The sequence below is a fragment of the Xiphophorus hellerii genome, chromosome 13 (assembly GCF_003331165.1).
Source record: "Xiphophorus hellerii strain 12219 chromosome 13, Xiphophorus_hellerii-4.1, whole genome shotgun sequence".
In the NCBI taxonomy this organism is placed as follows: Eukaryota; Metazoa; Chordata; class Actinopteri; order Cyprinodontiformes; family Poeciliidae; genus Xiphophorus; species Xiphophorus hellerii.
The window spans coordinates 7713861-7835931 of NC_045684.1; the positions used below are offsets into that span (position 1 = coordinate 7713861).

At 36.0% G+C, this 122071-nt stretch overlaps 9 protein-coding genes and 3 long non-coding RNA genes across 16 annotated transcripts in view; 5 read left to right on the plus strand and 7 right to left on the minus strand.

The window, feature by feature from the left end:
- LOC116730908 (gastrula zinc finger protein XlCGF57.1-like) overlaps window positions 1-5566 on the minus strand; it is a 31475-nt gene extending 25909 nt beyond the window's left edge. Inside the window, exon 1 of the mRNA XM_032580474.1 lies at window positions 5117-5566. Within this exon, the coding sequence (XP_032436365.1) occupies window positions 5117-5420 (304 nt within the window). The 5' untranslated portion in view covers window positions 5421-5566. The remainder of the gene's footprint in view (window positions 1-5116) is intronic.
- A 5021-nt stretch (window positions 5567-10587) lies between these two features.
- Window positions 10588-11902, plus strand: LOC116730938 (uncharacterized). Its single transcript, XM_032580509.1, has 2 exons — window positions 10588-10800; window positions 10986-11902. The coding sequence occupies exons 1-2, from the start codon at window positions 10690-10692 to the stop codon at window positions 11799-11801; spliced, it is 927 nt and encodes a 308-aa protein (XP_032436400.1). The 5' UTR covers window positions 10588-10689; the 3' UTR covers window positions 11802-11902.
- A 1825-nt stretch (window positions 11903-13727) lies between these two features.
- LOC116730946 (gastrula zinc finger protein XlCGF57.1-like) lies at window positions 13728-15257 on the minus strand (the record flags this gene model as incomplete). The annotated part of the gene is made up of 3 exons (XM_032580518.1): window positions 14667-15257; window positions 13878-14585; window positions 13728-13805 (listed from the first exon to the last, which is right to left on the minus strand). Coding segments are annotated over exons 1-3 (1377 nt in total), but the record flags the coding sequence as incomplete, so codon positions are not given.
- Window positions 15258-23679: 8422 nt separating this feature from the next.
- LOC116730890 (uncharacterized) lies at window positions 23680-37679 on the plus strand. 5 transcript variants are annotated; one of them, XM_032580443.1, is made up of 11 exons: window positions 23680-23963; window positions 24425-24561; window positions 24933-25239; window positions 25541-25623; window positions 25755-25807; window positions 26379-26391; window positions 33653-33682; window positions 33818-33891; window positions 34105-34206; window positions 34321-34631; window positions 34787-35156. In XM_032580443.1, the coding sequence occupies exons 1-11, from the start codon at window positions 23822-23824 to the stop codon at window positions 35125-35127; spliced, it is 1593 nt and encodes a 530-aa protein (XP_032436334.1). In that variant the 5' UTR covers window positions 23680-23821; the 3' UTR covers window positions 35128-35156. The 5 variants fall into 5 exon arrangements, 4 of the variants coding, with proteins under 4 accessions (XP_032436334.1, XP_032436337.1, XP_032436336.1 ...); XM_032580446.1 differs by lacking the exon at window positions 34787-35156 and adding an exon at window positions 35234-35287 and having other exon boundaries at window positions 23682-23963; XM_032580445.1 differs by having other exon boundaries at window positions 23682-23963; window positions 34321-35110.
- A 99-nt stretch (window positions 37680-37778) lies between these two features.
- LOC116730923 (uncharacterized) lies at window positions 37779-41152 on the minus strand. The gene is made up of 3 exons (XM_032580497.1): window positions 40302-41152; window positions 39386-39604; window positions 37779-38073 (listed from the first exon to the last, which is right to left on the minus strand). The coding sequence occupies exons 1-3, from the start codon at window positions 41042-41044 to the stop codon at window positions 37866-37868; spliced, it is 1170 nt and encodes a 389-aa protein (XP_032436388.1). The 5' UTR covers window positions 41045-41152; the 3' UTR covers window positions 37779-37865.
- A 13294-nt stretch (window positions 41153-54446) lies between these two features.
- Window positions 54447-55696, plus strand: LOC116731066 (uncharacterized). Its single transcript, XR_004341523.1, has 2 exons — window positions 54447-54577; window positions 54763-55696. It is a non-coding gene; the product is annotated as an uncharacterized LOC116731066 (long non-coding RNA).
- A 10313-nt stretch (window positions 55697-66009) lies between these two features.
- LOC116730953 (gastrula zinc finger protein XlCGF57.1-like) lies at window positions 66010-88533 on the minus strand (the record flags this gene model as incomplete). Its single annotated transcript, XM_032580526.1, has 3 exons — window positions 66010-66172; window positions 66929-67136; window positions 87546-88533. Coding segments are annotated over 3 exons (1218 nt in total), but the record flags the coding sequence as incomplete, so codon positions are not given.
- On the plus strand, window positions 69330-74631 carry LOC116730909 (uncharacterized). The gene is made up of 11 exons (XM_032580475.1): window positions 69330-69471; window positions 69933-70069; window positions 70441-70747; window positions 71049-71131; window positions 71263-71315; window positions 71895-71937; window positions 72073-72146; window positions 72359-72460; window positions 72575-72885; window positions 73502-73671; window positions 74417-74631. The coding sequence occupies exons 1-10, from the start codon at window positions 69330-69332 to the stop codon at window positions 73513-73515; spliced, it is 1266 nt and encodes a 421-aa protein (XP_032436366.1). The 3' UTR covers window positions 73516-73671; window positions 74417-74631.
- Window positions 76049-79462, minus strand: LOC116730922 (uncharacterized). The gene is made up of 3 exons (XM_032580495.1): window positions 78576-79462; window positions 77660-77878; window positions 76049-76343 (listed from the first exon to the last, which is right to left on the minus strand). Exons 1-3 carry the CDS (start codon window positions 79316-79318, stop codon window positions 76136-76138), a joined length of 1170 nt encoding a protein of 389 aa, XP_032436386.1. The 5' UTR covers window positions 79319-79462; the 3' UTR covers window positions 76049-76135.
- A 1762-nt stretch (window positions 88534-90295) lies between the features above and the next one.
- On the minus strand, window positions 90296-93289 carry LOC116731045 (uncharacterized). Its single transcript, XR_004341501.1, has 2 exons — window positions 93194-93289; window positions 90296-90406 (listed from the first exon to the last, which is right to left on the minus strand). It is a non-coding gene; the product is annotated as an uncharacterized LOC116731045 (long non-coding RNA).
- Window positions 93290-95720: 2431 nt separating this feature from the next.
- On the plus strand, window positions 95721-97479 carry LOC116731052 (uncharacterized). Its single transcript, XR_004341510.1, has 2 exons — window positions 95721-96365; window positions 96551-97479. It is a non-coding gene; the product is annotated as an uncharacterized LOC116731052 (long non-coding RNA).
- A 1950-nt stretch (window positions 97480-99429) lies between these two features.
- LOC116730933 (gastrula zinc finger protein XlCGF57.1-like) lies at window positions 99430-101386 on the minus strand (the record flags this gene model as incomplete). The annotated part of the gene is made up of 2 exons (XM_032580505.1): window positions 99430-100419; window positions 100672-101386. Coding segments are annotated over 2 exons (1605 nt in total), but the record flags the coding sequence as incomplete, so codon positions are not given.
- Window positions 101387-122071: the final 20685 nt, after the last annotated feature.

Sequence of the window (122071 nt, forward strand, 5' to 3'; positions counted from 1 at the left end):
CAGATAAATTAGCAAAAAGGGCTTTAGAGGGGGAAATAACAATTTCAATTCCTTTTGGGAAAGGGGAAGGGAAATCACTTATTAAAAGTAAAGAAATGGAGAAATGGCAAAAAATGTGGAATGAAGATAAGAAAGGAAGAAGATTATATGAAGTACAAAAGTCAGTTCGAATTCGAAGCATTAATGAAAGAAACAGAAGAGAAGAAATAATAATTAGTAGATTAAGAGTAGGTCATACCTACTTAAATGACATGCTTTATACAATAGGGAGGAAAAATAATGATAAATGTGAGAGAGGTGGAGAGAAAGAAAATGTAGAACACATATTGATGAACTGTAAGTCATATGAACTAGAAAGGGAAGAATTAAAGAGAATAGTTAGAAATATAGGGCATGAATGGAATCTTAAAGGTATATTAGGAAATGAAGGAAACATAACAGATATTCACAAATTAAGGAAAGCATTGTTTATTTATCTTAAGAATACAAAATAAAAAAATAGAATTTAATAGATGTGAAGTAATGCTGCTACACACTCATGTACAGTAGGTGGCGGTATGCACCTTAAAGTTGCTTGTGATCCGCCATAATAGAAAAGAAGAAGAAGAAGAAGAAGAAGAAGAAGAAGAACTCCGAACAAAGCAGCAGCGATCATTGTGGATATACGGAAACTATAGGAAAGGTTCTGATCTGGTGGAGTGAAGAAACTGTGAAACATGTTGCGGGATGTAGGAGATACGAATCAGAAGACAATATTAACTTTGGATTTGTGGAAAACTGGAATACTAATATTGTATTTGTTTTATTTAGATAAAGTGGAAGAAAAGATTTTACGTCTTTCAAAGAGAACTGGCACTCATTGGGTTTTAAATTAGAATAATAAAGTCTATTTTTAATATTATAAAAGTATGTATAAATAAAATATATTTTGTATACTACTTCTGTTTCATAATTTTAAGCCAGACTTGCCTGGGTACTTTTAATAGGGAGAGCCTAGGCCACTTGATATTATTTGAAACTCCACGTCGTCTGTCACGATCCGGGTTTTCTCATGTGTTACACCTACGTATGAAACATCACCTCAATGCAGCAGTGGCTTGTTGATTGGACTTTTATATGAGGTTTAGTTTGACAGATAATAACACCTCTATTATTGTTTCATGCTGTTTGCATTGCAAGGCTTTACTAGCTTATATATGCACGTTCCAATTAGTAATTACCTGAGATCATTGGACGAAGCTGAAGTTGGTTTCCGATTCCAGCTTCTGATTCAGGAAATGGCTAAAGGGCGAGTCCACTTAATTTTTCACTACCTTCCACATCTTTAATAGAGTCTAGTTTAAAAACTACAACAGCTAGACTCTTCTAACCTGGACTGGGTTAATCTGCTCTCACAGCAGAATATTTATAACCATGTTTCTGATTTGTGAAACTTCAATAAAGGTTGATTTCACCACTTTTTAATCTCTGTTATAGTATAACTGCTCAAATTCCCAAACTACCATAACACCTAAACTCTTGAAACCTGGACAAGATTATTTTCAACTAACAGCAGAATATTTAAAACCATCTTTGTGATTTGTGAAACTTTTATCCGATTTGTGGAACTTCAATAAAATGCCATTTTTACCCATTTTTGCATCCAGCTCATATTAAAACTGCTCTAATGCCAAAACTACAACAACTACGTATTTAAAACTTGGACTAGATTATTCTTCTCTAATAGCAGAATATTTTAATTCATGTTTGGGATTTGTGAAACTTCACTAAAGTTTAGATTACTATTCACACTTGTTCCATGCAGTTTTTTAAAATTCCAATTCAATTCTAATTCAAAACCACTTAATTAATCCTAATGGGAAATTAAATGTTGGTGTTACTCATGAATTCTTCCAAGAGTTATTGTAGATGGAGATGGTTGTTGGAAGGAAAGATCTTCTGCAGCCGTCTGTTACATAAAGTTTCACAAATCAGAAAAAAGTTTCACAAATCCCAAACATGGATTTAAATATTCTGCTATTAGAGCAGAATAATCCAGTCCAGGTTTTGAAGAGTGTAGTTCTTGCAGTTTTTAAACCAGAGTCTATTAAAGATGCGAAAGGAAGTGAAAAATTAGGTGGAATCGGAAACCAACTTCAGCTTCGTGTAGTTAAAGGAGGAAAAGCCATAAAAAGGTCATTTTATTTCTACATCAATAAGCCATTTTCACAGCGTAATTGTGATTCCTGCGTTCATTTACCGGTTAACAAAACATTTATACGGGAAAAGAACATTTACTAAAATGATCCTCATACAGAAAGGTGCAGACATTTAGACCTTAACCTGCATCCAAACGCTGGTGGTTCCTACCTATTCGGTGTAAGATTATCTGGGGCCTCCGGGAGAAATCCAGCAGTCTGCGATGATCATCCATCTCTTCCTCCGACTTGACGATGATTTCTTTAAACTCTGTGAATGTTTCTTCAGCAGCAGTTAACGGCTCGTTGATAAACTCGTTTAGAGAAACAGTCGAACATTCAACCAAACAGACCATGCGCCATTTTCTTTGTCTTCTTCTTCTTCTTTGGGATTTTATGACTGTCGTTCATTCATGTCATTGCATTACCGCCACCTTGTGGATCTTACGATCATCACATCTAAAGATTTCTCATACAGTGCCAGTTCTCTTTGAAAGACGTAAAATCTTTTCTTCCACTTTATCTAAATAAAACAAATACAATATTAGTATTCCAGTTTTCCACAAATCCAAAGTTAATATTGTCTTCTGATTCGTATCTCCTACATCCCGCAACATGTTTCACAGTTTCTTCACTCCACCAGATCAGAACCTTTCCTATAGTTTCCGTATATCCACAATGATCGCTGCTGCTTTGTTCGGAGTTACCGCTGGTTCCGCCCATCCTGTGGCTTATTGAGAGCCGATCAGCACCGGCTTGTTCACTGAATTGTGCGGTGCTGGTGGTCGAGTGTAAATGACTTTTAACGGTTTTATCTATTTGATTTTTCTACCGGTATTTTAATAATAGTTTGTATTTATTTCTTTTTTAGCTCTGAGGGTTGAAGGTGGTGAGTTTGGCCCAGATGGTGGCGCCCCCTGTTGCTGTGGCTGTCCCGTGATCAACATAAATCGATTGAGGGAAATCCAACGAGTGTGTGACGTCACGGTGTTTGGTGATTCTTTGCTCGGGAGCCTCCGATCCAGAACCTGTCAGCACCTACCGCCAAGCCTCGGCAACTCAGCTTACATTTTCCTAACTTCTTCTCATCTACATAGAGGTATTATTTAATTTTACTGTTTTTATTTTAATAAATTATTATAACTTTGAAACAGTGTCTATTGCAATTCACTCTAAATTTCCCCTCTCGCTGCTCCTCTTTTTATTCAGACTTGGGAAACCCTAGTTACAGAAGTTAACAGCTGCTAGAAAAAGCAAATTAAAGTAAGATAAATGAGTACATATGAAAATAAGAAATTTAAAATCTAACAAATAGCTAAAAATTGTAATTTATACCAGGTGAGTCTTTCTCCCCTACAATGTGGACCGGTACCAGTACTGGACTGATTCTGATCCTTCAAATGATTTTAACATAACTTAGAAGTTGATGTAAAAATAATGTTTGTTTTAGCCACAAAATGATTATGCTCAGCAGCAAACAACAAATCACCAACTACAGCATAGAGCAGCTCATCCATGTAGCAGCTATGTAGCCTGACTTAAAAACATTTTACTAGACAATGTCAAACATTGAGAAGTTTAAGTTATTGTTATCAAACCTTATCAAACACGGAGTTTTGAAGCCAAAAATACCTGAGAAATATACAGAGCCAACCATGAGAATCAACTCATTTAAAGTTTAAACTCAGGTTCACACAAACACAAAGACCCTATAAATGTTGGGCTGTTGAACTGGACCATTCAAGCTAATTTTCTGTTAGCAGCTTTACAAATCTTTTACATGACATTACCAAGACACATTAAAACAAACCTTTATCTTGGCTTTTTTCTATTCTTCCATATTGTTTCTTTCTATCAATAAAAAAATAATTTCTACATACATTATCAAATATATATATTATTGTAAAAACAAACCACTTAATAGTGACATTGTGTGGTTTTGATATTATGACAGAAATTATTACTAAGAAAAATAAATAAAATCAGCTCCACTGAGGGGGCCCCCTAGTGGCCCTGGGGCCCTAAGCGGCTGCTTAGTTTGCTATGCCTTGTGCCGGCTCTGGCAATCAAAGCAGGAAAATTAATTTGTGGTGAATCTTGCATTTTCCTTCAAGTGCAAATCCATTTTATTTCATTTGAAAAGATTTTAATCAGAGTAAAACTGGTTAATATAATTTGAAAGAAAACTCAATCTCATTTTACTTTAAAGACAAAATTATCGCAAATATTTTTTTTCCAGATTTAAAAAAAACCCCACTCAATTCTGTACATTCTAGTTTTGATTTTAAAAACTTTTAAAATAAACCCCACTAACTCTCTCTATTGTACAGAATAATACAAATCAATCCCTCAAGTCCAATCATGTGAGAATGTTCTGGAAGGGAGTCCATGTCCGGTCAAACTCTGTTAATGCATGAAATAGTCAGTGGGCCCCCAAGCCTCTTCATCTATCAGCATCAGTACTGGCACTCCTCAGGGCTGTGTGCTGAGCCCTCTGCTCTTCACGTTGTACACACACAACATACAGTTTGACATAAACAGTAAGTTAATACAATAACATACAGTTTATCATTATTGTTTCTTGATACAGAATATGCCAAAAAAAAAAACAAGAAAGCATCTCTGAAGGAAAATGTGTCATGGTTGCACATCTCCAAGTATCCAAATGATCACATTTAACAAATACAAAAATTGTCAGCTTTATAGACATGAAACCCCTCCAGTCTTTCATTCTAGTTTTAAACCAAATCAGTTCTATAGTGAACCTCAACATAGAACATGTATGGAAAATACTTCTACTGCTTTTCACCTGTGTGACGCCTCGTGGCAAGTCAAACTACCTTTGCGACTAAAGATTTTTTCACAGTTCACACATGAAAACGGCTTTTCACCAGTGTGAATCATCATGTGCCAAGTTAAATGCTGTTTTTGACTAAAACCTTTTCCACAGGTCACACATGAAAACGGCTTTTCACCAGTGTAAATCATCATGTGTTCAGTTAAACTAAGTTTTCGACTAAAACCTTTTCCACAGTTCACACATGAAAACGGCTTTTCACCAGTGTGAATCATCATGTGCTTAGTTAAATGCTGTTTGTGACTAAAACTTTTTCCACATTTCACACATGAAAACGGCTTTTCACCAGTGTGAATCATCATATGCCGAGTTAAATGCTGTTTGTGACTAAAACCTTTTCCACAGTTCACACATGAAAACGGCTTTTCACCCGTATGAGTTCTCATATGAGCATCAAAAACAGATTTGAAAGCAATACACTTTTTACAGATGCCACATGAGAAAGGTTTTCTTCTTTCCTGATTTTGGTTCTCAGCTTCAGCAGCTTCCTGGAAGATGACTTGGTTCCTGTTTGGTTCTGATTCAGTGTGGTCTGTTTGCTCATCAACAGGAACCACCATGCAGGTATCAGTCTCCTGTTTCAATTCAATCTGTTCTTCACCCTGACTGCAGTAAACTTCTTTCTCTTCCACTTTTATCTGATGATCTTCTGGCTCTTCCTGTTCTTGTTTCACCTGCACAGGTTCTAACTCCTCCTGGTCCAGAGTGGATCTCCTCTCCTGCTTATAAACGTTACACTTCAGGGAATCTGGAGAAGAAAACAGAGAAAAAGAGTAATTGTTAACTTTACTGAAGTAAATCGTTTAAGGCAGAAATGAACAAAAAACCATTTGAAAATTCAAGAGCGTAGACAGAGATATAGATGAATCGACATATCCAGCTGACATTTGGAGAATTCTCAAATGAACGGATTTTAAACAAATACTATAAATTATATTCAAATTTCATTTTAGTCCACATTTTTAAAAGCCCTGAGGAACTCCATCCAATCATTCGACTCACGAGCCGATGCACCGCGGTGCTTCATTTGCTCTACTGTGACATCAACTGGACAATATATGTAAAATAAGCAACGTGAAAACAACACGAAGCTTTACAATGAATAAACAAGTTTAAAATGTTTGTGATTCTGATACATAAATTCTGATTAATCTGGTTGTATGAAACAATGGCTGGATCCAAAAGAAACTTGAAACAAATAGAAAAGAGGGTTGTGATTGGCTTGTTACTCGCTATGTCACCAGGGACAACGATTTATTATTTAGAAATAAAAATTTAACTGTGTCTTTCTCCATGAAAGACACACAAATCAGAAAAAAGTTTCACAAATCCCAAACATGGATTTAAATATTCTGCTATTAGAGCAGAATAATCCAGTCCAGGTTTTGAAGAGTGTAGTTCTTGCAGTTTTTAAACCAGAGTCTATTAAAGATGCGAAAGGAAGTGAAAAATTAGGTGGAATCGGAAACCAACTTCAGCTTCGTGTAGTTAAAGGAGGAAAAGCCATAAAAAGGTCATTTTATTTCTACATCAATAAGCCATTTTCACAGCGTAATTGTGATTCCTGCGTTCATTTACCGGTTAACAAAACATTTATACGGGAAAAGAACATTTACTAAAATGATCCTCATACAGAAAGGTGCAGACATTTAGACCTTAACCTGCATCCAAACGCTGGTGGTTCCTACCTATTCGGTGTAAGATTATCTGGGGCCTCCGGGAGAAATCCAGCAGTCTGCGATGATCATCCATCTCTTCCTCCGACTTGACGATGATTTCTTTAAACTCTGTGAATGTTTCTTCAGCAGCAGTTAACGGCTCGTTGATAAACTCGTTTAGAGAAACAGTCGAACATTCAACCAAACAGACCATGCGCCATTTTCTGTTTTTCTTTCCGTTTCCTCGTCCTTCTTCTTCTTCTTCTTTTCTATTATGGCGGATCACAAGCAACTTTAAGGTGCATACCGCCACCTACTGTACATGAGTGTGTAGCAGCATTACTTCACATCTATTAAATTCTATTTTTTAATTTTGTATTCTTAAGATAAATAAACAATGCTTTCCTTAATTTGTGAATATCTGTTATGTTTCCTTCATTTCCTAATATACCTTTAAGATTCCATTCATGCCCTATATTTCTAACTATTCTCTTTAATTCTTCCCTTTCGAGTTCATTTGACTTACAGTTCATCAATATGTGTTCTACATTTTCTTTCTCTCCACATCTCTCACATTTATCATAATTTTTCCTCCCTATTGTATAAAGCATGTCATTTAAGTAGGTATGACCTACTCTTAATCTACTAATTATTATTTCTTCTCTTCTGTTTCGTTCATTAATGCTTCGAATTCGAACTGACTTTTGTACTTCATATAATCTTCTTCCTTTCTTATCTTCATTCCACATTTTTTGCCATTTCTCCATTTCTTTACTTTTAATAAGTGATTTCCCTTCCCCTTTCCCAAAAGGAATTGAAATTGTTATTTCCCCCTCTAAAGCCCTTTTAGCTAATTTATCTGCCTTTTCATTGCCTTTTACTCCTACATGTGCTGGCACCCAACAAAACCAAACATCAATGCCACCCCTATATAATCTAAATAAAATATGATGAATTTCTAATACTAAATCTTTTCTATCGTTTCCTTCTCCCTTAATACTTTCTACTACTGCTTTGGAATCTGTGCACACCACCACCCTGTCTGGTCGGACCTCCTCAACCCATTGCAAGCTTAATATAACTGCCACCATTTCTGCTGTAAAAACCGTCGATCTGATATTCTTTTAGAAATAAATTTATTAAACTCTGATATATATATTCCTATTCCCACATATCCTTTTAAATTCTTAGAACCATCTGTATAAATTTTAAGATAATTGTTATATGTATTTCTTAAATAAATATCAGTCTTGATCCCTATTTCATTTAAATTCCAATCATTTTTCATTGTATTAATTTTTAAATCTACATTAACCTCTGGTATTAGCCATGGAGGAATAACGCTAATTGGATTAAAATGAGCTATTTCCTTGTCCTCTAATCTATACATTTTAATCCATTTCCTAACCATCCATCCAAATCCATTACTTTGGAACTTCAAATATTCCCAACAATTCTGTAAAATAATTGAATTCACATTATCATCTTTATTACTTTTGATTTTCATCCAATATGCTAAAGCTAATTTAATTCTCCTCATTTCCAGTGGAGTTTCCCCAGTTTCAATTAAAAGAGCATTAATAGGTGTTGTTTTTACTGCTCCTGTACATATACGTAAAGCCCTACACTGTAATCTTTCTATTTTTTGTAATGATGTTTTAGCTACTGCTCCATATATTATACTGCCATAATCTATTATTGATCTCATGAGAGCCCTGTATATGTTTAATAATGACTGTCTATCTGCACCCCAATTATTTCCAGCCACAGCCTTTAATAGATTAATAACTTTTTTTACACTTGGTTTCTAAGTTATCTAAATGTGTTTTCCATGAATACAAACTATCCAACCATAAACCTAGATATTTATATTCTGTTACTCTTTCTAACGTTTGTCCATATAATGTTATTGTTTCTATATTAATATTTCTCTTCTTTGTGACAACCATATAACAAGACTTGCTTGCTGATAATTTAAAACCCCATTCATAAGACCATTTTTCTACTTTACTAATTGCTTTTTTAATATTTCCTACCACATATTTAATATTTTTCCCCTTCATCCATATGACCCCATCATCTGCATATGGTGCAGATTTTATACATTTATCAGTATCATAGAAAATATCATTGATCATAATATTAAATAAAATTGGACTAATTACACTACCTTGAGGTATTCCATTTTCAACATTAAATTCTTTTGAATAATCATTCCCAATTTTTACTCTTATTTTTCTATCTAGCAGAAAATTTGCTATCCAATTATACATTCTCCCACCTATTCCCATCTGTTTCATTTTTATAAGTAATCCTTCTTTCCATAGTGAGTCATACGCTTTTTCTATATCAAAAAATACTATAATCATTAGTTCCTTCATTTTTAAAGCTTTCTCTATTTCATTACTGACTCTAGTTAGAGCATCCATTGTTGATCTTCCTGTTCTGAATCCACATTGATATCCATTAATTAGATTATTCTTCTCAAGAAAGTATCCAAGTCTATTTACTATTATTTTCTCCATCCATTTACTGAAATGAGAAGTTAGAGCAATTGGTCTGTAATTATTTGGACAGGTAGGATCTTTACCTGGCTTATTAAATGGTAATATTATTGCCCTTTTCCAACTATTTGGTATCGATCCTTCTTTCCATATTTTATTAAATAATTTTAATATTAATTTCAGTGTTACTTCTGGCATCTGTCGGAACATAGCATAACATAATTGATCCTCCCCTGGAGCTGAATATCCTGTCCCTTTCAATACTGTTTTTATTTCTTTCATGGTTATATTCATATCTAATGTTGACAAATATTTTTGATATTTTTCTAGTGAATTTTTATGATTTCCAATTTTTTTAATCATCTGCCTTCTATGAGTATCTGTCAACTGATCACCACTATGAACTGCCGCAAATGTCTCACCTAACAACTCTGCTTTATCTTTATTTAAAACCAATACCTCCTGTCCTCTAACTAATGATGGAATATTAACATTATTCTTTTTCCCCATCATTTTTCTAAACATTAACCAAACATTCTGTAATTTTATTTCTGAACCTATTGATGAACAATAATCTCTCCATGTTTTCTTTTTTGCATCCTTTATAGTTTTCCGAGCCTTTGCTATTTTCCTTTTATAATCAATAAGGCTTTCAATTGTTAAATTTTTCTGTAATATTTTAAAAGCTTTATTACGATCTTTAATTGTTTTACTACATTCATTATTCCACCAAGGAACTACTTTCTTCTGACCTTCCACTTTTATTTTTGGTATACTATAATTTGCAGCATTTAAGATATGTTCTGTTATTTGATTTGTACATTCTTCAATATTACCTTTTAATGTTACTACATGACTTGTTTCTTCACATTTTGTTTTAAATTTAAACCAATTAGCTTTATTAAAGCACCATCTTATTAATGTTAACTCTTCTTGTCTATTTATATTGTCATCAATTATTGTACTTACTGGAAAATGATCACTCCCTATTGTAGACTCCCAATTAACATCCCATTCACATGCATTAACAAGACAGTCTGATATTAATGTAATATCAAGACATGAAACTGCATTTTTATGTATATTTACTCTTGTACCTTTTCCATTATTAAGACAAACTAATGACCTTTCATCCATTAATTCTTCCACTATTTCACCATTATGATCTGTCTTCTTGCTACCCCATAGACTATTGTGAGCATTAAAATCTCCACACCAAACTTCTCTTCTATGTATTTTCCCTATTTCCTTAAATATTTCATTATCAAGATTTTGACATGGATTATAATAATTTATAATTTTAATATTTCCATAAAACTGAGAATCCTAATAACTCAATGTCTGCTAAGAATGTAACAATATTTTTTGTCTGCTAACACATCTAGCAAGTACCTAGATATATCTGAAGATAGTTGACTGTTCAGAGTACTCATAAAGTTCTGATATTATATCTGAAAACTTTTATAAATTTGTCCTCAGGCTATGACCAAGAAATGGCCTCGCTGTTACTTCTCTTACATCTCCTTCCACCGCAACCAGGAGGACAGAAGTCTCCAAAAATCAGTGCAAGTGATGCAGTTGAGAGACTTGTTGTCTTTCATAAGGTAATTGAAATTTAAAATATGCAAAATTATCTGTCTATTTCCTTTTATAGACATGCATAAATACAGATGTTTGAATGACAGCTTTGAAGATGTCTGGGCATACTTACATTTATTTTCGATGTAACGTGTATCGTAAAGCTGTATGTTTTGTTTCTTATGTTTGGTGTATATCTTTTTAATTTTAGTCATGCTGCAGTTTAGAGGAGCATCTCCGGGGTCAACAGGGTCTGCAGCCATACCTCCTTGCTGTTGGGCGTCAGAGAAGCAAGATTGACAGCTTCTACATCGTCATGGATAAGTGCCTCATCCCATGCCAGACAAACGGTTCTCTTGGAGCATTTGATGAGCTATTCAAAGCACATTTTGTGAACATTGTCTTTTCTCCTATTCTCACTATGGGTATGACGATATATTTGAAGCATTTGATTGTTGAACACCATAAACTCTTTAAGTTCTTATATTCACATCGAAATTTGATACCTAAGCATCATTTTATGATCCACTATCCATCTTCCATTAGGAAAATAGGTCCATTGTTACATATGTGGTCTATGAGGTTTGAGGCTAAACACAAAATGTTTATAGAATATTTTAAAAACTTTAAAAATATAACCAAATCACTTGCGAAAAAGCATCAGATGGCCACAGCTTATCATTGGGAAACAATAAGTATTAAAGAAAATGAGCATGGGCCTCTCAAACCATTTTCACTTAAAGATGAAGATGTGGTCAACAAAGAAATGCTTCAAATGATTTCATCAGGAGATGTTTTCTCAACCAGCTGGGTTAGAGTTGAGGGTGTTGAATACAGACCAGGACTTGCTGTTTGCAGCACAATTCAAGATGAGATGCCAGTGTTTTGTCAGATAAGTGATGTACTTTTAGTTGACAATACCTTTCTTTTGTTACCTAAACAGCTATTCACAGAAACATTTGATGATCATCATCATGCTTTCAGGATTGTTCAAAGTGAAGAAAGGCATTTAGTAAAGAAAACTTAAATTTCATAAGCCTTTTGATATTCAAAACTCTTATGGCGTTTCTAATGAATGCTTGTTCATCGTACCACAATTTAAAATGTTGGAAACACAGCTGCAAAAATAAAGTGCTCAAAATTGATGTACTTGTGTCAAATGTTTTTTCTTAAAAATTATTATAATTAATCATAATCATAAAGTAACTTTTTTTGAAGTAAATAACACTTGAAAGTGTTAAATCAACACTAAAAGTGGTACATTTTGTTCTTGGATCAGTGTTATCCATTATATGGATGAACCCTGTTTTGTGAGTTAAATAAGTAACTCTGATAAAGTGTTAAAATTTTAACTATATTGAAAGTGTTAATTTAACTCTGAAGAGTGTGGACTATATGAACACTGAAAAAGTGTTAAAATCCACTCTGTGGGAGTTAAATTAACACTGGGCTTTTTGCTGTGATCCTAGGTAAGTCCTGTTTGGTGGAAAATATAGTTAATTGTTTCCTAACAACAGACACAGAGGAGTTCACTGTCTCCCTTATTTTCACCGTTTTATTAATGAAAAAGGTGGTCAATTTGTCACAGGCCTCAGAGGAGAAAAATTTACAGTTAACAGAAGAAGATGGCTTTGTCAATCTGTCAATAATCAAGAACAACTTAGATGGATGTGGGGAGTTTGAACCGGCAACCCATCAGTTACAGGAACCACAGTGGCTACAACCAGTTTAGCTGTAGTACCACCATCTACTGGGTTCAAGTATGAGGCATAACATACACTAAAGGAAAACTCAAAACTTTTAATCTTCAATGAAATGTTACACTTTAACTTCTTTCTAAAATACATATATAAATACACATAAAAATTGTTTCAACATAAATGCATGCAGCAAAAAAGAGCAAAATATTACAGCTAAAACTAGAGAAAAAAAGCAAAATATTAAAAATAATCACATGTACTTTGTGCAATCAATGCATGAAAATTAGTTTGTGGTGAATCTTGCATTTTCTTTAAAGTACAAATGAGTTTTCTTTCATTTGAAAAGATTTTAATTAGGTAGAGTAAAACTGCTCACAATAATTTGAAAGAAATCTCATTTTACTTTAAAGACAAAACTATCACAAATACTTTTTTTTGCAGATGTTTTGAAAACACTCAATTCTGTACATTCTATTGTTGATCTAAAAAACTACAAAAATAAACCCCACAAACTCTCTATGGTACAGAATAATACAAATCAATCCCTCAAGTCCAATCATGTGAGAATGTTCTGGAAGGGAGTCCATGTCCGGTCAAACTCTGTTAATGCATGAAATAGTCAGTGGGCCCCCAAGCCTCTTCATCTATCAGCATCAGTACTGGCACTCCTCAGGGCTGTGTGCTGAGCCCTCTGCTCTTCACGTTGTACACACACAACATACAGTTTGACATAAACTGTATGTTAATACAATAATATACAGTTTATCATTATTGTTCTTTTATACAGAATATACCAAAAAAAACAAGAAAGCATCTCTGAAGGAAAATGTGTCATGGTTGCACATCTCCAAGTATCCAAATGATCACATTTAACAAATACAACAATTTTCAGCTTTATAGACATGAAACCCCTCCAGTCTTTCATTCTAGTTTTAAACCAAATCAGTTCTATAGTGAACCTCAACATAGAACATGTATGGAAAATACTTCTACTGCTTTTCACCTGTGTGACGCCTCAAGTGGTGAATTAAACTCACCTTGTGACGAAAACTTTCTCCACAGGTCACACATGAAAATGGTTTTTCACCAGTGTGAATCATCATGTGTTCAGTTAAAATCCGTTTGTGACAAAAACTTTTTCCACATTTCACACATGAAAACGGCTTTTCACCAGTGTGAATCATCATGTGCTGAGTTAAATCCTGTTTTTGACTAAAACTTTTTCCACATTTCACACATGAAAACGGCTTTTCACCAGTGTGAATCTTCATGTGCTGAGTTAAAATCCGTTTTTGACCAAAACTTTTTCCACAGTTCACACATGAAAACGGCTTTTCACCAGTGTGAATCTTCATGTGCTGAGTTAAAATCCGTTTGTGACTAAAACATTTTCCACATTTCACACATGAAAACGGCTTTTCACCAGTGTGAATCATCATGTGCTGAGTTAAAACCTGTTTGTGACTAAAACTTTTTCCACATTTCACACATGAAAACGGCTTTTCACCAGTGTGAATCATCATGTGCTGAGTTAAATTACCTTTTTGACTAAAACTTTTTCCACAGTTCACACATGAAAACGGCTTTTCACCAGTGTGAATCATCATGTGCAGAGTTAATTTCTGTTTTTGACTACAACCTTTTCCACAGTTCACACATGAAAACGGCTTTTCACCAGTGTGAATCATCATGTGTTCAGTTAAACTAAGTTTTCGACTAAAACCTTTTCCACATTTCACACATGAAAACGGCTTTTCACCAGTGTGAATCATCATGTGCTGAGTTAAATGCTGTTTTTGACTAAAATTTTTTCCACATTTCACACATGAAAACGGCTTTTCACCAGTGTGAATCATCATGTGCCGAGTTAAAACCTGTTTGTGACTAAAACCTTTTCCACAGTTCACACATGAAAACGGCTTTTCACCAGTGTGAATCATCATGTGTTCAGTTAAACTAAGTTTTCGACTAAAACCTTTTCCACATTTCACACATGAAAACGGCTTTTCACCAGTGTGAATCTTCATGTGCCGAGTTAAAATCCGTTTGTGACTAAAACATTTTCCACATTTCACACATGAAAACGGCTTTTCACCAGTGTGAATCATCATGTGCAGAGTTAAATTCTGTTTTTGACTAAAACATTTTCCACATTTCACACATGAAAACGGCTTTTCACCAGTGTGAATCATCATGTGTTCAGTTAAACTAAGTTTTCGACTAAAACTTTTTCCACAGTTCACACATGAAAACGGCTTTTCACCAGTGTGAATCATCATGTGTTGAGTTAAATGCTGTTTTTGACTAAAACTTTTTCCACATTTCACACATGAAAACGGCTTTTCACCAGTGTGAATCATCATGTGCCGAGTTAAAACCTGTTTGTGACTAAAACCTTTTCCACAGTTCACACATGAAAACGGCTTTTCACCAGTGTGAATCATCATATGCTTAGTTAAATGCTGTTTGTGACTAAAACTTTTTCCACAGGTCACACATGAAAACGGCTTTTCACCAGTGTGAATCATCATGTGCTGAGTTAAATGCTGTTTGTGACTAAAACTTTTTCCACAGGTCATACATGAAAACGGCTTTTCACCAGTGTGAATCATCATGTGCCGAGTTAAAACCTGTTTGTGACTAAAACCTTTTCCACAGGTCACACATGAAAACGGCTTTTCACCAGTGTGAATCATCATGTGCTGAGTTAAATGCTGTTTTTGACTAAAACCTTTTCCACAGTTCACACATGAAAACGGCTTTTCACCCGTATGAGTTCTCATGTGAGCATCAAAAGCAGATTTGAAAGCAAAACGCTTTTTACAGATGTCACATGAGAAAGGTTTTCTTCTTTCCTGATTTTGGTTCTCAGCTTCAGCTGCTTCCTGGAAGATGACTTGGTTCCTGTTTGGTTCTGATTCAGTGTGGTCTGTTTGCCCATCAACAGGAACCATCATGCAGGTATCAGTCTCCTGTTTTAATCCAATCTGTTCTTCATCCTGACTGCAGTAAACTTCTTTCTCTTCCACTTTTATCTGATGATCTTCAGGCTCTTCCTGTTCTTGTTTCACCTGCACAGGTTCTAACTCCTCCTGGTCCAGAGTGGATCTCCTCTCCAGGTTATAAACGTTACACTTCAGGGAATCTGGAGAAGAAAACAGAGAAAAAGAGTAATTGTTAACTTTACTGAAGTAAATCGTTTAAGGCAGAAATGAACAAAAAACCATTTGAAAATTCAAGAGCGTAGACAGAGATATAGATGAATCGACATATCCAGCTGACATTTGGAGAATTCTCAAATGAATGGATTTTAAACAAATACTATAAATTATATTCAAATTTCATTTTAGTCCACTTTTTTAAAAGCCCTGAGGAACTCCATCCAATCATTCGACTCATGAGCCGATGCACCGCGGTGCTTCATTTGCTCTACTGTGACATCAACTGGACAATATATGTAAAATAGGCAACGTGAAAACAACATGAAGCTTTACAATGAATAAACAAGTTTAAAATGTTTGTGATTCTGATACATAAATTCTGATTAATCTGGTTGTATGAAACAATGGCTGGATCCAAAAGAAAACTAGAAACAAATAGAAAAGAGAGATGTGATTGGTTTGTTACTCGCTATGTCACCAGGGACAACGATTTATTATTTAAAAATAAAAACTTTAACTGCTCAGGTTTAGGTGAGTTCTCTGTCTTACCCGCTTCATTACTCAACACATCACTAATGAAAAGTTTGATCTTTGTTATTTGCTTGTCAAACGGGAAAAAATAAACTATAAAAGCAATTTTCAAGATTTTTGGACATTGAACTTCTTTTATTTATGTAACTGTTTGGTGTATTAGTTGAAAAATGTGTTTACATGAAGTAGCTGTAAATTCCCACCCATATTGGGCCCATGAATGCACCTTTGCCCATACGTCATTGTGCCCCTTTTCCCCATAGACATATATAAAGAATAAACGCCTCATAGCGGGGCTGAACCCCGGTATTACACTAAGCTGATAGCTAATATTAGCTGTTATTTTGTCAGTGGACATAAATACAGTATAGTAATATTCTAATCACAAAATATAAACTGTAATATGTCCATCTTACTTGTGAAACGTTATCCCCCGAGATCTCGCGTCATTAGTCTGTCGATCTGAACACAAATATCTGGCAGGATATGGAATAATCTAAATCAATGTTAGGGAATATTTAAAACTCATCTGTCGGATGAGCGCTGGCGCCGCAGGATCATCAATATATGTGCTGCTGGTAGGATAAATGGATTTTTGATGTGTCACTTGTGGCTGGTTCAGTGTAACGTCAGTGTCGCTTTTTATATTGTTGCTACTAGGCCTGTCACGATAACAAATTTTGCTGAACGATTAATCGTCTCAAAAATTATTGCGATAAACGATAATATTGTTTGAAGACCATTTTACACTGATTTAATGGAAATGACGTAATAATGCATGCGATTTCCTGCCAAAGATAGATACACTTTATTTTCAAAAGAACATTTAACACTGGAACTGATGAACAAAACAAAACAACCAAAACCATAAATAACATGGATTCTCAGTCTCCATTAATAAAAAATCTACTTGAACAAAAATTAAACAACATAAAGCCAAAGTGGAAATAAATACTGCATTCAACCAAAAGAGTGCAGATTATAAAGTCTGTATATCATGTTGCCCTATAGTAATAATTAGATTTAAATAGAGAAGATGGGCACATCGACTACCCGATGCAATAGTTCACACTACACAATCCCCCCCCTCTCCATACGACAATTTTAGAACGTTGATCGTTCTCTAAGATTGTCGCTTGCGATTTCGTAACCGATCATCCTGTAGTGTGTGGTGTGTGCTACTAATTTGGTTTGCAGTTGTTTTAAGTCTCAGACTGCTCCTAGTGTTTGTTCTGGGTTGCTGTGCTTCATTGGGTTTTAAATTAGAATAATAAAGTCTATTTTTAATATTATAAAAGTATGTATAAATAAAATATATTTTGTATACTACTTCTGTTTCATAATTTTAAGCCAGACTTGCCTGGGTACTTTTAATAGGGAGAGCCTAGGCCACTTGATATTATTTGAAACTCCACGTCGTCTGTCACGATCCGGGTTTTCTCATGTGTTACACCTACGTATGAAACATCACCTCAATGCAGCAGTGGCTTGTTGATTGGACTTTTATATGAGGTTTAGTTTGACAGATAATAACACCTCTATTATTGTTTCATGCTGTTTGCATTGCAAGGCTTTACTAGCTTATATATGCACGTTCCAATTAGTAATTACCTGAGATCATTGGACGAAGCTGAAGTTGGTTTCCGATTCCAGCTTCTGATTCAGGAAATGGCTAAAGGGCGAGTCCACTTAATTTTTCACTACCTTCCACATCTTTAATAGAGTCTAGTTTAAAAACTACAACAGCTAGACTCTTCTAACCTGGACTGGGTTAATCTGCTCTCACAGCAGAATATTTATAACCATGTTTCTGATTTGTGAAACTTCAATAAAGGTTGATTTCACCACTTTTTAATCTCTGTTATAGTATAACTGCTCAAATTCCCAAACTACCATAACACCTAAACTCTTGAAACCTGGACAAGATTATTTTCAACTAACAGCAGAATATTTAAAACCATCTTTGTGATTTGTGAAACTTTTATCCGATTTGTGGAACTTCAATAAAATGCCATTTTTACCCATTTTTGCATCCAGCTCATATTAAAACTGCTCTAATGCCAAAACTACAACAACTACGTATTTAAAACTTGGACTAGATTATTCTTCTCTAATAGCAGAATATTTTAATTCATGTTTGGGATTTGTGAAACTTCACTAAAGTTTAGATTACTATTCACACTTGTTCCATGCAGTTTTTTAAAATTCCAATTCAATTCTAATTCAAAGCCACTTAATTAATCCTAATGGGAAATTAAATGTTGGTGTTACTCATGAATTCTTCCAAGAGTTATTGTAGATGGAGATGGTTGTTGGAAGGAAAGATCTTCTGCAGCCGTCTGTTACATAAAGTTTCACAAATCAGAAAAAAGTTTCACAAATCCCAAACATGGATTTAAATATTCTGCTATTAGAGCAGAATAATCCAGTCCAGGTTTTGAAGAGTGTAGTTCTTGCAGTTTTTAAACCAGAGTCTATTAAAGATGCGAAAGGAAGTGAAAAATTAGGTGGAATCGGAAACCAACTTCAGCTTCGTGTAGTTAAAGGAGGAAAAGCCATAAAAAGGTCATTTTATTTCTACATCAATAAGCCATTTTCACAGCGTAATTGTGATTCCTGCGTTCATTTACCGGTTAACAAAACATTTATACGGGAAAAGAACATTTACTAAAATGATCCTCATACAGAAAGGTGCAGACATTTAGACCTTAACCTGCATCCAAACGCTGGTGGTTCCTACCTATTCGGTGTAAGATTATCTGGGGCCTCCGGGAGAAATCCAGCAGTCTGCGATGATCATCCATCTCTTCCTCCGACTTGACGATGATTTCTTTAAACTCTGTGAATGTTTCTTCAGCAGCAGTTAACGGCTCGTTGATAAACTCGTTTAGAGAAACAGTCGAACATTCAACCAAACAGACCATGCGCCATTTTCTTTGTCTTCTTCTTCTTCTTTGGGATTTTATGACTGTCGTTCATTCATGTCATTGCATTACCGCCACCTTGTGGATCTTACGATCATCACATCTAAAGATTTCTCATACAGTGCCAGTTCTCTTTGAAAGACGTAAAATCTTTTCTTCCACTTTATCTAAATAAAACAAATACAATATTAGTATTCCAGTTTTCCACAAATCCAAAGTTAATATTGTCTTCTGATTCGTATCTCCTACATACCGCAACATGTTTCACAGTTTCTTCACTCCACCAGATCAGAACCTTTCCTATAGTTTCCGTATATCCACAATGATCGCTGCTGCTTTGTTCGGAGTTACCGCTGGTTCCGCCCATCCTGTGGCTTATTGAGAGCCGATCAGCACCGGCTTGTTCACTGAATTGTGCGGTGCTGGTGGTCGAGTGTAAACGACTCTTAACGGTTTTATCTACTTGATTTTTCTGCCGGTATTTTAATAATAGTTTGTATTTATTTCTTTTTTAGCTCTGAGGATTGAAGGTGGTGCGTTTGGCCCAGATGGTGGCGCCCCCTGTTGCTGTGGCTGTCCCGTGATCAACATAAATCGATTGAGGGAAATCCAAAGAGTGTGTGACGTCACGGTGTTTGGTGATTCTTTGCTCGGGAGCCTCCGATCCAGAACCTGTCAGCACCTACCGCCAAGCGTCGGCAACTCAGCTTAGTTTTTCCTAACTTCTTCTCATCTACATAGAGGTATTGTTTAATTTTACTGTTTTTATTTTAATAAATTATTATAACATTGAAACAGTGTCTATTGCAATTCACTCTAAATTTCCCCTCTCGCTGCTCCTCTTTTTATTCAGACTTGGGAAACCCTAGTTACAGAAGTTAACAGCTGCTAGAAAAAGCAAATTAAAGTAAGATAAATGAGTACATATGAAAATAAGAAATTTAAAATCTAACAAATAGCTAAAAATTGTAATTTATACCAGGTGAGTCTTTCTCCCCTACAATGTGGACCGGTACCAGTACTGGACTGATTCTGATCCTTCAAATGATTTTAACATAACTTAGAAGTTGATGTAAAAATAATGTTTGTTTTAGCCACAAAATGATTATGCTCAGCAGCAAACAACAAATCACCAACTACAGCATAGAGCAGCTCATTCATGTAGCAGCTATGTAGCCTGACGTAAAAACATTTTGCTAGACAATGTCAAACATTGAGAAGTTTAAGTTATTTTTATCAAACCTTATCAAACACGGAGTTTTGAAGCCAAAAATACCTGAGAAATATACAGAGCCAACCATGAGAATCAACTCGTTTAAAGTTTAAACTCAGTTTCACACAAACACAAAGACCCTATAAATGTTGGGCTGTTGAACTGGACCATTCAAGCTAATTTTCTGTTAGCAGCTTTACAAATCTTTTACATGACATTACCAAGACACATTAAAACAAACCTTTACCTTGGCTTTTTTCTATTCTTCCTTTCTTTTCTCCCTCCCTGAAGGATAAGTCCTTTTTGGAGACATTGTTTTGCTGACTTGTCTTCTGACCGGAGCTTTTCACGTTTGGATGAGGCTCATGTTACCAGCGAAGCGTGCGGTACCTACCGCAGCCACCAGGGGCCGCCAAGAGCATATTGTTTCTTTCTATCAATAAAAAATAATTTCTACATACATTATCAAATATATATTATTGTAAAAACAAACCACTTAATAGTGACATTGTGTGGTTTTGATATTATGACAGAAATTATTACTAAGAAAAATAAATAAAATCAGCTCCACTGAGGGGGCCCCTTAGTGGCCCTGGGGCCCTTAGTGGCTGCTTAGTTTGCTAATGCCTTGTGCCGGCTCTGGCAATCAAAGCAGGAAAATTAATTTGTGGTGAATCTTGCATTTTCCTTCAAGTACAAATCCATCTTATTTCATTTGAAAAGATTTTAATCAGAGTAAAACTGGTTAATATAATTTGAAAGAAAACTCAATCTCATTTTACTTTAAAGACAAAACTATCACAAATACTTTTTTGCAGATTTTTAAAAAAAAACACTCAATTCTGTACATTCTAGTTTTGATTTTAAAAACTTTTAAAATAAACCCCACTAACTCTCTCTATTGTACAGAATAATACAAATCAATCCCTCAAGTCCAATCATGTGAGAATGTTCTGGAAGGGAGTCCATGTCCGGTCAAACTCTGTTAATGCATGAAATAGTCAGTGGGCCCCCAAGCCTCTTCATCTATCAGCATCAGTACTGGCACTCCTCAGGGCTGTGTGCTGAGCCCTCTGCTCTTCATGTTGTACACACACAACATACAGTTTGACATAAACAGTAAGTTAATACAATAACATACAGTTTATCATTATTGTTTATTGATACAGAATACACCAAAAAGAACAAGAAAGCATCTCTGAAGGAAAATGTGTCATGGTTGCACATCTCCAAGTATCCAAATGATCACATTTAACAAATACAACAATTTTCAGCTTTATAGACATGAAACCCCTCCAGTCTATCATTCTAGTTTTAAACCAAATCAGTTCTATAGTGAACCTCAACATAGAACATGTATGGAAAATACTTCTACTGCTTTTCACCTGTGTGACGCCTCAAGTGGTGAATTAAACTCACCTTGTGACGAAAACTTTCTCCACATTTCACACATGAAAATGGCTTTTCACCAGTGTGAATCCTCATGTGCTGAGTTAAATTCTGTTTTTGACTAAAACCTTTTCCACATTTCACACATGAAAACGGCTTTTCACCAGTGTGAATCCTCATGGGCTTGGTTAAATTCTGTTTTTGACTAAAACCTTTTCCACAGGTCACACATGAAAACGGCTTTTCACCAGTGTGAATCCTCATGTGCTTGGTTAAATTCCGTTTTTGACTAAAACCTTTTCCACAGGTCACACATGAAAACGGCTTTTCACCAGTGTGAATCCTCATGTGCTTGGTTAAATTCCGTTTTTGACTAAAACGTTTTCCACAGTTCACACATGAAAACGGCTTTTCACCAGTGTGAATCATCATGTGCTGAGTTAAATTCTGTTTTTGACTAAAACCTTTTCCACAATTCACACATGAAAACGGCTTTTCACCAGTGTGAATCATCATGTGCTGAGTTAAATTAACTTTTTGACTAAAACCTTTTCCACAATTCACACATGAAAACGGCTTTTCACCAGTGTGAATCATCATGTGCTGAGTTAAATTAACTTTTTGACTAAAACTTTTTCCACAGTTCACACATGAAAACGGCTTTTCACCCGTATGAGTTCTCATGTGAGCATCAAAAGCAGATTTGAAAGCAAAACACTTTTTACAGATGTCACATGAGAAAGGTTTTCTTCTTTCCTGATTTTGGTTCTCAGCTTCAGCAGCTTCCTGGAAGATGTCTTGGTTCCTGTTTGGTTCTGATTCAGTGTGGTCTGTATGCTCATCAACAGGAACCAACATGCAGGTATCAGTCTCCTGTTTTAATCCAATCTGTTCTTCAGCCTGACTGCAGTAAACTTCTTTCTCTTCCACTTTTATCTGATGATCTTCTGGCTCTTCCTGTTCTTGTTTCACCTGCACAGGTTCTAACTCCTCCTGGTCCAGAGTGGATCTCCTCTCCTGGTTATAAACGTTACACTTCAGGGAATCTGGAGAAGAAAACAGAGAAAAAGAGTAATTGTTAACTTTACTGAAGTAAAACGTTTAAGGCAGAAATGAACAAAAATCCATTTGAAAATTCAAGAGCGTAGACAGAGATATAGATGAATCGACATATCCAGCTGACATTTGGAGAATTCTCAAATGAACGGATTTTAAACAAATACTATAAATTATATTCAAATTTCATTTTAGTCCACTTTTTTAAAAGCCCTGAGGAACTCCATCCAATCATTCGACTCATGAGCCGATGCACCGCGGTGCTTCATTTGCTCTACTGTGACATCAACTGGACAATATATGTAAACTAGAAAATTTCTGAAGAAATTTAACCGGGGCCTGCCAAAGCGTGTCCGTCGGTATGGGCCCGGCGTTATCATGCTAGAAATTAGCATCGATGCTAAAGAACTCTGCAATGTAATTAATAGCATGTGGAGAATCACAAGAACGTTAAGTAAGGTGGACGTGCACCATTCAGTATGATTTAAAATTTGTCAAGGCTTTTATTTTGCAATTTTTGTTAAACTTCATTTCAAAGGGCCAAACTAATCCCATGTATAACAGTCATTGGGTTAAATCAGTTATATAATGCTCAACAGAGCAATTACCTGATTTAAAAATATTCAAGGCTTTTATTTTGAAATTATTATTATGCTTCATTTTAAAGTTTTGAACTAATCCCATGTGTAACAGTTACTGAGTAAAATCAGTTATATACAGCCCATAGCAGCAAGTAGTTCTAAAGGCCAGTTCAGTCCTGATCTGTTTCAACTGAGTGTTCCACTATAGTTAGAACTACAGTGATGCGTATTTGTAGTCCTAATCATACGGTGGCCCTGAGGTGCAAAGCACAACAACATTAACGAAGCACAATTACAAATTCAAAAACACAACAACATTAACGAAAGCACAACAACATTAACGAAAACACAACGACATTAACGAAAACACAACAACATTAACAAAAACACAACGGAAAAGGTATGTCCCAGTGGGAGACCTAAGAAATCGCTGATTGGACTACAACTCGTTTTACTTTTGAACCGGAAGTTATTCTGGTGTGCTTCCTTTTAATGAGAAGCGGGCATACGGTCACAATGTTTTGCCCAAACTGCGGGAAAGAGCTGGTTGAGCCGTCACCAAACTTCTGCAGCAATTGTGGCAAGAGGCTTCAACGTCAGGAAATATTTATGGAAGATACTCCACAATGTTCAAGTAAGTTAATAAGCATAAAGAAATATTTATGTTTCTTATGGATGTAGCAACTTGCTAACGTTAGTGGTCTCCAGACCGTGTCCACTGTTATTTAGTTCTTCATTGTAAATGCAGTTAAAAGTACACAAACTCGATATAATACAGCAGCATGGTATTAGCCATATATAGAAAAAGCCCATCTAGGAACAAGTGCTGCGAATTAGCTGTTGCTATTGCACTATGATGTAAACATGAGACTGCTGTTTTGTTCAGTTTGTCTATGTCGCTGTATGTCTGTCCCTACCAAATAAACCAATTAAATTAAATTAAAAATAGTAAGGTCCGTTACAGCCTTAGGCACTGCTTAAGGCTGTGGTCCGTTAAGGTCCGTTACAGCCTTAAGTAATTTGTGTCGTTCGTAATACATATCGTCTGTTTGCATGAATGTGATGTGCAACATTTTTTCTTTACTTTACTTCTAGCACAACAGCCTGTTCCATCCTGCCCTGCACCAGCCCTCAGCACCTTCCTTGAATACAGAAAAAAGAAAAATGAGGAGCGACAAAAGTATTCTCTTGGGAAAAAGGGGTTAAAGCAAAAGGAAAAAATGAAAGTTCGGGTAGGTCCGGTTTTGTTCCGACCAAAAACAAGCAGCTTTTAAGTACCATAATAGACTTGCTTAAAGAAAGTTCCAGGTAGCAAAACTATACAGAATAATTGTTTAACAGCAACAGCAAACTGTCAATTAATGATAAGTCAAAACAGTAAATCATCTACTGATTAATTATTGCATAATAATTTTCCAATCATTGTTCTGTTTGCATCAGTTCAATAGTAAAAGCTTGAAAATGACTGATAATAGTTAATGGATCTATTTGGATGTTATTGTAACATAATACAGGAGGAATTAAAAACAAAAAGAAAACAACAGAGTATTCTCTAAAACAAAACATTGCTCAGTCTTCCGCATAATTTTTTTTTTGTTTTCAGATAAATATTGGCTTGATGACCATTCACAAGGATGGTCTAAAGCCACAGCGTGGAAAAACCATTTTCCTTGCAACAGATCCAGATGTCTCTGCCACACCTCTGCTCAGTCTTGCTGCTAAAAAAATGAAGGACTTCAACAAAGATATAAAAGATGGACCTTTCCTCCTTCTGTACCCAGATGGGACAGAGGTTATTAATATCCCTGGGACACAAACACCGTTTACTCTTGCAGCTTATAAGGCTGAAATTGGCAAGTCATACCAAAGGATCTCTCTTTTCCTCTGCTTGAAAAGGGACTTTGAAGAAGGTAAGCTCAGCTGTTTGTGTGTATTGTTTGGCACATTGCACTAACTTCAATAAATGTACATATTAAAACTGTGCAATTAAGCATTGGTGGCATGAACCAATCAAGTAAAAAGTATACATAGATTGGCTCCTAAATGTAAACTTACTTCCTGGAAACTTGATAGCTAGACACTCAGTTATTAGTTTTTACCAGTGCTGTGTTTATGCTTCCAGATACAATGTAATATAGTTGACCGAACACGGTACTATCACTTAGTAGAAGTTAAATTGGCTTGTTTTGTCTTTTTTTCCTTGTTTATCAGTTGGAAAATTGTCAGACTCGTCCGATTCTGACCCAGAGGTTGTTATTAGAAAAAACTCAGAGTTTGATCTTGCTGATACACTGGTAAGTACAACTTAAAATGTATTTGGTCTTTTGTTTTTATTTGGTTGAGTGACCACAACAAGAGCATTTTACCTAAGCTTCATAGGACTATGCCGATGTTTTTATGTGAAATTGTGTTTCATTTTCTTCAGCCATGGGAACCTATGGATGAAAGCAGTCCTTTGCAAAAGGTGGCAGAAACAGAGTAAGTTATATTTTAGGTACATGCCATAGCATGGTGTGTATCAAAAGTATTACAGCCTTCAGTGAATTTTCATACAGTATGTACTGGTGACATGTTGAATGTGGATATTTTTAAATTATGTGGTTATGGGAACATGTCCTGGGAAGTATTTGTATTTTTTTTCAAGATGTTTGTTTTTAAATGTTGAATATACTGGCGTGGAAATAATTATTACACTACCCTTGCTTTCTTCAATCTCTTATACATTTTACAAGTATACAGTTGTTTAGATAAATATAACAAAAAGGTTCACAAGAGTTTCAGTAAATAACTTTTGTCAAATAGTTTTGCATGTTTTTTGCGATAATGAGTAAAATCACTTTGCTTCTATAAAGATGGCATTGTACTGCCAAAACTGCTTTTAGGCATTCCATGTTTTAAGTTATGTCTGTTTTAGTCAGATGACGGACAGAGGAGTTACAGTGCAATAAAATGATTGAGACATTGAAGAAAACTGGGTGATCCCATCATTTATACTTTGACAGCATATGCTAAAAATACCCAGTAATATGTTTTTTCATTGTCCTCTAAGGAATGGTGTTGGGGATTGTAAAAAAAGAGGTAATTTAACGCTAGTTTTGGACAAAAAGTTTTGGCTCTTTCCTCTTTTCTCTCCCGAGTCCTTGGCGAGTGGCGGCGCGCTGCTAAAACGAAACAACAACAAAGCGTGTTGACGTCACAGATCACAGAGTTTAATCTCATACAAAGCAATCAACAACAAAGCTGCAGAGGAACAGAGATATGCATTTTTCTCATAAAAATAAAGACACACAAGGGGGAAGACAGACAGACACAAAACAAAGACAAACAAAAAGCAAAGACGTCTTTGGAGAGAGAGCCAATGCAAAAAAGCAAAAAAGTGGCAACTGTCTCTGGATTTTCTCTCCTAACACGAAATCATATAGTAAAGAGGTGTTTCTCTATTTAATTTATGCATTCTAGGCGTTCCCCTTGTTGGCCAACTGGAAACTCCCTTAGCACTCAGAGAGACTTGGAAACTCCCCCTGATCTACGCAAAGATCAAAGGGCCATCTGCCTTCTACCGAAACAAAAGAGCGGATAGCTGGCCCTGACCCCCCGTGGCTCCCACGGTCATTCTGAGTACAGAACGACCTGAGATAAGACCTCACAGATACCTGAGAAATCTAAAGTCTCTGTCTCCCAAGGAAAATGCAAATTTTATGGCTTCGCCTGTGGCCTGGCCTCACAGTGGGGGTCCCATTGAGTGATCTCCCTTAATCTGCATTTGGTTCCTGTGTCTCTGAATGCTTACCCCTCTGGTTTAGTTTTAAATGCTTAACACAAACCTGTTCAAAATAAGAGTGTTCCATATACCTTTTAAGATTAACTGTATTAAGCATTAAAAATAATCATATTTCCTTAACAGTCCCCCTTTTGAGGTCTGAAAAACAGACCTCACTAAAAATTGATTAAGCCTTCTAATACAGAGCCAAAAACTGTGTATTAAACTAATAAAAAACCAAAAAATAAAAAGACAAAAGAGTGACGTACCCTAATTATATACAGTCCCCCTTTTTAAACAAAACCCAAGGGTAAGAAAGACTTATCCTCACAAAAATAAAATCATAAAACTAAATTATCACAATACAACCAAAAACACAGGACAAACAAAACCCAAAGTATAAAATGAAAAAATAAAACAGGGACATACATAGAAAAAACTAGTAAGAAATGCTCTGCAACTGAAAAGACAACATTCAGCACAAAATTACAATCTGCCAAAAATGAGAAACACACAGTTACAATCTGCTGCTCGTCTTTTCTGTTTTTCTTTTTTTTTTTTCATTCAATGTCCATCGACAGTCTCTCAAAAAACAAAATACGAAGTCTCCGTCAGAAATGTTCAAAAAATGCGCGCAAAAAAGAAACGAAAGTCCTTTTCAGAGTTCGTAACGAACTAAAACACGCAATAAAAAGTTAATGATGATCTTCTTGCAGCCTGATCTTCTTCGGTTTGAAACCTCAGGTTTCCACCTGAGCGTCCGTTGCTCACTGAAAATTGGATTATTATGCCAATTTAAACAGCGAGTATTAAGGAGAAGGTGAAATCTCCTTGTGAGGAAACTGCATTCCTGTGCCATCATCTATCACAGGCTAAAAAATAAATTTGCTTTGTTATTTTCCATCCGGGGAATTATTTTAATCCTTCTTATCAAAGAACACAGATTTTGAATGAGACCACATCCGCAGGGCACCAGGAAACCAGCTGCAAAACTATAATGACAAAACAGAGATCAGATTTATCCAAAGGCATCATTCAGTTGTGTAATCATCACAAACATCTTCAATTCACTGTGTGTCCGAGTGAATCCTCCAACGCTCGTGGCTCTGTGGCTGCTATCATCGAAATAAAGGTGAAACTGCTTCTCCAAGCAGTGGCCCTCCCCCTCGAACAACAGCTTGTGTTGCAGAGTTCAGAGTCAGGCTTGGAGCTCAGAACTCCAAGCCAGTCTGTATGTAGCTAGCCATGAGCAACTCATCACGTAAAGCCTTATCTCCTACCTTGTCCAGTTCTGCTCATTAAATGGTGGATGTGATCCATTCAATCTATGCCTCAATTATATATATATATCACAACTCCAACTGATGGAAAACACCAAAACCCTGTAATCACCAGCTTCAAAAGACATGTTTCCGAAGTAATGTTTTGCCAAAATGTTAAACATATGCAGATCTTTTCTTAAACCAATCTTGTAAAAATAGGATTAAACAAAAACAAAATAATAACAAAAGCTTAAAAATGCAGTTGTAAAGCTTACATTTACCATCAAAACAATGAATATTAGTGTGAATTAAACAGTCCAGTTTAAATTACTTTTATAGAACAAACTAGATCTTACTGGTTGTTTGTCTAAAACATTCTACATGCGTTCCTTAAACAAAAATTCAAAAAAGTTAAACCTGGAGAAATTATAATGTAACAAATCCAGACATTTTCAAAATATACCAATTTTACCTAGGGCTTTTACTTGTCGTTGAATTTAAAGTTTTATTCAAAATCGTTTTAAATGGATGTAAATCAAACCAAAAATCAAGTTTAGAAAATTCATTATACTCCCACATCTCAGACCCACCTGAGGACTTTTCCTGATTAGTGATAACTTAATCAATGACAGATTCTTCAAAACATTTCTTAAAACATTCTTGCTCCATTAAATTAATGCTCTGAAAATGGCTGACACAATAATATTTTTAATTTCTATAATTATTTTCCCAAGTTAATTAACCAAAATATGCTTCATTATCACTATAAATTTTTCTATTGATTTCAAAATACTTTGGCCCATTGTCAGAACATCTTTTAATGGAGAACAACTCAAATCCATTTAAAATAGGCACATATATTACCAGACCATATTTTCCTTTCACTTTTATGTGTAACACAGATCAGATATGTCCTTCAAAAATTTGTTTAAGTATTATAAAAGATAAACCCATACCATATTCTCCCCCTTGTTGATACATTACTGGCTAATGTATCATTATTTCTATGACGTTAAATAACGATGTTGCTGAAACAGGGTTATTATTTTAGCTGAGAAATCCCACCGATATGCAATGCTGCCTTTTTCTAAAAGGTAAATTTTTCAAAACAAACAGAAACAAAGTCATTTCAGCATGTGTTAAACCTTCAAGAATACGATTTTCCCAAAATACTTCACATTATAGTTTTAAAGCTCATTATTTCATCGTACCCTTATGATTTACAAATAATTCAGTTTAAAACGTCTCAAGCACGTTAACTAATGTATGACAAAACACGTGTACCAATTAAGACTCAGTGAAGGTTTTGCATAAACCAGCCAGAGAGACGTTGAAGAAGATTCAAAACACAGTTAACAAAGAAAATCCAAAAATAATAAATTGGGCCCATACTGAAATCAACATAACAAACAATACAGGTAGTAACAGAACGACTCAAGCACAAACTGACTTAACAAGACATGAGGGGAACTTAGATAATGGCTGATCAGACCATTAACACACTAAGGGGTAATTAAACACACAAAACCCTAACGAATACTGGTCAGTATATCACTAAATCTACAAATGAAAGAAATTAAACTAAAAACTAAATTTCCCCCTCCCTGGGTGAACAAATGGAATGGCCCGCTAAGGAAGCTAGACACCCATATAAGGACACCGATCAGCTGGAGCTCATCAGTGTGATTTTCAGGAACAGGTCTAGAGGAAACTGGTAACTCAAAAGAAAGAAATTAATTTGGTAGATTTAACAAAGTATAAAGAACTGACATTTAAAAGTAACTAAATGGGAGACAAACTAATGAAAACAAATTTTAGAGAAAACGTTCCACTAAATCTAGGAAACCAAACTGCATCAAAATCCTGCCTGATGCAATGAGAAGCACTCTCTACAACTACCTATAATCTACAGTTGTATACAAAGAGGCTTCACATGTTAATTAGTTGAATCTAGTGGGGTAGAAGTTACAGCCCAGCTCTGTGGCCCCCCTGCGGAGCTGCAAGTCCCCTTACAGTTAGAGCCTGTTTCACTAAAGATCTTTGTTTTGTCTGTATCCTCTACCCATTTTAAAAGTCCCATTGTAGCTAATTGTATTTCATTCTATCAACATTTTTATCTACTATTTTAGTGCATAATTCTATACACAGTTTTTATTTTATTTATGTCTCTACTTAATCAGTCATGTATTTAGCTATTTATTCATTCACTTTATTTATGTATTTATCTATTAACCTTAGAACCCATAATATATTTTCAATTTGTTCAGATGATTTATTTTATCAAGATTCTATCTTTCAAAAACCTTCCAATCTTTACACGGCAGGTCACACTAACTGCTGTTATTGCCTAATTTGAGTAATTTAGTCCAGTTCAACACATAGGGTGTTCTAAAAACTGGAAAGTATTACACCACGAGACAGCACTAAAAAAAAAATACTCTGTAGAGTAATTTCTACTTCAACTTGGTGTCCCAAGTGAGAAATTCTTGCCTATGGCATCTGCTGACAGAGGTGCTGTTTACCTTCTCGTTGTATTTAAATGACACAAAATACCAAATGGTATTTTATCTCCAATCACACACTCTTTCACACCAACAGAAATTACACACAAAACATAAAACATCTGGCCAGGTTTATAGTCAGTCAAAGTTTCAGTCACCAATGTTCAGTCTGTCCTCATTATTTCATCAAAGTTTTACTGTAATTTTATCAAATTTTACTGAAATTTATATCAAATTTACTGAAGCTTCAGAAATTGTCCAATGTTTTATTAACATATTTTCATGTGTCAATTTAATTAATGTTAAACTCTCATCTACAGGAACCTTTTAAATCCCGTGCACGTTTAAAAGAGACATGTCAAACCTACGTTAAAATTTAACAGCAACCAATAATTTCCCGTTTTCTGGTCCCAGTTTAATTTACTTAACTCTTATCCAGGATGTTGCGGAAGTAAGGCAGCGTTCGGAGTTTGTCGTGGCGTCAGGTCCGGCAACGCACCATCTTGTGCAGCAACCGGTGTATAATGAGGACACTGCCGAACCCAGTGGCCATCCTCGCCACAATAAAAACACCTATCTCTGCTTCTCCAGCCTCGTGCACCCCTTCCCCGCACACCCGACCACGCAGGGGCTCTCCCTCTTCCGCCACGCCACCCCTGAACACCAGACTGCCAGCGTGGAGCTACATACATGTGCGGACCAGGTTGTGCCACTGCAACAGGGACCCCAGCCAGAACCGGAATTAATTGAGCAGCATCTGTTAGCATAGTTTGAGCCTCCCTCTGTTTCTGTCTTGCAAGACGAAGCTTCTGTCTAGCTTCACCTAATTGAAGCTGTAGTAATTGTGTCTTAAAATTTACTTGCTCCGTCTCCGCCTGAGGGGAAGAAGCTAAAGCAGGTGTGGGGCAGCTTAACCGGTGTGTAATATGAGCAATACCTGGGGAAACCGCAGAAGGAGGCAGAGAAACACAAGGTTTTCCACGCTGGTCCTGATCTGCCATAGGAAAACAACCAGCACTGATAAGGTCCCCCTGTTTGCGGACCGCATTTTCCAATTCATCGGCCTTCACATTAAGCGAATCCAGACCAAGCTGTTGATCATATATATTAATTAAGTCAGCAATCTGGTCCCGCAGACATATCCGCGGAGCCAGATTACCTGGACGGTCTATAGCACCGTTTGTCAACTCAGTGTCCATAATAACGTCACAATGAAACGCAGCAAAATCAATGCAAATTCACACAAACAGCGCTTTTCAAACACAGCGTTCCGCACAAAGCAATTAACGCATACACACGCACAGACACACCCGGCTCCGCAGCTTCACAGCTCTGCAAATTCACACTTCACGTTTCCACAGCAGCCGGCTCACACATCACCACACACAACGAAATACAGAGAACACGGTTTCAGACAAACGTAAGAGACAAAGGGGAAAAATAAAATGCCGGCTTCAAAAATGCATTAATTTCCAAACTTATAAACTGTGTCCTATTCTTCTCCACGGGCGCTGCAACCCGGCTCAGGCACTTCGCCTCACTTAGACAGGCGATGCAGCCTTATTAAGCCAATTTTAAGTATACTGGAGATGAGTCAGTCTCCGGGCCAATACAAGCCCAAACTACCAAATTGATACGCAATTCCCAAATTGCTATTTTTTGAGGCACAGTCATGAATCCTCAGGGGAAAGAAAATAAATAAGAACCCCAGCCTTTTTACGACAGAGTGAGCGCTACGTACTCCGTCTGAACCCGCCACGATTCCCTGTAGTGCGTATTGACGACCAATTACTAAACAACAAACTCTTTTAGGAACAAATCTATCCTCCCCTGCAGCTTCGAAACTCCGCGTGGCTGCACACAACAAAAGAGTAATTAAAAAACGTCTTACCGCACGAGCCGGACGGATCGATCGGGAAGAGACCGCCACCCGCCAAGATTCTGCACCGACGAGCCCCCAATTGTAAAAAAAGAGGTAATTTAACGCTAGTTTTGGACAAAAAGTTTTGGCTCTTTCCTCTTTTCTCTCCCGAGTCCTTGGCGAGTGGCGGCGCGCTGCTAAAACGAAACAACAACAAAGCGTGTTGACGTCACAGATCACAGAGTTTAATCTCATACAAAGCAATCAACAACAAAGCTGCAGAGGAACAGAGATATGCATTTTTCTCATAAAAATAAAGACACACAAGGGGGAAGACAGACAGACACAAAACAAAGACAAACAAAAAGCAAAGACGTCTTTGGAGAGAGAGCCAATGCAAAAAGCAAAAAAGTGGCAACTGTCTCTGGATTTTCTCTCCTAACACGAAATCATATAGTAAAGAGGTGTTTCTCTATTTAATTTATGCATTCTAGGCGTTCCCCTTGTTGGCCAACTGGAAACTCCCTTAGCACTCAGAGAGACTTGGAAACTCCCCCTGATCTACGCAAAGATCAAAGGGCCATCTGCCTTCTACCGAAACAAAAGAGCGGATAGCTGGCCCTGACCCCCCGTGGCTCCCACGGTCATTCTGAGTACAGAACGACCTGAGATAAGACCTCACAGATACCTGAGAAATCTAAAGTCTCTGTCTCCCAAGGAAAATGCAAATTTTATGGCTTCGCCTGTGGCCTGGCCTCACAGTGGGGGTCCCATTGAGTGATCTCCCTTAATCTGCATTTGGTTCCTGTGTCTCTGAATGCTTACCCCTCTGGTTTAGTTTTAAATGCTTAACACAAACCTGTTCAAAATAAGAGTGTTCCATATACCTTTTAAGATTAACTGTATTAAGCATTAAAAATAATCATATTTCCTTAACAGGATCTTGTACTTGCAAATGAAGTACAACAGGTACAAACTTTTTATTATCTCACACAACAATCCACAGATTTTTATCTCAAACCTTTAAGTAAAATATTTAAATATTAAAATAACTGCAGGTTAGTCAATCATTAAGTTTTACTCTTGTCTTTTCTCTGATTTCAGGTTATGGACTTGGATAACAATGGCAACAATCCAGGCACCAGTCAATGTCTCACTGTCCAGAGCTCCTGTTACAGGTGTGTAGGGGCTTCTGTCATAAAAAAGAAGTGTGTTTGTAGTGTCATCATGACAAAGTAATACCGATACATCTATTGTAAATTTATGTACTTTGGATGTTGTATATGTAATTTCTGACATAAATTGAATGTTTTGTGAAGAAAAGTTGGAAGTACACCTTTATGCTTTTTTTTTTTTACCTCATCTATATTGTGGATGTTTTTTCTCCACAGAGACTACACCACTCTCTTTGAGCCCATTGTTATTGATGATGATGATGAGATTGAATATTTTACAGAAGACAAAAAGCAGGACCTGCCCCCAGAAGAACATTTGTTAGTAATTTTAATATTTTGTATTAAATTAATCTGCATCCTGGTCCTGAACGTAATTACATAATGCTAAGTGTGATCAATCAACTGTTTTAAAATAAGTTTATTTTTTTCTAGACAAACAAACGTGCAGCCACATGATATTATTGCAGAACTGGCCAAGAATATTGACCACAAGAAAGTCAGCCGGTTCAACATATGTCGTACTGATGTGTGGGATGGAGCTGTTCGGGGCTTTCAGAGGAGCACATACTCCGACAAGAATGACATGTTCATCAAATTTAACGATGATGCTGGCTGTTTGGAGGAAGGGTTGGACACAGGTGGCCCGAGGCGTGAGTTTCTCACGCTTCTTATGGCCATTCTGAGAAATCGTCCTATCTTTGATGGACCCCCAGAAGCTCGTTACGTTGGGTGCAATTCGAGAGGTGAGTCATTTTTGGGTTAGTGAACCTAACTAACCTTAGTTAGTGAAGTGGTAGTACTTCTAAAATAAAAATTTGCAGAAACATGTGCTTATGTGTCTGTCATAAGCAGATCTAAGATTTAATTACCCACCGTAATAATTTGCTCTGTACAACAGCTGCCAGGGAAGATGAGTATTTTTTAGCAGGAAAGATGATTGCTGTATCGATTGTACATGGGGGACCGGCACCACATTTTCTCTCAAAGAACCTGGTCAACTACATGATAGGGAATCCAAGTTTCAGCGCCACTGTTGAAGATGTTCAAGATGAGGAGATAGGGAAAGTTCTAAAGCAGGTAGGAAATGACCTAGGTTTAGGAAATAGATTTATTGTATGTCAACTGGAGATTATTTTCACGTTCAGATTAAGATTAGGAAATTATTATAACAAAATAGTAATTTCGTTTTCTCAAAGCTTGACAAATCTTTTTGTTTTCAGCCTATCTCAAAAAATGTGAAATCACAATTGCACAAAATGTTTATGCTATTTTTGTATTCATAACGAAGAAGTTGTCTAATTGATAGTTCTGTACTTCTTCTTATAATAAACTGCTTGTTTTATAGGTCCTGGAAGCTGAATCAGATGAATCTCTGCTAAATATAATTTTTCAAAACAGCAGGATGTTCCAAACTGCTGGTTGCTTCAGAAGTGTGAAGACTTCTGAGAAGAAAGCTTTTGTAGAGGAGTATCTCAGATGGTACATCCTTGACAGAAACCACAGTGCCATTCAACGGTAATTACTAAACAGTGAGCTATTAATATTATATTATGTTATAAAGATTTTAAAACTATTCTAAAGTTCGATGCTCAATACTCAAGATCAATGACATATTTCCAGTTGTTCACACCTGCCACTGATATCATGACGTTGTAATTTACTATGAAAAACTAATTGGGTATAAAAAATTGTGATCAAATTATAGATATGAAATTACTTGATCAGATATCAAATTTAACAAGCTTTTTCCTTAATTGATTTTGTTTTTTATCGTTGGTTGTTAACCTCTTTGTGTGTCCTTCTGAAAAATTATGTGAAATGTTGTAATATATTGAGCAATACTTTCCAAATTCCGAGTTTCACCACTTTTATCATCCATTCAGAATTTTATGTACAATAGGTATAATCTTCTTTTGTCATCATAAATATATATATATTTTTAATCATTGTCAGATTAATCATAGGTATGGCACATAAATAATTTTTCAATGTGATTTCTAAAAATATACTGTTGCATGACACAATTTTGTTTTTTTTGCACAGTGAAAATATATTTTTTTAAAGTTTGAAATGATAAATTTTTACTTTTAATGATGATTTTTGAGCACTGTGAAAGGTTAGCTTTACTTTGTATATTTAATTTTCTTTTCTTTTTAGACATATTGTACTACAATGTGGTTCACATTTACACAGGACTTAGAATACTTCATATCTATGCTATGAATAAAGTGCAGTGCGTATGTTTTTATCCTTAACAGATTCAAAGATGGACTGGCAAGTCTGGGGTTTTTCACTGCACTGCAACAGCATTCCAGTGTCCTGTCCCCAGTCCTATGTTTCTCTGCCAAGGCCCTGACTGCTTCAGACTTGGAGACCATGTTCAAACCAGATCTCAGCCCAGTAGGAACCAATAGGCGGCAAAAGGAGGGCAAAACAATCGTCTTCTGGGCAGATTATTTGCTTGATTGCGAAGGTTAGTAAGGACAGATTGTGTTTTATTCTAAAATTGTTTTTTTTCCTGTGTTTTATTAGGAGGAAAGCATACATAAAAATAAATCATTTGTGCAATGCATTATCTATTAACTACATTGTTTTTAATTTTTCAGAGAAAAACACTGCTGTATGTCTAGAGGAAGTCCTGATGTTTGCTACAGGTCTGACAGCGATTCCACCAGCAGGCATGATGCCATCCCCACATCTTGAGTTTTTGAGTGATTCACCCTTTCCTGTTGCAAACACCTGTGCAAATATACTGAAACTGCCACTTTTGGAATCTTATGCTGCTTTTAGGGCTAACATGGACTTTGGAATACAAAATGCTCCGGGATTCGGATGCTACTGAAACTGAAAGAAGAGATTTCTTGGCAGTCTTGTTCTAATGCTGTTGGCATTCAGCTAATTTTGTGAATGTGAATACAGGGTCCATGTTGTTCTCCATTTCTGGGTGGCAAAGCCTTGCCATAATTTCTGAAAAGATTAGATAATATGATGTCCTTTTCAAAGTGATAGCTTTGAAAGGGACATCAGCTCATGAAGTCAACAATCCGTTAGGGCAAATTCTGTATTTTTTTTTAGAGTGGTGTATGTCTGGTTTAGGTTCACGGTCCGGGCATTTCTAATATGTCCATAATATAGTTTTTTTGTATCATCTTTAAAGGGGATACACTCGGCTTTCATTTAAGCCAAGTTTTGAATCTGACCAACTCAGGTCACCAGAGCTTGTTAAAACAAAATAATATGAATCCTTTTTGCTTAACCAAAAACATTGTTTGTAATCCAATGGTATCTAGGGACACAAGAGTTGACAACTGAAATACTCAGACTAAGAAATCCTGAAATGTACCAAATCTATACTACCATGCAGTCATGTTTTTATGTGGTTATTATGGATTACATAATGGTAGGCTAATCTAAAAAACAGTATATGGTATACATTTCCAGATTTCTTAGTCTGAGTATTTCAGTTGTCAACTCTTGTGTCCCTGATGTCCCTGGATACCACTGGACTAAAAACAATGTTTCTTGGTAAGGCAAAAAGAGTTTGTGTTATTTCTGTTTAACAAGCTGTGGTGACCTCTGAGTTGGTCAGATTCGAAGCTTGGCTTAAATGAAAGCCGAGTGTATTCCCTTTTAAAATGATACAAAATTTTATATTGTAGAGCTTTGACAAATGCCCGTATCGTCAGCCTAAACCAGACATACACCAGTCTCAAATAACAGAATTTGCCCAAAGGGATTGTTGACTTCATGAGCTGATAACTATGAATAAACTGCCACTTTAGAAGGGCTATCCTTCTAAAGTGGCAGTTTATTCATAGTTATCAGCATGATTTCATATGATTTTGCTATCATATGAAAATATCTAAAAATAGATAATATTTTATGTTATATGTTCTTACCATAACAATGAGTTTTCATTTGAGTAAAATGAACAGGACACAAAATATATAAAAAAAATTTATTCAGGTTGTTTGTGTCTACAGCCTTGCTATGTGTTTGAGGAATAAATACAGTTCCATAGCTGACTCCCAGTTTTGTGACTGCTGTTGTCCATGTTGTTGCATGACTTGCTGTAGGTATTCCTCGATGTCTTTATCACCACACAACTCTGTCACCTGACTTGCTTCTGGGAAAACATCCAGATCACTGTCCTCAACAGGAAATCCACAATCTCTTGAACCATATCTGCAAAGTCAGAATATAATTAGTAATAGAATTGTGACAGATATTTTATATATTTAGTACAAGTACTTGTAATTGTCTGTTTTTTGGGGGGGGGGGGTTGCTGGCTGTGTGACACAGTATAAGTGAGCACTATCAGTGACAGCTTATACAGTGTATCACAAAGTGAGTACACCCCTCACATTTCTGCAGATATTTAAGTATATATTTTTATGGGATAACACTGACAAAATGACGCTTTGACACAATGAAAAGTAGCCTGAGTGCAGCTTATATAAGAATGTAAATTTATTCTTCCCGCAAACTAACTATATACAGCCATTAATGTCTAAACTAATGGCAACTAATGTGAGTACACCCTTAGTGAAGATTTCTATAGTGTCAATATTTTGTGTGGCCACCATTATTTACCAAAACTGCCTTAACTCTCCTGGGCTTGGAGGACATGTCAAAGATGTTTTAATGGGTTTAGGTGTGGAGACATGCTTGGCAAGTCCATCACCTTCACCCTCAGCCTCTTCAGTAAAGCAGTGGTCGTCTAGAGGTGTGTTTGGGGGCTTTATCATGCTGGAACGCTACTCTGTGACCCAGTTTCCAGAGGGAAGGGATCATGCTCTGCTTCAGTATTTCACAGTACATATTCGGGTTCATGAAATGTAACTCCCCAACACCTGCTACACTCCTGCAGCCCGAGACCATGGCATTCCCACCACCATGCTTGACTGTAGGCATCACACACTTCTCTTTGTACTCCTCACCTGACAGCTGCCACACATGCTGGAGACCATCTGAACCAAACAAATTAATTTTGGTCTCATCAGACCATAAGACCTGGTTCCAATAATCCATGTCCTTTGTTGATATGTCTTCAGCAAACTGTTTGCGGGCTGTCTTGTGTACAGACTTAAGAGCTTCCTTCTGGGGTGACAGCCATGCAGACTAATTTGATGTAGTGTGCGGCGTTTGGTGAGTACTCTTAGGGACCTCTTAGGGGTGTACTCACTTTTGTTGCTGGTGGTTTAGACATCAATGCCTTTACATAGAGTTATTTTGTGGGAAGAATAAATTTACACTGTTATATAAGCTGTAATCAGACTACTTTTCATTGTGTCAAAGTGTCATTTTGTTGGTGTCATCCCATATACTTCAATACCTGCAGAAATGTGAGGGGTGTACTTACTTTTGTGATACACTATACATTAACAGTTATAGGTTACTTGTACATAGATAATAGATGTCCTAACTTGTGCTAACAGCACTTCTGCATTATTATGTAATGTCAAGCATTATTTCTATTTGTGAAGATGTCAATTACCTGTGAGGCAAGAGATAGAGTTCGTTTGGAATCCCCCCAGGACATGATGCAAGTCTGCTTGGCCGGATCCTGTGGTTATTCCAGAGATTTTTGCATTCATCCAGGTCTTTCTGCAGAACTCTGGTGAAGCAGAATCTGAGCAAGCACTGGTGCTCAACACTTCCGTTGAAGTTTCCGGAGTCTCTTAAATCTCCAAACAAGTCCATCCAAAACTGAGACCTGAGGATACATTGAATTAGAAACGGTTCTGTTCTTTTTCATATTAAAATGATTAAAAGATTGTCTGTCTTTCTCCATGTCCATAACATTGAAAGCATGCTCTAAATCTATGTCAAACTGAATATCGCATCCTAATTTTCCACGTACAAACTAAAAATTTGTATAGCATCTGTAACCAAACAATGAAAAATTCTAATTTGGAAACAAAATATTTGCTAAAGCCTTATGAAAATAAATGTTTGAAACTAATTCAATATGGCATGTTAACTGGCAAAACGACAGCTATGTGACTGCCAACTCCATAGGCACTTCCTATGGAGTTGCCATGACAACAATAAACAAACCACAAGCTTAGAAGTAGCTTTCACCTCATCCCTTATTTATAAACAGTAAAAGTATGTAACGTCTATTACTCCATAACGATTTTTGAGTACTCTACCCACCTGTGTGTAATACTAAAATTAATATCACAAATATGTATTGTAGTACTTACTGCAGAACCTGCAAAATTTGCTTAACTAACATAGAGCTTACGTGTACTGTATGTTACTAAAGTCACCAGAACCTTGTTTTTCACACGAAGAGTTTGGACCTACTTTACAAATCGTTTTTAAACTCAGACTGTATGCTTCCACGGATTTCAGACCGTGATCAGCTTTCGCTGTACTTGACATCTGAAAAACACATATGTACCCACCTTCCTCTTCTGAAAAAAGACCACCATGACTCGATGCGTTGATTCCCTGTGGATGATCCGTAACTGTGGCTTGATGACCCAGCATAATAATCCGTATGCGCATGGCGGAGGGTACACTGTATTGCTGCCACAGTCCCGTTCTCTGTGCCGAGGTCTGTTCGTAGTCTCATTGGTATCACTCCAAGACTCTTGACACAGTTTATATAATGCTGGGCAATGACAGAAGGATTGTTGTTTGTTGCCCCACAAACAAGCCACATCATTCTTCTCGAAAATCCATCAATGCATCCTGAGATGGCCAAGCCGAATGGCTTCAGTTTGTCGTAGCCGTCTACATGCCATATGTAATTGGGCCCCATAGAGTGATAGGTGCGCCTTGTAAATCTCCTGCGAGTCCTCAGAGCGATGCCTTGAGGGTTCAGCTGCCTCAGCAGTCTCATTACAACATCACGTTTGACACACAGGTTGTGTTTTTGTTTGAGAACTTGCCACATGGTCCGATAGCCAAATAATTGCCCTGGTCCTCTCAGCTCGGCCGTAATGGCACGCCTCACTTCCCGAAGTGGAGAGTAGTTGCCTCTTCTATGTAGCCCCGCTTCTTTTAAATAAGTCTTTAGTGAACGCATACTAACTGACACTTTGTGGTTGGTCCGAAGCATGTCCAGTATCACCTCATATGTATGTCCTGAGTCAAAAGACTCTCGAATAGCAGTAGTAAGGTTTGGATCACCGAGAACATTCATGTTATTAAAAAACACGTTGTAGCCAGAATAACTTCCGGTTCAAAAGTAAAACGAGCTGTAGTCCAATCAGCGATTTCTTAGGTCTCCCACTGGGACATACCTTTTCCGTTGTGTTGTGTTTTCTTTAATGTCGTTGTGTTTTCGTTAATGTCGTTGTGTTTTCGTTAATGTCGTTGTGTTTTCGTTAATGTCGTTGTGTTTTCGTTAATGTCGTTGTGTTGTCGTTAATGTCGTTGTGTTTTCGTTAATGTCGTTGTGTTTTCGTTAATGTCGTTGTGTTTTCGTTAATGTCGTTGTGTTTTCGTTAATGTGGTTGTGTTTTCGTTAATGTCGTTCTGTTTTCGTTAATGTCGTTGTGTTTTCGTTAATGTCGTTGTGTTTTCGTTAATGTCGTTGTGTTTTCGTTAATGTCGTTGTGTTTTCGTTAATGTCGTTGTGTTTTCGTTAATGTTGTTGTGTTTTCGTTAATGTCGTTCTGTTTTCGTTAATGTCGTTGTGTTTTCGTTAATGTCGTTGTGTTTTCGTTAATGTTGTTGTGTTTTCGTTAATGTCGTGCTTCGTTAATGTTGTTGTGCTTTGCACCTCAGGGCCACCGTATAATCAGCAGCCAATAGCCTCTTGAGTTCCGTTGCTATGGTAAATAATTTTCTCAGCAAAGTGTGAACTGTTAGTGAGAGAGGCTGGGGCAGAGAATACTCTCTTTGAGCCAGCCAGTTTTACTGAAAAAAAGCATTGAAAACAACTCCTTTCCATTCGGGAACCGTAATACATATTCAAAAACCGTTTGAAGCGTATGAGAGGGCAATGTGTCTTCTGCGATAGTCCCGAGATTCATATCTCTACCTCACTCAGAGCATTTACAGCGATGAGAGAAAGAAATGGTTTGCCCAGATCTGAAATGTTTGAGAAATATATGGGAGAGAGCCTGAGACAGCCTGAGAAAATCCTGTCGAAATGACTTTGCTCTGAAGCACCGTGACAGAAAACCGTACGGTCTAGATAAATTTCGAAAACATTTTACCGGAGCAGACATGCGAATCAATGTCAGGACCGATTTTGATACCAATCGTGCGATATTTGTGGGCGTGATGGCGATTTCAAAATTATTTTGGGGTGAAAAATTCTCTTCATTTCTCACTCTAGCGGAGATCTAAAGGCCCTGACTCTCACTCTAATTTTAGGAAAAATGAAAAACTTTGGGTCGCTTAGAGACAAATTGTGGACAAACCGTAATTGGTATCGACGAGCCGTCTTCACTTTCGAAGAGATCACAGACGTATTTACAAAATGAAATTTGAATGGCATTTCTACGTGAATTCGTGACGACACAGAAAATCCTCAAAAATAGGGTATTTGAAGGATTTTTCCCATTGACTTATAATGGGGGTTTTTTCGTAGTTTTTTGCGAATTATGCCGCCATGTTAACCCCGAATCCCACCAAAAGTAATAGCTCCAATGGCGTGAATTTTCTGCACGTTTTGATACCTCATTTGTAGGTGTGCACGCAGCGGTATGAGCCGCATTAACGGTTACGGAAGAAAAATAAAGAATTGGGAGAATAGTAATAGGTTCCTGCCATTGCTTTGCATGGCAGGCCCCAAATAGGCAACGTGAAAACAACACGAAGCTTTACAATCAATAAACAAGTTTAAAATGTTTGTGATTCTGATACATAAATTCTGATTAATCTGGTTGTATGAAACAATGGCTGGATCCAAAAGAAAACTAGAAACTAGAAAGTTGTGATTGGCTTGTTACTCGCTATGTCACCAGGGACAACGATTTATTACTAAAAAATAAAAACTTTAACTGTGCTCAGGTTTAGGTGAGTTCTCTGTCTTACCCGCTTCATTACTCAACACATCACTAATGAAAAGTTTGATCTTTGTTATTTGCTTGTCATTATTTTCAAATTTTCAAATTTTTTGGACATTGAACTTCTTTTATTTATGTAACTGTTTGGTGTATTAGTTGAAAAATGTGTTTACATGAAGTAGCTGTAAATTCCCACCCATATTGGGCCCATGAATGCACCTTTGCCCATAGTCATTGTGCCCCTTTTCCCCATAGACTATAAATAAACGCCTCATGGACCGCTCTTGCCTATTGTTACTGAAGAGATTTAAGGCGGCCATCTTGGAGCGGTCGACCGTTCCACTCAGCTTTATGTTTAACAGACTCAATGACGTATCAGCGCATTTATCAATCATAACTCGCTAAATACTAAACAGATATTTACCAATTTTTCTGTAAACCTTATTAAAAGGTTAGCAACATTTACAAGGAAATGATTTTAAAGTATTTTTGAATGACTGATATAAGGTTGAGCATATTTAACTATTCTTAGTGGGGAAAACAGAATAGAGTCAGAATAGAATGTGTTGATATTTCTGTATTATGATTATTTTACAAAGCACACAACCAGTCATAATTTTTTAAATATATTATTTAGTAATATCAATACATATTTATATAAATATACAAACACAAAATAATACAATCAGAGAAATAAAGATGCTTAAATAATTATTAATGCTGAATAATATGCATTAAACTACACATATTTATATGGACATGCGTATATACATAATATCTATATAGGTTTTATTCATGTTTTCCAGCTGAGGAGGAGCTTAAGAGAGATTCAGCAGCTGAGATTCATCAGTGCAGTGAATCCGTCTCTCCTTAAAGACATTCCCCACTTCTTCCTCACATGGTCTTTATGAAACCTTCAAAACAAAAACAGGAGCTATTTTACTTTAGACAGAGTGAAAGAATTTCATATAAATAAGAGTCTTTGCCACCTTGTGTGGAATAATCTAAATCAATGTTAGGGAATATTTAAAACTTTTTAAGATTTACAAAATCTCGGTTAGCCTTCATAGCGGGGCTGAACCCCGGTATTACACTAAGCTGATAGCTAAGATTAGCTGTTGTTTTGTCAGTGGACATAAATACAGTATAGTAATATTCTAATCACAAAATATAAACTGTAATATGTCCATCTTACTTGTGAAACGTTATCCCCCGAGATCTCGCGTCTTTAGTCTGTCGATCTGAACACAAATATCTGGCAGTGCTGAGGCATCTTCTGCTGTTTTGGTTTAGCCAAGTAGGAGGGACGACCGCTCCAAGATGGCCGCCGTATTTCCTACGCCAGAGCAGCCATGCGGGGTCTACTCATCATATTATGTCTATGCTTTTCCCCACCTTCACTTCCGGTTCACAGCATTGTCGGGCTTATTAGTGCAGATAGGCACCGGGTGTGGCAGCCAAGCTATGAGTGTTGTTGTGTGCAGTTGGATGTCTGTCGGATGAGCGCTGGCGCCGCAGGATCATCAATATATGTGCTGCTGGTAGGATAAATGGATTTTTGATGCGTCACTTGTGGCTGGTTCTGTGTAACGTCAGTGTCGCTTTTTATATTGTTGCTACTAGGCCTGTCACGATAACAAATTTTGCTGAACGATTAATCGTCTCAAAAATTATTGCGATAAACGATAATATTGTTTGATGACCATTTTACACTGATTTAATGGAAATGACGTAATAATGCATGCGATTTTCTGCCAAAGATAGATACACTTTATTTTCAAAAGAATATTTAACACTGGAGCTGATGAACAAAACAAAACAACCAAAACCATAAATAACATGGATTCTCAGTCTCCATTAATAAAAAATCTACTTGAACAAAAATTAAACAACATAAAGCCAAAGTGGAAATAAATACTGCATTCAACCAAAAGAGTGCAGATTATAAAGTCTGTATATCATGTTGCCCTATAGTAATAATTAGATTTAAATAGAGAAGATGGGCACATCGACTACCTGATGCAATAGTTCACACTACACAATCCCCCCCCTCTCCATACGACAATTTTAGAACGTTGATCGTTCTCTAAGATTGTCGCTTGCGATTTCGTAACGGATCATCCTGTAGTGTGTGGTGTGTGCTACTAATTTGGTTTGCAGTTGTTTTAAGTCTCAGACTGCTCCTAGTGTTTGTTCTGGGTTGCTGTGCTTCATTGGGTTTTAAATTAGAATAATAAAGTCTATTTTTAATATTATAAAAGTATGTATAAATAAAATATATTTTGTATACTACTTCTGTTTCATAATTTTAAGCCAGACTTGCCTGGGTACTTTTAATAGGGAGAGCCTAGGCCACTTGATATTATTTGAAACTCCACGTCGTCTGTCACGATCCGGGTTTTCTCATGTGTTACACCTACGTATGAAACATCACCTCAATGCAGCAGTGGCTTGTTGATTGGACTTTTATATGAGGTTTAGTTTGACAGATAATAACACCTCTATTATTGTTTCATGCTGTTTGCTTTGCAAGGCATTACTAGCTTATATATGCACGTTCCAATTAGTAATTACCTGAGATCATTGGACGAAGCTGAAGTTGGTTTCCGATTCCAGCTTCTGATTCAGGAAATGGCTAAAGGGCGAGTCCACTTAATTTTTCACTACCTTCCACATCTTTAATAGAGTCTAGTTTAAAAACTACAACAGCTAGACTCTTCTGACCTGGACTGGGTTAATCTGCTGTCACAGCAGAATATTTATAACCATGTTTCTGATTTGTGAAACTTCAATAAAGGTTGATTTCACCACTTTTTAATCTCTGTTATAGTATAACTGCTCAAATTCCCAAACTACCATAACACCTAAGCTCTTGAAACATGGACAAGATTATTTTCAACTAACAGCAGAATATTTAAAACCATCTTTGTGATTTGTGAAACTTTTATCCGATTTGTGGAACTTCAATAAAATGCCATTTTTACCCATCTTTGCATCCAGCTCATATTAAAACTGCTCTAATGCCAAAACTACAACAACTACGTATTTAAAACTTGGACTAGATTATTCTTCTCTAATAGCAGAATATTTTAATTCATGTTTGGGATTTGTGAAACTTCACTAAAGTTTAGATTACTATTCACACTTGTTCCATGCAGTTTTTTAAAATTCCAATTCAATTCTAATTCAAAACCACTTAATTAATCCTAATGGGAAATTAAATGTTGGTGTTACTCATGAATTCTTCCAAGAGTTATTGTAGATGGAGATGGTTGTTGGAAGGAAAGATCTTCTGCAGCCGTCTGTTACATAAAGTTTCACAAATCAGAAAAAAGTTTCACAAATCCCAAACATGGATTTAAATATTCTGCTATTAGAGCAGAATAATCCAGTCCAGGGTTTGAAGAGTGTAGTTCTTGCAGTTTTTAAACCAGAGTCTATTAAAGATGCGAAAGGAAGTGAAAAATTAGGTGGAATCGGAAACCAACTTCAGCTTCGTGTAGTTAAAGGAGGAAAAGCCATAAAAGGTCATTTTATTTCTACATCAATAAGCCATTTTCACAGCGTAATTGTGATTCCTGCGTTCATTTACCGGTTAACAAAACATTTATACGGGAAAAGAACATTTACTAAAATGATCCTCATACAGAAAGGTGCAGACATTTAGACCTTAACCTGCATCCAAACGCTGCTGGTTCCTACCTATTCGGTGTAAGATTATCTGGGGCCTCCGGGAGAAATCCAGCAGTCTGCGATGATCATCCATCTCTTCCTCCGACTTGACGATGATTTCTTTAAACTCTGTGAATGTTTCTTCAGCAGCAGTTAACGGCTCGTTGATAAACTCGTTTAGAGAAACAGTCGAACATTCAACCAAACAGACCATGCGCCATTTTCTTTGTCTTCTTCTTCTTCTTCTTTTTTGTTTTATGGCGGTTGGCAAACAACTTTCAGGTGCATTACCGCCACCTTCTGGACTGGAGTATGAACCAGATGCCTAAACCCTATAATCTCCCTATTAGACCTGTTTTTCTAAGAAACCTAAATACGGAATTAAAAACCACATCTCCAGAAGATTTTTGTAGCAGATCTCTAACATTTAATTTAACTTTATTCCTATTTAACTCTTCTACTAATTCCTCTCTTTCTAGATTATATTTATTACATTCCATAAAAATATGTACAACTGTTTCCAACTTTCCACAAAAATTACATAACCCCGTACTATGTTTATTTATTATTTTCAAAGTACTATTTAGCCCTACATGTCCAAATCTTAACCTAGATATAATATCTTCCTCTTGTTTATTCCTATTTTCCTTTCTACACTCCCCCACTTTTTTTTGAATACTATAATAAAACCTTGCCTTCTTTCCACCCTCCCATTGTTCCTGCCACTTCTTCTTGTAATATATTTTACTTATACTCTTTATCTCACTTTTACTATACTTAACTTTCAATTCAATTTCACTTCTCTTACTCGCACTCTTTGCAAATGTATCTGCTAATTCATTTCCAATTATTCCAATATGCGCCGGAATCCAAATAAATTTGACAGTAGATCTATGTATCCCCATTTTATGTATTGATTTATTTATATCTATCAATATGTCTTGTCTTGCTTCCGACTCTTGTTCCATAATACTTATTAATGCACTACTTGAATCAGAACAAATTAACACTTTCTTTTCACTTAATTCTTCACTCCATTTTAACGCCATTGAAATAGCCAGTAACTCTCCTGTGCATACATTCAAACTATCCGTTAATCTTTTATTTTCCATGATGTTTAAATCTGGAATTATAAATGCTATCCCTACTCTATCATTTACCATTTTTGATGCATCTGTATATATTTGTAAGTATTCTCCATATTCCCTTCTTATGTATCTTTCCACCTCTCCTTCTACTGTCTGTCTTCCTTCTTCCAACAATGTTAAATCAACTTTCATTTCTTTTTGTATCCATGGCGGATTACATGAAAAATCCACCACCGGGCTAATTAAACATTGATCTAATCCTATTTCCTTTATTTCTTTAGTTATTATCCATCCAAAACTATTTACATTTACATTCTTAACATTTTCTTGACATGGTTGTAATATATTATTTATAGGATAACTTTTTTTATGCCCTTTTACGTTTGCCCAGAACCCTACTCCTAATTGTTTCCTTCTTAACTCCAATGGCATTTCCCCCATTTCTACCTGTAGTGCTGACACTGGTGTTGTCTTCATTGCCCCACAGCAAATTCTTAACGCTTGATATTGTATTTTATCTATTTCTTTTAATAAGGTACTGGAGGCAGAATTATATACCACACATCCATAATCTATTATCGATCTAATAAGTCCAATATATAATATCTTCAAAGTTTTCCTACCTGCTCCCCATTCTTTACCTCTTAAACATCTCATGATATTTAATATTTTTTTACTTCTCTCTATTATTTTACTAATATGTATTTTCCATGTAAGCTTTTTATCAAACCATAAACCTAAATATTTGAATTTATCTACCCTTTCTACTTCTTTATCATACATTTTTAATTTTATCTTAGTGCCTACATTCCTATTAGTGAAGTTAACAAATTTAGATTTTGAACTTGAAATTCGAAATCCCCATTCTAGCGCCCAATCTTCTACCTTACCTAACGCTTCTTGCATTTTATCATTTATAAATTTTATATTTCTTCCCCGTTTCCAAATAAGACCATCATCCGCAAATAAAGTAATTCCAAACTTACCTTCGATTTTACTAAAAATATCATTAATCATTATTATAAATAACATTGGACTTATAATACTACCTTGAGGAGTGCCATTTTCAGTTAAACATTTTGAACTTACTTCATTTCCTATTTTCACTCTTATATTTCTATCAGTTAAAAAGTCTTTAATCCAATTATAAATTTTTCCGCTTAGCCCTATTTGTCTAATTTTAATCAGTAAACCTTCCTTCCATAACATGTCATATGCCTTCTCAATATCCAAGAACACTGCCATTAAAACCTCTTTATTCACCTGTGCTTTTCTGATTTCATGTTCAAGCTGTACCATAGGATCTGTCGTACTTCTTCCTTTCCTGAAGCCATATTGATATTTTATTTTTTCTCTCGATTCTAAGAAGTAAATTAATCTATTATTCACCATTTTCTCCATTACTTTTCCGACACAAGATGTTAACGCTATTGGCCTGTAACTTTCAGTTAACTGAGGATCCTTACCTGGTTTACATATAGGAATAATAATTGATTCTTTCCACTTATCTGGCAAAGTTCCTTCTTCCCATATTTTATTATATAGTTTTAGTAAAACTAATTTACTCCTTTCATTTAAGTTTTTAAGCATAACATAATTTATTTGATCCTCCCCTGGGGTTGAATTTTTTGTATTCTTTAATACTTTTTTTAACTCTGTCATTGAAAACTTCATGTTTATAGTATCATTATCAACCATTTCCTCATTTATTCTTTCATTATATTTTCTCATCGTTAATTCTCTTCCTTCTTTCTCTTCTTTACTAAGATTTTCATTACTATGCACTTTAGCTAGAACTTTAACTAATAATTCTACCTTATCTTTATCTTCTATAATCATATTTCCATTATTGTTCAGTATTGAGAAATTATATTCCTTTGACTTTCCTGACATTTTCTTAATTGTATTCCATACTCTATCTAATGCTGTAGTTTTTCCTAATGATTCACAATACTTACTCCAATAAAACTTTTTCGCATTTCTAATCTTCCTCCTGACTTCTGCTTGTTTCCTCTTATAACTAATTAGGTTTTGGAAACTAACATCTTTTTTAAGTGTTTTAAAAGCCTTATTCCTTGCTTTAATTACCATTGTACATTCTATATTCCACCAGGGGACTATTCTTTTCTTTTTAATCCCTTTACCTTTTGGGATTGCTTCTTTTGCTACTTCAATAATACTCTTACTAACTTCTAAATTTAATTCGTTTATTGATTTATTTATATCTATATTTATCAATCTATTCTCACTCATATCTTCATATTTCCTCCAATCAGCGTCTTTAAACCTCCATCTTCCTTGAGTATTTACCTGTTCTTTTTCCATATCTAACTCAACTTCAATAAATATTGGATAATGATCACTGCCTATTGTACTATTTTTATTTATTTTCCATTTACAACTATCTGCCATACCTTGTGATACTAGAGTGAGATCAATAGCAGATTCCTTACCACTAATCACATCCAACCGAGTTCCTTCCCCATTATTTAATACTACCAATTCTTTTTCCTCAATTATTCCTTCTAAAATACCCCCGTTATAATCATCTTTCTCACCCCATAAAGTGCTGTGTGCATTAAAATCCCCACACCATATTAGCTTCTCTCCCCTATGTTTAATTATACTTTCTAACTTTGCTTTATCTATTTTTTTACAAGGATTATAATAGTTTATAATCTCTATACTTCCATTTTTTGTCCACACTTTAACTCCATTAAGCTCTAATTCCGTGTCCAATTGTATCTTAATAAATTTTATCTTTTCTTTTATACATATAGCACATCTTCCTCCATTTCCCTTTCCTCTGTCTCTTCTTATAGTTGAATACCCACTAATACTAAACTGTAATGTTTGTTTTAACCAAGTTTCTTGAATGCAAATTACATCTGGTTTCTCCTTTAATCTATTAATAAAACCTTTAAACTCTTGACCATTAGCAATTAGACTTCTAGCGTTCCATTGTAATATTAAAATTATATGACTATTTGATTTGCTTCATTTTCACCTGATCCCTCTCCTTGTCTGAGTTCATCCTGAATTCTTTCCCATGATAAGTCTGTAACATTAAAGAATCTTACTGCTGCTTTCACTATGATTTTAATTTTTTCAGTTTTAGTCTTCGCTTGTTCTGAACAATTTATAATGTAGGCTAAGAACGGGATCAGTTTTTCTAGCGTGACAGTATTTTGATCTTTACCTATCGTCTTCCTTTCTAATTTAGCTCTTTGACTTACCCCTGCACTTTTCACCTCCTTTACTGCTTCTGCATATGACATTCTCTTCTCTGTTTTTAGTTTTTGAATTTCTGCTGCTTCTTTTCTCACCATACACCCTGCATATGCTGCAGTATGATCTCCTCCACAGTTGCAACATCTTATCGGCTTCTCTCCACATTCCCCATAAGAATGTTCTCCTCCACACCTACCACATCTTTGCTTCCCATTACATATTTTTGCTGTATGTCCATATCTCTGACATTTGTAGCATCTCATCGGTGGAGGAATATAATTCCTAACACTGAAACTCAAATAACCAATCATTATTTTGTCTGGTTTTTCTTTTCCTTTAAACTCTAATAGCACAGAAGTGCTATCCACTCTTTCTCCATTTCTAAAAGCTTGCAGTCGTCTGATATTTGTCACTTCTCCTCCTTTTATGATTTTCTTTAACTCATCCAAGTTTTCTCCTAATGGAATCCCTGATATTACCCCTTTTATTCCTCTCTCTTCTCCCATTATTTTCCTCTCCGTTATTTCTCTTTTACAAATCGACTGTAATTTTAACGCTTTATTCTTTTGTTCAGCATTTTTACAGATAATCAACAGGCTTCCATCTCTTAACACTTTAGCTAATTCCACATCTCCAATTACTTTCTTTAAACCAATAGATAGAGTGATTGGACTCACTCCTGTCAAATCCTGTCCAGCTCTGAACTTCAAAATTACCTTGAACTCCTCCATCATTACTTTCTTTCGCGTCTCGACGTTTTCCTCCTCATCTTCGAGAGATCTTTTTCCTGTATTTATCCCTTTCTTTCCCTTATCTTTTCCTCCTCCACCTTTCTTATTTTCTACCACCGACCAACTTGTTTCCATTCCTTCATCCTCTGAGCACCCTCCACTACTACTAGCCATCTTAGTTCACTCACAGTCCAGATTATGCCTCTAAACCGCTCTTCCACTTCTTAGCTTCTCGTGACCGAACCACGCTCCGTCAGAGTTGCCTTCCTCAACTGCAACCTTATTCTATAACTTTTCCTTTGTCTTCTTCTTCTTCTTCTTTAGATTTTAACGGCAGCTTGCATCCAATTATGTTGCACTACTGCCCTCTATTGCCTCCTACCATCTACACCTCAAATTCTCTTAAAAATCCCAGTGTTTTTTAAAAAACGAAAAATCTTTTTCCCCTCAATACTATTCAGCTGATCGATCACCTTGTCAAATTTCAATTCCCTACTAACACCTAGTTCTGTTTTTAATAATGTTCTTTGACTTGCGTATTTCCTACATTTAATCAAAACATGTTCCACTGTTTCTACTGCATCACACCATCTACATAAACCAGTAAGGTGTTTCCCCATCTTAAAAAGAGTTCCGTTTAGGAAACTATGCCCAGTTCTTATTCTATTTATAATTATCTCTTCCCTCCTGTTTAATCCTCTGATCCTTTCTACATCGACTGTATTTTGTATTCTAAATAAATGTCTTCCATTTATTTCATTTACCCACCTAACTTCCCATATCTTCTTGCTTTCTTTCCAAATTATACTTTTGCCTTCAGATTTAGATAACTTTATTTGCATATCAATATCATCTTTTTTAATTGTCTCCTTCGCCAGCCTGTCCGCTCTTTCATTCCCCATAATACCTACATGAGCAGGAGTCCAGAATAATACAACATTTTTATTTTGTTCACATATCCTATGATGAACCGCCATAATCTCATATAAAATATTTTGATGATTTTTTGTACGTCCCTTTCCGATACTCGTCAATGCAGATAGAGAGTCACTACAAACTATTATTTTATTCCTATCAGTTTCCTCCACCCATTCTAAAGCTACTAAAATAGCACCTAGTTCTACCGCGAATACACTCAAATAATCAGATGTTCTTTTTGAAATACTAATCTTTAATTCAGGAATCACTATGGCTATACTGGTTGCTTCACTTTTAGGGTCTTTCGACCCATCCGTATAAATTTGCAAATATTCATTATATTTATTCTGCATTTGATTATAAAATTCTTGGCAAGTATCTAATGTGTTCCTTTTCCTAATATTTGTTAGTGTTCTGTCTACATTAATATATTTCCAAGTCCATGTCGGTCTCAAAGGCCACAATACAGTTGGACTAAATTCCTTATAATATACATTAAACATTTTCGCTCTATCATCCCCAACCCACCCAAAGCTATCCATTTGTTTCTTTCCTCTTTCCCAACACTCTCCTAATAATTTCTTAACCGGGTGATCTGCATTATGTCCTTTTAAACTTATCCAATAATTGACCATTAGCTGCTGTCTTCTAATGCATAATGGCATTTCTCCTGACTCTACTTGTAATGCACATATTGGTGTTGATTTAACTGCCCCTAAACATATTCTCAGTGCTCTGGCTTGAATAACATCTAACTTTTTTAACCTAGTTTTAGCTGCTGATCCATACACCACACTCCCATAATCTATTCTTGATCTAATTAGAGACACATATATTTTTAAGGGAATCGAAATTCGCACCCCATGTCAACCCAGCTAAACACCTCATAATGTTTAGAACCTTTTTATTCTTCTCCATAATATGTTCTATATGATTTCCCCAAGTTAGTTTCTTATCAAAAACTACTCCCAAAAAACAAAACCAATCAACCCTTTCTAACTCTGTCCCATATAAACACAACTTTTTTTCAACCCCTATTTTTTATTTGTGAAAAACATTACTTTTGTCTTTTCAAAATTTAAAGCCCCACTTTACTCCCCACTTACCCACTTTATCTATACCTTCCTGTATTTTAACAATAAGATGGTCCACATTTCTTCCCCTTGTCCATAATGCTCCATCATCAGCAAAAAGTGACTTAACCAAAACCGATGGATAATTCTTTAAAAATGTCGTTGATCATAACTGAAAATAATGTTGGACTTACCACACTTCCTAGAGGTGTTCCATTTTCTATTTTACATAATTTCGAAAACTGACATCCTATTTTTACTTGAATATTTCTATCCCGTAAAAAAATCCCATAACCACTTGTCTTTAAAACCTGAGGGAAGACTCCAGAGGAGAGTGACTTATTAATTTTTTGTAAAAGATCAGGAGCAAAAACATAAAAGACCTTTCGGAATAAACTTGTGGGTATAAAGTCAAGGGAACAGATGGATGACTTTAATCAGTTTCATGAGAAAGGTTTGTTATTTATTTAACACCTGTGTGGGGCATGGGCATTATTCTTTTCAATCTATGTCTATTTAACACATATTTTACACATTTGTGGTAAGTAAAAAGAGTAATCCATTGTATTTTCATTAATATGTTTTATACTAATCACATGATCCATATCAAGTAACTGTTAGTTTAAAAAAATCCAGCTAATTACAGAATTAGGCTCTAAATCTTGCCTCGTTTTTTCAGTCATTGAACGATTTTGTCTGCCACCTGAAGGCAAAAACCTGAGAATCCTAATAACTCAGTGTCTGCTAAGAATGTAACAATATTTTTTGTCTGCTAACACATCTAGTAAGTACCTAGATATATCTGAAGATAGTTGACTGTTCAGAGTACTCATAAAGTTCTGATATTATATCTGAAACCTTTTATAAATTTGTCCTCAGGCTATGACCAAGAAACGGCCTCGCTGTTACTTCTCTTACATCTCCTTCCACCGCAACCAGGAGGACAGAAGACTCCAAAAATCAGTGCAAGTGATGCAGTTGAGAGACTTGTTGTCTTTCATCAGGTAATTGAAATTTAAAATATGCAAAATTATCTGTCTATTTCCTTTTATAGACATGCATAAATACAGATGTTTGAATGACAGCTTTGAAGATGTCTGGGCATACTTACATTTATTTTGGATGTAACGTGTATCGTAAAGCTGTATGTTTTGTTTCTTATGTTTGGTGTATATCTTTTTAATTTTAGTCATGCTGGAGTTTAGAGGAGCATCTCCGGGGTCAACAGGGTCTGCAGCCATACCTCCTTGCTGTTGGGCGTCAGAGAAGCAAGATTGACAGCTTCTACATCGTCATGGATAAGTGCCTCATCCCATGCCAGACAAACGGTTCTCTTGGAGCATTTGATGAGCTATTCAAAGCACATTTTGTGAACATTGTCTTTTCTCCTATTCTCCCTATGGGTATGACGATATATTTGAAGCATTTGATTGTTGAACACCATAAACTCTTTAAGTTCTTATATTCACATCGAAATTTGATACCTAAGCATCATTTTATGATCCACTATCCATCTTCCATTAGGAAAATAGGTCCATTGTTACATATGTGGTCTATGAGGTTTGAGGCTAAACACAAAATGTTTAAAGAATATTTTAAAAACTTTAAAAATATAACCAAATCACTTACGAAAAAGCATCAGATGGCCACAGCTTATCATTGGGAAACAATAAGTATTAAAGAAAATGAGCATGGGCCTCTCAAACCATTTTCACTTAAAGATGAAGATGTGGTCAACAAAGAAATGCTTCAAATGATTTCATCAGGAGATGTTTTCTCAACCAGCTGGGTTAGAGTTGAGGGTGTTGAATACAGACCAGGACTTGCTGTTTGCAGCACAATTCAAGATGAGATGCCAGTGTTTTGTCAGATAAGTGATGTACTTTTAGTTGACAATACCTTTCTTTTGTTATCTAAACAGCTATTCACAGAAACATTTGATGATCATCATCATGCTTTCAGGATTGTTCAAAGTGAAGAAAGGCATTTAGTAAAGAAAACTTAAATTTCATAAGCCTTTTGATATTCAAAACTCTTATGGCGTTTCTAATGAATGCTTGTTCATCGTACCACAATTTAAAATGTTGGAAACACAGCTGCAAAAATAAAGTGTTCAAAATTAATGTACTTGTGTCAAATGTTTTTTCTTAATAATTATTATAATTAATCATAATCATAAAGTAACTTTTTTTGGAGTAAATAACACTTGAAAGTGTTAAATCAACACTAAAAGTGGTACATTTTGTTCTTGGATCAGTGTTATCCATTATATGGATGAACCCTGTTTTGTGAGTTAAATAAGTAACTCTGATAAAGTGTTAAAATTTTAACTATATTGAAAGTGTTAATTTAACTCTGAAGAGTGTGGACTATATAAACACTGAAAAAGTGTTAAAATCCACTCTGTGGGAGTTAAATTAACACTGGGCTTTTTGCTGTGATCCTAGGTAAGTCCTGTTTGGTGGAAAATATAGTTAATTGTTTCCTAACAACAGACACAGAGGAGTTCACTGTCTCCCTTATTTTCACCGTTTTATTAATGAAAAAGGTGGTCAATTTGTCACAGGCCTCAGAGGAGAAACATTTACAGTTAACAGAAGAAGGTGGATTTGTCAATCTGTCAACAATCAAGAACAGAGCACGAGAGTTGTTGGCAGAGGTAGAGATGACATTTGGAAAAAAAAAAACTCTTGCATTTCTCAGTTTATCTTTGAAGATATCTAAATGGGTTTGTACTTTAGTTTTACGCCACCGACGTTCTGCTTTCCGGGACTCTTTTTCTCCCCTTTTCTAACTGACTCAAAATTTCTCCAAGGTGGTTTACGTTTCCCAGAGATTACTTTTGTAGTAACAGGAGCAATGGTGTCAATAACCTTCTGAATTGTAAAAATAAACTTGTCTGTTAAATCACTCAGAGAAGTACAGGAGTGTATAGCAGTTGAAGGAACAGCCTGAATAAATCGATCGGCAGTAGTTTCTGTAATGCATCTTTTTGAAATAACTTGTGTATGGTTGTCTTTTTGAGCAGGGCAGACTGATAGAAGCTGCTACACAATCGGCGCCATCGGACCTATGACTAACAGCAGGCAAGGCAGGTTTGGTGCCTTGCTCAAGGACTCAACAACTGAGATGGATGTGGGGAGTTTGAACCAGCAACCCATCAGTTACAGGAACCACAGTGGCTACAACCAGTTTAGTTGTAGTACCACCATCTACTGGGTTCAAGTATGAGGCACAACATACACTAAAGGAAAACTCAAAACTTTTAATCTTCAATGAAATGTTACACTTTAACTTCTTTCTAAAATACATATATAAATACACATAAAAATTGTTTCAACATAAATGCATGCAGCAAAAAAGAGCAAAATATTACAGCTAAAACTAGAGAAAAAAAGCAAAATATTAAAAAAAATTACATGTACTTTGTGCAATCAATGCATGAAAATTAGTTTGTGGTGAATCTTGCATTTTCTTTAAAGTACAAATGATTTTTCTTTCATTTGAAAAGATTTTAATTAGGTAGAGTAAAACTGGTCACAATAATTTGAAAGAAATCTCATTTTACTTTAAAGACAAAACTATCACAAATACTTTTTTTGCAGATGTTTTGAAAACACTCAATTCTGTACATTCTATTGTTGATTTAAAAACTACAAAAATAAACCCCACTAACTCTCTATGGTACAGAATAATACAAATCAATCCCTCAAGTCCAATCATGTGAGAATGTTCTGGAAGGGAGTCCATGTCCGGTCAAACTCTGTTAATGCATGAAATAGTCAGTGGGCCCCCAAGCCTCTTCATCTATCAGCATCAGTACTGGCACTCCTCAGGGCTGTGTGCTGAGCCCTCTGCTCTTCACGTTGTACACACACAACATACATTTTGACATAAACAGTAAGTTAATACAATAACATACAGTTTATCATTATTGTTTTTTGATACAGAATATACCAGAAAAAAACAAGAAAGCATCTCTGAAGGAAAATGTGTCATGGTTGCACATCTCCAAGTATCCAAATGATCACATTTAACAAATACAACAATTTTCAGCTTTATAGACATGAAACCCCTCCAGTCTTTCATTCTAGTTTTAAACCAAATCAGTTCTATAGTGAACCTCAACATAGGACATGTATGGAAAATACTTCTACTGCTTTTCACCTGTGTGACGCTTCAAGTGGTGAATTAAACTCACCTTGTGACGAAAACTTTCTCCACAGGTCACACATGAAAATGGTTTTTCACCAGTGTGAATCATCATGTGCTGAGTTAAATACTGTTTTTGAATAAAACTTTTTCCACATTTCACACATGAAAACGGCTTTTCACCAGTGTGAATCATCATGTGCTGAGTTAAACTAAGTTTTTGACTAAAACTTTTTCCACAGTTCACACATGAAAACGGCTTTTCACCAGTGTGAATCATCATGTGCCGAGTTAAATCCTGTTTTTGACTAAAACCTTTTCCACAGTTCACACATGAAAACGGCTTTTCACCAGTGTGAATCATCATGTGCCGAGTTAAATCCTGTTTTTGACTAAAACCTTTTCCACAGTTCACACATGAAAACGGCTTTTCACCAGTGTGAATCATCATGTGCTGAGTTAAACTAAGTTTTTGACTAAAACTTTTTCCACAGTTCACACATGAAAACGGCTTTTCACCAGTGTGAATCATCATGTGCCGAGTTAAACTACGTTTTTGACTAAAACTTTTTCCACAGTTCACACATGAAAACGGCTTTTCACCAGTGTGAATCATCATGTGCTGAGTCAAATGCTGTTTTCGACTAAAACCTTTTCCACAATTCACACATGAAAATGGCTTTTCACCAGTGTGAGTCATCATGTGCCGAGTCAAATGCTGTTTGTGAGTAAAACCTTTTCCACAATTCACACATGAAAATGGCTTTTCACCAGTGTGAATCATCATGTGCCGAGTTAAATGCCGTTTTTGACTAAAGCTTTTTACACAATTCACACATGAAAACGGCTTTTCACCTGTGTGAATCATCATGTGCTGAGTTAAAACCTGTTTATAACAAAAACCTTTTCCACAATTCACACATGAAAACGGCTTTTCACCAGTGTGAATCATCATGTGCCGAGTTAAATGCCGTTTTTGACTAAAGCTTTTTACACAATTCACACATAAAAACGGCTTTTCACCTGTGTGAATCATCATGTGCCGAGTTAAATGCCGTTTTTGACTAAAACTTTTTCCACAGTTCACACATAAAAACGGCTTTTCACCTGTGTGAATCATCATGTGCCGAGTTAAATGCTGTTTTCGACTAAAACTTTTTCCACAGTTCACACATGAAAAAGGCTTTTCACCCGTATGAGTTCTCATATGAGCATCAAAATCAGATTTGAAAGTCAAACGCTTTTCACAGATGTCACATGAGAAAGGTTTTCTTCTTTCCTGATTTTGGTTCTCAGCTTCAGCAGCTTCCTGGAAGATGACTTGGTTCCTGTTTGGTTCTGATTCAGTGTGGTCTGTTTGCTCACCAATAGGAACCATCATGCAGGTATCAGTCTCCTGACTTAATTCAATCTGTTCTTCAGCCTGACTGCAGTAAACTTCTTTCTCTTCCACTTTTATCTGATGATCTTCAGGCTCTTCCTGTTCTTGTTTCACCTGCACAGGTTCTAACTCCTCCTGGTCCAGAGTGGATCTCCTCTCCAGGTTATAAACGTTACACTTCAGGGAATCTGGAGAAGAAAACAGAGAAAGAGAGTAATTGTTACCTTTACTGAAGTAAATCGTTTAAGGCAGAAATGAAAAAAAAAAACATTTGAAAATTCAAGAGCATAGACAGAGATATAGATGAATCGACATATCCAGCTGATATTTGGAGAATTCTCAAATGAACGGATTTTAAACAAATACTATAAATTATATTCAAATTTCATTTTAGTCCACTTTTTTAAAAGCCCTGAGGAACTCCATCCAATCATTCGACTCATGAGCCGATGCACCGCGGTGCTTCATTTGCTCTACTGTGACATCAACTGGACAATATATGTAAAATAGGCAACGTGAAAACAACATGAAGCTTTACAATGAATAAACAAGTAAAAAATGTTTGTGATTCTGATACATAAATTCTGATTAATTTGGTTGTATGAAACAATGGCTGGATCCAAAAGAAACTAGAAACAAAAAGAAAAGAGGGTTGTGATTGGCTTGTTACTCGCTATGTCACCAGGAACAATGATTTATTATTTAAAAATAAAAACTTTAACTGCTCAGGTTTAGGTGAGTTCTCTGTCTTACCCGCTTCATTACTCAACACATCACTAATGAAAAGTTTGATCTTTGTTATTTGCTTGTCAAACTGGAAAAAATAAACTATAAAAGCAATTTCCAAGTTGTTTGGACATTGAACATCTTTTATTTATGTAACTGTTTGGTGTATTAGTTGAAAACAGCGTAAACATAAAGAAACTGTAAATTCCCACTCATATTGGGCCCATGAATGCACCTTTACCCATAGTCATTGTGCCCCTTTTCCCCATAGACTATAAATAATCGCCTCATGGACCGCTCTTGCCTATTGTTACTGAAGAGATTTAAGGCGGCCATCTTGGAGCGGTCGACCGTTCCACTCAGCTTTATGTTTAACAGACTCAATGACGTATCAGCGCATTTATCAATCATAACTCACTAAATACTAAACAGATATTCACCAATTTTTCTGTAAACCTTATTAAAAGGTTAGCAACATTTACAAGGAAATGATTTTTAAAGTATTTTTGAATGACTGATATAAGGTTGAGCATATTTAACTATTCTTAGTGGGGAAAACAGAATAGAGTCAGAATAGAATGTGTTGATATTTCTGTATTATGATTATTTTACAAAGCACACAACCAGTCATAATCTTTTAAATATATTATATAGTAATATCAATACATATTTATATAAATATACAAACACAAAATGATACAATCAGAGAGAAATAAAGATGCTTAAATAATTATTAATGCTGAATAATATGCATTAAACTACACATATTTATATGGACATGCGTATATACATAATATCTATATAGGTTTTATTCATGTTTTCCAGCTGAGGAGGAGCTTAAGAGAGATTCAGCAGCTGAGATTCATCAGTGCAGTGAATCCGTCTCTCCTTAAAGACATTCCCCACTTCTTCCTCACATGGTCTTTATGAAACCTTCAAAACAAAAACAGGAGCTATTTTACTTTAGACAGAGTGAAAGAATTTCATATAAATAAGAGTCTTTGCCACCTTGTGTGGAATAATCTAAATCAATGTTAGGGAATATTTAAAACTTTTTAAGATTTACAAAATCTCGGTTAGCCTTCATAGCGGGGCTGAACCCCGGTATTACACTAAGCTGATAGCTAAGATTAGCTGTTGTTTTGTCAGTGGACATAAATACAGTATAGTAATATTCTAATCACAAAATATAAACTGTAATATGTCCATCTTACTTGTGAAACGTTATCCCCCGAGATCTCGCGTCATTAGTCTGTCGATCTGAACACAAATATCTGGCAGTGCTGAGGCATCTTCTGCTGTTTTGATTTAGCCAAGTAGGAGGGACGACCGTTCCAAGATGGCCGCCGTATTTCCTACGCCAGAGCAGCCATGCGGTGTCTACTCATTATATTATGTCTATGCTTTTCCCCACCTTCACTTCCGGTTCACAGCATTGTCGGGCTTATTAGTGCAGATAGGCACCGAGTGTGGCAGCCAAGCTATGAGTGTTGTTGTGTGCAGTTGGATGTCTGTCGGATGAGCGCTGGCGCCGCAGGATCATCAATATATGTGCTGCTGGGAGGATAAATGGATGTTTGATGTGTCACTTGTGGCTGGTTCTGTGTAACGTCAGTGTCGCTTTTTATATTGTTGCTACTAGGCCTGTCACGATAACAAATTTTGCTGAACGATTAATCGTCTCAAAAATTATTGCGATAAACGATAATATTGTTTGAAGACCATTTTACACTGATTTAATGGAAATGACGTAATAATGCATGCGATTTTCTGCCAAAGATAGATACACTTTATTTTCAAAAGAACACTAAACACTGGAACTGATGAACAAAACAAAACAACCAAAACCATAAATAACATGGATTCTCAGTCTCCATTAATAAAAAATCTACTTGAACAAAAATTAAACAACATAAAGCCAAAGTGGAAATAAATACTGCATTCAACCAAAAGAGTGCAGATTATAAAGTCTGTATATCATGTTGCCCTATAGTATTAATTAGATTTAAATAGAGAAGATGGGCACATCGACTACCCGATGCAATAGTTCACACTACACAATTCCCCCCCCTCTCCATACGACAATTTTAGAACGTTGATCGTTCTCTAAGATTGTCGCTTGCGATTTCGTAACCGATCATCCTGTAGTGTGTGGTGTGTGCTACTAATTTGGTTTGCAGTTGTTTTAAGTCTCAGACTGCTCCTAGTGTTTGTTCCGGGTTGCTGTGCTTCATTGGGTTTTAAATTAGAATAATAAAGTCTATTTTTAATATTATAAAAGTATGTATAAATAAAATATATTTTGTATACTACTTCTGTTTCATAATTTTAAGCCAGACTTGCCTGGGTACTTTTAATAGGGAGAGCCTAGGCCACTTGATATTATTTGAAACTCCACGTCGTCTGTCACGATCCGGGTTTTCTCATGTGTTACACCTACGTATGAAACATCACCTCAATGCAGCAGTGGCTTGTTGATTGGACTTTTATATGAGGTTTAGTTTGACAGATAATAACACCTCTATTATTGTTTCATGCTGTTTGCTTTGCAAGGCTTTACTAGCTTATATATGCACGTTCCAATTAGTAATTACCTGAGATCATTGGATGAAGCTGAAGTTGGTTTCCGATTCCAGCTTCTGATTCAGGAAATGGCTAAAGGGCGAGTCCACTTAATTTTTCACTACCTTCCACATCTTTAATCGAGTCTAGTTTAAAAACTACAACAGCTAGACTCTTCTGACCTGGACTGGGTTAATCTGCTCTCACAGCAGAATATTTATAACCATGTTTCTGATTTGTGAAACTTCAATAAAGGTTGATTTCACCACTTTTTAATCTCTGTTATAGTATAACTGCTACAATTCCCAAACTACCATAACACCTAAACTCTTGAAACCTGGACAAGATTATTTTCAACTAACAGCAGAATATTTAGAACCATCTTTGTGATTTGTGAAACTTTTATCCAATTTGTGGAACTTCAATAAAATGCCATTTTTACCCATCTTTGCATCCAGCTCATATTAAAACTGCTCTAATGCCAAAACTACAACAACTACGTATTTCAAACTTGGACTAGATTATTCTTCTCTAATAGCAGAATATTTTAATTTATGTTTGGGATTTGTGAAACTTCACTAAAGTTTAGATTACTATTCACACTTGTTCCATGCAGTTTTTTAAAATTCCAATTCAATTCTAATTCAAAACCACTTAATTAATCCTAATGGGAAATTAAATGTTGGTGTTACTCATGAATTCTTCCAAGAGTTATTGTAGATGGAGATGGTTGTTGGAAGGAAAGATCTTCTGCAGCCGTCTGTTACATAAAGTTTCACAAATCAGAAAAAAGTTTCACAAATCCCAAACATGGATTTAAATATTCTGCCATTAGAGCAGAATAATCCAGTCCAGGTTTTGAAGAGTGTAGTTCTTGCAGTTTTTAAACCAGAGTCTATTAAAGATGCGAAAGGAAGTGAAAAATTAGGTGGAATCGGAAACCAACTTCAGCTTCGTGTAGTTAAAGGAGAAAAAGCCATAAAAAGGTCATTTTATTTCTACATCAATAAACCATTTTCACAGCGTAATTGTGATTCCTGCGTTCATTTACCGGTTAACAAAACATTTATACGGGAAAAGAACATTTACTAAAATGATCCTCATACAGAAAGGTGCAGACATTTAGACCTTAACCTGCATCCAAACGCTGGTGGTTCCTACCTATTCGGTGTAAGATTATCTGGGGCCTCCGGGAGAAATCCAGCAGTCTGCGATGATCATCCATCTCTTCCTCCGACTTGACGATGATTTCTTTAAACTCTGTGAATGTTTCTTCAGCAGCAGTTAACGGCTCGTTGATAAACTCGTTTAGAGAAACAGTCGAACATTCAACCAAACAGACCATGCGCCATTTTCTTTGTCTTCTTCTTTGGGATTTTATGACTGTCGTTCATTCATGTCATTGCATTACCGCCACCTTGTGGATCTTACGATCATCACATCTAAAGATTTCTCATACAGTGCCAGTTCTCTTTGAAAAACGTAAAATCTTGTCTTCCACTTTATCTAAATAAAACAAATACAATATTAGTATTCCAGTTTTCCACAAATCCAAAGTTAATATTGTCTTCTGATTCGTATCTCCTACATCCCGCAACATGTTTCACAGTTTCTTCACTCCACCAGATCAGAACCTTTCCTATAGTTTCCGTATATCCACAATGATCGCTGCTGCTTTGTTCGGAGTTACCGCTGGTTCCGCCCATCCTGTGGCTTATTGAGAGCCGATCAGCACCGGCTTGTTCATTTAACTGTGCGGTGCTGGTGGTCGAGTGTAAAAGACTTTTAACGGTTTTATCTATTTGATTTTTTTGCCGGTATTTAAATAATAGTTTGTATTTTTTTTCTTTTTTAGCTCTGAGGATTGAAGGTGGTGCGTTTGGCCCAGATGGTGGCGCCCCCTGTTGCTGTGGCTGTCCCGTGATCAACATAAATCGATTGAGGGAAATCCAACGAGTGTGTGACGTCACGGTGTTTGGTGATTCTTTGCTCGGGAGCCTCCGATCCAGAACCTGTCAGCACCTACCGCCAAGCCTCGGCAACTCAGCTTAGTTTTTCCTAACTTCTTCTCATTTACATAGAAGAATTATTTAATTTTACTGTTTTTATTTTAATAAATTATTATAACTTTGAAACAGTGTCTATTGCAATTCACTCTAAATTTCCCCTCTCGCTGCTCCTCTTTTTATTCAGACTTGGGAAACCCTAGTTACAGAAGTTAACAGCTGCTAGAAAAAGCAAATTAAAGTAAGATAAATGAGTACATATGAAAATAAGAAATTTAAAATCTAACAAATAGCTAAAAATTGTAATTTATACCAGGTGAGTCTTTCTCCCCTACAATGTGGACCGGTACCAGTACTGGACTGATTCTGATCCTTCAAATGATTTTAACATAACTTAGAAGTTGATGTAAAAATAATGTTTGTTTTAGCCACAAAATGATTATGCTCAGCAGCAAACAACAAATCACCAACTACAGCATAGAGCAGCTCATCCATGTAGCAGCTATGTAGCCTGACGTAAAAACATTTTGCTAGACAATGTCAAACATTGAGAAGTTTAAGTTATTGTTATCAAACCTTATCAAACACGGAGTTTTGAAGCCAAAAGTACCTCAGAAATATACAGAGCCAACCATGAGAATCAACTCATTTAAAGTTTAAACTCAGTTTCACACAAACACAAAGACCCTATAAATGTTGGGCTGTTGAACTGGACCATTCAAGCTAATTTTCTGTTAGCAGCTTTACAAATCTTTTACATGACATTACCAAGACACATTAAAACAAACCTTTATCTTGGCTTTTTTCTATTCTTCCTTTCTATTCTCATTTCTACGTACATTATCAAATATATATATTATTGTAAAAACAAACCACTTAATAGTGACATTGTGTGGTTTTGATATTATGACAGAAATTATTACTAAGAAAAATAAATAAAATCAGCTCCACTGAGGGGGCCCCCTAGTGGCCCTGGGGCCCTTAGTGGCTGCTTAGTTTGCTATGCCTTGTGCCGGCTCTGGCAATCAAAGCAGGAAAATTAATTTGTGGTGAATCTTAAATTTTCCTTCAAGTACAAATCCATTTTATTTCATTTGAAAAGATTTTAATCAGAGTAAAACTGGTTAATATAATTTGAAAGAAAACTCAATCTCATTTTACTTTAAAGACAAAACTATCACAAATACTTTTTTGCAGATTTTTTAAAAAAAACACTCAATTCTGTACATTCTAGTTTTGATTTTAAAAACTTTTAAAATAAACCCCACTAACTCTCTCTATTGTACAGAATAATACAAATCAATCCCTCAAGTCCAATCATGTGAGAATGTTCTGGAAGGGAGTCCATGTCCGGTCAAACTCTGTTAATGCATGAAATAGTCAGTGGGCCCCCAAGCCTCTTCATCTATCAGCATCAGTACTGGCACTCCTCAGGGCTGTGTGCTGAGCCCTCTGCTCTTCACGTTGTACACACACAACATACAGTTTGACATAAACTGTATGTTAATACAATAACATACAGTTTATCATTATTGTTTATTGATACAGAATATACCAGAAAGAACAAGAAAGCATCTCTGAAGGAAAATGTGTCATGGTTGCACATCTACAAGTATCCAAATGATCACATTTAACAAATACAACAATTTTCAGCTTTATAGACATGAAACCCCTCCAGTCTTTCATTCTAGTTTTAAACCAAATCAGTTCTATAGTGAACCTCAATATAGGACATGCATGGAAAATACTTCTACTGCTTTTCACCTGTGTGACGCCTCAAGTGGTGAATTAAACTCACCTTGTGACGAAAACTTTCTCCACATTTCACACATGAAAACGGCTTTTCACCAGTGTGAATCCTCATGTGCTGAGTTAAAACCTGTTTTTGACAAAAACCTTTTCCACAGGTCACACATGAAAACGGCTTTTCACCAGTGTGAATCATCATGTGTTCAGTTAAACTAAGTTTTCGACTAAAACCTTTTCCACAGTTCACACATGAAAACGGCTTTTCACCAGTGTGAATCCTCATGTGCTTAGTTAAATCCTGTTTTTGACTAAACCTTTTTCCACATTTCACACATGAAAAAGGCTTTTCACCAGTATGAATCATCATGTGCCGAGTTAATTGCTGTTTTTGACTAAAACTTTTTCCACAGTTCACACATGAAAACGGCTTTTCACCAGTATGAATCATCATGTGCCGAGTTAATTGCTGTTTTTGACTAAAACTTTTTCCACAGTTCACACATGAAAACGGCTTTTCACCAGTGTGAATCATCATGTGCCGAGTTAAAACCTCTTTGTGACTAAAACTTTTTCCACAGTTCACACATGAAAACGGCTTTTCACCAGTGTGAATAATCATGTGCTGAGTTAAATGCTGTTTTTGACTAAAACCTTTTCCACAGTTCACACATGAAAACGGCTTTTCACCAGTGTGAATCATCATGTGCTGAGTTAAATTCTGTTGTTGACTAAAACCTTTTCCACAGTTCACACATGAAAAAGGCTTTTCACCAGTGTGAATCATCATGTGTTGAGTTAAATTCTGTTTTTGACTAAAACCTTTTCCACAGTTCACACATGAAAACGGCTTTTCACCAGTGTGAATCCACATGTGCTGAGTTAAATGATGTTTTTGACTAAAACTTTTTCCACAGTTCACACATGAAAAAGGCTTTTCACCAGTGTGAATCATCATGTGCAGAGTTAAATTCCGTTTTTGACTAAAACCTTTTCCACAATTCACACATGAAAAAGGCTTTGCACCTGTGTGAATCATCATGTGCTGAGTTAAATTAACTTTTTGACTAAAACCTTTTCCACAGTTCACACATGAAAACGGCTTTTCACCCGTATGAGTTCTCATGTGAGCATCAAAAGCAGATTTGAAAGCAAAACACTTTTTACAGATGTCACATGAGAAAGGTTTTCTTCTTTCCTGATTTTGGTTCTCAGCTTCAGCAGCTTCCTGGAAGATGACTTGGTTCCTGTTTGGTTCTGATTCAGTGTGGTCTCTATGCTCATCAACAGGAACCAACATGCAGGTATCAGTCTCCTGTTTTAATCCAATCTGTTCTTCAGCCTGACTGCAGTAAACTTCTTTCTCTTCCACTTTTATCTGATGATCTTCTGGCTCTTCCTGTTCTTGTTTCACCTGCACAGGTTCTAACTCCTCCTGGTCCAGAGTGGATCTCCTCTCCTGGTTATAAACGTTACACTTCAGGGAATCTGGAGAAGAAAACAGAGAAAAAGAGTAATTGTTAACTTTACTGAAGTAAATCGTTTAAGGCAGAAATGAACAAAAAACCATTTGAAAATTCAAGAGCGTAGACAGAGATATAGATGAATCGACATATCCAGCTGACATTTGGAGAATTCTCAAATGTACGGATTTTAAACAAATACTATAAATTATATTCAAATTTCATTTTAGTCCACTTTTTTAAAAGCCCTGAGGAACTCCATCCAATCATTCGACTCATGAGCCGATACATCGCGGTGCTTCATTTGCTCTACTGTGACATCAACTGGACAATATATGTAAACTAGAAAATTTCTGAAGAAATTTAACCGGGGCCTGCCAAAGCGTGTCCGTCGGTATGGGCCCGGCGTTATCATGCTAGAAATTAGCATCGATGCTAAAGAACTCTGCAATGTAATCAATAGCATGTGGAGAATCACAAGAACGTTAAGGAAGGTGGACGTGCACCATTCAGTATGATTTAAAATTTGTCAAGGCTTTTATTTTGGAATTTTTGTTAAACTTCATTTCAAAGGGCCAAACTAATCCCATGTGTAATAGTCATTGGGTTAAATCAGTTATATAATGCTCAAAACACAAGTAGTTGATGTAAAAATATTCAAGGCTTTTATTTTGAAATTTTTGTTAAGCTTCATTTCAAAGCACCAATCTAATCCTATGTGTATCAGTGCTTTGGATAAAAAATTCACATAATGCCCAAAAGAGCAAATACCTGATCTAAAAATTTTCAAGGCTTTTAATTTGAAATTTTCAGTATGCTTCATTTGAAAGGGCCAAACTAATACCATGTATAACAGTCATTGGATAAAATCAGTTATATAATGCTCAAAAGAGCAATAATCTTATGTAAAAATTATAAAGCTTTTATTTTGAAATTTTTGTTAAGCTTCATTTCAAAGGGCCAACCTAATCCCATGTATAACAGTCATTGGATAAAATCAGTTATATAATGCTCAAAAGAGCAATAATCTCATGTAAAAATTGTCAAGGCTTTTATTTTGAAAATTTTTGTTGAGCTTCATTTCAAAGGTCCAAACTAATCCCATGTATAACAGTCATTGGGTTAAATCAGTTATATAATGCTCAACAGAGCAATTACCTGATTTAAAAATATTCAAGGCTTTTATTTTGAAATTATTATTATGCTTCATTTTAAAGTTTTGAACTAATCCCATGTGTAACAGTTACTGAGTAAAATCAGTTATATACAGTCCATAGCAGCAAGTAGTTCTAAAGGCCAGTTCAGTCCTGATCTGTTTCAACTGAGTATTCCACTATAGTTAGAACTACAGTGATGCGTATTTGTAGTCCTAATCATACGGTGGCCCTGAGGTGCAAAGCACAACAACATTAACGAAGCACAATTACAAATTCAAAAACACAACATTAACGAAAACACAACGACATTAACGAAAACACAACGACATTAACGAAAACACAACGACATTAACGAAAACACAACAACATTAACGAAAACACAACAACATTAACGAAAACACAACGACATTAACGAAAACACAACGACATTAACGAAAACACAACAACATTAACGAAAACACAACGGAAAAGGTATGTCCCAGTGGGAGACCTAAGAAATCGCTGATTGGATTACAACTCGTTTTACTTTTGAACCGGAAGTTATTCTGGTGTGCTTCGTTTTAATGAGAAGCGGGCATACGGTCACAATGTTTTGCCCAAACTGCGGGAAAGAGCTGGTTGAGCCGTCACCAAACTTCTGCAGCAATTGTGGCAAGAGGCTTCAACGTCAGGAAATATTTATGGAAGATACTCCACAATGTTCAAGTAAGTTAATAAGCATAAAGAAATATTTATGTTTCTTATGGATGTAGCAACTTGCTAACGTTAGTGGTCTCCAGACCGTGTCCACTGTTATTTAGTTGTTCATTGTAAATGCAGTTAAAAGTACACAAACTCGATATAATACAGCAGCATGGTATTAGCCATATATAGAAAAAGCCCATCTAGGAACAAGTGCTGCGAATTAGCTGTTGCTATTGCACTATGACGTAAACATGAGACTGCTGTTTTGTTCAGTTTGTCTATGTCGCTGTATGTCTGTCCCTACCAAATAAACCAATTAAATTAAATTAAAAATAGTAAGGTCCGTTACAGCCTTAGGCACTGCTTAAGGCTGTGGTCCGTTAAGGTCCGTTACAGCCTTAAGTAATTTGTGTCGTTCGTAATACATATCGTCTGTTTGCATGAATGTGATGTGCAACATTTTTTCTTTACTTTACTTCTAGCACAACAGCCTGTTCCCTCCTGCCCTGCACCAGCCCTCAGCACCTTCCTTGAATACAGAAAAAAGAAAAATGAGGAGCGACAAAAGTATTCTCTTGGGAAAAAGGGGTTAAAGCAAAAGGAAAAAATGAAAGTTCGGGTAGGTCCGGTTTTGTTCCGACCAAAAACAAGCAGCTTTTAAGTACCATAATAGACTTGCTTAAAGAAAGTTCCAGGTAGCAAAACTATACAGAATAATTGTTTAACAGCAACAGCAAACTGTCAATTAATGATAAGTCAAAACAGTAAATCATCTACTGATTAATTATTGCATAATAATTTTCCAATCATTGTTCTGTTTGCATCAGTTCAATAGTAAAAGCTTGAAAATGACTGACAATAGTTAATGGATCTATTTGGATGTTATTGTAACATAATACAGGAGGAATTAAAAACAAAAAGAAAACAACAGAGTATTCTCTAAAACAAAACATTGCTCAGCCTTCCGCATAATTTTTTTTTTGTTTTCAGATAAATATTGGCTTGATGACCATTCACAAGGATGGTCTAAAGCCACAGCGTGGAAAAACCATTTTCCTTGCAACAGATCCAGATGTCTCTGCCACACCTCTGCTCAGTCTTGCTGCTAAAAAAATGAAGGACTTCAACAAAGATATAAAAGATGGACCTTTCCTCCTTCTGTACCCAGATGGGACAGAGGTTATTAATATCCCTGGGACACAAACACCGTTTACTCTTGCAGCTTATAAGGCTGAAATTGGCAAGTCATACCAAAGGATCTCTCTTTTCCTCTGCTTGAAAAGGGACTTTGAAGAAGGTAAGCTCAGCTGTTTGTGTGTATTGTTTGGCACATTGCACTAACTTCAATAAATGTACATATTAAAACTGTGCAATTAAGCATTGGTGGCATGAACCAATCAAGTAAAAAGTATACATAGATTGGCTCCTAAATGTAAACTTACTTCCTGGAAACTTGATAGCTAGACACTCAGTTATTAGTTTTTACCAGTGCTGTGTTTATGCTTCCAGATACAATGTAATATAGTTGACCGAACACGGTACTATCACTTAGTAGAAGTTAAATTGGCTTATTTTGTCTTTTTTTCCTTGTTTATCAGTTGGAAAATTGTCAGACTCGTCCGATTCCGTCCCAGAGGTTGTTATTAGAAAAAACTCAGAGTTTGATCTTGCTGATACACTGGTAAGTACAACTTAAAATGTATTTGGTCTTTTGTTTTTATTTGGTTGAGTGACCACAACAAGAGCATTTTACCTAAGCTTCATAGGACTATGCCGATGTTTTTATGTGAAATTGTGTTTCATTTTCTTCAGCCATGGGAACCTATGGATGAAAGCAGTCCTTTGCAAAAGGTGGCAGAAACAGAGTAAGTTATATTTTAGGTACATGCCATAGCATGGTGTGTGTATGTGTATCAAAAGTATTACAGCCTTCAGTGAATTTTCATACAGTATGTACTGGTGACATGTTGAATGTGGATATTTTTAAATTATGTGGTTATGGGAACATGTCCTGGGAAGTATTTGTATTTTTTTTCAAGATGTTTGTTTTTAAATGTTGAATATACTGGCGTGGAAATAATTATTACACTACCCTTGCTTTCTTCAATCTCTTATACATTTTACAAGTATACAGTTGTTTAGATAAATATAACAAAAAGGTTCACAAGAGTTTCAGTAAATAACTTTTGTCAAATAGTTTTGCATGTTTTTTGCGATAATGAGTAAAATCCCTTTGCTTCTATAAAGATGGCATTGTACTGCCAAAACTGCTTTTAGGCATTCCATGTTTTAAGTTATGTCTGTTTTAGTCAGATGACGGACAGAGGAGTTACAGTGCAATAAAATGATTGAGACATTGAAGAAAACTGGGTGATCCCATCATTTATACTTTGACAGCATATGCTAAAAATACCCAGTAATATGTTTTTTCATTGTCCTCTAAGGAATGGTGTTGGGGATCTTGTACTTGCAAATGAAGTACAACAGGTACAAACTTTTTATTATCTCACACAACAATCCACAGATTTTTATCTCAAACCTTTAAGTAAAATAATTAAATATTAAAATAACTGCAGGTTAGTCAATCATTAAGTTTTACTCTTGTCTTTTCTCTGTTTTCAGGTTATGGACTTGGATAACAATGGCAACAATCCAGGCACCAGTCAATGTCTCACTGTCCAGAGCTCCTGTTACAGGTGTGTAGGGGCTTCTGTCATAAAAAAGAAGTGTGTTTGTAGTGTCATCATGACAAAGTAATACCGATACATCTATTGTAAATTTATGTACTTTGGATGTTGTATATGTAATTTCTGACATAAATTTAATGTTTTGTGAAGAAAAGTTGGAAGTACACCTTTATGCTTTTTTTTTTTACCTCATCTATATTGTGCATGTTTTTTCTCCACAGAGACTACACCACTCTCTTTGAGCCCATTGTTATTGATGATGATGATGAGATTGAATATTTTACAGAAGACAAAAAGCAGGACCTGCCCCCAGAAGAACATTTGTTAGTAATTTTAATATTTTGTATTAAATTAATCTGCATCCTGGTCCTGAACGTAATTACATAATGCTAAGTGTGATCAATCAACTGTTTTAAAATAAGTTTATTTTTTTCTAGACAAACAAACGTGCAGCCACATGATATTATTGCAGAACTGGCCAAGAATATTGACCACAAGAAAGTCAGCCGGTTCAACATATGTCGTACTGATGTGTGGGATGGAGCTGTTCGGGGCTTTCAGAGGAGCACATACTCCGACAAGAATGACATGTTCATCAAATTTAACGATGATGCTGGCTGTTTGGAGGAAGGGTTGGACACAGGTGGCCCGAGGCGTGAGTTTCTCACGCTTCTTATGGCCATTCTGAGAAATCGTCCTATCTTTGATGGACCCCCAGAAGCTCGTTACGTTGGGTGCAATTCGAGAGGTGAGTCATTTTTGGGTTAGTGAACCTAACTAACCTTAGTTAGTGAAGTGGTAGTACTTCTAAAATAAAAATTTGCAGAAACATGTGCTTATGTGTCTGTCATAAGCAGATCTAAGATTTAATTACCCACCATAATAATTTGCTCTGTACAACAGCTGCCAGGGAAGATGAGTATTTTTTAGCAGGAAAGATGATTGCTGTATCGATTGTACATGGGGGACCGGCACCACATTTTCTCTCAAAGAACCTGGTCAACTACATGATAGGGAATCCAAGTTTCAGCGCCACTGTTGAAGATGTTCAAGATGAGGAGATAGGGAAAGTTCTAAAGCAGGTAGGAAATGACCTAGGTTTAGGAAATAGATTTATTGTATGCCAACTGGAGATTATTTTCACGTTCAGATTAAGATTAGGAAATTATTATAACAAAATAGTAATTTCGTTTTCTCAAAGCTTGACAAATCTTTTTGTTTTGAAAGGCCTGATTTCAGCCTATCTCAAGAAATGTGAAATCACAATTGCACAAAATGTTTATGCTATTTTTGTATTCATAACGAAGAAGTTGTCTAATTGATAGTTCTGTACTTCTTCTTATAATAAACTGCTTGTTTTATAGGTCCTGGAAGCTGAATCAGATGAATCTCTGCTAAATATAATTTTTCAAAACAGCGGGATGTTCCAAACTGCTGGTTGCTTCAGAAGTGTGAAGACTTCTGAGAAGAAAGCTTTTGTAGAGGAGTATCTCAGATGGTACATCCTTGACAGAAACCACAGTGCCATTCAACGGTAATTACTAAACAGTGAGCTATTAATATTATATTATGTTATAAAGATTTTAAAACTATTCTAAAGTTCGATGCTCAATACTCAAGATCAATGACATATTTCCAGTTGTTCACACCTGCCACTGATATCATGACGTTGTAATTTACTATGAAAAACTAATTGGGTATAAAAAATTGTGATCAAATTATAGATATGAAATTACTTGATCAGATATCAAATTTAACAAGCTTCTTTCCTTAATTGATTTTGTTTTTTATCGTTGGTTGTTAACCTCTTTGTGTGTCCTTCTGAAAAATTATGTGAAATGTTGTAATATATTGAGCAATACTTTCCAAATTCTGAGTTTCACCACTTTTATCATCCATTCAGAATTTTATGTACAATAGGTATAATCTTCTTTTGTCATCATAAATATATATATATTTTTAATCATTGTCAGATTAATCATAGGTATGGCACATAAATAATTTTTCAATGTGATTTCTAAAAATATACTGTTGCATGACACAATTTTGTTTTTTTTGCACAGTGAAAACATTTTTTTTTTAAAGTTTGAAATGATAAATTTTTACTTTTAATGATGATTTTTGAGCACTGTGAAAGGTTAGCTTTACTTTGTATATTTAATTTTCTTTTCTTTTTAGACATATTGTACTACAATGTGGTTCACATTTACACAGGACTTAGAATACTTCATATCTATGCTATGAATAAAGTGCAGTGCGTATGTTTTTATCCTTAACAGATTCAAAGATGGACTGGCAAGTCTGGGGTTTTTCGCTGCACTGCAACAGCATTCCAGTGTCCTGTCCCCAGTCCTATGTTTCTCTGCCAAGGCCCTGACTGCTTCAGACTTGGAGACCATGTTCAAACCAGATCTCAGCCCAGTAGGAACCAATAGGCGGCAAAAGGAGGGCAAAACAATCGTCTTCTGGGCAGATTATTTGCTTGATTGCGAAGGTTAGTAAGGACAGATTGTGTTTTATTCTAAAATTGTTTTTTTTCCTTTGTTTTATTAGGAGGAAAGCATACATAAAAATAAATCATTTGTGCAATGCATTATCTATTAACTACATTGTTTTTAATTTTTCAGAGAAAAACACTGCTGTATGTCTAGAGGAAGTCCTGATGTTTGCTACAGGTCTGACAGCGATTCCACCAGCAGGCATGATGCCATCCCCACATCTTGAGTTTTTGAGTGATTCACCCTTTCCTGTTGCAAACACCTGTGCAAATATACTGAAACTGCCACTTTTGGAATCTTACGCTGCTTTTAGGGCTAACATGGACTTTGGAATACAAAATGCTCCGGGATTCGGATGCTACTGAAACTGAAAGAAGAGATTTCTTGGCAGTCTTGTTCTAATGCTGTTGGCATTCAGCTAATTTTGTGAATGTGAATACAGGGTCCATGTTGTTCTCCATTTCTGGGTGGCAAAGCCTTGCCATAATTTCTGAAAAGATTAGATAATATGATGTCCTTTTCAAAGTGATAGCTTTGAAAGGGACATCAGCTCATGAAGTCAACAATCCGTTAGGGCAAATTCTGTATTTTTTTTTAGAGTGGTGTATGTCTGGTTTAGGTTCACGGTCCGGGCATTTCTAATATGTCCATAATATAGTTTTTTTATATCATCTTTAAAGGGGATACACTCGGCTTTCATTTAAGCCAAGTTTTGAATCTGACCAACTCAGGTCACCAGAGCTTGTTAAAACAAAATAATATGAATCCTTTTCGCTTAACCAAAAACATTGTTTGTAATCCAATGGTATCTAGGGACACAAGAGTTGACAACTGAAATACTCAGACTAAGAAATCCTGAAATGTACCAAATCTATACTACCATGCAGTCATGTTTTTATGTGGTTATTATGGATTACATAATGGTAGGCTAATCTAAAAAACAGTATATGGTATACATTTCCAGATTTCTTAGTCTGAGTATTTCAGTTGTCAACTCTTGTGTCCCTGATGTCCCTGGATACCACTGGACTAAAAACAATGTTTCTTGGTAAGGCAAAAAGAGTTTGTGTTATTTCTGTTTAACAAGCTGTGGTGACCTCTGAGTTGGTCAGATTCGAAGCTTGGCTTAAATGAAAGCCGAGTGTATTCCCTTTTAAAATGATACAAAATTTTATATTGTAGAGCTTTGACAAATGCCCGTATCGTCAGCCTAAACCAGACATACACCAGTCTCAAATAACAGAATTTGCCCAAAGGGATTGTTGACTTCATGAGCTGATAACTATGAATAAACTGCCACTTTAGAAGGGCTATCCTTCTAAAGTGGCAGTTTATTCATAGTTATCAGCATGATTTCATATGATTTTGCTATCATATGAAAATATCTAAAAATAGATAATATTTTATGTTATATGTTCTTACCATAACAATGAGTTTTCATTTGAGTAAAATGAACAGGACACAAAATATATAAAAAAAATTTATTCAGGTTGTTTGTGTCTACAGCCTTGCTATGTGTTTGAGGAATAAATACAGTTCCATAGCTGACTCCCAGTTTTGTGACTGCTGTTGTCCATGTTGTTGCATGACTTGCTGTAGGTATTCCTCGATGTCTTTATCACCACACAACTCTGTCACCTGACTTGCTTCTGGGAAAACATCCAGATCACTGTCCTCAACAGGAAATCCACAATCTCTTGAACCATATCTGCAAAGTCAGAATATAATTAGTAATAGAATTGTGACAGATATTTTATATATTTAGTACAAGTACTTGTAATTGTCTGTTTTTTGGGGGGGGGGGGGGGTTGCTGGCTGTGTGACACAGTATAAGTGAGCACTATCAGTGACAGCTTATACAGTGTATCACAAAGTGAGTACACCCCTCACATTTCTGCAGATATTTAAGTATATATTTTTATGGGATAACACTGACAAAATGACGCTTTGACACAATGAAAAGTAGCCTGAGTGCAGCTTATATAAGAATGTAAATTTATTCTTCCCGCAAACTAACTATATACAGCCATTAATGTCTAAACTAATGGCAACTAATGTGAGTACACCCTTAGTGAAGATTTCTATAGTGTCAATATTTTGTGTGGCCACCATTATTTACCAAAACTGCCTTAACTCTCCTGGGCTTGGAGGACATGTCAAAGATGTTTTAATGGGTTTAGGTGTGGAGACATGCTTGGCAAGTCCATCACCTTCACCCTCAGCCTCTTCAGTAAAGCAGTGGTCGTCTTAGAGGTGTGTTTGGGGGCTTTATCATGCTGGAACGCTACTCTGTGACCCAGTTTCCAGAGGGAAGGGATCATGCTCTGCTTCAGTATTTCACAGTACATATTCGGGTTCATGAAATGTAACTCCCCAACACCTGCTACACTCCTGCAGCCCGAGACCATGGCATTCCCACCACCATGCTTGACTGTAGGCATCACACACTTCTCTTTGTACTCCTCACCTGACAGCTGCCACACATGCTGGAGACCATCTGAACCAAACAAATTAATTTTGGTCTCATCAGACCATAAGACCTGGTTCCAATAATCCATGTCCTTTGTTGATATGTCTTCAGCAAACTGTTTGCGGGCTGTCTTGTGTACAGACTTAAGAGCTTCCTTCTGGGGTGACAGCCATGCAGACTAATTTGATGTAGTGTGCGGCGTTTGGCGAGTACTCTTAGGGACCTCTTAGGGGTGTACTCACTTTTGTTGCTGGTGGTTTAGACATCAATGCCTTTACATAGAGTTATTTTGTGGGAAGAATAAATTTACACTGTTATATAAGCTGTAATCAGACTACTTTTCATTGTGTCAAAGTGTCATTTTGTTGGTGTCATCCCATATACTTCAATACCTGCAGAAATGTGAGGGGTGTACTTACTTTTGTGATACACTATACATTAACAGTTATAGGTTACTTGTACATAGATAATAGATGTCCTAACTTGTGCTAACAGCACTTCTGCATTATTATGTAATGTCAAGCATTATTTCTATTTGTGAAGATGTCAATTACCTGTGAGGCAAGAGATAGAGTTCGTTTGGAATCCCCCCAGGACATGATGCAAGTCTGCTTGGCCGGATCCTGTGGTTATTCCAGAGATTTTTGCATTCATCCAGGTCTTTCTGCAGAACTCTGGTGAAGCAGAATCTGAGCAAGCACTGGTGCTCAACACTTCCGTTGAAGTTTCCGGAGTCTCTTAAATCTCCAAACAAGTCCATCCAAAACTGAGACCTGAGGATACATTGAATTAGAAACGGTTCTGTTCTTTTTCATATTAAAATGATTAAAAGATTGTCTGTCTTTCTCCATGTCCATAACATTGAAAGCATGCTCTAAATCTATGTCAAACTGAATATCGCATCCTAATTTTCCACGTACAAACTAAAAATTTGTATAGCATCTGTAACCAAACAATGAAAAATTCTAATTTGGAAACAAAATATTTGCTAAAGCCTTATGAAAATAAATGTTTGAAACTAATTCAATATGGCATGTTAACTGGCAAAACGACAGCTATGTGACTGCCAACTCCATAGGCACTTCCTATGGAGTTGCCATGACAACAATAAACAAACCACAAGCTTAGAAGTAGCTTTCACCTCATCCCTTATTTATAAACAGTAAAAGTATGTAACGTCTATTACTCCATAACGATTTTTGAGTACTCTACCCACCTGTGTGTAATACTAAAATTAATATCACAAATATGTATTGTAGTACTTACTGCAGAACCTGCAAAATTTGCTTAACTAACATAGAGCTTACGTGTACTGTATGTTACTAAAGTCACCAGAACCTTGTTTTTCACACGAAGAGTTTGGACCTACTTTACAAATCGTTTTTAAACTCAGACTGTATGCTTCCACGGATTTCAGACCGTGATCAGCTTTCGCTGTACTTGACATCTGAAAAACACATATGTACCCACCTTCCTCTTCTGAAAAAAGACCACCATGACTCGATGCGTTGATTCCCTGTGGATGATCCGTAACTGTGGCTTGATGACCCAGCATAATAATCCGTATGCGCATGGCGGAGGGTACACTGTATTGCTGCCACAGTCCCGTTCTCTGTGCCGAGGTCTGTTCGTAGTCTCATTGGTATCACTCCAAGACTCTTGACACAGTTTATATAATGCTGGGCAATGACAGAAGGATTGTTGTTTGTTGCCCCACAAACAAGCCACATCATTCTTCTCGAAAATCCATCAATGCATCCTGAGACGGCCAAGCCGAATGGCTTCAGTTTGTCGTAGCCGTCTACATGCCATATGTAATTGGGCCCCATAGAGTGATAGGTGCGCCTTGTAAATCTCCTGCGAGTCCTCAGAGCGATGCCTTGAGGGTTCAGCTGCCTCAGCAGTCTCATTACAACATCACGTTTGACACACAGGTTGTGTTTTTGTTTGAGAACTTGCCACATGGTCCGATAGCCAAATAATTGCCCTGGTCCTCTCAGCTCGGCCGTAATGGCACGCCTCACTTCCCGAAGTGGAGAGTAGTTGCCTCTTCTATGTAGCCCCGCTTCTTTTAAATAAGTCTTTAGTGAACGCATACTAACTGACACTTTGTGGTTAGTCCGAAGCATGTCCAGTATCACCTCATATGTATGTCCTGAGTCAAAAGACTCTCGAATAGCAGTAGTAAGGTTTGGATCACCGAGAACATTCATGTTATTAAAAAACACGTTGTAGCCAGAATAACTTCCGGTTCAAAAGTAAAACGAGCTGTAGTCCAATCAGCGATTTCTTAGGTCTCCCACTGGGACATACCTTTTCCGTTGTGTTTTCGTTAATGTTGTTGTGTTTTCGTTAATGTCGTTGTGTTTTCGTTAATGTCGTTGTGTTTTCGTTAATGTCGTTGTGTTTTCGTTAATGTCGTTGTGTTGTCGTTAATGTCGTTGTGTTGTCGTTAATGTCGTTGTGTTGTCGTTAATGTCGTTGTGTTTTCGTTAATGTCGTTGTGTTTTCGTTAATGTCGTTGTGTTTTCGTTAATGTCGTTGTGTTTTCGTTAATGTCGTTGTGTTTTCGTTAATGTCGTTGTGTTTTCGTTAATGTCGTTGTGTTTTTGTTAATGTCGTTGTGTTTTCGTTAATGTCGTTGTGTTTTCGTTAATGTCGTTGTGCTTCGTTAATGTTGTTGTGCTTTGCACCTCAGGGCCACCGTATAATCAGCAGCCAATAGCCTCTTGAGTTCCGTTGCTATGGTAAATAATTTTCTCAGCAAAGTGTGAACTGTTAGTGAGAGAGGCTGGGGCAGAGAATACTCTCTTTGAGCCAGCCAGTTTTACTGAAAAAAAGCATTGAAAACAACTCCTTTCCATTCGGGAACCGTAATACATATTCAAAAACCGTTTGAAGCGTATGAGAGGGCAATGTGTCTTCTGCGATAGTCCCGAGATTCATATCTCTACCTCACTCAGAGCATTTACAGCGATGAGAGAAAGAAATGGTTTGCCCAGATCTGAAATGTTTGAGAAATATATGGGAGAGAGCCTGAGACAGCCTGAGAAAATCCTGTCGAAATGACTTTGCTCTGAAGCACCGTGACAGAAAACCGTACGGTCTAGATAAATTTCGAAAACATTTTACCGGAGCAGACATGCGTATCAATGTCAGGACCGATTTTGATACCAATCGTGCGATATTTGTGGGCGTGATGGCGATTTCAAAATTATTTTGGGGTGAAAAATTCTCTTCATTTCTCACTCTAGCGGAGATCTAAAGGCCCTGACTCTCACTCTAATTTTAGGAAAAATGAAAAACTTTGGGTCGCTTAGAGACAAATTGTGGACAAACCGTAATTGGTATCGACGAGCCGTCTTCACTTTCGAAGAGATCACAGACGTATCTACAAAATGAAATTTGAATGGCATTTCTACGTGAATTCGTGACGACACAGAAAATCCTCAAAAATAGGGTATTTGAAGGATTTTTCCCATTGACTTATAATGGGGTTTTTTTCGTAGTTTTTTGCGAATTATGTCGCCATGTTAACCCCGAATCCCACCAAAAGTAATAGCTCCAATGGCGTGAATTTTCTGCACGTTTTGATTCCTCATTTGTAGGTGTGCATGCAGCGGTATGAGCCGCATTAACGGTTACGGATGAAAAATAAAGAATTGGGAGAATAGTAATAGGTTCCTGCCATTGCTTTGCATGGCAGGCCCCAAATAGGCAACGTGAAAACAACATGAAGCTTTACAATGAATAAACAAGTTTAAAATCTTTGTGATTCTGATACATAAATTCTGATTAATCTGGTTGTATGAAACAATGGCTGGATCCAAAAGAAAACTAGAAACAAAAAGAAAAGAGGGTTGTGATTGGCTTGTTACTCGCTATGTCACCAGGGAAAACGATTTATTACTAAAAAATAAAAACTTTAACTGTGCTCAGGTTTAGGTGAGTTCTCTGTCTTACCCGCTTCATTACTCAACACATCACTAATGAAAAGTTTGATCTTTGTTATTTGCTTGTCAAACGGAAAAAAATAAACTATAAAAGCAATTTTCAAGTTTTTTGGACATTGAACTTCTTTTATTTATGTAACTGGGTGGTATATTAGTTGAAAAATGTGTTTACATGAAGTAGCTGTAAATTCCCACTCATATTGGGCCCATGAATGCACCTTTGCCCATAGTCATTGTGCCCCTTTTCCCCATAGACTATAATTAAACGCCTCATGGACCGCTCTTGCCTATTGTTACTGAAGAGATTTAAGGCGGCCATCTTGGAGCGGTCGACCGTTCCACTCAGCTTTATGTTTAACAGACTCAATGACGTATCAGCGCATTTATCAATCATAACTCGCTAAATACTAAACAGATATTCACCAATTTTTCTGTAGACCTTATTAAAAGGTTAGCAACATTTACAAGGAAATGATTTTTAAAGTATTTTTGAATGACTGATATAAGGTTGAGCATATTTAACTATTCTTAGTGGGGAAAACAGAATAGTCAGAATAGAATGTGTTGATATTTCTGTATTATGATTATTTTACAAAGCACACAACCAGTCATAATTTTTAAATATGTTATTTAGTAATATCAATACATATTCATATAAATATACAAACACAAAATAATACAATCAGAGAGAAATAAAGATGCTTAAATAATTATTAATGCTGAATAATATGCACTAAACTACACATATTTATATGGACGTGCGTATATACATAATATCTATATAGGTTTTATTCATGTTTTCCAGCTGAGGAGGAGATTAAGAGAGATTCAGCAGCTGAGATTCATCAGTGCAGTGAATCCGTCTCTCCTTAAAGACATTCCCCACTTCTTCCTCACATGGTCTTTATGAAACCTTCAAAACAAAAACAGGAGCTATTTTACTTTAGACAGAGTGAAAGAATTCCATATAAATAAGAGTCTTTGCCACCTTGTGTGGAATAATCTAAATCAATGTTAGGGAATATTTAAAACTTTTAAGATTTACAAAATCTCGGTTAGCCTTCATAGCGGGGCTGAACCCCGGTATTACACTAAGCTGATAGCTAATATTAGCTGTTGTTTTGTCAGTGGACATAAATACAGTATAGTAATATTCTAATCACAAAATATAAACTGTAATATGTCCATCTTACTTGTGAAACGTTATCCCCCGAGATCTCGCGTCATTAGTCTGTCGATCTGAACACAAATATCTGGCAGTGCTGAGGCATCTTCTGCTGTTTTGGTTTAGCCAAGTAGGAGGGACGACCGCTCCAAGATGGCCGCCGTATTTCCTACGCCAGAGCAGCCATGCGGGGTCTACTCATTATATTATGTCTATGCTTTTCCCCACCTTCACTTCCGGTTCACAGCATTGTCGGGCTTATTAGTGCAGATAGGCACCGGGTGTGGCAGCCAAGCTATGAGTGTTGTTGTGTGCAGTTGGATGTCTGTCGGATGAGCGCTGGCGCCGCAGGATCATCAATATATGTGCTGCTGGTAGGATAAATGGATTTTTGATGTGTCACTTGTGGCTGGTTCTGTGTAACGTCAGTGTCGCTTTTTATATTGTTGCTACTAGGCCTGTCACGATAACAAATTTTGCTGAACGATTAATTGTCTCAAAAATTATTGCGATAAACGATAATATTGTTTGAAGACCATTTTACACTGATTTAATGGAAATGACGTAATAATGCATGCGATTTCCTGCCAAAGATAGATGCACTTTATTTTCAAAAGAACACTAAACACTGGAACTGATGAACAAAACAAAACAACCAAAACCATAAATAACATGGATTCTCAGTCTCCATTAATAAAAAATCTACTTGAACAAAAATTAAACAACATAAAGCCAAAGTGGAAATAAATACTGCATTCAACCAAAAGAGTGCAGATTATAAAGTCTGTATATCATGTTGCCCTATAGTAATAATTAGATTTAAATAGAGAAGATGGGCACATCGACTACCCGATGCAATAGTTCACACTACACAATCCCCCCCCCCTCTCCATACGACAATTTTAGAACGTTGATCGTTCTCTAAGATTGTCGCTTGCGATTTCGTAACCGATCATCCTGTAGTGTGTGGTGTGTGCTACTAATTTGGTTTGCAGTTGTTTTAAGTCTCAGACTGCTCCTAGTGTTTGTTCTGGGTTGCTGTGCTTCATTGGGTTTTAAATTAGAATAATAAAGTCTATTTTTAATATTATAAAAGTATGTATAAATAAAATATATTTTGTATACTACTTCTGTTTCATAATTTTAAGCCAGACTTGCCTGGGTACTTTTAATAGGGAGAGCCTAGGCCACTTGATATTATTTGAAACTCCACGTCGTCTGTCACGATCCGGGTTTTCTCATGTGTTACACCTACGTATGAAACATCACCTCAATGCAGCAGTGGCTTGTTGATTGGACTTTTATATGAGGTTTAGTTTGACAGATAATAACACCTCTATTATTGTTTCATGCTTTTTGCTTTGCAAGGCTTAACTAGCTTATATATGCACGTTCCAATTAGTAATTACCTGAGATCATTGGATGAAGCTGAAGTTGGTTTCCGATTCCAGCTTCTGATTCAGGAAATGGCTAAAGGGCGAGTCCACTTAATTTTTCACTACCTTCCACATCTTTAATAGAGTCTAGTTTAAAAACTACAACAGCTAGACTCTTCTGACCTGGACTGGGTTAATCTGCTCTCACAGCAGAATATTTATAACCATGTTTCTGATTTGTGAAACTTCAATAAAGGTTGATTTCACCACTTTTTTTTAAATCTCTGTTATAGTATAACTGCTCAAATTCCCAAACTACCATAACACCTAAACTCTTGAAACCTGGACAAGATTATTTTCAACTAACAGCAGAATATTTAAAACCATGTTTGTGATTTGTGAAACTTTTATCCGATTTGTGGAACTTCAATAAAATGCCATTTTTACCCATCTTTGCATCCAGCTCATATTAAAACTGCTCTAATGCCAAAACTACAACAACTACGTATTTCAAACTTGGACTAGATTATTCTTCTCTAATAGCAGAATATTTTAATTTATGTTTGGGATTTGTGAAACTTCACTAAAGTTTAGATTACTATTCACACTTGTTCCATGCAGTTTTTTAAAATTCCAAATCAATTCTAATTCAAAACCACTTTATTAATCCTAATGGGAAATTAAATGTTGGTGTTACTCATGAATTCTTCCAAGAGTTATTGTAGATGGAGATGGTTGTTGGAAGGAAAGATCTTCTGCAGCCGTCTGTTACATAAAGTTTCACAAATCAGAAAAAAGTTTCACAAATCAGAAAAAAGTTTCACAAATCCCAAACATGGATTTAAATATTCTGCCATTAGAGCAGAATAATCCAGTCCAGGTTTTGAAGAGTGTAGTTCTTGCAGTTTTTAAACCAGAGTCTATTAAAGATGCGAAAGGAAGTGAAAAATTAGGTGGAATCGGAAACCAACTTCAGCTTCGTGTAGTTAAAGGAGGAAAAGCCATAAAAGGTCATTTTATTTCTACATCAATAAACCATTTTCACAGCGTAATTGTGATTCCTGCGTTCATTTACCGGTTAACAAAACATTTATACGGGAAAAGAACATTTACTAAAATGATCCTCATACAGAAAGGTGCAGACATTTAGACCTTAACCTGCATCCAAACGCTGGTGGTTCCTACCTATTCGGTGTAAGATTATCTGGGGCCTCCGGGAGAAATCCAGCAGTCTGCGATGATCATCCATCTCTTCCTCCGACTTGACGATGATTTCTTTAAACTCTGTGAATGTTTCTTCAGCAGCAGTTAACGGCTCGTTGATAAACTCGTTTAGAGAAACAGTCGAACATTCAACCAAACAGACCATGCGCCATTTTCTTCTTCTTCTTCTTCTTTGGGATTTTATGACTGTCGATCATTCATGTCATTGCATTACCGCCACCTTGTGGATCTTACGATCATCACATCTAAAGATTTCTCATACAGTGCCAGTTCTCTTTGAAAGACGTAAAATCTTTTCTTCCACTTTATCTAAATAAAACAAATACAATATTAGTATTCCAGTTTTCCACAAATCCAAAGTTAATATTGTCTTCTGATTCGTATCTCCTACATCCCGCAACATGTTTCACAGTTTCTTCACTCCACCAGATCAGAACCTTTCCTATAGTTTCCGTATATCCACAATGATCGCTGCTGCTTTGTTCGGAGTTACCGCTGGTTCCGCCCATCCTGTGGCTTATTGAGAGCCAATCAGCACCGGCTTGTTCACTGAATTGTGCGGTGCTGGTGGTCGAGTGTAAAAGACTTTTACCGGTTTTATCTATTTGATTTTTCTACCGGTAATTTAATAATAGTTTGTATTTTTTTCATTTTTAGCTCTGAGGCTTGAAGGTGGTGCGTTTGGCCCAGATGGTGGCGCCCCCTGTTGCTGTGGCTGTCCCGTGATCAACATAAATCGATTGAGGGAAATCCAGCGAGTGTGTGACGTCACGGTGTTTGGTGATTCTTTGCTCGGGAGCCTCCGATCCAGAACCTGTCAGCACCTACCGCCAAGCCTCGGCAACTCAGCTTAGTTTTTCCTAACTTCTTCTCATCTACATAGAGGTATTATTTAATTTTACTGTTTTTATTTTAATAAATTATTATAACTTTGAAACAGTGTCTATTGCAATTCACTCTAAATTTCCCCTCTCGCTGCTCCTCTTTTTATTCAGACTTGGGAAACCCTAGTTACAGAAGTTAACAGCTGCTAGAAAAAGCAAATTAAAGTAAGATAAATGAGTACATATGAAAATAAGAAATTTAAAATCTAACAAATAGCTAAAAATTGTAATTTATACCAGGTGAGTCTTTCTCCCCTACAATGTGGACCGGTACCAGTACTGGACTGATTCTGATCCTTCAAATGATTTTAACATAACTTAGAAGTTGATGTAAAAATAATGTTTGTTTTGGCCACAAAATGATTATGCTCAGCAGCAAACAACAAATCACCAACTACAGCATAGAGCAGCTCATCCATGTAGCAGCTATGTAGCCTGACGTAAAAACATTTTGCTAGACAATGTCAAACATTGAGAAGTTTAAGTTATTGTTATCAAACCTTATCAAACACGGAGTTTTGAAGCCAAAAATACCTGAGAAATATACAGAGCCAACCATGAGAATCAACTCGTTTAAAGTTTAAACTCAGTTTCACACAAACACAAAGACCCTATAAATGTTGGGCTGTTGAACTGGACCATTCAAGCTAATTTTCTGTTAGCAGCTTTACAAATCTTTTACATGACATTACCAAGACACATTAAAACAAACCTTTATCTTGGCTTTTTTCTATTCTTCCATATTGTTTCTTTCTATCAATAAAAAATTATTTCTATGTACATTATCAAATATATATTATTGTAAAAACAAACCACTTCATAGTGACATTGTGTGGTTTTGATATTATGACAGAAATTATTACTAAGAAAAATAAATAAAATCAGCTCCACTGAGGGGGCCCCCTAGTGGCCCTGGGGCCCTTAGTGGCTGCTTAGTTTGCTATGACTTGTGCCGGCTCTGGCAATGAAAGCAGGAAATTTAATTTGTGGTGAATCTTGCATTTTCCTTCAAGTACAAATCCATTTTATTTCATTTGAAAAGATTTTAATCAGAGTAAAACTGGTAAATATAATTTGAAAGAAAACTCAATCTCATTTTACTTTAAAGACAAAACTATCGCAAATATTTTTTTCCAGATTTAAAAAAAACCCCACTAAATTCTGTACATTCTAGTTTTGATTTTAAAAACTTTTAAAATAAACCCCACTAACTCTCTCTATTGTACAGAATAATACAAATCAATCCCTCAAGTCCAATCATGTGAGAATGTTCTGGAAGGGAGTCCATGTCCGGTCAAACTCTGTTAATGCATGAAATAGTCAGTGGGCCCCCAAGCCTCTTCATCTATCAGCATCAGTACTGGCACTCCTCAGGGCTGTGTGCTGAGCCCTCTGCTCTTCACGATGTTCACACACAACATACAGTTTGACATAAACTGTATGTTAATACAATAACATACAGTTTATCATTATTGTTTTTTGATAAAGACTATGCCAAAAAAAGAACAAGAAAACATCTCTGAAGGAAAATGTGTCATGGTTGCACATCTCCAAGTATCCAAATGATCACATTTAACAAATACAACAATTTTCAGCTTTATAGACATGAAACCCCTCCAGTCTTTCATTCTAGTTTTAAACCAAATCAGTTCTATAGTGAACCTCAACATAGAACATGTATGGAAAATGCTTCTACTGCTTTTCACCTGTGTGACGCCTCAAGTGGTGAATTAAACTCACCTTGAGACGAAAACTTTCTCCACAGGTCACACATGAAAACGGCTTTTCACCAGTGTGAATCATCATGTGCCGAGTAAAACTAAGTTTTCGACTAAAACTTTTTCCACAGTTCACACATGAAAACGGCTTTTCACCAGTGTGAATCATCATGTGCCGAGTTAAATCCCGTTTTTGACTAAAACTTTTTCCACAGTTGACACATGAAAACGGCTTTTCACCAGTGTGAATCATCATGTGCCGAGTTAAATCCCGTTTTTGACTAAAACTTTTTCCACAGTTGACACATGAAAACGGCTTTTCACCAGTGTGAATCATCATGTGCAGAGTCAAATGCTGTTTACGACTAAAACCTTTTCCACAGTTCACACATGAAAACGGCTTTTCACCAGTGTGAATCATCATGTGCAGAGTCAAATGCTGTTTACGACTAAAACCTTTTCCACAGTTCACACATGAAAACGGCTTTTCACCAGTGTGAATCATCATGTGCTGAGTTAAATGCTGTTTTTGACTAAAACCTTCTCCACAGTTCACACATGAAAACGGCTTTTCACCTGTGTGAATCATCATGTGCAGAGTTAAATGCTGTTTTTGACTAAAACCTTCTCCACAGTTCACACATGAAAACGGCTTTTCACCTGTGTGAATCATCATGTGCTGAGTTAAATGCTGTTTTTGACTAAAACCTTTTCCACAGTTCACACATGAAAACGGCTTTTCACCTGTGTGAATCATCATGTGCTGAGTCAAATGCTGTTTACGACTAAAACCTTTTCCACAGTTCACACATGAAAACGGCTTTTCACCAGTGTGAATCATCATGTGCTGAGTTAAATGCTGTTTGTGACTAAAACTTTTTCCACATTTCACACATGAAAACGGCTTTTCACCAGTGTGAATCATCATGTGCTGAGTTAAAACCTGTTTTTGACTAAAACCTTTTCCACATTTCACACATGAAAACGGCTTTTCACCAGTGTGAATCATCATGTGCCGAATTAAAACCTGTTTGTGACTAAAACCTTTTCCACAGTTCACACATGAAAACGGCTTTTCACCCGTATGAGTTCTCATGTGAGCATCAAAAGCAGATTTGAAAGCAAAACACTTTTTACAGATGTCACATGAGAAAGGTTTTCTTCTTTCCTGATTTTGGTTCTCAGCTTCAGCAGCTTCCTGGAAGATGACTTGGTTCCTGTTTGGTTCTGATTCAGTGTGGTCTGTTTGCTCATCAACAGGAAACAACATGCAGGTATCAGTCTCCTGTTTTAATCCAATCTGTTCTTCAGCCTGACTGCAGTAAACTTCTTTCTCTTCCACTTTTATCTGCTGGTGTATGAGATCCTCCAGCTCTTCTTTTATGTGATGATCTTCTGGCTCTTCCTGTTCTTGTTTCACCTGCACAGGTTCTAACTCCTCCTGGTCCAGAGTGGATCTCCTCTCCAGGTTATAAACGTTACACTTCAGGGAATCTGGGGAAGAAAACAGAGAAAAAGAGTAATTGTTAACTTTACTGAAGTAAATCGTTTAAGGCAGAAATGAACAAAAATCCATTTGAAAATTCAAGAGCGTAGACAGAGATATAGATGAATCGACATATCCAGCTGACATTTGGAGAATTCTCAAATGAACGGATTTTAAACAAATACTATAAATTATATTCAAATTTCATTTTAGTCCACTTTTTTAAAAGCCCTGAGGAACTCCATCCAATCATTCGACTCATGAGCCGATGCACCGCGGTGCTTCATTTGCTCTAATGTGACATCAACTGGACAATATATGTAAAATAGGCAACGTGAAAACAACATGAAGCTTTACAAGGAATAAACAAGTTTAAAATGTTTGTGATTCTGATACATAAATTCTGATTAATCTGGTTGTATGAAACAATGGCTGGATCCAAAAGAAACTTGAAACAAATAGAAAAGAGAGAGTTGTGATTGGCTTGTTACTCGCTATGACACCAGGGACAACGATTTATTATTTAAAAATAAAAATTTAACTGTGCTCAGGTTTAGGTGAGTTCTCTGTTTTACGCGCGTCATAAAACTCATCCCGGATTACTCAACACATCACTAATGAAAAGTTTGATCTTTGTTATTTGCTTGTCAAACGGGAAAAAATAAACTATAAAAGCAATCTTCAAGTTTTTTGGACATTGAACTTCTTTTATTTATGTAACTGTTTGGTGTATTAGTTGAAAAATGTGTTTACATGAAGTAGCTGTAAATTCCCACCCATATTGGGCCCATGAATGCACCTTTGCCCATAGTCATTGTGCCCCTTTTCCCCATAGACTATAAATAAACGCCTCATGGACCGCTCTTGCCTATTGTTACTGAAGAGATTTAAGGCGGCCATCTTGGAGCGGTCGACCGTTCCACTCAGCTTTATGTTTAACAGACTCAATGACGTATCAGCGCATTTATCAATCATAACTCGCTAAATACTAAACAGATATTTACCAATTTTTCTGTAAACCTTATTAAAAGGTTAGCAACATTTACAAGGAAATTATTTTTAAAGTATTTTTGAATGACTGATATAAGGTTGAGCATATTTAACTATTCTTAGTGGGGAAAACAGAATAGAGTCAGAATAGAATGTGTTGATATTTCTGTATTATGATTATTTTACAAAGCACACAACCAGTCATAATTTTTTAAATATATTATTTAGTAATATCAATACATATTTATATAAATATACAAACACAAAATAATACAATCAGAGAAATAAAGATGCTTAAATAATTATTAATGCTGAATAATATGCATTAAGCTACACATATTTATATGGACGTGCGTATATACATAATATCTATATAGGTTTTATTCATGTTTTCCAGCCGAGGAGGAGCTTAAGAGAGATTCAGCAGCTGAGATTCATCAGTGCAGTGAATCCGTCTCTCCTTAAAGACATTCCCCACTTCTTCCTCACATGGTCTTTATGAAACCTTCAAAACAAAAACAGGAGCTATTTTACTTTAGACAGAGTGAAAGAATTTCATATAAATAAGAGTCTTTGCCACCTTGTGTGGAATAATCTAAATCAATGTTAGGGAATATTTAAAACTTTTTAAGATTTACAAAATCTCGGTTAGCCTTCATAGCGGGGCTGAACCCCGGTATTACACTAAGCTGATAGCTAATATTAGCTGTTGTTTTGTCAGTGGACATAAATACAGTATAGTAATATTCTAATCACAAAATATAAACTGTAATATGTCCATCTTACTTGTGAAACGTTATCGTCCGAGATCTTGCGTCATTAGTCTGTCGATCTGAACACAAATATCTGGCAGTGCTGAGGCATCTTCTGCTGTTTTGGTTTAGCCAAGTAGGAGGGACGACCGCTCCAAGATGGCCGCCGTATTTCCTACGCCAGAGCAGCCATGCGGGGTCTACTCATTATATTATGTCTATGCTTTTCCCCACCTTCACTTCCGGTTCACAGCATTGTCGGGCTTATTAGTGCAGATAGGCACCGAGTGTGGCAGCCAAGCTATGAGTGTTGTTGTGTGCAGTTGGATGTCTGTCGGATGAGCGCTGGCGCCGCAGGATCATCAATATATGTGCTGCTGGTAGGATAAATGGATTTTTGATGTGTCACTTGTGGCTGGTTCTGTGTAACGTCAGTGTTGCTTTTTATATTGTTGCTACTAGGCCTGTCACGATAACAAATTTTGCTGAACGATTAATCGTCTCAAAAATTATTGCGATAAACGATAATATTGTTTGAAGACCATTTTACACTGATTTAATGGAAATGACGTAATAATGCATGCGATTTTCTGCCAAAGATAGATACACTTTATTTTCAAAAGAACACTAAACACTGGAACTGATGAACAAAACAAAACAACCAAAACCATAAATAACATGGATTCTCAGTCTCCATTAATAAAAAATCTACTTGAACAAAAACTAAACAACATAAAGCCAAAGTGAAAATAAATACTGCATTCAACCAAAAGAGTGCAGATTATAAAGTCTGTATATCATGTTGCCCTATAGTAATAATTAGATTTAAATAGAGAAAATGGGCACATCGACTACCCGATGCAATAGTTCACACTACACAATCCCCCCCCTCTCCATACGACAATTTTAGAACGTTGATCGTTCTCTAAGATTGTCGCTTGCGATTTCGTAACCGATCATCCTGTAGTGTGTGGTGTGTGCTACTAATTTGGTTTGCAGTTGTTTTAAGTCTCAGACTGCTCCTAGTGTTTGTTCTGGGTTGCTGTGCTTCATTGGGTTTTAAATTAGAATAATAAAGTCTATTTTTAATATTATAAAAGTATGTATAAATAAAATATATTTTGTATGCTACTTCTGTTTCATAATTTTAAGCCAGACTTGCCTGGGTACTTTTAATAGGGAGAGCCTAGGCCACTTGATATTATTTGAAACTCCACGTCGTCTGTCACGATCCGGGTTTTCTCATGTGTTACACCTACGTATGAAACATCACCTCAATGCAGCAGTGGCTTGTTGATTGGACTTTTATATGAGGTTTAGTTTGACAGATAATAACACCTCTATTATTGTTTCATGCAGTTTGCATTGCAAGGCTTTACTAGCTTATATATGCACGTTCCAATTAGTAATTACCTGAGATCATTGGATGAAGCTGAAGTTGGTTTCCGATTCCAGCTTCTGATTCAGGAAATGGCTAAAGGGCGAGTCCACTTAATTTTTCACTACCTTCCACATCTTTAATAGAGTCTAGTTTAAAAACTACAACAGCTAGACTCTTCTGACCTGGACTGGGTTAATCTGCTCTCACAGCAGAATATTTATAACCATGTTTCTGATTTATGTAACTTCAATAAAGGTTGATTTCACCACTTTTTAATCTCTGTTATAGTATAACTGCTCAAATTCCAAAACTACCATAACACCTAAACTCTTGAAACCTGGACAAGATTATTTTCAACTAACAGCAGAATATTTAAAACCATCTTTGTGATTTGTGAAACTTTTATCCGATTTGTGGAACTTCAATAAAATGCCATTTTTACCCATCTTTGCATCCAGCTCATATTAAAACTGCTCTAATGCAAAACTACAACAACTACGTATTTCAAACTTGGACTAGATTATTCTTCTCTAATAGCAGAATATTTTAATTCATGTTTGGGATTTGTGAAACTTCACTAAAGTTTAGATTACTATTCACACTTGTTCCATGCAGTTTTTTAAAATTCCAATTCAATTCTAATTCAAAACCACTTTATTAATCCTAATGGGAAATTAAATGTTGGTGTTACTCATGAATTCTTCCAAGAGTTATTGTAGATGGAGATGGTTGTTGGAAGGAAAGATCTTCTGCAGCCGTCTGTTACATAAAGTTTCACAAATCAGAAAAAAGTTTCACAAATCCCAAACATGGATTTAAATATTCTGCCATTAGAGCAGAATAATCCAGTCCAGGTTTTGAAGAGTGTAGTTCTTGCAGTTTTTAAACCAGAGTCTATTAAAGATGCGAAAGGAAGTGAAAAATTAGGTGGAATCGGAAACCAACTTCAGCTTCGTGTAGTTAAAGGAGGAAAAGCCATAAAAGGTTATTTTATTTCTACATCAATAAGCCATTTTCACAGCGTAATTGTGATTCCTGCGTTCATTTACCGGTTAACAAAACATTTATACGGGAAAAGAACATTTACTAAAATGATCCTCATACAGAAAGGTGCAGACATTTAGACCTTAACCTGCATCCAAACGCTGGTGGTTCCTACCTATTCGGTGTAAGATTATCTGGGGCCTCCGGGAGAAATCCAGCAGTCTGCGATGATCATCCATCTCTTCCTCCGACTTGACGATGATTTCTTTAAACTCTGTGAATGTTTCTTCAGCAGCAGTTAACGGCTCGTTGATAAACTCGTTTAGAGAAACAGTCGAACATTCAACCAAACAGACCATGCGCCATTTTCTTTGTCTTCTTCTTCTTCTTCTTTAGATTCTAACGGCAGCTTGCATCCAATTATGTTGCACTACTGCCCTCTATTGCCTCCTACCACCTACTCCTCAAAGACTCTTAAAAATCCCAGTGTTTTTTAAAAAACGAAAATTCTTCTTTTTCCCCTCAATACTATTCAGCTGATCGATCACCTTGTCAAATTTCAATTCCCTACTAACACCTAGTTCTGTTTTTAATAATCTTCTTTGACTTGCGTATTTCCTACATTTAATCAAAACATGTTCCACTGTTTCTACTTCATCACACCATCTACATAAACCAGTAAGGTGTTTCCCCATCTTAAAAAGAGTTCCGTTTAGGAAACTATGCCCAGTTCTTATTCTATTTATAATTATCTCTTCCCTCCTGTTTAATCCTCTGATCCTTTCTACATCGACTGTATTTTGTATTCTAAATAAATGTCTTCCATTTATTTCATTTACCCACCTAACTTCCCATATCTTCTTGCTTTCTTTCCAAATTATACTTTTGCCTTCAGATTTAGATAACTTTATTTGCATATCAATATCATCTTTTTTAATTGTCTCCTTCGCCAGCCTGTCCGCTCTTTCATTCCCCATAATACCTACATGAGCAGGAGTCCAGAATAATACAACATGTTTATTTTGTTCACATATCCTATGATGAACCGCCATAATCTCATATAAAATATTTTGATGATTTTTTGTACGTCCCTTTCCGATACTCGTCAACGCAGATAGAGAGTCACTACAAACTATTATTTTATTCCTATCAGTTTCCTCCACCCATTCTAAAGCTACTAAAATAGCACCTAGTTCTACCGCGAATACACTCAAATAATCAGATGTTCTTTTTGAAATACTAATCTTTAATTCAGGAATCACTATGGCTATACTGGTTGCTTCACTTTTAGGGTCTTTCGACCCATCCGTATAAATTTGCAAATATTCATTATATTTATTCTGCATTTGATTATAAAATTCTTGGCAAGTATCTAATGTGTTCCTTTTCCTAATATTTGTTAGTGTTCTGTCTACATTAATATATTTCCAAGTCCATGTCGGTCTCAAAGGCCACAATACAGTTGGACTAAATTCCTTATAATATACATTAAACATTTCCGCTCTATCATCCCCAACCCACCCAAAGCTATCAATTTGTTTCTTTCCTCTTTCCCAACACTCTCCTAATAATTTCTTAACCGGGTGATCTGCATTATGTCCTTTTAAACTTATCCAATAATTGACCATTAGCTGCTGTCTTCTAATGCATAATGGCATTTCTCCTGACTCTACTTGTAATGCACATATTGGTGTTGATTTAACTGCCCCTAAACATATTCTCAGTGCTCTGGCTTGAATAACATCTAACTTTTTTAACCTAGTTTTAGCTGCTGATCCATACACCACACTCCCATAATCTATTCTTGATCTAATTAGAGACACACATATATTTTTAAGGGAATCGAAATTCGCACCCCATGTCAACCCAGCTAAACACCTCATAATGTTTAGAACCTTTTTATTCTTCTCCATAATATGTTCTATATGATTTCCCCAAGTTAGTTTCTTATCAAAAACTACTCCCAAAAAACAAAACCAATCAACCCTTTCTAACTCTTTCCCATATAAACACAACTGTTTTTCAACCCCTACTTTTTTATTTGTGAAAAACATTACTTTTGTCTTTTCAAAATTTAAAGCCCCACTTTACTCCCCACTTACCCACTTTATCTATACCTTCCTGTATTTTAACAATAAGATGGTCCACATTTCTTCCCCTTTTCCATAATGCTCCATCATCAGCAAAAAGTGACTTAACCAAAACCGATGGATAATTCTTTAAAAATGTCGTTGATCATAACTGAAAATAATGTTGGACTTACCACACTTCCTAGAGGTGTTCCATTTTCTATTTTACATAATTTCGAAAACTGACATCCTATTTTTACTTGAATATTTCTATCCCGTAAAAAATCCCATAACCACTTGTCTTTAAAGCCTGAGGGAAGACTCCAGAGGAGAGTGACTTATTAATTTTTTGTAAAAGATCAGGAGCAAAAACATAAAAGACCTTTAGGAATAAACTTGTGGGTATAAAGTCAAGGGAACAGATGGATGACTTTAATCAGTTTCATGAGAAAGGTTTGTTATTTATTTAAGACGTGTGTGGGGCATGGGCATTATTCTTTTCAATGTTCTATTTAACACATATTTTACACATTTGTGGTAAGTAAAAAGAGTAATCCATTGTATTTTCATTAATATGTTTTATACTAATCACATGATCCATATCAAGTAACTGTTAGTTAAAAAAAATCCAGCTAATTACAGAATTAGGCTCTAAATCTTGCCTCGTTTTTTCAGTCATTGAACGATTTTGCCTGCCACCTGAAGGCAAAGTTACATACAAACAGGTACTGAAGTTGACGAAGAAATATTCAGTGACCTCCTTAGACAAGGCAATGTGGTACTGACAGTTTTCTGCTATGATGGTGAGATACCAAAGCAAATTAAATCAACTGTTATACAGATTTTACCAAAGAATGTCACTGATGTCTATTGTCTCTTTCTTCAGAGTTCTCAGAATGGTCATCTGCTTCTGAGTCTGACTCGAGCTTCGACTCAAATGCATCAACATCAACAATACTAATGGGTGAGATACCACGCAAGAAGCAAAAACCTGAGAATCCTAATAACTCAGTGTCTGCTAAGAATGTAACAATATTTTTTGTCTGCTAACACATCTAGTAAGTACCTAGATATATCTGAAGATAGTTGACTGTTCAGAGTACTCATAAAGTTCTGATATTATATCTGAAAACTTTTATAAATTTGTCCTCAGGCTATGACCAAGAAACGGCCTCGCTGTTACTTCTCTTACATCTCCTTCCACCGCAACCAGGAGGACAGAAGTCTCCAAAAATCAGTGCAAGTGATGCAGTTGAGAGACTTGTTGTCTTTCATAAGGTAATTGAAATTTAAAATATGCAAAATTATCTGTCTATTTCCTTTTATAGACATGCATAAATACAGATGTTTGAATGACAGCTTTGAAGATGTCTGGGCATACTTACATTTATTTTCGATGTAACGTGTATCGTAAAGCTGTATGTTTTGTTTCTTATGTTTGGTGTATATCTTTTTAATTTGAGTCATGCTGCAGTTTAGAGGAGCATCTCCGGGGTCAACAGGGTCTGCAGCCATACCTCCTTGCTGTTGGGCGTCAGAGAAGCAAGATTGACAGCTTCTACATCGTCATGGATAAGTGCCTCATCCCACGCCAGACAAACGGTTCTCTTGGAGCATTTGATGAGCTATTCAAAGCACATTTTGTGAACATTGTCTTTTCTCCTACTCTCACTATGGGTATGACGATATATTTGAAGCATTTGATTGTTGAACACCATAAACTCTTTAAGTTCTTATATTCACATCGAAATTTGATACCTAAGCATCATTTTATGATCCACTATCCATCTTCCATTAGGAAAATAGGTCCATTGTTACATATGTGATCTATGAGGTTTGAGGCTAAACACAAAATGTTTAAAGAATATTTTAAAAACTTTAAAAATATAACCAAATCACTTGCGAAAAAGCATCAGATGGCCACAGCTTATCATTGGGAAACAATAAGTATTAAAGAAAATGAGCATGGGCCTCTCAAACCATTTTCACTTAAAGATGAAGATGTGGTCAACAAAGAAATGCTTCAAATGATTTCATCAGGAGATGTTTTCTCAACCAGCTGGGTTAGAGTTGAGGGTGTTGAATACAGACCAGGACTTGCTGTTTGCAGCACAATTCAAGATGAGATGCCAGTGTTTTGTCAGATAAGTGATGTACTTTTAGTTGACAATACCTTTCTTTTGTTATCTAAACAGCTATTCACAGAAACATTTGATGATCATCATCATGCTTTCAGGATTGTTCAAAGTGAAGAATTTAGTAAAGAAAACTTAAATTTCATAAGCCTTTTGATATTCAAAACTCTTATGGCGTTTCTAATGAATGCTTGTTCATCGTACCACAATTTAAAATGTTGGAAACACAGCTGCAAAAATAAAGTGTTCAAAATTAATGTACTTGTGTCAATTTTTTTTCTTAATAATTATTATAATTAATCATAATCATAAAGTAACTTTTTTTGGAGTAAATAACACTTGAAAGTGTTAAATCAACACTAACAAAGTGGTACATTTTGTTCTTGGATTAGTGTTATCCATTATATGGATGAACCCTGTTTTGTGAGTTAAATAAGTAACTCTGATAAAGTGTTAAAATTTTAACTATATTGAAAGTGTTAATTTAACTCTGAAGAGTGTGGACTATATAAACACTGAAAAAGTGTTAAAATCCACTCTGTGGGAGTTAAATTAACACTGGGCTTTTTGCTGTGATCCTAGGTAAGTCCTGTTTGGTGGAAAATATAGTTAATTGTTTCCTAACAACAGACACAGAGGAGTTCACTGTCTCCCTTATTTTCACCGTTTTATTAATGAAAAAGGTGGTCAATTTGTCACAGGCCTCAGAGGCGAAAAATTTACAGTTAACAGAAGAAGGTGGATTTGTCAATCTGTCAACAATCAAGAACAGAGCACGAGAGTTGTTGACAGAGGTAGAGATGACATTTGAAAAAAAAACAAAAACTCTTGCATTTCTCAGTTTATCTTTGAAGATATCTAAATGGGTTTGTACTTTAGTTTTACGCCACCGACGTTCTGCTTTCCGGGACTCTTTTTTTTTTTCCCTTTTCTTACTGACTCAAAATTTCTCCAAGGTGGTTTACGTTTCCCAGAGATTACTTTTGTAGTAACAGGAGCAATGGTGTCAATAACCTTCTGAATTTTAAAAATAAACTTGTCTGTTAAATCACTCAGAGAAGTACAGGAGTGTATAGGAGTTGAAGGAACAGCCTGAATAAATCGATCGGCAGTAGTTTCTGTAATGCATCTTTTAGAAATAACTTGTGTATGGTTGTCTTTTTGAGCAGGGCAGACTGATAGAAGCTGCTACACAATCGGCGCCATCGGACTTCTGACTAACAGCAGGCAAGGCAGGTTTGGTGCCTTGCTCAAGGACTCAACAACTGAGATGGATGTGGGGAGTTTGAACCGGCAACCCATCAGTTACAGGAACCACAGTGGCTACAACCAGTTTAGCTGTAGTACCACCATCTACTGGGTTCAAGTATGAGGCACAACATACACTAAAGGAAAACTCAAAACTTTTAATCTTCAATGAAATGTTACACTTTAACTTCTTTCTAAAATACATATAAATACACATAAAAATTGTTTCAACATAAATGCATGCAGCAAAAAAGAGCAAAATATTGCAGCTAAAACTAGAGAAAAAAAGCAAAATATTAAAAATAATCACATGTACTTTGTGCAATCAATGCATGAAAATTAGTTTGTGGTGAATCTTGCATTTTCTTTACAGTACAAATGTGTTTTCTTTCATTTGAAAAGATTTTAATTAGGTAGAGTAAAACTGGTCACAATAATTTGAAAGAAATCTCATTTTACTTTAAAGACAAAACTATCACAAATACTTTTTTTGCAGATGTTTTGAAAACACTCAATTCTGTACATTCTATTGTTGATTTAAAAAACTACAAAAATAAACCCCACAAACACTCTCTATGGTACAGAATAATACAAATCAATCCCTCAAGTCCAATCATGTGAGAATGTTCTGGAAGGGAGTCCATGTCCGGTCAAACTCTGTTAATGCATGAAATAGTCAGTGGGCCCCCAAGCCTCTTCATCTATCAGCATCAGTACTGGCACTCCTCAGGGCTGTGTGCTGAGCCCTCTGCTCTTCACGTTGTACACACACAACATACAGTTTGACATAAACAGTATGTTAATACAACAACATACAGTTTATCATTATTGTTTTTTGATAAAGAATATGCCAAAAAAAAAAAAAAGAAAGCATCTCTGAAGGAAAATGTGTCATGGTTGCACATCTCCAATTATCCAAATGATCACATTTAACAAATACAACAATTTTCAGCTTTATAGACATGAAACCCCTCCAGTCTTTCATTCTAGTTTTAAACCAAATCAGTTCTATAGTGAACCTCAACATAGAACATGTATGGAAAATACTTCTACTGCTTTTCAACTGTGTGACGCCTCGTGGCGAGTCAAACTACCTTTGAAACTAAAGATTTTTCCACAGTTCACACATGAAAACGGCTTTTCACCAGTGTGAATCATCATGTGCCGAGTTAAATGCTGTTTTTGACTAAAACTTTTTCCACATTTCACACATGAAAACGGCTTTTCACCAGTGTGAATCATCATGTGCCGAGTTAAATCCTGTTTATGACTAAAACTTTTTCCACATTTCACACATGAAAACGGCTTTCCACCTGTGTGAATCATCATATGCTTAGTTAAATCCTGTTTTTGACTAAAACTTTTTCCACAGTTCACACATGAAAACGGCTTTTCACCAGTGTGAATCATCATGTGCCGAGTTAAATGCTGTTTTTGACTAAAACTTTTTCCACAGTTCACACATGAAAACGGCTTTTCACCATTGTGAATCGTCATGTGCCGAGTTAAATACTGTTTTTGACTAAAACTTTTTCCACAATTGCCACATGAAAACGGCTTTTCACCAGTGTGAATCATCATGTGCTGAGTTAAATGCTGTTTACTACTAAAACTTTTTCCACAGTTCACACATGAAAACGGCTTTTCACCTGTGTGACTCATCATGTGTTCAGTTAAAATCCGTTTTTGACTAAAACTTTTTCCACAGTTCACACATGAAAACGGCTTTTCACCAGTGTGAATTATCATGTGCCGAGTTAAATTCTGTTTATTACTAAAACTTTTTCCACAGGTTACACATGAAAACGGCTTTTCACCAGTGTGAATCATCATGTGCTGAGTTAAATGCTGTTTATTACTAAAACTTTTTCCACAGTTCACACATGAAAACGGCTTTTCACCAGTGTGAATCATCATGTGCCGAGTTATATCCTGTTTTTGACTAAAACCTTTTCCACATTTCACACATGAAAACGGCTTTTCACCAGTGTGAATCATCATGTGCCGAGTTATATCCTGTTTTTGACTAAAACCTTTTCCACATTTCACACATGAAAACGGCTTTTCACCAGTGTGAATCATCATGTGCTGAGTTAAATTCTGTTTTTGACTAAAACCTTTTCCACAGTTCACACATGAAAACGGCTTTTCACCAGTGTGAATCATCATGTGCTGAGTTAAATGATGTTTTTGACTAAAACCTTTTCCACAGGTCACACATGAAAACGGCTTTTCACCAGTGTGAATCCTCATGTGCAGAGTTAAAACCTGTTTTTGACAAAAACCTTTTCCACAGGTCACACATGAAAACGGCTTTTCACCAGTGTGAATCATCATGTGTTCAGTTAAACTAAGTTTTCGACTAAAACCTTTTCCACAGTTCACACATGAAAACGGCTTTTCACCAGTGTGAATCATCATGTGCTGAGTTAAACTAAGTTTTCGACTAAAACCTTTTCCACATTTCACACATGAAAACGGCTTTTCACCAGTGTGAGTCATCATGTGCCAAGTTAAAACCTGTTTGTGAGAAAAACCTTTTCCACAGGTCACACATGAAAACGGCTTTTCACCTGTGTGAATCATCATGTGCTGAGTTAAAACCTGTTTTTGACAAAAACCTTTTCCACAGGTCACACATGAAAACGGCTTTTCACCTGTGTGAATCATCATGTGCTGAGTTAAAACCTGTTTTTGACAAAAACCTTTTCCACAGGTCACACATGAAAACGGCTTTTCACCAGTGTGAATCATCATGTGCTGAGTTAAACTAAGTTTTCGACTAAAACCTTTTCCACAGTTCACACATGAAAACGGCTTTTCACCTGTGTGAATCATCACGTGCCGAGTTAAATGCTGTTTGTGACTAAAACATTTTCCACAGTTCACACATGAAAACGGCTTTTCACCCGTATGAGTTCTCATGTGAGCATCAAAAGCAGATTTGAAAGCAAAACACTTTTTACAGATGTCACATGAGAAAGGTTTTCTTCTTTCCTGATTTTGGTTCTCAGCTTCAGCAGCTTCCTGGAAGATGACTTGGTTCCTGTTTGGTTCTGATTCACTGTGGTCTGTTTGCTCATCAACAGGAAACAACATGCAGGTATCAGTCTCCTGTTTTAATCCAATCTGTTCTTCAGCCTGACTGCAGTAAACTTCTTTCTCTTCCACTTTTATCTGATGATCTTCTGGCTCTTCCTGTTCTTGTTTCACCTGCAGAGGTTCCAACTCCTCCTGGTCCAGAGTGGATCTCCTCTCCAGGTTATAAACGTTACACTTCAGGGAATCTGGAGAAGAAAACAGAGAAAAAGAGTAATTGTTACCTTTACTGAAGTAAATCGTTTACGGCAGAAATGAACAAAAATCCATTTGAAAATTCAAGAGCGTAGACAGAGATATAGATGAATCGACATATCCAGCTGACATTTGGAGAATTCTCAAATGAACGGATTTTAAACAAATACTATAAATTATATTCAAATTTCATTTTAGTCCACTTTTTTAAAAGCCCTGAGGAACTCCATCCAATCATTCGACTCATGAGCCGATGCACCGCGGTGCTTCATTTGCTCTACAGTGACATCAACTGGACAATATATGTAACTTCATTTCAAAGGGCCAAACTAATCCCATGTGTAATAGTCATTGGGTTAAATCAGTTATATAATGCTCAAAACACAAGTAGTTGATGTAAAAATATTCAAGGCTTTTATTTTGAAATTTTTGTTAAGCTTCATTTCAAAGCACCAATCTAATCCTATGTGTATCAGTGCTTTGGATAAAAAAATTCACATAATGCCCAAAAGAGCAAATACCTGATCTAAAAATTTTCAAGGCTTTTAATTTGAAATTTTCAGTATGCTTCATTTGAAAGGGCCAAACTAATCCCATGTATAACAGTCATTGGATAAAATCAGTTATATAATGCTCAACAGAGAAATTACCTGATTTAAAAATATTCAAGGCTTTTATTTTGAAATTATTATTATGCTTCATTTTAAAGTTTTGAACTAATCCCATGTGTAACAGTTACTGAGTTAAATCAGTTATATACAGCCCATAGCAGCAAGTAGTTCTAAAGGCCAGTTCAGTCCTGATCTGTTTCAACTGAGTATTCCACTATAGTTAGAACTACAGTGATGCGTATTTGTAGTCCTAATCAGCAGCCAATAGCCTCTTGAGTTCCGTTGCTATGGTAAATAATTTTCTCAGCAAAGTGTGAACTGTTAGTGAGAGAGGCTGGGGCAGAGAATACTCTATTTGAGCCAGCCAGTTTTACCCAAAAAAAGCATTGGAAACAACTCCTTTCCATTCGGGAACCGTAATACATATTCAAAAACCGTTTGAAGCGTATGAGAGGGCAATGTGTCTTCTGCGATAGTCCCGAGATTCATATCTCTACCTCACTCAGAGCATTTACAGCGATGAGAGAAAGAAATGGTTTGCCCAGATCTGAAATGTTTGAGAAATATATGGGAGAGAGCCTGAGACAGCCTGAGAAAATCCTGTCGAAATGACTTTGCTCTGAAGCACCGTGACAGAAAACCGTACGGTCTAGATAAATTTCGAAAACATTTTACTGGAGCAGACATGCGTATCAATGTCAGGACCGATTTTGATACCAATCGTGCGATATTTGTGGGCGTGATGGCGATTTCAAAATTATTTTGGGGTGAAAAATTCTCTTCATTTCTCACTCTAGCGGAGATCTAAAGGCCCTGACTCTCACTCTAATTTTAGGAAAAATGAAAAACTTTGGGTCGCTTAGAGACAAATTGTGGACAAACCGTAATTGGTATCGACGAGCCGTCTTCACTTTCGAAGAGATCACAGACGTATCTACAAAATGAAATTTGAATGGCATTTCTACGTGAATTCGTGACGACACAGAAAATCCTCAAAAATAGGGTATTTGAAGGATTTTTCCCATTGACTTATAATGGGGTTTTTTTCGTAGTTTTTTGCGAATTATGTCGCCATGTTAACCCCGAATCCCACCAAAAGTAATAGCTCCAATGGCGTGAATTTTCTGCACGTTTTGATACCTCATTTGTAGGTGTGCACGCAGCGGTATGAGCCGCATTAACGGTTACGGAAGAAAAATAAAGAATTGGGAGAATAGTAATAGGTTCCTGCCATTGCTTTGCATGGCAGGCCCCAAATAGGCAACGTGAAAACAACACGAAGCTTTACAATGAATAAACAAGTTTAAAATGTTTGTGATTCTGATACATAAATTCTGATTAATCTGGTTGTATGAAACAATGGCTGGATCCAAAAGAAAACTAGAAACAAAAGAAAAGAGGGTTGTGATTGGCTTGTTACTCGCTATGTCACCAGGGACAACGATTTATTACTAAAAAATAAAAACTTTAACTGCTCAGGTTTAGGTGAGTTCTCTGTCTTACCCGCTTCATTACTCAACACATCACTAATGAAAAGTTTGATCTTTGTTATTTGCTTGTCAAACGGGAAAAAATAAACTATAAAAGCAATTTTCAAGTTTTTTGGACATTGAACTTCTTTTATTTATGTAACTGGGTGGTATATTAGTTGAAAAATGTGTTTACATGAAGTAGCTGTAAATTCCCACTCATATTGGGCCCATGAATGCACCTTTGCCCATAGTCATTGTGCCCCTTTTCCCCATAGACTATAAATAAACGCCTCATGGACCGCTCTTGCCTATTGTTACTGAAGAGATTTAAGGCGGCCATCTTGGAGCGGTCGACCGTTCCACTCAGCTTTATGTTTAACAGACTCAATGACGTATCAGCGCATTTATCAATCATAACTCGCTAAATACTAAACAGATATTCACCAATTTTTCTGTAAACCTTATTAAAAGGTTAGCAACATTTACAAGGAAATGATTTTTAAAGTATTTTGAATGACTGATATAAGGTTGAGCATATTTAACTATTCTTAGTGGGGAAAACAGAATAGAGTCAGAATAGAATGTGTTGATATTTCTGTATTATGATTATTTTACAAAGCACACAACCAGTCATAATTTTTAAATATGTTATTTAGTAATATCAATACATATTCATATAAATATACAAACACAAAATAATACAATCAGAGAGAAATAAAGATGCTTAAATAATTATTAATGCTGAATAATATGCATTAAACTACACATATTTATATGGACATGCGTATATACATAATATCTATATAGGTTTTATTCATGTTTTCCAGCTGAGGAGGAGCTTAAGAGAGATTCAGCAGCTGAGATTCATCAGTGCAGTGAATCCGTCTCTCCTTAAAGACATTCCCCACTTCTTCCTCACAAGGTCTTTATGAAACCTTCAAAACAAAAACAGGAGCTATTTTACTTTAGACAGAGTGAAAGAATTTCATATAAATAAGAGTCTTTGCCACCTTGTGTGGAATAATCTAAATCAATGTTAGGGAATATTTAAAACTTTTTAACATTTACAAAATCTCGGTTAGCCTTCATAGCGGGGCTGAACCCCGGTATTACAGTAAGCTGATAGCTAATATTAGCTGTTGTTTTGTCAGTGGACATAAATACAGTATAGTAATATTCTAATCACAAAATATAAACTGTAATATGTCCATCTTACTTGTGAAACGTTATCGTCCGAGATCTCGCGTCATTAGTCTGTCGATCTGAACACAAATATCTGGCAGTGCTGAGGCATCTTCTGCTGTTTTGGTTTAGCCAAGTAGGAGGGACGACCGTTCCAAGATGGCCGCCGTATTTCCTACGCCAGAGCAGCCATGCGGGGTCTACTCATTATATTATGTCTATGCTTTTCCCCACCTTCACTTCCGGTTCACAGCATTGTCGGGCTTATTAGTGCAGATAGGCACCGAGTGTGGCAGCCAAGCTATGAGTGTTGTTGTGTGCAGTTGGATGTCTGTCGGATGAGCGCTGGCGCCGCAGGATCATCAATATATGTGCTGCTGGTAGGATAAATGGATTTTTGATGTGTCACTTGTGGCTGGTTCTGTGTAACGTCAGTGTCGCTTTTTATATTGTTGCTACTAGGCCTGTCACGATAACAAATTTTGCTGAACGATTAATCGTCTCAAAAATTATTGCGATAAACGATAATATTGTTTGAAGACCATTTTACACTGATTTAATGGAAATGACGTAATAATGCATGCGATTTTCTGCCAAAGATAGATACACTTTATTTTCAAAAGAACATTTAACACTGGAACTGATGAACAAAACAAAACAACCAAAACCATAAATAAAATGGATTCTCAGTCTCCATTAATAAAAAATCTACTTGAACAAAAATTAAACAACATAAAGCCAAAGTGGAAATAAATACTGCATTCAACCAAAAGAGGGCAGATTATAAAGTCTGTATATCATGTTGCCCTATAGTAATAATTAGATTTAAATAGAGAAGATGGGCACATCGACTACCCGATGCAATAGTTCACACTACACAATCCCCCCCCCCTCTCCATACGACAATTTTAGAACGTTGATCGTTCTCTAAGATTGTCGCTTGCGATTTCGTAACCGATCATCCTGTAGTGTGTGGTGTGTGCTACTAATTTGGTTTGCAGTTGTTTTAAGTCTCAGACTGCTCCTAGTGTTTGTTCTGGGTTGCTGTGCTTCATTGGGTTTTAAATTAGAATAATAAAGTCTATTTTTAATATTATAAAAGTATGTATAAATAAAATATATTTTGTATACTACTTCTGTTTCATAATTTTAAGCCAGACTTGCCTGTGTACTTTTAATAGGGAGAGCCTAGGCCACTTGATATTATTTGAAACTCCACGTCGTCTGTCACGATCCGGGTTTTCTCATGTGTTACACCTACGTATGAAACATCACCTCAATGCAGCAGTGGCTTGTTGATTGGACTTTTATATGAGGTTTAGTTTGACAGATAATAACACCTCTATTATTGTTTCATGCTGTTTGCATTGCAAGGCTTTACTAGCTTATATATGCACGTTCCAGTTAGTAATTACCTGAGATCATTGGACGAAGCTGAAGTTGGTTTCCGATTCCAGCTTCTGATTCAGGAAATGGCTAAAGGGCGAGTCCACTTAATTTTTCACTACCTTCCACATCTTTAATCGACTCTAGTTTAAAAACTGCGACAGCTAGACTCTTCTGACCTGGACTGGGTTAATCTGCTCTCACAGCAGAATATTTATAACCATGTTTCTGATTTGTGAAACTTCAATAAAGGTTGATTTCACCACTTTTTAATCTCTGTTATAGTATAACTGCTCAAATTCCCAAACTACCATAACACCTAAACTCTTGAAACCTGGACAAGATTATTTTCAACTAACAGCAGAATATTTAAAACCATGTCTGTGATTTGTGAAACTTTTATCCGATTTGTGGAACTTCAATAAAATGCCATTTTTACCCATCTTTGCATCCAGCTCATATTAAAACTGCTCTAATGCCAAAACTACAACAACTACGTATTTCAAACTTGGACTAGATTATTCTTCTCTAATAGCAGAATATTTTAATTCATGTTTGGGATTTGTGAAACTTCACTAAAGTTTAGATTACTATTCACACTTGTTCCATGCAGTTTTTTAAAATTCTAATTCAAAACCACTTTATTAATCCTAATGGGAAATTAAATGTTGGTGTTACTCATGAATTCTTCCAAGAGTTATTGTAGATGGAGATGGTTGTTGGAAGGAAAGATCTTCTGCAGCCGTCTGTTACATAAAGTTTCACAAATCAGAAAAAAGTTTCACAAATCCCAAACATGGATTTAAATATTCTGCTATTAGAGCAGAATAATCCAGTCCAGGTTTTGAAGAGTGTAGTTCTTGCAGTTTTTAAACCAGAGTCTATTAAAGATGCGAAAGGAAGTGAAAAATTAGGTGGAATCGGAAACCAACTTCAGCTTCGTGTAGTTAAAGGAGGAAAAGCCATAAAAGGTCATTTTATTTCTACATCAATAAGCCATTTTCACAGCGTAATTGTGATTCCTGCGTTCATTTACCGGTTAACAAAACATTTATACGGGAAAAGAACATTTACTAAAATGATCCTCATACAGAAAGGTGCAGACATTTAGACCTTAACCTGCATCCAAACGCTGGTGGTTCCTACCTATTCGGTGTAAGATTATCTGGGGCCTCCGGGAGAAATCCAGCAGTCTGCGATGATCATCCATCTCTTCCTCCGACTTGACGATGATTTCTTTAAACTCTGTGAATGTTTCTTCAGCAGCAGTTAACGGCTCGTTGATAAACTCGTTTAGAGAAACAGTCGAACATTCAACCAAACAGACCATGCGCCATTTTCTTTGTCTTCTTCTTCTTCTTCTTTGGGATTTTATGACTGTCGTTCATTCATGTCATTGCATTACCGCCACCTTGTGGATCTTACGATCATCACATCTAAAGATTTCTCATACAGTGCCAGTTCTCTTTGAAAGACGTAAAATCTTTTCTTCCACTTTATCTAAATAAAACAAATACAATATTAGTATTCCAGTTTTCCACAAATCCAAAGTTAATATTGTCTTCTGATTCGTATCTCCTACATCCCGCAACATGTTTCACAGTTTCTTCACTCCACCAGATCAGAACCTTTCCTATAGTTTCCGTATATCCACAATGATCGCTGCTGCTTTGTTCGGAGTTCTTCTTCTTCTTCTTCTTCTTTTCTATTATGGCGGATCACAAGCAACTTTAAGGTGCATACCGCCACCTACTGTACATGAGTGTGTAGCAGCATTACTTCACGTCTATTAAATTCTATTTTTTTATTTTGTATTCTTAAGATAAATAAACAATGCTTTCCTTAATTTGTGAATATCTGTTATGTTTCCTTCATTTCCTAATATACCTTTAAGTTTCCATTCATGCCTTATGTTTCTAACTATTCTCTTTAATTCTTCCCTTTCGAGTTCATATGACTTACAGTTCATCAATATGTGTTCTACATTTTCTTTCTCTCCACCTCTCTCACATTTATCATTATTTTTCCTCCCTATTGTATAAAGCATGTCATTTAAGTAGGTATGACCTACTCTTAATCTACTAACTATTATTTCTTCTCTTCTGTTTCTTTCATTAATGCTTCGAGTTCGAACTGACTTTTGTACTTCATATAATCTTCTTCCTTTCTTATCTTCATTCCACATTTTTTGCCATTTCTCCATTTCTTTACTTTTAATAAGTGATTTCCCTTCCCCTTTCCCAAAAGGAATTGAAATTGTTATTTCCCCTCTAAAGCCCTTTTTGCTAATTTATCTGCCTTTTCATTGCCTTTTCCTCCTTCATGTGCTGGCACCCAACAAAACCAAACATCAATGCCACCCCTATATAATCTAAATAAAATATGATGAATTTCTAATACTAAATCTTTTCTATCGTTTCCTTCTCCCTTAATACTTTCTACTACTGCTTTGGAATCTGTGCACACCACCACCCTGTCTGGTCGGACCTCCTCAACCCATTGCAAGCTTAATATAACTGCCACCATTTCTGCTGTAAAAACCGACGATCTGATATTCTTTTAAAAATACATTTTTTAAACTCTGATATATATATTCCTATTCCCACATATCCTTTTAGATTCTTAGATCCATCTGTATAAATTTTGAGATAATTGTTATATGTATTTCTTAAATAAATATCAGTCTTGATCCCTATTTCATTTAAATTCCAATCATTTTTCATTGTATTAATTTTCAAATCTACGTTAACCTCTGGTATTAACCATGGAGGAATAACGCTAATTGGATTAAAATGAGCTATTTCCTTGTCCTCTAATCCATACATTTTAATCCATTTCCTAACCATCCATCCAAATCCATTACTTTGGAACTTCAAATATTCCCAACAATTCTGTAAAATAATTGAATTCACATTATCATCTTTATTACTTTTGATTTTCATCCAATATGCTAAAGCTAATTTAATTCTCCTCATTTCCAGTGGAGTTTCCCCAGTTTCAATTAAAAGAGCATTAATAGGTGTTGTTTTTTACTGCTCCTGTACATATACGTAAAGCCCTACACTGTAATCTGTCTATTTTTTGTAATGATGTTTTAGCTGCTGCTCCATATATTATACTGCCATAATCTATTATTGATCTCATGAGAGCCCTGTATATGCTTAATAATGACTGTCTATCTGCACCCCAATTATTTCCAGCCACAGCCTTTAATAGATTAATAACTTTTTTACACTTGGTTTCTAAGTTATCTAAATGTGTTTTCCATGAATACGAACTATCCAACCATAAACCTAGATATTTATATTCTGTTACTCTTTCTAACGTTTGTCCATATAATGTTATTGTTTCTATATTAATATTTCTCTTCTTTGTGACAACCATATAACAAGACTTGCTTGCTGATAATTTAAAACCCCATTCATAAGACCATTTTTCTACTTTACTAATTGCTTTTTTAATATTTCCTACCACATATTTAATATTTTTCCCCTTCATCCATATGACCCCATCATCTGCATATAGTGCAGATTTTATACATTTATCAGTATCATAGAAAATATCATTGATCATAATATTAAATAAAATTGGACTAATTACACTACCGTGAGGTATTCCATTTTCAACATTAAATTCTTTTGAATAATCATTCCCAAATTTTACTCTTATTTTTCTATCTAGCAGAAAATTTGCTATCCAATTATACATTCTCCCACCTATTCCCATCTGTTTCATTTTTATAAGTAATCCTTCTTTAAATAGTGAGTCATACGCTTTTTCTATATCAAAAAATACTATAATCATTAGTTCCTTCATTTTTAAAGCTTTCTCTATTTCATTACTGACTCTAGTTAGAGCATCCATTGTTGATCTTCCTGTTTTCGATTGTTACATTTTTCTGTAATATTTTAAATGCTTTATTATGATCTTTAATTGTTTTACTACATTCATTATTCCACCAAGGAACTACTTTCTTCTGACCTTTCACTTTTATTTTTGGTATACTATAATTTGCAGCATTTAAGATATGTTCTGTTATTTGATTTGTACATTCTTCAATATTACTGTTAGGTAAATTGTATTATTAGTATTATCAAATATTTGTTGTATCATGTAGTCTTGTAGTTACATTTAGATAATGTTTCTGTGTGTTAAATAACTTTGATTCTATCCTGAGACTTCCCTGGGAAATAGGGGTGACAGCTACTCTCAGCAGATGTTGCCCTGCAGGACTTCCTACAAGACAGAGGTGTTAATTGCTCCCAGCAGAGTTTTACATGCCTGACAATAAACTCTGCTCTGTGCTTCTTTGTGATACAAAGCCGCTGCTTTGAAGCTATGCAACGTGTCTTATTCAACGCCGTTCTTGGAAGCAAAAGGGATCTAGAGTATAGATAACATGTGTCTAGAAGTGAATGTTATTTAGCGCTGCAACCATGTGATGAATGCTTTGACTCCACCCTTTTAGAGTTGCAGCGCCCCTTGTGGCAGGGTTCCTAAAGATCAATAAAAGAGAGGAACAGACAGATGTGTGGCAGAGTGGTTGGAGATTTGTGACTAAAAGCACATCTCTGTCTGCTCTCCTCGCGAGTATAACAGAATCTAACTCTCTTGTCTTTCTTGTGTTTGTTAAATTGTCTCTAATAGGTATTTTAGACCTGACATTATTTGGTCCTTCGAGCCGGAGGCCAATATACCGGAAGGATTCCAGCGGGCATGGTGGACCCCAGTAAAGACCGTGCGCACGGCAAGTTTCCTAGTGGAAGCTTATCAGAACCTGTTCAAGGGCTGGCGCTCTGCCTGCCTGCTGGGATCTTACGGTTGACGGCTCTGAGGGGAAGACAGGAGAGGGTGAGTAGATTCTTGTTTAAATGTGTGGCGAATGACTGAGGGTCATTGCGCGAATAAGAAAACCCTGTCAATTCTAGACTCTAACAGGTAAAAATAAAACATAACATCCGTGAAGGGCGTCCGAAGTCCTTGGCCAAAATTTCGTGGAAAAAAAGAAGGCGCACGGAGCCTAGTATAAACCTGCAGTAAAATTTAATAAATTGGAAGATAAAAATAAAAATAATAAAATTTAATCAATTAGCCGATAAAAATAAAAATAATAAAATTTCCTCAATTCGATATATAATAATAAAATTTAATCAATAATAAAAATATTTAAATCAGGCATTAAAATTGTAATTGGAACGGATGGCGGAGTCCGGCGGAGCAGGCGCTTAAGTTCCGCAACAAACGTATGATTGTGAGTGTGATTGGAGATATAAATACCATTTGGTGTTTTATCTCATATAAAAAAAACAGTAGGGTTGTAACCAGCAAACCTGTCTTGGATGCAGAGGTAAGAACCCCCCACTCGAAAGAGTTGAAGCGGGGGTTACCACTACAGGTATTTTTAATTGCTGGCCTACTGAAAAGATCTCCAGTTTATAGGATTCCCTATGAGTCGGACAAACTGGGCTAAATTGTATAAAAAAAAAAAAAAATGGGCAAAGTATAAGCAAGAATAAGCCAACACACAGTTTGAAATCAAATGACTGGAAATATGTTGAAAATCAGGATCCGCATAAAATAAAATATTTAGATAAATGGTTAACAAACTACAATTTTGACGGCCGTCTAAATTCACAGAAACTAACAGTATTGCAGGATAAAATAAAATAAAAACAAAGTAAAACCCACAGAAATCAAAGAATTGATGTTTTATAGAAGGGAGGATGATGAGACAAGTTTCAGAAGTGTGAAAAGGCAGGCAGACGAGCAGGGAGCAGCAGGAGGGGGAGGGGACGTAGCTGAAGTTACCAAATACCAAAATAACAAAACAGAAGGAGAGAAACAAATAATACAAAATGCAAAAACTATACCCGACTTGCCCTCACCCCCACAATATGAGGAAAAAGGTAGTGAGGGACCTATTACTAGATCACAAAAAGCAAACTTTAAGTGGTCTAAGAACTGGGGAGAAATTTTGGTGCAGGGAGCTGTAGCTCCCACTGGGCTTTTTCTCCCTCCCCCATGTTGCCCTTCAGAAGAGGCAATAGTCAGCCACACACGACTGATCTTTATCCTATGATACAAGTAGCAAATCTTAATGCAGGAGAAGATGGAGCAGCGCCCACGATTCTAGTATATAGAACGTGGACCCTGGAGGATATAAAAAAGGCGCTAGAAGGGATCACACCTCTTAAAGAGGATGTGAACCGCTTGTTGAAGACATGAATAACATACGTGAATCTTATCATTTAAACGGAAATGAGGTTCAACAAGTCTGGATGACTGCTTTAGGCAGTGACTGGCATCATGTTCGAGGAGACTGGACCCCATTATTAGCAGGGAACCCTCCTCAAGTTCTTGCACACAATAGTAACGAATTAACAAACAGAGTTAATGCTTTAGCAGCAAGGACAGTTCAAAGATATCAACGCAGAGCAAACTACACTGAGATAAGTAGAGTCAAACAGAAGGAGGAAGAATCGTTTGACGAATACAGCCTGTGAATGACAAAAGAATTAGAAGAATAAGAACAAAGGCGCCTTTGGAGACAGCTGATGCTTAAAAGCAAAAACAGGACAGTTGTCTGCATTCTTATTATTGAGCATTCCCTTTTCTAGTGAAGGCGTTTCTCTTGATTCCGATATTGTTATAGTTAGTACATTTTCAAATACATTCCATATACTAGATTAGTACTTGTAGCTTTGGTAATATACTTTAATCTGACACACTATTGCTATTAATATTAAGAAAGTATATCAGAAATTAAACCTAAGTGTTTCCAAGATTCCTAAGTTTGTGATCAACTCCAGATGCAACTCTAAGCTCCTGGGAAACCCCGACCTCTGACCTGTGAGCCGGGGAAGATACTCTTTATGGCCTCCTAATTTAAAGCCTTTCAGGAGCATGTTATTTATGGCTGCTTTAAGTTACAGCCTTGCCAGGACAATGTTTGTCTCTGAAGTCCTACCTTGCATCAGCTTGTCCAGATAGGAATGTTGATCTACTTAAACGCACATGGCATTAGCTTAACTATATTAAACCATCAAAAATAGCCATATTTCCTTAACAATACCCAAAACAGAGTTTAGACCAAAAGTTAAGCAATATCCTTTAAAAACAGATGCACAGGAGGGTATAAAACTAGAAATTAAAGATCTTATTGTGGCAGGAGTCATAGTGCAGTGTGAAAATTCTTCATGTAACACTCCTATTTTTCCTGTTAAAAAAACAACTTGTATAAGTGGGCTGCTATATTGAGCCATGGCGTTTTTGCATGTCTCAACTGGGGGGGATGGTAAGATAGATACATTAACATTACTCTATGTATGGATTTATTTCTTTTTCAAGAACTTTTATGTATTACAAAAGGTCACTTCATTTCAAAAGTGCCTACAGAAAGAAGAGAGGGCTGCAAATGAAATAAGGAAAAAAAAATAAAATACAATTAGCTATAATGGGGACTTTTTAAATGGGTAGAGGATATAGATAAAAAAATCTTTAGAGAAGCAGGCTCTAACTGTAAGAGACATTGCTCCGATAAACAACAATTGTAGTATGCAACCGATTCTAGATAGTTTCACAATCAGTCTTTTTAAACTGACCAAAACTTTAGGATAGATATAAATATTATTAAATCTACAGGAATTATGGATGAATAAGACAGAATAAAATAGAAGTAACTCATTTGTTGACTAGAAATTGATTGAATATAGAAAAAGTTTGCTACACTGTACAAATTTGTTGTTAAAGGATAATATTAAGTTTGAAATACCTTATGGGTTAATGGTAAAGATCATATGGAACTTTTGTAGAGATCAGGGGACTTGCAGCCCCCTTGCAGCGCTCCAGGAGGGCCACAGAGCTGGGCTGTAACTGCTACCCCACAAGATTCAACTAATTAACATGTGAAGCCTTTTGCATACCATTATTTTTTAAAGTGTGAAGTAACCCCCACTTGCAGTAAGCTTCGCAAGACAGAACGAGAGGGTGTGATGTAAATCACTTCGCTTCCCAACATCTAAAAGTACCTCCTGACAAAAATATCAGTAGTGGTACGACGAAAGGTTTTTTTTAAGTTCAAATTTTATAATTAGAGACTAAAACATATCTGATGCTTTACGTGCCAAAGCCTACTAAAGTATTTAAGAATTGGGAGTTCTTCCTGACATCCTTATCGGCTCTCTTTCCTGCCATAAAGTCAGTTCCTCCGAGAGGTGGAAAGGGGGTTTTATGGTGGGCTTCAGAATTTGTTTTATGGTCTGACAATAGAGATTGCTCAGAATAGTGTAGTGACTTTAAAATATAACTTGTGAAATATAAGCATATACGGATTTCATAAATTTTAGAGAGTCTTTATCATTACATAAGGCAGGTTTGTGCTTAGATTTAGTGAAACATTTTCTCTTTTAGTGTAAATAGTTTAAGCAAGTAAATACTTAGTGAGCAAGGAAAAATGTGGAAATGTTAAATATAAGTTTTTTGCATCCAAACACTGATTTACTGTTTTCCTTTAATATTATATATTGATTAGTGAGTAGTTTGGATTTTTTTATTTTTGAATTTGTTTTCGTTGGTCTGACTTTTTGGTTGGCTATTTGTTATGCACTCATTTAGTTAACTTTAAGTGTCCGGTCTTTATATTTGTTAAATATAACAAATTAATTTCTTTCTTTTGAGTTATCAGTTTCCTCTGGACCTGTTGCTCATCATACAGATGAGCTCCAGCTGATTGGTGTCCATATATGGGTGTCAAACTTCCTTAGCGGGCCATTCCATTTGTTCACCCAGGGAGGGGGAAATTTGGTTTTTAGTTTAATTTCTTTCATTAGTAGATTTGGTAATATTTTGACCAGTATTTGTTAGGTTTTTGTGTGTTAATTACCTCTATTATGTGTTAATGGTCTGATCAGCCACTATTTAAGTTCCCCTCATGTCTTGTTTGTTAGGTCAGTTTGTGTTTGAGTTTGTTCTGTTACCAACTGACTTGTATTTGTTATGTTGATTTTAGTTTGGGCTCAATTTATTATTTTTGGATTTTCTTTGTAGACTATAGTTTTTGAATTTTCTTCAACGTCTCTCTGGCTGGTTAATGCAAAACCTTCACAGAGTTTTAATTGGTGAACACGCCTTGTTAAACACTAGTGAAAATTTTTGAGGAGTTTGTAAAATAAAATATCTGACAATCGTAAGAGTAAAATGAGATAAGGAGCTTTAAAACTGTAACGTTTTGGGAAAATAGTAATCTTGAAGATTTAAAGCATGCTAACATAAATTGTTTTTTTGTTTTGACGAGTTTTACCTTTTGGGAAAAAGGCAGAATTGAATTTGGTAGAATTTCTCAGGGACCATCATAAACCTGTTTTATCAACATCGTTATTTAAAAGTAGTAGAAATGTGATGCGTTAGCAGATAATGCATCATCCGGGGGGAGAATATGTTATAGGTTTATCTTTTATATTACCTAAACAAAAAAATTTGAAGAACATGTTTGATCTGTGTTACACATAAAAAAAGTGAAAGGAAAGATATGGTCTGGTGAAATATATGTTTCTTTTGAATGGATTTGAGTCGTTCTCCATTAAAAGATGTTCTGACAAGGGGGCTAAAATATTTTGTAACCAATAGATAACAAATTTATAGCGATTACTGAAGCATATTTTGGTAAATTAACTTGGGAAAAAATTATAGAAATTAAAAATATTATTGTGTTAGCCATTTTCAGAGCATTAATTTGATGGAGCAAGAATGCTTTAAGAAATGTTTTGAAGAATCTGTTATTGATTAAAGTTATCACTAATCAGTAAAAGTACTCAGGTGGGATTATAATGATTTTTCTGAACTCGATTTTTGTTTTGATTTACATCCATTTAAAACGATTTTGAATAAAACTTTAAATTCGACGACAAGTAAAGACCTAGGTAAAATTGGTATATTCTGAAAATGTCTAGATTTGTTAAATTATACATTGACATTATAATTTCTCCAAGTTTAACTCTTTTGAATTTTGTTTAAGGAACGCATGTAAAATGGTTTAGACAAACAACCAGTAAGATCTAGTTTGTTCTATAAAAATTTAAACTGGACAGTTTAATTAACAGTGATTTTCATTTTTTGATGGTAACTGTAAGCTTTACAACTACATTTTTAAGTTTTTGTGATTGTTTTGTTTCGTTTGTTTAATCCTATTTTTACAAGATTGCTTTAAGAAAAGATCTGCATTTGTTTGATATTCTGGCAAAACGTTACTTTGGAAACATGTCTTTTGAAGCGGGTGATTACAAGGTTTTGGTATTTTCCATCGGGTAGGAACTATAGTTTCGACTAATAGAAACGTAAATTGAAGGGATCACATCCACCACTTGATGAGCAGAACTGGACAAACTAGGAGATAAGGTTTCACGTGATGTGTTGCTCATGGTTTTACACACAGACTGCCCTGGAGTTCCGAGCTCCAGGTGGGACTCTGGACTCTGTCACACAAGCTGTCGTTAGAGGAGGAGTGCGGCTGCTTGGAGGAGCGGTTTCACACTTTTTCGACGATAGCAGCCACAGAGTCACGAGCAGTGGAGGATTCACTCAGACACGGAGTGACTTGAAGATGTTTGTGTTGAATACACAAAATGAATGATGCTTTTGGAAAATCTGAACTCTGCTTTCTCGTTCCAGTTGGCAGCTGTTGTTCCGGTGCTGTCTGGATGTGATCTCATTCAAAGTCTGCGTTCTTTGATAAAAGATTAAAGTAATTCCCCTGATGGACAATAACAAAGCAAAATTTATTTTTGAGTTAAACCATTGTTTGATTATGCTGACACTGATGAAGATGACACTAGAGAATGTTGTACTTATATTTCTGATGCTAATGAAACTCATTTTGATGACAATGTCTGTTTTGAAAAATCTGCAACAGGCCATGTCACAGGATGCAGTTCCCTCATATGGAGAAGTTTTTTTTTGGCTCATATCTGGACTATGGTGGAATCTGCTGTTGAAATTAATGATGCCTCTTCTTATTCTTTTCTTGTTTTGTTCTGTGCCTGCGTTCTTTGTTTAACCGTCTCATTACCACAGCGATTTCACCCATGGAGGACCAGATGGCACAGATCTGAAAATCATTTGAAGAGACTGTTTGTTTTTTTGTTGAGTTATATGAGCAGTGCAACAAATATTTGTTAAACAGGGCGGAAATGTTAGGTAAATTGTATTATTAGTATTATCAAATATTTGTTGTATCATGTAGTCTTGTAGTTACATTTAGATAATGTTTCTGTGTGTTAAATAACTTTGATTCTATCCTGAGACTTCCCTGGGAAATAGGGGTGACAGCTACTCTCAGCAGATGTTGCCCTGCAGGACTTCCTACAAGACAGAGGTGTTAATTGCTCCCAGCAGAGTTTTACATGCCTGACAATAAACTCTGCTCTGTGCTTCTTTGTGATACAAAGCCGCTGCTTTGAAGCTATGCAACGTGTCTTATTCAACGCCGTTCTTGGAAGCAAAAGGGATCTAGAGTATAGATAACATGTGTCTAGAAGTGAATGTTATTTAGCGCTGCAACCATGTGATGAATGCTTTGACTCCACCCTTTTAGAGTTGCAGCGCCCCTTGTGGCAGGGTTCCTAAAGATCAATAAAAGAGAGGAACAGACAGATGTGTGGCAGAGTGGTTGGAGATTTGTGACTAAAAGCACATCTCTGTCTGCTCTCCTCGCGAGTATAACAGAATCTAACTCTCTTGTCTTTCTTGTGTTTGTTAAATTGTCTCTAATAGGTATTTTAGACCTGACAATTACCTTTTAATGTTACTACATGACTTGTTTCTTCACATTTTGTTTTAAATTTAAACCAATTAGCTTTATTAAAGCACCATCTTATTAATGTTAACTCTTCTTGTCTATTTATATTGTCATCAATTATTGTACTTACTGGAAAATGATCACTCCCTATTGTAGACTCCCAATTAACATCCCATTCACATGCATTAACAAGACAGTCTGATATTAATGTAATATCAAGACATGAAACTGCATTTTTATGTATATTTACTCTTGTACCTTTTCCATTATTAAGACAAACTAATGACCTTTCATCCATTAATTCTTCCACTATTTCACCATTATGATCTGTCTTCTTGCTACCCCATAGACTATTGTGAGCATTAAAATCTCCACACCAAACTTCTCTTCTATGTATTTTCCCTATTTCCTTAAATATTTCATTATCAAGATTTTTACATGGATTATAATAATTTATCATTTTAATATTTCCACAAAACTGACAATCCTAATAACTCAGTGTCTGCTAAGAATGTAACAATTTTTTTGTCTGCTAACACATCTAGTAAGTACCTAGATATATCTGAAGATAGTTGACTCATAAAGTTCTGATATTATATCTGAAAACTTTTGTAAATTTGTCCTCAGGCTATGACCAAGAAACGCGCCTCGCTGTTACTTCTCTTACATCTCCTTCCACCGCAACCAGGAGGACAGAAGTCTCCAAAAATCAGTGCAAGTGATGCAGTTGAGAGACTTGTTGTCTTTCATAAGGTAATTGAAGTTTAAAATATGCAAAATTATCTGTCTATTTCCTTTTATAGACATGCATAAATACAGATGTTTGAATGACAGCTTTGAAGATGTCTGGGCATACTTACATTTATTTTGGATGTAACGTGTATCGTAAAGCTGTATGTTTTGTTTCTTGTTTCTTGTCTTGTATGTTTGGTGTATATCTTTTTAATTTTAGTCATGCTGCAGTTTAGAGGAGCATCTCCGGGGTCAACAGGGTCTGCAGCCATACCTCCTTGCTGTTGGGCGTCAGAGAAGCAAGATTGACAGCTTCTACGTCGTCATGGATAAGTGCCTCATCCCATGCCAGAAACGGTTCTCTTGGAGCATTTGATGAGCTATTCAAAGCACATTTTGTGAACATTGTCTTTTCTCCTATTCTCCCTATGGGTATGACGATATATTTGAAGCATTTGATTGTTGAACACCATAAACTTTTTAAGTTCTTATATTCACATCGAAATTTGATACCTAAGCATCATTTTATGATCCACTATCCATCTTCCATTAGGAAAATAGGTCCATTGTTACATATGTGGTCTATGAGGTTTGAGGCTAAACACAAAATGTTTAAAGAATATTTTAAAAACTTTAAAAATATAACCAAATCACTTGCGAAAAAGCATCAGATGGCCACAGCTTATCATTGGGAAACAATAAGTATTAAAGAAAATGAGCATGGGCCTCTCAAACCATTTTCACTTAAAGATGAAGATGTGGTCAACAAAGAAATGCTTCAAATGATTTCATCAGGAGATGTTTTCTCAACCAGCTGGGTTAGAGTTGAGGGTGTTGAATACAGACCAGGACTTGCTGTTTGCAGCACAATTCAAGATGAGATGCCAGTGTTTTGTCAGATAAGTGATGTACTTTTAGTTGACAATACCTTTCTTTTGTTATCTAAACAGCTATTCACAGAAACATTTGATGATCATCATCATGCTTTCAGGATTGTTCAAAGTGAAGAAAGGCATTTAGTAAAGAAAACTTAAATTTCATAAGCCTTTTGATATTCAAAACTCTTATGGCGTTTCTAATGAATGCTTGTTCATCGTACCACAATTTAAAATGTTGGAAACACAGCTGCAAAAATAAAGTGTTCAAAATTGATGTACTTGTGTCAAAATTTTTTCTTAATAATTATAATTAATCATAATCATAAAGTAACTTTTTTTGGAGTAAATAAAACTTGAAAGTGTTAAATCAACACTAAAAGTGGTACATTTTGTTCTTGGATCAGTGTTATCCATTATATGGATGAACCCTGTTTTGTGAGTTAAATAAGTAACTCTGATAAAGTGTTAAAATTTTAACTATATTGAAAGTGTTAATTTAACTCTGAAGAGTGTGGACTATATAAACACTGAAAAAGTGTTAAAATCCACTCTGTGGGAGTTAAATTAACACTGGGCTTTTTGCTGTGATCCTAGGTAAGTCCTGTTTGTGGAAAATATAGTTAATTGTTTCCTAACAACAGACACAGAGGAGTTCACTGTCTCCCTTATTTTCACCGTTTTATTAATGAAAAAGGTGGTCAATTTGTCACAGGCCTCAGAGGAGAAAAATTTACAGTTAACAGAAGAAGGTGGATTTGTCAATCTGTCAACAATCAAGAACAGAGCACGAGAATTGTTGACAGAGGTAGAGATGACATTTGGGAAAAAAAAAACTCTTGCATTTCTCAGTTTATCTTTGAAGATATCTAAATGGGTTTGTACTTTAGTTTTACGCCACCGACGTTCTGCTTTCCGGGACTCTTTTTTTTTCCCCTTTTCTAACTGACTCAAAATTTCTCCAAGGTGGTTTACGTTTCCCAGAGATTACTTTTGTAGTAACAGGAGCAATGGTGTCAATAACCTTCTGAATTGTAAAAATAAACTTGTCTGTTAAATCACTCAGAGAAGTACAGGAGTGTATAGCAGTTGAAGGAACAGCCTGAATAAATCGATCGGCAGTAGTTTCTGTAATGCATTTTTTTGAAATAACTTGTGTATGGTTGTCTTTTTGAGCAGGGCAGACTGATAGAAGCTGCTACACAATCGGCGCCATCGGACCTTTGACTAACAGCAGGCAAGGCAGGTTTGGTGCCTTGCTCAAGGACTCAACAACTGAGATGGATGTGGGGAGTTTGAACCGGCAACCCATCAGTTACAGGAACCACAGTGGCTACAACCAGTTTAGCTGTAGTACCACCATCTACTGGGTTCAAGTATGAGGAACAACATACACTAAAAGAAAACTCAAAACTTTTAATCTTCAATGAAATGTTACACTTTAACTTCTTTCTAAAATACATATATAAATACACATAAAAATTGTTTCAACATAAATGCATGCAGCAAAAAAGAGCAAAATATTACAGCTAAAACTAGATAAAAAAAGCAAAATATTAAAAATAATCACATGTACTTTGTGCAATCAATGCATGAAAATTAGTTTGTGGTGAATCTTGCATTTTCTTTAAAGTACAAATGCGTTTTCTTTCATTTGAAAAGATTTTAATTAGGTAGAGTAAAACTGGTTACAATAAGTTGAAAGAAATCTCATTTTACTTTAAAGACAAAAATATCACAAATACTTTTTTTGCAGATGTTTTGAAAACACTCAATTCTGTACATTCTATTGTTGATTTCAAAAACTACAAAAATAAACCCCACAAACTCTCTATTGTACAGAATAATACAAATCAATCCCTCAAGTCCAATCATGTGAGAATGTTCTGGAAGGGAGTCCATGTCCGGTCAAACTCTGTTAATGCATGAAATAGTCAGTGGGCCCCCAAGCCTCTTCATCTATCAGCATCAGTACTGGCACTCCTCAGGGCTGTGTGCTGAGCCCTCTGCTCTTCACGTTGTACACACACAACATACAGTTTGACATAAACAGTATTTGAGAAAAAAAGATTCGATTCGGGTACGAAATGGGGCTTCAGGCTGCGGGACGTTTCGTGCCGACCTTGTGTCAATTCGTACCCCGGGTACGTCCGGTTCCCGCTCTGACAACCAATGATTTAAAGTCATTTCCTAAATTGCTGCTAGAAAGAAAATGTGGGTTTTATGGCTCTATCGAAAGTCATCTAGTAGCAGGAGTT

What these genes read in the sequence shown, in the direction of transcription:
- LOC116730938 (XM_032580509.1), top strand. Translation starts at nt 10,690, where the DNA reads ATGGCCTCGCTGTTACTTCTCTTACATCTCCTTCCACCGCAACCAGGA. An exon ending in GACTTGTTGTCTTTCATAAG is followed by an intron (nt 10,801 to 10,985) that starts GTAATTGAAATT and finishes TTTTAATTTTAG; the next exon opens with TCATGCTGCAGTTTAGAGGA.
- LOC116730890 (XM_032580443.1), top strand. Translation starts at nt 23,822, where the DNA reads ATGAGAAGCGGGCATACGGTCACAATGTTTTGCCCAAACTGCGGGAAA. An exon ending in GAAAAGGGACTTTGAAGAAG is followed by an intron (nt 25,240 to 25,540) that starts GTAAGCTCAGCT and finishes CTTGTTTATCAG; the next exon opens with TTGGAAAATTGTCAGACTCG. An exon ending in TTGATCTTGCTGATACACTG is followed by an intron (nt 25,624 to 25,754) that starts GTAAGTACAACT and finishes CATTTTCTTCAG; the next exon opens with CCATGGGAACCTATGGATGA.
- LOC116730923 (XM_032580497.1), bottom strand. Translation starts at nt 41,044, where the DNA reads ATGAATGTTCTCGGTGATCCAAACCTTACTACTGCTATTCGAGAGTCT. An exon ending in TCTTTTTTCAGAAGAGGAAG is followed by an intron (nt 39,605 to 40,301) that starts GTGGGTACATAT and finishes ATGTATCCTCAG; the next exon opens with GTCTCAGTTTTGGATGGACT. An exon ending in CTCTATCTCTTGCCTCACAG is followed by an intron (nt 38,074 to 39,385) that starts GTAATTGACATC and finishes CTGACTTTGCAG; the next exon opens with ATATGGTTCAAGAGATTGTG.
- LOC116730909 (XM_032580475.1), top strand. Translation starts at nt 69,330, where the DNA reads ATGAGAAGCGGGCATACGGTCACAATGTTTTGCCCAAACTGCGGGAAA. An exon ending in GAAAAGGGACTTTGAAGAAG is followed by an intron (nt 70,748 to 71,048) that starts GTAAGCTCAGCT and finishes CTTGTTTATCAG; the next exon opens with TTGGAAAATTGTCAGACTCG. An exon ending in CAAAAGGTGGCAGAAACAGA is followed by an intron (nt 71,316 to 71,894) that starts GTAAGTTATATT and finishes TTGTCCTCTAAG; the next exon opens with GAATGGTGTTGGGGATCTTG.
- LOC116730922 (XM_032580495.1), bottom strand. Translation starts at nt 79,318, where the DNA reads ATGAATGTTCTCGGTGATCCAAACCTTACTACTGCTATTCGAGAGTCT. An exon ending in TCTTTTTTCAGAAGAGGAAG is followed by an intron (nt 77,879 to 78,575) that starts GTGGGTACATAT and finishes ATGTATCCTCAG; the next exon opens with GTCTCAGTTTTGGATGGACT. An exon ending in CTCTATCTCTTGCCTCACAG is followed by an intron (nt 76,344 to 77,659) that starts GTAATTGACATC and finishes CTGACTTTGCAG; the next exon opens with ATATGGTTCAAGAGATTGTG.